The sequence below is a fragment of the Microtus oregoni genome, unplaced genomic scaffold, assembly GCF_018167655.1.
Source record: "Microtus oregoni isolate MIOR12 unplaced genomic scaffold, Mior012 000023F_ref0000262, whole genome shotgun sequence".
In the NCBI taxonomy this organism is placed as follows: domain Eukaryota; kingdom Metazoa; phylum Chordata; class Mammalia; order Rodentia; family Cricetidae; genus Microtus; species Microtus oregoni.
The window spans coordinates 19,021,691-19,165,869 of record NW_024543082.1 but is presented as its reverse complement, the minus strand read 5'-3'; the positions used below and the strand labels follow the sequence as shown (position 1 = coordinate 19,165,869).

Sequence of the window (144,179 nt, the reverse complement as noted above, 5' to 3'; positions counted from 1 at the left end):
GCCTCTTTGTTGATAGCTGGCATGAAATCTATCTTCTCAACAAGAAACTCGTCTGAGACAGATCCCTGAGTAGGCACGTGAAGTAGCAATTCTGTGAGAACCCTAGAGGCAGTAATCTCTCCAGGGAAGGTTCAAGAAGTGGGGTGTGATGAGAAAATTCCCAATAGGTGTCGGGGCAGCATTGCTGAAGGGAGGCTAGCCTGCAGAAGAGGTGTCTCAGCGGTTTGGAATCTTGCTTCTCCCCATCTCAGCAGAGTTGAACTATTACCTCCTTGGCATAAGCTTAGGCAACAATGAAGATTCACACAGCCCAGTTCACCCATATAAGATTGTTGTGAAAATACAATAGAAGAAAGCTTCAAGGTATATATATATATATATATATACACACACACACACATATATATATATATTTGCTGCTTGGGATTATTAAGGAAAATTAACCCCCCGAGAGCTATCTGTGAGAGTATCTGTACTGTATGTCGAGATGCTGTGTACTGAGGTCCTGGGTCCTAGAGGACTGAGCATTGAAGTACTGAGTACTAGGGTACTGAGTACTGAAGGGAGAGCAGAAACATACGGTTGACAGGAAGTTGCTGAGAGAGAATTCCTAGGATACAAACCAACCCTGCACCTTCGCTAGTCGAAAACCCCACACCCACAGACAAGAGAAACACGAAGGGTGTTTTCTATGTCTGTAGAGGTCAAGAACATCAAATTAATAGAGAGGGAACCAGTGGAAGAACTACAAAGTAGATGGCTCTAATTTCTAAGAACCTCCCTGTTCAAAAGAAATAAAGAACTTGGTGGCTGGTTCCCTAAGGCTGAGCAGATTTCAAAACCCAGGAGCAAAGATACTAATAGTCACATTAAGGGTACCCCCTAGATTTCTGATTGTGTGGACTGCCCCTTGGTGTTCCTTCCTCCAGATTCACAAGTTGAATGTTAATCTCCAGTATGAGGAGGTGATTAGGTGATCAGGCTGGCCTGCCATGATGAACCAGTATCTTCAGAAAGTTAATTATCTCTATTGGCCATGAGAGATATAGCCGGAAGACAGCTGTATGCAATCATGGAAGCGGGTCAGACCCAGACTCCTGACAACACTTTGATCTTCGTCTTCCCAGCCTCCAGATCCGTAAGAAATAAATGTTTGTCATTGATGGCATTTGTGCAGGGTGTGCTGCTGCAGCAGTCTGAGCTGGAACAACGTTAAGATGCCTCTAAAGGTGAAAGTTGTCTGCAAGAGGCAGCTGCAAATGGCATGCTTATGAGGCATTCAGACTAGAAGTCCAGAAGTGTGTTTGCCTCAGCAGTAGGCTAGTGCTTGTTTAGCTGGTGAGACCCTGAGTTCAGTCCTTAGCACGGTGATAAAAAGTCCAGCAAATTGAGACTGTGAGAGTCCTTTTATTATTGTTGACCTTTTTTGAGGCAGGATCTCATGCAACCCAGGATGGCCTCTAACTCACTATGAAGCTGAAATGATCTTGAACTCCTGCCTTTCCTAACTCCTCCTCCTGAGTCCTGGGATTATAAATTGAGCTAGGGTCAGGATCCAGGTATGAGGAAGACAGGATGAGGAACAAGGCCTGGGATTATAGGTGTGCCCGTTCTATTCATGCCCAATTTATTCACTGCTGGGAATCAAACTCCGGGCTTCATACATGCATTTATTTGGTAAGAACTCTTTCAACTGAACTATAGCCATATTGTTGGCCTTTGAGCTCCTTGTTGGAAAAATCTTACACAAATACTGATGTCTTTTATGCTTCTAAATGAGAGGCTAGAAATGATGTCTGAAGACATGAAGTCATTGGCTAATTTCTAGAAAAAGACCCAACATAAGTAGTAATGTTGGGCTGAGTGCCTGTCATTGAAACCATGCCTGTCAAAAGCGTAGTGCAGTTCACAAGACTGCTGTCACAGAGTCTGATCCTTCTTAAGCAATGGCTTCCTGGAACATGTCAGACCCCAAGAGAACAAAGACCAAAAGCTCATGTTAACAGAAAGAGGGACCGGCTGAAAAAAATGGCAAAAGAGTTGTTGAAACACACAGCCGAGGTTCTGGGATTGGTTCTGTCATAATGGCACGTTCAGACATTCTTGGCAAACCATGGAACTATGTGGTTGCTTTTCTTGAATCATCTTCCTTTGACACCCAGGGGATTTCTTGCTGTTCTCAGAACAGTTGCTTCTCCTGGGCTTTTCTCTACAGCTGCTTTGGTGCAGAGGGAACTCGATCTTACCTCAGAACGGAAACTGCCACATTCCAAATGCCTGGTAGGTCTTCTCTGGTCCCTCTATCCCGCCTGGGGGGGGGGGGGGGACTCTTGACACAGCTAGGATTGTCTTCTTATTGGGCACAGTCTGGCCCAGTCCTGACTAACTTTCTTGCTCTTAAATTTAGTTTACTTGGCCCAGTTTCTCAACAAATTTCAGTGTTCTCGTTTTTGAGATACAGTCTCACTTTATAGTCCAGACTGGCCTGGAATTCACCACATAGTCCATGCCATCCTTGAACTTCTAACAATCCGTCTTTCTTAACCTCCTAGGTCCTAGATTTTAAGCTGTGTGTTGCCATATCTGGTTTCAGTTCAGTGTTCTTGTTCTCGGCCAAAGGAGAATGTGTTGTTGATTGGTTCATTTATTGCCATTATTTGCAATACTAGAGATCAAACCCAGGGCTTCCACATGCCAGGCGAGCACCTTACCCCTGAGCTATCCCCACAGATTTGTCCTTTGCACACAGCATTCTTCCTAATTCAGTCCAAAAACTTCGTTCTGCTTCTAACAAGGTTTTGCAGATCTTGCAAGTTAACTTAAGAGCCCTTTCCTGGGACCTGGCTCCAGAGCAGACATACCCGGAAGGTAAACAGTGGGGAACAAATCCCAGGCAAGATAATAAACAAGGACTTGGCAGCAAGGCCCTGTCTGAGAATGTAAATGCCAAAATAAAGTCGAAGAAGGGAAGAGATACCTGTGGGAAAGGCCCGCAGACAAGACTTTCAGGGGGGAAAAGGGAGAGAACGGATTCCTGAGAAAGATGGAGTAGAAAGCTTGTCTGTCTAATGTATGCAGTTTCCTCAACCCCACAGATGGATTAAAGCAATCATGGTTTGAGTCTTGGGGAAAGGTAGAGAAAAATAACAAAACAAAACAAAAACCTATTTTCAATTGAAGTATTCAGTGCATTTCTCCCCTTTTCTCCAGTTAAGATGCTTCCCAGGTGCTTCCAGAAGGTCTCTTGGAGATTTTTCTTTCCATCTTTTTGTTTTACCTTAACGTCTGGTGGTGCTGGGACATGTGATTAATTAAAAGAAAAACCGATGAGCGGAGCTAAAGTCTCCAAACAGCAGCCAGGGGGCCTCAGACGAGAAGCTGCGAGCAGTGCAGGGCTGTCCGGAAGAAGACTGACCTGGACTCCAATGAGAAACCTCAATTCTGCAGATGCATGGGGCACCAGAAAACCTGTCACCTGGCTATGACCACTGACGGGTGAGGGACAGGCACGCACTCCGAGCTGTTTATGTCACTAATAGTCTCTAGTTAGAAGACAATCCTGCAGGTTAGTGTGGTGGTTAGGAAGGGAGTAGACACAAGATATCGAGAGCAGTGCCGGACACATGAACACTGCGGGGAAACTGCCTGCATCGTTCATAAACAGGACTTGTAACATTTGGTTGGTGTGTCATTCATAAGTAGCCAGAGATGGACTCTTTCCAGAATAACTGCTGTCTCAGGTGGGAGAGACACAGGCTGAAAGAACGTCGGTCTTGGTTTAATAACAAATCAGTGTTTTTGTTCAGATGAAGAAATAAACTTAATAATTACTTCAAGATGGTGTTTGATGACCTGATATTAATATATACAAAACAAGAGAACTTGAAAGCATCATATTCACTCTTGATTACATACTAGCTTAAGGGGATAGACCAATTTCACTAGAAATCTGAGGACTTGTTCCACCAAAAATCCTCTTTTGACCTTCGAGCTGAAGTTCCAGGCAGAGTCCAAAGCATGAGACTCACGGATCTGTGGATTGCCCTGGCGGCCCCAGTCCTTGTGCCATACCAAACTCTATGCTCTAGAGAGGTCCTCAGCAGGTACCCGAACTCCCTGGTTCAGACAAACAGTGGCAGGCAAGGGACAAAGGTGCCAGTGGGACTCCTGGCAATCTGTGGGCTGGGCAGAGCAAAAGAAGGGCTGACTGGAAAAGTCCCGAGTTCTGACACTGGAGAGGAGCACCCTTAGCCCACGGCACTTCAGGACCAGGCAAGCATCTTAGCTGCCCAGTGGTGGAGCTTCACCTTCCCTCCAGCTCACGGGGTCTAGGAGTCTCACAGAAGCCAGCCTCTGAGGGCAGCCCCCCTTCCCAGTTCCTCATGGTTATCTCGGGATGAAGGAGAAACCCTGCACCATATTTTAATCAGTAATCTTTCCAGAAGACACTTTGAGTGCTGTGAGTTTGTTTTGTTTCTGCTATAGGAATTTCGCTTATCTGATTTCCAAAGACACTCCCTAAAGGTTCAGACACAAAGCTCCCAGCAGATGCTGGATAACAAGGATTACAGCTAGTGAGTAGTGGCCCAAATGCTTCATGAGGGAAGCTTACCTTTGCAGAAGAAGCAAAATGCAATTTTAGGGAAAAGTCAACGTTTTAAGAAAAAAGTGGGCATAAAAATGTGAGTCCAAATGCTTTAATTTTGCATGTGAGATGTTTAATATTTATATGAATATTATTTTTGAAACAAAGAACAAATACAGACAGTTGGGGTTAATAACAAATGAGAGGAATGAAATTCAAAGCCCTGAACTTATGGGCACCTCAGAAACAATTCTGGTTTTGAAAAGCAGCTTGAAATCCTTAAGACGGCTCCACCATACATGACCCTCATAGCAGAGGTAAGATTGACCCATGGGTCTCCAGGACTCCATTCCCTGAAGGTGTGGGTATTTAAAGTATGAAAATCCTTTGGAAGATAATTCAGTTCGGGTGTGTGATGAGTCACCGTTTAAAGTGGGATAATGGTTTTATTTCCCGTCTGGTATGAGCAGCTTCATTCCATAAACACCATTAACAGGCAGAGTGGGAGGAAGGAGGGAGGAAGAAATGTAGAAACCGAAGGCTGCTGAATACATAAGATCTGCTGTAGAACTAAAACTGGATGCCCACCCCAAGGAAGAAGTGGCAGGAAGTTTGCCACTTTTGATTCTGAAGTGGCTTTTGTCGCAGTTTTCTGAGCCCCTGGAATAAAGAAGGCTGATTTGCGATGGAATCTCCAGCGCCTGCAGTCATATATTACAATATGTTGTAAATCCAGAGGGTACAATATAGATTTCACAGGGGGCCCTGGGGTTAATTGAAATTCCATCTGTTTCTTCCGCGTGGGCTAGGATGCTGAGATATCCCCTCGGGCTAAGATATAAGATTCACAATCTTTAATTTTTAGGCTTGAGTAGAAGTTTACTGAAAATCTGTTCCCTTCTTCTAAAGCCTACCTTCAATTTAAAGGAGAGAAAAGTTAAAAATGCAGCCAGCCTTTATTTTCCTCACAGCTGCCCCCAGGCAGCCCCCCTTCCTTGCAGTGCACGCTGGGTAATGCCATGTATTCTTAGGTTTCCAATGGCCCCCATTACTGTCAATTAGTTACGGAATGCTACCGAGATTCATGCCTGACAGCTCGGGTAAAGGCAGGAGAAATGGGCTCAGTAGGGAGCGAGGGGCCTGATTCTTTTTTGTCCACAAGAAATACCTTTCTCTGCGAGGCTTTTTAATGGCTTTCCCTTCTTTCTTTCCTCTGCCAAGGCACTCCCCATGATCCCAACGCACACCATCTACACGCACACTTATATATTCATATATCAATGTGTTTGTGTAAATATCACACTCCACTGTGGGAACTCGAAGAGCAGAAGGCTCTGAAGTAAGTGTCTGCCCAACCGCTTGGGCGTGCTGTCCATCCCCACTCAGATCTTGCTCATATCAGATTCCCCCAGCTTGGGTCTCCTCAGGTGTCCAGTGGCTAAGGGCCGCCTCAGCCCTCTCCTTGCCATCATTTCCTTCTGCAGCTCTCTGATTTCTCAACAGAAGCACAGCCCGGCCGCAGATCCTGGGCTGAGCCCTGTATCGCGCTGCTGGGGGTTTGGGCAGTGAATTTGGCCTGACCACCCAGACCACTCCCACGGCCTCCTCTGGCCTCCGACTTCTTTCCCTGCCTCTTTCCTCTTCTTTGCCACATCTTCCCCTTTCCCTCCTCAGATCCCCAGGGGCCATTGCACATACACAGAAGATAGTCTTTGACTCAGGCATCACCTCTCCATCCCTTCCTGATTCATCCCAGTATTTATCACAACACAACATTCCCATCACCTTAGCATTCTCTCTCCCCAGTCCCGCAACATCTGTCCTGAGTCTTTGAATAGACTCCTCCCTCTCCTCATACACAAGAGTCCAAAATGTTACCAACATGGAGAGTTCTTCCCGACTGACTGAGGGAGAGCTGAGGGTGCTGGGAGCCACATGCTCCTAGCTGCCTTCCCCCATGACTTTCCATGCTCTGTTGTTTTCCCCCATGACTCTATGTTCCCCCAGAGTCTCTCTTATTGTTTACAATCATATTCTCCATCTATATGCTTGTGTGCTCTCAACCGCCTTCATTCCAAGGAGGCTTCATTAAGACGAAAGACTTTCTTGTTCACCAACCAAACTGCATCTAGAAAAAACACCCACCACAAGAGTTCAACAACACAAGTTAAAGGTGAACTAAAATGTGTTTCCAGGGTTATGGAAGACCTGCATCACACCAGAGCAGTCTGCTTATTCTTCTTGGTCTGCTGCCACTGCTCTTTTATGTGAGCACCAGGCTTTCTTCACGGTTCAAAACAAAGACAGGCTGAGACCTGAGAGAAAGACCTGAGAGAAAAATCCCAGATGCTAATAGAAAATGATGAGCGTGGTGCTCAGAGTCATCCTATTCCTCCAGAAGGAGATGGGAGCAAGGATGGGCTAAAAAGAGCAGAAGATGACACACTGAAGAAAACCATGGCTGCAGCAGTTCACGCCTGGGTCATTTGTAGTGTCCGTTTCTTCCTTCCCTGAGCGGCCTAGTGACAGAGTCACCGGAAGGCTGTAGTATAGAAAAAGCCCTCTTCTGTCTCACACAGCCATCTCTGAAAGGCAGATCAGGGAGGCCCAAGAGAGGAGTAATGTGGTAGAACAAGTTAGGACCGGGTTCTAGAATGTAAGACTTACAGCCCAAGAGTTAGGTGGCAGGCATATGTTTCCTGGCTATTGCAGTCTAGGGCTTTAGCGAGAAGACCCTGCTTAGCGCAGGTTGTGGTAAAACTGCAGTTACTTTATATTGCCAGCCAATCACCACGGACGTGTTGCCTTGGGAGTCCTATAGAATCATCAAGCTTCTTATTAATGCTGTCTGCAGTGAACAGCTAACACCATCTCATTACCGGATTTGCTGTACCTCTCTGCTGCAGTCGTCTGAGTAAGAATGGCTCCCTAGCCTTCTACGTTTGAATACTTGATCCCCTGTTGGTAGAACTGTTTGGAAAGGATTAGGAGGTGTGGCCTCGTTTGAGAAGGTGTGTCACTGGGGGTGGACCCTGAGGTTTCAAAAGATTCATGCTAGCTGGGTTCCCACTGTGTTCTCTGCTTCCTGTTCACAAAAGTAAGTGCTCCCAGACTTTAAAATGCTGGCAGATGACCTCGCAGCACTAAACGGCTGACGCTGAGGAGGGTCTTGAGACTCCACCTTTCTGAGAAGCTTTCCAGAGATACTCCTGTTGTTGGTCCATCGATGCTTCAAGTAACACGGTGTCACTTCACCGTCTTGTCCACACGTAGAAAGGGATTTGTAAGGATGAACTGTCTTTAAGCTGAATTAAATAAACAAAAATTAATTACTATACATTGTTTCTACAGATAAGAAAAACAAATCTGTGGTCCATGCACCTTTTAAAGTAAATGAATCAAGGAGGTGCTGTGAAATAATAAATCAACACGTCGCCCAGATGTATCAGAACTGTGTATCCAGTGCATTTTATGTATAGACTTGAGTCAGAAATTATCCCGTGAGTTTTCCTCTCCAGCTGAGTTGTTTCAGCATCACTATGTGATGAATGGGATTGCGTGGAGGCAAGCAGACTTGCTGTCTGCCTAGCTTTTGCTTTCTTAATCTACTGAGGGTTAGGGGAGTGATGTAATGAGGTGAGGTATGTGGAGTGTCTAACTGTTATTGGCTGAATATTCACTTCTTCCCTGCAGCCCCTGTGCTGACATTTAATTACCATTATAATGGCATTAAGAGCTAGGGTGTGGAAGATGTGACTTGGTGCACTCTCACTTCCTTGGTGGGATTAATGCTACTATGACAGGACCAAGTTTGGCCTCCTTCTCTCTTGATCTTCTGCCAGGTTATGACCTAACAAGAAGACCTTCAATAGATGGTAGCATCTTGATATTGGGCTGTTTAACTTCTAGATCTATGAGCTAATAAATTTCTGTTCATTATCAATTACCTGCTCTGTAATACTCTGTTGGTGTTGTAATACACTACAACTGGACTAAGATACGTAAGCAACCCTATTAGTGCTTCCCTATTGCTGTGATGAAACACCATGACCATGATAACTTAGAGAAGTAAGTGTTTAATTTGGTTTAAGGTGCCAGAGCATTAAAGCTGGAAATGATGGTAGAACAAAGGCATGGTGGCAGGAGCAATTGAGAGCTTACATCTCAGAGTACAAACAGGAAACAGAGAACACACTGGCAATGGCATGAGTCTTTAAAATCCTCAAAGCCCATTTGGTGACACATCTTCTCCAATAAGACCACACCTGTAGTAATAAGGGCGGCGGAGCTGCATCCCCAGCACCCCGGCTGTCTGCCCGGCTAGCTTATGCCCCGAAATAACAACACACAAACTGTATTCATTTAAACACTGCTTGGCCCATTCTCTTCTAGGCTAATTCTCACATATTAATTTAGCCCATTTCTAATCATCTATGTATGGCACCCCAAGGTGCGCTTACCAGGAAGATTCTAGCCTATGTCCATCCTGGGTCAGAGCTTCATCCCTGGAGTGGGGCATGGCGTCTCTCTCAGGCGTCTGCTCCCAAGAGGAGAGCTGTCGAGACTGAGCTCACTTCCTCTTCCTCCCAGCGTTCTGTTCTGTCTACTCCTCCCACCTATCCTCTAACCAATAAAATGGGCCAAGGCAGTTCCTTTATTAGCCAATGACCTTCCTCCATCACACACCCCCTAATCCTTTCCAAACAGTTCTACTGATTGGAAATTAAGTATTCAAACATATGGGCCTATGAAGCCACTCTTATTCAAAACCCTACAGTAACCAATAAATAAGATTTTGTTTGGGAGAAAGTACAGCAGAATATTAACACCTGCCCAGAGTTAATCCTGTTTATGGAGCTTGCTCTCCATTAGTATGCAGGTTTGAGACTCGACTTATGGAAGCAAGTGACATTTGTAAGTCCATGAAAGGTCACAAGAGTACAAACAGCATTTATAAAGCATTAAAGCTGGGTGCCAATTGGGGTGGAGGGTGTTCAGAGCTAAAAAATCCAGAACAGTCTAAATAGGAAGATAGCAAAAGAAAATGTACACAATCATTTAACACAAAATAATGATTTGCATAATTTAAGAAACTGTTAGATATTTATGGGAATAAAAGGGAATTTATCGGGGCAAAATATTACTGTAGATTGAGAAAGTCCAGGATGTTTATTCTGAAAGAGTTTGAATTAGGATTTGAAGGAAGTTTAGGCTAGGAGGGTGATGGTTGATCCAGGTAGAGATGGAAGGACATGAACAGTTGTGTGGAGGGTTATGCATATAAGAATTTATGAGCAGAATATGTTTACCGCTGGAGCAATTTATGTGTTTGAGTAAAATACAGTAGAGAGGAAACCAGCAAGAACAATGAGGTTGGGATTCAATTAAGGAGGGCTTTGAATACTACGCTAACAAACTGAGACTTCATTTGGTACATAATGGATAATGCTTTGAGAAAAGTGCATTTTAACAAAAGTATTTTACTAGATTAATTTTAATAGTCCATGCAGAAGAGACAGGGCCGACTAAGTCATAAACGCTCATGACTGATGTGAGGTTATACTTCCTCGATGAGCACAGAGCCGGCTTGAAGTTAGTTGAAGAAAATGAATGGTTGGGGAAGGAGATAAATTCAATTTGAGGCACTTTAATGAACAGTAAGAGGGAAATGTGGAAAAATCCATTAGGCAGCTGCAAGCTGGGCCCTGATGCAAGACCCTCACGGAAGCCACAGAAATGAAAGTTACTTCCATGGAAAACCACGCAGACGCTAATCCTCAGAAAAGTCTGAATGGAGAAATAGCAGTGCTGGGAAAATGGAATCACACAGAATAGCACAGAGGAAACCCAGTGAACTATAAAGTATGCAGGGAAGTTCTGGAAGATGAGGTCAAGGAGCAGCTCTTTCAGGCCGAGAGGTTTTTCCGAGTGCGGACAACTCAGAGTGCAGAGGCGGGGTCCTCACAGGTAGAGTAAGTGCAGAGGCGGGGTCCCCACAGGTAGAGTAAGTGCAGAGGCGGAGTCCCCACAGGTAGAGTAAGTGGCAGGCAAGTCATAATAGCTGGGATCTGTGGCGTTTTCTTAAAGAAGAAAATGAGAGCTGGAATAAAAGTGGGAGGATGGAGGCCTTTTAGACTGACCGTAGTCTTGGGAAAAGGTGAGCAAACGTCTTGTTAAACAATAGTTAAGATGGGCATGCGTTTGCCAAAACAGCACAAACACAGACCTAAAAAATGAACAGTGGACAGGTCCGAAGAGTGGAAAATTAGCACCTCAGGCTGGGAAGTAAAAGGCAGTCAGTTGTCAGTGACGATGAAGGCAGCACAGCGTGGCTGTCAGTGAGTGGGTCTAAGTGCTGAAGCGGGGGGTGGGGGCGGTGGGGAGGGGGAAAATCCAGAAAATAGTCTCGCGAGAGGAGGGTAAGCAGAGAGATGTGTGAACCTCAAGGATCCCTTTTCAGAGGCGCTTGAGAATAAACGGAAGGATAGTCCCTCGCTGAACATTTCCCACACTGTATTTGAGCAGGTTGGGAGCACAGAAGCTGCACTAGGCTGGTCATGTGATGGAGACTGCGGCTATCAGGGTGGAGTTAAGGGAGCCATCCCCTTGGCCTACTTTTTATCTTCCCCAGTTGCCTCAGGTTGGACACCCAACTGCACCTTTAAGAGAGAGACGTGGAACCGAGGGAAGCTTAACTGTGTAAGCTCATTACACTACCCAGAATTAGATAGGAAAGCAAGACCAATCTACCTTTGAGGTCAGCTGTGGAACACTCTGTTTGGCATGGCCAACTGGGGTAGGAGCAAAAACATGATCTGTGAGAAATGAGAAGTTTAGACTCTCAACCAACAAGGAGCCAGCACCCACCCCACTCTCACTGACTTCGGGCGGGAACAAACCTGAGGAGCACTCCGTGGTAATAGAGGGAAGGGGCTGTTTCTTGAATGTTCTCTCATTTCCATTGTTCAGGTCTTATTCCATGGTAGTCTTAAATGGCGTTTTCTCTCTCTCTCTCTCTCTCTCTCCCCCCCCCCCCCCCACTCATTCTCTCTTACACACACACACACACACACACACACACACACACACACTGAGCCCCATTCCAAGCTACTGAGTCCAAATCTTCATGGAACTCGTCGTCATGTGATTTTCTCCCTTGGTGAAGAATGTTTTACCCTTTCGGATGCAAGTGCCCAATGATAATCTATGTAACAGCAGTGTTAGAAAAATAGATAAATTATAAATCTGGTAAGATAAGTAGGCACAGAGCCTATGACTGCTTCAATCCCAAGAACAAGTTGAAAAGGGATTTGTTCATTTGAGTATTAAATATTTTAAAGAAATCTGCCATCAAAAATATTTGCTTGGAAGTTGGGGAGATGGCTCAGTGGTTAAGAGTGCTTGCTGCTTTTGCAGAGGACCAGATTCAGTTCCCAGCATACATGGGGCAGCTCACAACCATCCAAACTCCAGTTACAGGAGATCTGAAACCCTCTTCTGCCTCTAAAGGCACTGGCATGCATCTGGTACACATGCTTCCATACAGGCAAAATGCCATATACATAAAATACAAAATCTAATACATACATTTTATTCGATAGTTTATGCATATTAACAGTCTAATGTTCAAGCGTGGGTTTGTCCTAATTTTTTTATTTTTGGTTTTCTTGATTGTAAATCATTCTATTATTGTGTTTTTACTTTCCAAAGTCAAGAACCTTCTTGTAGCAAGATATGGCGGTGTACACCTATAGTCTCATCATTTTAAAGGCTGAGGCAGGAGGATGTGAGTTTGAGGACAGCCTGAGCTATGAATTGAGATTCTGTCACAAATAAACAATGCCTTCAGTTTCTCTCGAGTTTCTGAGGCATCTATGGAGAGAGGTGGGGGGCTGTATCCTGGAGGCTGCAAGAGAGAGGCAGAGGGAAGTGGGGAGCACTGTGGAATGTTAGACAAGTGAAAAGCCCAGCACTGTTGTCCCGAAGAAACAGCTCGTCAGATATTTTTAGCATGTCGTTAACTATCTCCTACTTCTCAGTTTGTGTGTGTGCGTGCATAAGTGTGTGTGTGCGTGTGTGTGTGTGTGTGTGGTTGTGCTGTGTGTGATGGGGAGGTGGGGTAGCTATATACTTAGAGTTGAAAATGAAAAAGCTCCCTGTATTGACTCCTGAAAGGCTGAGATAAAGAGAACCACATGGGACACATTGTGAGCAATGAGAGCACGGGAGCTGGCCTCCTTTCCCCCATTATTGTGCTATTCTCCTTCTTGCCCCTACCCCTCCCACTCCAAAATGTTCCCCCAGCCCCCACCCAGCCCCGCCTCCCCCCTTTCCTTCTCACAGCCCCAAGGCCCTCTCTCCAAGCTCTCACTGCGGAGGCCCCCTCAACTAGCCCAAGCCCTCCATTCAGAGTCACTGGTTTGGGTAAAATCCCTTATTCACCCGCTAGCCACCCCTGCCCCATCAGCTGAGCTTCGGTTCAGACCTCACAAAACACAACAAAACCAGCCTGGATAATTGATGGTGGCTGCTGGAGGGCCCCCCTTCTGCGTTCCCCCCAGGGGCTCCTACCCAGGCAGCCTCTATTCTCAAGTTTCCCTCTCTCCCTGCCCCCAGCCCCTGCTGGATTTTCCTGGTTAACAAGTGTGCAGTGTTATAATTGTGACCCTATCATATTTATCCCCTTTCAGAACTGATGGGTGCTTTTGTAACAGGCAGCCTGCACATCTTTTGACGGCTCGGTCTGATAGGGGAGGGGGTGAGAGGGGTGGAAGTGGTCTGGTGGGGGGTGGGGGTGGGGGCAACCCATGTTTCTGAGATGGAGCAAGTGACAGGAGCCATGAGGAAGAAGAGAACAAAAACCCCAAACAAGGGGAACAGGAGGCAAGAGAAAAAACATTGTAACTTGTTAGTGACCCAATGGGAAGGAGGCAGGGGAGGGGGGGGTCTTAATGAGTGCGGTGGCAGCTGTATTTAAGAGGTTTTTATTTCCCCAGAGAGGCTGCAAGGTGGCTAACTTTATTACATCTCTGCTAAATGTCATTTTCACAAGTTCAGGATACCTGAGGGAAATGAGGCGGAGAAACAGAAAGGACCAGAGTGAGCAAAAGTGTAAAGGGAAAGAGGAAAATGGTAAAGTGTGTGCGGGGTGGGGTGTGTGTGTTTGTGTGTGTGTGTGTGCATGCGTGTGTGCCTTTTAAAAATACAGAGCTCCAGGAATATCTTCGGAAATGTCCCCAGAATCTCCAAACCTTAGCGACCTATAAACTTTTGAGATCTTTTTGTACTCACTTCCGTTGGGAGAGTGTTAAGGTCATGGGATAGAAAGACGCAAGGTCCAGCAGCGTCCAGCCAATCACTGCAGAAGGCTGGATTACCCATGGAGAACTTCAAGAGAACACAGCTCATTAATTTTCACTTGACCTCCCAGAGAGTGGCGTTTTCCTCCTGGCTGTGCTGAGGATGAAGCTGAGAAGGTCTGTGATTTGCCCTAGGTCCAAGGTAGAGCCTGCAGCCAGGCCCTTCTTCCGTCCTGCCCCATCCCAGTCCACAGCCTTCATCTTCCCTAGTCCTGTTCCTAGAGGATATCTACTGATGAAGGTATCTGAGCCATCAAATTCCAGCCTTCTCCTTTGGAAGAGTGAATGCAGAGAGAGGACTTGCAGAGTGGAGATGGTCCTCTGATTTGCTTTTCTTCCCTTACAAGACAAACGGGTGCTCTATAAAAGGCTAGGGGAAGATGCCGATTCTTCCCTGGTGACTCCTTGGCTTTTCTAACTAGTGTGCTGGAATCATAAACCCTTGGCCTTCCAAATCATAAACAACAGTTCAGCCCCCGGGACAGTGGCGGATGGTTTTTATTACTGCCTTAGGCTCTCAGATGGACAAACAGGTTTAGGGAAATTACATTCCTAGTTCAAGGTTTGTTGGTGTGGTAGAACATTCCTAGGCAGCTGGCCACGCCTTTCTGTAGGATCAATGTCATCCAGCATCTTCTCCCACATTCCCAAAGCTTTCCCCCAACATTTCCTCGCGTCTTCTCCTTGGGTAAACTTTAAATGTGGCAGTTATTACACCTCTTATAATCTGCCCTGCCACACGAAATCAAAGATTTTTACGGGTTTTATTTTACAATAAACTTTCCAACTTCTGTTTTTCCATTAAATAGCTTCTATTCATGTGAGACTACTTGGTATTTGGAGCCCAGAAGCTGGGTACTGGCCCCAAACACCCTTTCTCATGTATACAGTGCTAACATTAGCAAATTAAAAACAAATTAAAAAATTCTTGATGATATATATATATATATATATATATATATAGTAGTCATAGCTTTTATAAGAAGTTTTTATACTGCAGGCCCTCAGGGGTGCCCAGATAAGGAAACTGAGTCAGGTTTCAAGGTTACAAACTGACGGTGACACATCAGGAAAGTGGGGCCCTGGGAAAAGGGGTCGAGACCCAAGCCTTCAGGCCTCGGGTACAGAATGTTTTGTGTCCATATGGAGAGTCATCAGGAAATGAATTTTATCTCTTTACAGCAATGCCATCAACATTGGCAGCACGATACCTCAAAATAATTCAATCCCAAAGGAAGTCCTTAGGCTGGATAGAATGGAGCATTTCCTAAGCCTTGCAAAGAAAGCCTAGAATCATTACTGCAAAATCAGAACGACTCCAACAGCTATGAGGCAGACTGTAATGCCATCTTGACCTGAGGACCCCAGAGAGGTGAGCACTTCCTAGACATCATTTATTCAGGCAGACTGTATGTGACTTAGGGCCAGGGCATCGCCTATTCTCTAGAAGATCATGTATTTTGCAGAGGTTGGGTAAATAGTCTATGAATTTGGCTAATGTGCTAAATATATTTTTTCAAAGCACTGCCATCTCTAGTCTTATTAATTGGGGGGAAGTCTTATCAATTGCTGAGAAAAGTTGTTATAATCTCCAACTGCGTCTATGGATAGTGAAATCTACATATTTCTCCTTGCATTTCTGTCCATTTTTGCTTTGTGTTCTGGGAATTTCTGTTCGTAGATACTGCTTATTCAGCACTTTCTCTTCCTGACACCCAGCCTCTTTACCTTACTGAAGTGCTTATGTGACCTATCTTTTATTCCCTGCCTCTTTCTGTTGCTGTTGATGGTGGGTTTTCTTTAAACAGAGTTGAATGTAGTCCAAGATGGCCTCAAACTTCTTAGATAGCTGAGGCAGGCCTTGAACTCGTGGTCCTCCGGCCTCCATTTCCTGTGTGTTGAGATAACAGGAGTGTTCCACTCTACTTTGCCCTACCCTGTTACTGTCAACCACTCTGGACCACTACATCTAAATCCCTGTTTCTGACCAGCTTCTTTTGAAATGGATTGGTTTGAGTAAGACGTTGAAAGTATGGATCTCTGAGTAAATCAGTAAAAAGACATTTCTGTACCTACAAAATCAAGGGCAGATACAGAACCAGGACCTTGACCCATGTTAGAAATCTCATCACTGGGGGACTGGAGAGATGTATCAGTGGTTAAGAGACTTTGCTGCTCTTTCAGAGGACGTGAGTTCAACCCCCACATTAGGTATCTCCCACAACCCATGTAAGGCAGCTCACAGCTGTCTGTAACTCTAGCTCTGAAGAATCTCATACCTTTGAATGACTTCTTTGTGATGTGTACACAAGTTGCACACATGTGATATATACAGACACATATACACACACTCACAAAATGAATTATTTTTTTCAAGTTTTACTTATTAATTTTATGTATCTGAGTGCTCTTTCTGCATGTATACCTTTATTATTAATGGAGATGGGTTAAATTAATATGTAAGAGTTAGCCAATAAGAAGCTAGAGCTAATGGGCAAAGAAATGACTTAAATAATATAGTTTCTATGTGATTATTTCGGGGCTGAGCAGCCAGGGACCAACAAGCGGCCTTCCTCCAACAGATGGTTGTGAGCCATCCTGCAATTGCTGGGAATCAAATTCAGGACCTCTGGAAAAGCAGCCAGTTCTCTTAACCACTGAGCCATCTCTCCAGCCACCACACAAAATGAATCATAGTAAAGTCTTATCACCCCAGCTTTCCATGTTTCTCTTATCATGCAGATCACCTTGGAATCTTTACACTTTAATTAGCATCTCTCTCTTTCTTTTTCTTTTTTTCCGAGACTGGGTTTCTCTGTATAACAGTCCTGGCTGTCCTGGAACTAGTTCTGTAGACCAGGTTGGCCTCGAACTCATAGAGATCCACCTGCTTCTGCCTCTCCCCACCCCGCAGAGTACTGGAATTAAAGGTGTGTACCACCACTGCCTGGCCATCTTTTTCTTTCTTATCCAGAAGTCAAACATTAGTCTTTGACCTTGTCCGCTTCATTCAAGATCATTAATGTTTTCTTTGGACATCCCTGTCTTTCATCTCTCCAATCTAAAGACAAAAGCAGGGTTCAGCAGGTGAGGGCACTTGTCACCAAGCTTGACAACCTGAGTTTGATCCCTGGAGCCCACGTAAGTGCTTCCAATTCCTGCAAGCTGCCCTCTGACCTCCACACCCTTGCTGTGGCATACACATAAGCACACATATGCACAAACAGTAAGTAAATAAATGTAATATATGTTTAAAAGCATATATTTTTCCTGTGACTTTTCCCTCTCCATGGGCTCTTTGTTCTCTTTTTAACCCCTGGGTTGGTGTCTTTTCTACATGTATTGGAATAGCCCGCATTCCCATGTTCCTCTTTCCTTCTCCAAATCACTCTGTAAAGCTGGTTCTTTTTCTCGACCTTCCCATTTTCCCCTGCTTTCCAACCGCATCAACTGGAGGCGATGGTTCGCTGTTCACTCGGTGCCTTGTTTATGTCTAAATCAGATGGCCAACGCCTCAAGGCTGAAGTTTCATTTTCTGATTCCATGCTTTGCAAAATGCCACCTGCACTTCCCACACTGTATAAATAATAAATAATCAGAACGAAGAATCAGTAGGTGGGTGCCAGGCTGCTGATTAGCTTACACACTCGACACATTCAGAGCTGTTGCTGCTGCCGCTGCCGCCGCCGCTGCAGAGACAAAACTGGTTTCTCCAGGAAAAACAGAGCAGGGAAAAAGAGACTTGGATGAGATCCTTGGTCACAGTTCAATTTGGATGAGGTAGAGGACAAACTGTGGATGGGAAGACTCCCAAGGGTAGCTTCCCTTCCTGTCTTTAAAAGGAATTTTCATGAGGACCCAAAGCTCTCACTCTTCCTGTGTGCCCCCGGCTCAGTGGCTGATGGGAAGAAGACATATCATGGACATAGCTCTTAAACTGTGTCTCTGAACAAAAAGGGATTAATCTTTAAGGCAGACCCCCCCTTTTCATTTTATTTTTGTTTTATACTTATGGGAGTTCTGCCTTCATGTGTGTCTGTGCACTGTATATATGCCTGGTGCCTGTGGAAGGCAGGGAAGAGCTTTAGCTGTAGAGCTTTGGAAACGGAGTGATGATGGCTGCGAGCCAGCACCGGGAAGCTGGGAATCCAGCCGCGGTCCTCTGGCAGAAGAGCCTGTGATACAAACCACTGAACCCATCTCTCCAGTCCCCACACTCTCACTCTTGAGACATTATTTCCAATCGCCAGAGGAACTATACTTCTATATTGAACCACATTAGGTGTTTATAACCTAGGTCGCAAAATAAGAATGATTTTCTGCAACATTTCTTGCTAAGAAGGATAGATGGCTTAAGCACACAGTATGCATTTTTATTATGTGTAGTGAAGGTGTTGTTTGCTGTAGGACACATTTCAGGAAGGAAAGGTTAGGGAGATGATTTACAATCTATGGGTTTTTTGCTGCATTCTGGGTACTTCCTTAAGATGCCACAGCACCTCTTTCTTTAAAGTTCTGAATCTTTGAACTATTCAAATCTGGGAAGTTGGTCTAGTGGCTATGTGTCTCTCCTGCATAGATTTAACTCTGATTGGTTGAACAAACCTGGAGCCCTTCTGAATTTACAAGTTAAAACTCCAGTACAGGGCCCATCTCTTAAGCTTTAAGGCCACTGCAGTGGTGATTAATACAGTCACCAAACTAAACTACCCGATGCTAGTAAGATTCTTAAGTTCCAATAATTATGCTTACTGCCTTGGCCCCACTGCCCATGCGCATAACTACATCCCCTTTGTTTTGAATGATTAATTCTGTTTCTTGAACTCTGCCACTCCAAGAACCAAGCATTCATACCGAATTCATAAAGAATTAACACTTAGCCCAACTCATTGCCTTACTTAAAAATTATTTGGATCCGTTAGATGGCAGATAAAGTGTTCTATAGGAACACCTCTTCGGAATGTGTTTCTTGCAGACAGGGATAACAGGAATGTCCTCTGAATCCTCTTGGGCAACGGTTCTCAACCTTTCTGATCCTGCAACCCTTAATACAGCTCTTCGGGTTGTAGTGACCCCAACCATAAATGGATTTTGCTACTTCATAAGCACAATTTTGCTACTCTTATGAATTGCAATGTCACTATTTGATATGCAGGATGTCTGATGTGCCCCCCCAGCAGGATTGCATTCCTCAGGCTGAGAACTGCTGTTCTTGGGGGACATGCTAGGAGGGAACAAGATTACTTGATAAATCTACTTTTGCATTCAGAACTCATAAAAACGTTATATAGCTTTCTCTTTGGTATTCTAAATCAAATGTTTTAGTCTCAGATGCCTTTGCATTTTTAAAAATTACAGAGAACTCTAAAGAGCTTTTATTTGGGCAATATCTATAATGATCTTATACCTTTTTTTTTAAATTTAGCACTGAGAAGTTTAACAAGCATTCCCTTGAGACAATACCAAAAGTTAGTAATAGTTTTTGAAAAGTTAACTACAACATGAAATGGACACTATACCAATTTTTCATTCTGTTGAAACCCATTGCTTAGTCTTGAACTTTGAAAAGCTGTTTGAATTGCTTTGTACCATCATGGAGTGGCCATTTGTAAAATAGTAGTTCACTGACTTATTGCAGCTATTTGAACTTTGACTTCTTTCATTGTTAAAAATGATGTCTTTCATTCAAGGTTAAAAGTCACATTTGCTAATGTCACAAATTATAATGGTGTCAAAGCTTATAATGGTGGGCAACTGTTTTCCAAATCTTGTTTTTACTCTGCTCTTCCAGTGGATTACGGTTCAATTTCTAGCACCCACATGGTAACTCAGTTGTTTGTTTCCCAGTTCTAGGGGATCTGACAATCCTTTCTGGCCTCTGAAAGTACCAGTCATACACATGGGCACAGAGATATATGCAGGCAAAATACCCATACACACTAGATAAAATAAAACAATAATACTAATGAAAAGATGTGCTTCCATCAAGACCCCTCCAGCCAGTCTTGGATGCTCAGGCGTACAGTTTGACTCCAAAGTCAATCTCAGTATGGTGCACCCTGCATTTTCTCTTTTCTGTCCTGCTTCATTACCTTCGGTACATATTCTGGTGCATTCCCCCAGATGTTTATCTATAAAAATGGGCAAATCTGTGAGACTCTTTTTGTATACATTGTATCTTCTCATAGGCCATGAGCTCTGCGTGATATTCTCTGAGCTCCCAGGGACTTGAGTTTTGTGATTGTTTTAGGATTGTGGCTGTTTGAAAAAAATGGTTCCCAAAGGGAGTGGCACAGTTAGTAGGCGTGGCTTTGTTGGAGTGGGTATGGCCTTGTTGAGGAAGTGTGTGACTGTGAAGGCGAGCTTTGAGGTCTTTTGCTTAAGTGTCACTCAGTGTCTCAGTCAGCATCTGTTACCTGCAAGATGCAGGACTCTCCGCTGCTCCTCCAGCACCATGTCTTCCTGCACACCACATGCTCCCTGCCATGATGATAATGGGTTGAACCTTTGAAACTGTAAGGGAGCCCCCTCAATTAAATGTTCTCCTTATAAGAGTCGCCAGGATCATGCTGTCTGCTCACAGCAAGAGAAACCCAGAATAAGATAAGAATCAGCCAAGGACTGTGTTGAGAATAAAAGAGAACACCCAACTGTCCAACAGACCAGCAAAACATGAACCAGGACTGGAGAACTGGAATGCACGCTTTTTCTATTCATGACCAAGCCTTTACAGTCCTGAAGGAATTTAGGAAATCTTCCTAAGCCAAGGGGTTAGAGCTGTTTCCTTGTTTAACAGGACTACAGAGAAACAACGGTGTGTCTACCGTCATTGCATCTGTCTCTGCCGATAAATAAGATGGCATTATAAATCATTGAGATGGTTGATCTTCTTTATCACTCAGACTAGACTTAGAATCACCTAGGAGATCCCATTTGGATATATCTCAGGTGAGGGAGGGTTCCAGAGAAGTTTACATGAGGAATGAAAATCGTCCTAGTACAATCCCCTGGACTAGGGCTCTGGACTGAGGAAAATGGGAAAGGAAGGAAGCTGAGTGCTAGCAATTATCCCTGCTTGATTCTTGACTAGAGCTACAACATGACAACTGTCCCCTGCTCTTAACACCCTGCCATTGCTATCACAAAGGACCTTATCCCATAAAACCATGAAACCAAACAAACCTTTTTTTTTCTCTAAGTGGCCTTTGTCAGGTGTTCTGTCACGATGATGAGAAAAGTAACTAATATAGTCACTGAAAGTGATGTCTTATCTATGAATTCAGGCTAGAGGAATTAAAAGTCTACTATCAGATAGCATGTAATTTTGAGTAATTTCTTCATTTAGTGGGTTTTCAGTTTCTTAGTAAGTTGGGGTGCAGAAGGAACTCAGGTTCAGTAAGTTCCATTCTGATTTTAAAACTAAAATTGCGGGCTGAGCATGGTGATGCATACTGTTAATCCCAGCACTTGAGAGGCAGAGGCCGGCAGATCTCTGAGTTCGAAGACAGTCTGGTGTACATAACAAGTTCGAGGATAGTCAGGACTACACGGAGACTCTGTCTTGTAAAACCAAAACCAACTACAACAGCAGCAACCAAACCTCCAAAATTCTGTCTTTCTCTCTCAGTCCCAGGCAACTGGAATAGTTGGCCACTCTCCAACCCAACAGTTTGCATAGGAGTTGAGTGAGTATGTGGTTACAAGCTAAACGTATAGGAAATGCTCTCAGCTTTTATTTCTCCTAGGTTCCTGCAGTTCCTGTCATTTCCCCAAGTAGGGAAGAGCACCATCTGGACACAACTATTGATGATGAACTGGCCCGTGAAATCTGTTTCATAATCAGCAGACACAAAATACGATCTTGAAAACCCACCTGCAATGATACATCCTCCCCACACCACTAGTCCTCCAGCCTATCTCTTTAAAGGAAAGTCCTGCATTCTGCGAGAAAGTCCCTGTTGATCAGGTAGCCTCGCTGCCCCCTCCATTTCTCCTGTTGGAATAATAGCTGCAATCAGAGAGGCAACAGGACAATAAACTATACATTCCAGCCCCGCTCCAGGGGACCAGCATGGAGTTGTTCTCTCACCAAGGATTTATTTACTCTGGCTTAATAGGAATCTCTCATCCTAAAATACAATGTGAGTTTAATGTCGATGACAAGGGTTGGATGGCCGGTCTGAAACCGAGTCTTCTAGTCCCTGAGAAGACACAGCTGGTGCGGCCCCAGCCTCAGCTCCTTTTCTCAGTGTGAGAGGTGCAACCCTGACATGGAGGAAATTGCTCCAGAGAGGCCTGTTTGGTCTCAGGGACTCATTCCAACTCTGACACCTCCATCTAGGCTGCCCCTTTCTACGAGGCAGAATAAAACAACTCTCCCAGAGGCAGGACTCAGGATGACATCAACATTTTTTCCATCTGGAAGAAATTGAAATCACCAGTTCATTTCTTTGGTAGTCTCCTAGGGAGGAAAGGCTGGGGAGTGGAAAATCATAGCTTGGAACTCCACTTAGGACAAACAGCACTTTCCCCTCTGTGTGCGGAGTGTGAGAGTGGGATTCATCAGCTTGAATTCCTCCCTGCTTCCTGTCTTTGTCATCACGCTGGAGGCAGCATCGAGGGGGATGGCTAGGATCAAGGAAAACACGGCGTGTGCCATTCTGGAGAGGAAATGGGCAAGACACTGGCCAAGTCACACTCCCTGTAGAACTTTGGAGCCATCTTGATGTTTTGGAAGTAAGGGGGTGGTGTTGCCTAATCTTCCAGACCTTTCTATCCTGGAAAGCCAGACGGCTGTGTCAGCAGCTTTTCCGTCTTCCTCGTTTGCTTTGCCTCTCTCTTGAAAGTGAACAGGGTGATGGGGTGGCCTTGGCTGGTGAGAAGTGGCCTGGAGACCAAAGTTGGCTGGATGAGAAGCTAATGCTCTTTCTCTTCCCTTCTTTCACGTCCCCCCTCTCAGCAGGAGCCTCCTCGTGACACCAAAATGGCTTTGCTCGCTTCCAGAGTCTAGCCTTGAGTCAAACTGTTGTCTTTTTTGCTGTCATTCATTACATTCCTTCTAAGCCCACCGTCTCGTCTTTGAGCAGAGTGCTTCTGTCTATTGAAAGTAGTATGTTGGTGAACTAGGAATCTGAAGACAAAGTCCCGGTTTGTAGGATTTATCTATTCTTATGGCTTCAATACTCCTTTCATACTTAGTCTGAAGATGACTACAGCTTAGCTGCCTGCTTAAGGATTTTCAGAATATTTAGCAGTCTGTTCTCATGGCCAGTGTGAACCAGTTCTAGCACACAGCTGCTTTGGCATCATTTATAAATGATGCGTTCATTAGACCAAGGTGTCAACACAGTGTAGGACCAAAGTGTATACCCGAACCTAAGTGGAGCCTTCAACTGAGTTTCTTCCCTTGACTAGTATAATCCTCTGCACTTTTATAATCTTTCTTAATGCGATTCTAATACATTGCCAACCCAAGCTTAGCTCCAGAACTTAGAGGGCGGGAGATCACAAAGGCTAACCTTTTGTTGCTAACAAACTGAACCCTGACCAGATCTTCTGTGAAGCCTTTTCAAAACATTAATGACTTAAAGAGCCTACCTCTCTTTCTCCGTCCAGTTCTCAGTGTTTAACTTCCAGCCTTCCTTTATTGTGTAAGTTTGCTCTGCAGGGCCAGGCCGGTTATGGCTCTGGAACAAAGTACTCCTTTTCCAGGCAGAGGGATGTTTCATCTGGAGCCAGCCTCGACTTTTCTTTTGGCTTTAATATAAGCATGAAAATATGAAAATGAACAGCACAAACAAGGTCTTCTGGCTTTCTCCAAGAAGCATAGGGAGCCAGGAAAGGCAATAACAGAATTCAATCATCCCCTCTCCTTTCCTATTGGCTTGATTTTAAGTTTGCTTCCAGAATAAATATTTCACAGGTTTCTTTATTCATGTGGAGCTGGAGGAAATGAAATAACTTTGGCTCAGGTGAATGACTGTGGCTCTACCAGCTAGTTCTGGTCTGCAGACTTTAGTCCTGAATTTATGATTCTTACCTAGCCCTGTGGCAAAGACTAAATACAGACAGTCATGAACTTACTGAGTAGGGGTTCAAGAGCAGATTATTGACCAAGGTGGGGAGGAGACAAAACTGAATTGACTGGGTGTGTTCATCTCCTGAAATTCAGTTCTTTCTCCAAAATGGAAAACTACAAGAATGCCATTGGATTGGGAGAGAAGCCTTCAATAAAATCGTAAATTAGCTGGGTTCTTCATAGACTAGGAGTCAAGTAGAGTTGATTGTAGGTTTGTCTGGAGAGCAGGAACTCGCATACATACTCCAAAGAGGCACACACGACTATTGAGACAGCACAGCTAGGGCCAGCCTGAAGCAAAATTAGGCAGTTTCTCTCAGCATCTTTTGTTTTCTTTTGCTGTTATTTGCAATGAATGTTTATGTCTTAAATCTGTATGTAGGAATTTTAAGCCCTTATATGATGGCTTAGGAAGTGAAGTCTTTGGAAAGTAATAAGGTCATGAGTGTGGGCTCTTATGAATGAATGAGATTAGTGCCCTTATGAGGAAAGACGCCAGGACGTTTTCCTCTCTAGCCATCCTTCCTCTGCTTCTGTCCCTCTCTCTGATCTTTATCACATGAAGAAGCAACGTGAAGACAATCTCCCACATGCTTTGGTGGCCGGACAGAGAAAAATCAAGCCAGAACCTTGTTTCTATTGTGAGCTCTGAAAGAGAAATGTTTTACTGTTTTGGAGCATGTATGCAACAAAACCATCTGGCCAGGCAAGGTATGTTCATTGATACAATAGCAAGATGATTTGGGGACCAACTGCTTTCTGATTGGATTTGGCACCTGATACACACGAGGGAATTTACAACTGTTATTGTAAATCTGGTTATGTAATTAAGCCCTAGTTGGGAAAATACTTCTGTTGTATTGCTAAATGGTGATAGCAACGACCTCTTAAATTGACTTCTGAATATTAATTAATTGAGACAGGGTTTCTCTGTGTAATAACCTTGGCTATGCGGGAACTCTCTTTGTAGATCAGGCTGGTCTCAAACTCACAAAAATCCACCTGCCTCCCAAGTGGGAAGATTAAAGGTGTGTACCACCATGTCCAGCTAAATATTTATTTTTATGCCCATGTATTAGTGGTACTATTGGCTTTAGACAGGGAAACTTTTTTTTTTTTCAATTGGACAGGGATTTGTAACTGATCAAAATTCTGAGAAGAAATGACTTTTGAATATTCATCCCTAAATGAGGTATTATCATCCTTTCTATAGCTCAAGAAACATTGCAGAATAAGGCATGAAAAGAATATAAGAGTTGGAGGGAGGTGGAGAGCCTTGAGGAACACTGCCTTCTGGGCACAGCATGGCATCTGTGCTCTTTAACTCCGGAGCTGTGGCTTCTTGTGCTGCTCCTGCACAAAGGCTTCGGTGTTGTCACGGAATGGGGAGTGACTTGTGAGGTCTTGTCCCTTTCTAAGTATTTTTGGCAGTTGATGGATGCTGGGGGAGGGAAAGACATTTTCTTCAGTGGTGTAGCTACTGGTAAGTTGACCATGTTCCTGTAACAACCTCCTACTCAAGTTCCTGTTATTGGAGGAGGCTGTTTGTTCTGGCTGCCCAGAACCAAAATAACCACACAGAAACTGTATTAATTAAAACCCCCGCTTGGCCCCTTAGCTCTAATTTCTTATTGGCTAACTCTTACATCTTACTTTAACCCATTTCTAGTAATCTGTGCATCACCACGAGGTCATGACCGACCAGCAAAGTTTCATCACATATGTCTCCAGAGGCTCCATAGCTTCTCCCTTACTCTGCCCTTCTTCCTCTCAATGTTCAGCCTAGCTTTCCCTGCCTACCTAAGATCTGCCTTGCTATAGGTCCAAAGCAGTTTCTTTATTCATTAATGGTAATCACATTATAGAGACAGGACTCCTACATCATCCTGTAAACTCTTGAGGTCACCAACAAACAAACACACATACAAAGAGACAAGAAAGTAGAATGGGATATACATTGTGAAAATGGCATAATAAAACCCAATATTATGTATAATAAATATAGGATAATAAAACTTAATATACAAAAAAGATGATCTTCTGCAAACTAGGAAGCTAGTCCTTAGCAGACACCAGATCTTCCCTCACCTTGTTCTGTGCTTTCTACTTTAAATTATGAAAAATAAAGATGTGTCTTTTAAACATCCAAATATACAATAATTTATTAGGGCAATATGAACAGATAGCAATACATTACATATGTTTTCCCTGAAATCTATGACTTTCTACCATTTCCAGAAACCTTCCAATCACAGGATCTCTGAAACAACAACAAAACATGTTTCAAGAGAATGTCATGTAGTGAGTTTGACAGTTTGGACTTCAGGCTTACCTGTAGATATTGTCTAGTTCAGTGACATGCAAATTTACTAGCATACAAAGAGCCGCTTGGGGAAAGTTTTCAAATATGGTTCCTTCCCTTCCCCTTCTTGCGTCCCACAGGAAAGCAGGGCTGTGTGGAGGAGGGTGCTGTGATGATGATGGGGAAGGGGCAAGATCATGGGGAAGATGCAGGGGCATCAAGGAGAAGAAGCAACTGGAGGTTGGGGATTGGTTATATTTGGAAAAATAAGTTAATCAATTGAGGAAACGATAAAGTACTGAGGACTGTAAGGGCAATGTACTTATACCATCTGAAACAGTACTTACAAAGATGGAAAGAGGAAAAGCTAGGAAGTTTGGAGTGAGGCTGAAGATTTTAAAGCATGAGCAATGACAGGCACAGAGATAATGACAGATCCATGTAACACTAAGCAGATGCCGGCTTTCCATTTATCCTCCATGAAAAGAAGTCAGGGTTCCCTTCTTACCGGAGCAGGGCAAGGGTGGGAACGATCAAGCTGAGCCTGGCCTGTCTTGTGACAGAAAATAAAGTGTTCAGAGAACAATAGGTCCACCTTCAAACGAGATAAAAGTCAGTTCAAAAGAGCCCCCACTGGTCAAAGTTAGGGCCAAAAACAATCATCAAAAAAATGAAAACACTTGATGAGCATTTAGGAGACTGCCCATGATGTCTGTGGTGGTCACATAGTAAATCCAGTGATGAGTGTTTCTTAGGATGTATCATTACAGTTAATCAGTGCATGACTGTTCTGAAATATTTATTTCTGTAAATGAAAACAATTTTGACATTTATTTCGTGTCTGTATGTGGGGGAGTTGAACATGCTCATGACACCCCTACAGAGTTCAAAGGACAGCTTGTCAGAGTTGGTTCTCTCCTTCCGCCATCTGGGTCCTGGAGTTCCAACCTAGCTTGTTGGGCTCAGTAGCAAGCACCTTTACCCATTGAGCCATCTCTGAGGCACTGAAATGTTTTCTATTAACCTAATCACATTCCTTAGTAATCAAAGGGGTGATACTAATTATCATCCTTTGCAATGGTGGCCCACGAGCTTTTATGACAAGGAAATTGGAAAACAGCAGTAGCAGCCTGGAGATGTGATCTGAGCTTGTTCACTTGCACCAACAGTTATGGTCTAAGGCCGGTGAGGTGGTTCAGCAGGAAAACATCCTTCAGGTCAAGTATGGCACCCTGAGCTCCATCCCCAGGAGCCACATGGTAGAAGGAAAGCCTGTACCACCGCGAATTGTCCTCTGTTTTGCACAGTGTACTATCACACACACACATACACAAACTGATGGTGGCAGTTTTATTTTACTTTTGTGTAGGCCCGAGACAGGTGACACTCCCTTTCCCAGGAAGTATTAACTGAACACTCACCCTATGCCAAACTCTGTTTGGTTCATATCTGTGAACAGCGGAGGACAGCTCCCCACCCTGTGGTGCTTCACGTTCAGGGGTGCTGCCTGTGGTCATCCCATGTTGCACGCTTAAAATGGAAGCTGTCCATACTCTTCCTAGACAACAAGGATTTCCCCAACCTCTGGAGACCCGAGAAGCCCTTTAGAGACACAGCTGGGCTTCCTTGGTCACATGTACTTGTCAATGGTATCTCGTCCAGCCTGTGCTAGGCATAGGTGCTCTTTACAAACTATCTAACATCTCACTTGGGGTTGTAAGGTGAGCCACCCGCTTAGGTGTATCTAAGGCAAATGTGTATCAGTATTTTTTGGTGTTGCTCATATGTGTGTGTGTTTGAGGGTGACACTGAGTATTAGACAATCAGTTGGGAGAGCTAATTCTGAAGAAGATGGATTCTCCCTATCTCAGCAGTTCTCTGAGCTCTTCATCTAGCCGCGGGACCTTGCGACACTTCTGCCATCTTTGTTGGCATTGGTGTTGTCATTGTTCAAGTCTTGTTTAGGCAGCCATATTGTTGACATTTCATGGGTGTGGCTCCCCTGTCCTATCTAGAAGACACAATCTCACAGTGTCTTCTCTTCCATGATGTTCCCTGAGCCTTAGGTGTAGGGTTTGTGTTGTATATGTATCCTTTGGGGTTGGGCATCCCATAGCCGGTTGTTCCCTGCATTTATGGTCTTCAATAATGGTCTCCATCTGCTACAAAAAGATACTTCTGTGATGAAGGCTGAGAGGTACCCTGGGTAAAATGTGTATTCTCTAGTCTGAAAACCTTCATGATAGAAACTTCCAAACTTTAGCTTCAGGAGAGGTGAGCATGAACTTTCATAAATGTTTGGTTACCTGTTTTAGCCTCTGGAGATGGAGCTCAAGGGCCTTGTGAAGAGACTTGATGGGGTATCAGTTTAATAGACATGGACTATCTATGCTCCTCCTGTCTGGGTCAACTCTGATAGGAGTCCGCTTTGAGCCTGACCTCCCCATGACTACCCTGATAATGACTAGCTTCCTGACTCTGGATGAGCCAGCCTTGCCCAGGGTAAGAAATGCATGCTGGGAGGTTTATGAAGGAAAGAGGCATTTGATAAGACACTCAACTAAATGACTTATTCACCACAAAGTAGACATTGTGGTTTTCTGGAATCACATTCAGGTCAATGTGTACTTGGTTTTATTAAAAAATCTAGAGTCATTTGCCTTGGCCTGAAGTGAGTTGGCTTAGTGCAGCCATGACTGATATTTTGCCTAGAGCAAAGGGGGAAATTTGCTCCAACTGCCAAGGCTCTTGAGAAGATGGAGTGGGAAGTGAAGAAAAACCCAGGGGTATGGAATCTCTGCTGTTAGTGACAGAAGGTACCTCTTCTGGATGGGGTAGAACGGAAGGCCTTTTAAAGTTCTTCCAACTCAGTAGACTAGGATTCCATGCAACACTCCCTATTTTCCAAGGACCTAGTGTCAAATGAAAATTCAAGACCCTTTATTAAATTACGAAGAATTCCAAGATATAGCCGGGTGTGTGGTACATGCCTTTAATTCCAGAACTTGGGAGGCCGAGGCAGGTAGATCTTCCAGTTTGGGGCCAGCCTGGTCTACAGAGTGTGTTCCAGGCTCTGTACAGAGAAACACGGTCGTGAAAAGCAAAAACAAATGAATATAAAGAATTCCAAGATAGAAATAGTAGAATATAATAATAACCAAGTGCCAAGCCTTTCTACCCTTTCTAAATGTGGTCTATTCGTCTTGTCAAGTAGCATGCCTGTGAAGCTGGATTCGATCTTGTGTCCCCACTACTGCCCTTCTCTAATCACACTTGGTGGAGCATCTGCATGACAGAGAGGGAGAACCAACTGTGAGCTTTGTGATTAGAAACGGAAGGACTCCATCTTTAATATTAGCACAACTGGGCTGGGTATGAAGCTCAGTTGATAGAGTACTTGCCTAACTTGAAGAAAGTCCTTGGTTTGATCCCCATAAATCAAGCCTGGTAGTGCATACCTGGAATCCCAGCACTGGAGCATTAGAGGCAGGAGAGAAAGAAGTTCAAACAACAGCAACAAAAATGTTGTCCTGTGCCGTAATCTTGTGCTCCTGCCTTCTCTACTCCTCACTCCAGGTTCCTCAAGTGTTGAGCAGAGACAATCACACCCACCCATAGGGGGCTGAGAAAGAAGGGTAGCACGAAGTAGGCAGGGGTCCAGCAGACTGGAATCATGCTGTTGCTGAGTATTATTTATGGTAAGTTCAGAGTTCCACCTGAAACAGGATTTCGCAGACTTGTGGCTTTTAAAGGCAAGATTCTACTAGAGAGACAGATTCAAACCAGACATTCTTAAAAAAAAAAAAAAAGTGCTGAGGCTTCTTTTACAGTAAGCGCTTCAGTGGGCTCTGTCTTCTGGACCACACACTCCCTGGTGCAGGAAGTCAGGGTAGGCCCACTTTAAAATCAGCTTTGGGCCTGTTACTTTTTTCACTCACCCACGCCCTCCCGCTCTTTCTGCTCTTCAGGACTGCACGCAGCTCTGGAGGAAGCCATTCATGTTACACAGTAGATGCCTGGCTGTGTTTGCCCTCATCTGCATGTTGTGTATGCCCACAGGTGCAGCTCTTCTCAGGTTAGTGTTGCCAGAGAAGAGGCCCAGCCTCTCTTTGGGACTCTCTTGGCTTTAGTGAATGACACCATAAGCAGAAGTCAGCTTCAGGCAGCAAGAAAATAGCATCCACTTGTGTGTTTATTCTCTCACTCACTCACTATTTGAACAACTAAACACTTGTTAGCTGTGGAGCCAGATACTGAGAATTTTGAGGAACTCAAGGAACAAAGAGTAAGTAGACAGAAAGCAAAATAAACTTTAAAAAAATACTATAAAGGTGTGAGTGCAGGTGGTGATGGGGATGACTCCCATGGCGTGTGCAGGTGGTGATGGGGATGACTCCCATGGCGTGTGCAGGTGGTGATGGGGATGACTCCCATGGCGTGTGCAGGTGGTGATGGGGATGACTCCCATGGTGAGTGCAGGTGGTGATGGGGATGACTCCCATGGCATGTGCAGGTGGGGATGGGGATGACTCCCATGGTGAGTGCAGGTGGGGATGAGGATGCCTCCCATGGTGAGTGCTGGTGGTGATGGGGATAACTCCCATAGTGTGTGCAGGTGGGGATGGGGATGACTCCCATGGCATGTGCAGGTGGTGATGGGGATGACTCCCATGGCGTGTGCAGGTGGTGATGGGGATGACTCCCATGGCATGTGCAGGTGGGGATGGGGATGACTCCCATGGTGAGTGCAGGTGGGGATGAGGATGCCTCCCATGGTGAGTGCTGGTGGTGATGGGGATAACTCCCATAGTGTGTGCAGGTGGGGATGGGGATGACTCCCATGGCGTGTGCAGGTGGTGATGGGGATGACTCCCATGGCATGTGCAGGTGGGGATGGGGATGACTCCCATGGTGAGTGCAGGTGGGGATGAGGATGCCTCCCATGGTGAGTGCTGGTGGTGATGGGGATAACTCCCATAGTGTGTGCAGGTGGGGATGGGGATGACTCCCATGGTGTGTGCAGGTGGTGATGGGGATGACTCCCATGGCATGTGCAGGTGGTGATGGGGATGACTCCCATGGCGTGTGCAGGTGGTGATGGGGATGACTCCCATGGCATGTGCAGGTGGGGATGGGGATGACTCCCATGGTGAGTGCAGGTGGGGATGAAGATGCCTCCCATGGTGAGTGCTGGTGGTGATGGGGATAACTCCCATAGTGTGTGCAGGTGGGGATGGGGATGACTCCCATGGTGTGTGCAGGTGGTGATGGAAATAACTCCCATGACATGTGTAGGTGGTAATGGGGATGACTCCCATGGCATGTTCAGGTGTTGATGGGGATGACTCTCATGGTTCGGGTTTCTGCATAAAGAACCGGAGGAAGGAATATTTGAGTCTGGTGCTAAAGGATGATTAGGTGATTGTCTTCTTCTTCTTCTTCTTCTTCTTCTTCTTCTTCTTCTTCTTCTTCTTTTTCTTCTTCTTCTTCCTTTGTTTTGTTGTTTCCAGGAAAAAGTGAGTCACCTGAAGGGAACCCTTCAAGTCTCACTATTGTTTCTTGATCCCTTAAATCATCTCTGAGCAATTCTCTGAGACATTTGCTTCAGGATTAGCCTGGTGGAGAGTCAGCTTTACAACACTGGCTTCAGCACACAGGCAGAAATAGACCTCAACCTCTTGTTCAAGGGTAAGGCCACATTTAGAGCTGAGGTACCCCATCTTTGTTTTAGTTATGACAGTACTCACTCCCAGTGCTTTCATCCCTTCTCACAAAGGAAGATGTCCTCGATTCTTCTAAAAGCAGCCCTTCTTCAGGTAGCCCTGTCCCACCTCATCTTCTAGCCTTGCTGATTATGTTTCCTGTCTCATACTTCAAACTCTTAGACTTCCCATCTCCTTTCCTTGTGTCGACAAACACCTTCCAGTCTTGTGCAAACTCAAAGCAAACAGAAGCTTCCCAGCACTGCTCTCCCCTGAAGCTCCTGAGGTACCCACAGCCTTCTTACTCACACACTAAGGAAACAGGCTCTGCTCTTGCAGCCATTGGTAATTTCCTTGATCCTTCTTCATTCCGTATCTTCTAACACGTTGTCTTCCAGCCCCTCAGCCTCACGGAATCTCAGTTCTGTAAAGAACCTCCAGACCAACAAGTCTACTGACACATCTCCAGCTTTCACTGCCACCAGTGTCATTTAGATCTTCCAAATGCACAGTTCTTAACTGAGGTTATCCCATGTCTTCCACAGCATTGTGGTCCCAGCTCCCCTGCCTCTTCTGCTCCCTCTCTTTTCGGGTCAACCATACCCCAAGGGGATCCTGTACAGTCTCTTGACCTAAGCTCTAGGCTCTCAAGCCCTGGCTCTACTCCCTCAGTTTCTCCACTCACTCTGTAGTGAGTCTTTCTCTGTCTCACCAGCCTGCTCCCAAATCATGACAAAGACATTTACTATTTATTAATTATGAAAGCTTGGAAGATAGCTTAGTTTTATTTCTAACTAGCTCTTATAACTTAAATTAACTCATATCTTTTAACCTACATTCCTTTAAGAGGCTTGGTTACCTTTACTTTGTAATGCTCATGCTGCTTGCCAGCGTCCTTTCTGAAAATTCTGCTTGGCTATTGGCCATTTGACCTTTTATTAAACCAATCCAAGTGACACATCTTCAAAGTCTACAAAAAGATTATTCCACAACACCACTCTAACTTCTGGTGGTGTCTATCATCTTCCACTGAGAGAGCTCATGGGCACCTCAAATGCAGAACTCAGTATATTCTGCCTCAGATGCTTACACTGTGGTGATGAGCTTTATCCCAGCACTCAGACTCAGGATCTGATGGCACTCTTTAGTCCTTGCCACTTTCTCGCTCCTTTCACCTTTTCCCAACTGGGTCCCAAACCCTGTTTTGGATAACTGAACAGTTCCTGCTTTGTTGGTATTAGAAAAGCGAGGGTTTCTTCCACCTGCTGGTTACTGAGGATACCTCATAGCGCTTCTTCATTTTTCCTAGCTTACCTAAATTCTCAGAACTTTCCAATGCTTTACCCTGTGGGTCACAATCTGGACCTTTCTGTTTCTACCTACACTTGCCTTAAGTATTAACTGAGTATTTTAAAGCAACCTCTGATCTTTCTATGGCTTGGCCAGTTCTCATCCTTAAGCCATTCTAAAGAGCTGCAGGGTGAAGAAGAGGAGATCACATTTGAAGCAAGGTGTAGAACCAAAACTGAAGATTAAAAACAGTAGGAACTTGGCAGAGATAAAAGAAGAAAACCAAGATGCTTCCAGAAGAAAGAGATGGTGTGTGTGTGTGTGTGTGTGTGTGTGTGTGTGTGTGTGTGTGTCTTCTTGGCAGGAGGGGGGCTGTAATCAGTGGATGCAGTATTTGAACTGGATCTGAATAGAGAGAAGCTATTTCTACAATGGTATCAAGATGGGCTATACTGGGCATGTTTGGAAAAAAATGGGAAAGAATCTAGATTTGCTGGAGAAAAAGAGCGCAGTCTAAACTAACTAAAATTGGTTTACTTAATAATTCTAAAATTCACATATTCCTTAGAAAGTGCTGACAGCACAGAATGTAAGATTTTGGCTTATGCTTCAACAAAAACATTTACTTCAGAACTGAGTAATGTGTATATTTGTTAGGACATACACACACACACACACACACACACAGACATACACACAGACAGAGACAGACACACAGACACAGACAAACAGACAGATGAGACCATATCGGGGATTGTTGGAATGCACAGGCTGGGTGGGAGTAAGGGTGAATTCACTCTCAATTGCAAAGTCATGAGTGAGCACTACTAACACGAGGAAACACACACAGTGGCTGTGTCAGCTTGGGGAGGGACGAGGAACTGAGCTGGCAGGAATGTAAGCAGAGATATCGCCCAGCATTTGGTTTAGGATGGAAAGGGCAAGCAGGAGTGTGCCAGTGAAAGCGGGAAGAGCAGGGGCTTCAGGTGAGGGGGCAGAGGAAATGTGAATGAGTGTGTCAGAAGGGCAGGGCACGGCAGATGTGCCAGTTATCAATGGAGGTAGGTTTGCCTGGCTGTGGCTCTTCATGGGGAAGTCAACTTTGTCCCTCAGGGGACTTTTGACAGTGTCTCCAGGTATTTCTTAATTGTCACAACTTGGGTAAAAGCCAAAAAGGCTGTTATATGTTCTTCAACGAACAGGACAACACCTCAAAACAAATTATCCTGTCAAAATGTGAATGGCACCAGGGTTTAGAAACCCTTAATAGAAATAGAGAAACAATAAGAAGAAGAAAAGAAAAAGAAATTTGGAAAGATAGGTGTCAATTCAAAACAAAAACAACACCACAAAACAAAAAACTAAAAGCTATATAATATAAAGGAGCTTTTTGGAAAGGTAAAGAAACATTATTTTAATTAATTTAATTGGTTTCATTAATTTATTAAAAGTAATAATTCTAGCAAGTGGCAAAAGAGTATTTCTTTGTAAAATTCTTACAGCTTAAGCATTGGTTAAGATTAGCGCTTGCAGCTCTTATAGAGGACCTGGGCTCAGTTCCCAGCACCCATGTTGTGCAGCTGACAACCTACTGTAGCTGTAGCTTTAGATGATATGACGCCCTCTCCTGGCCTGTGTGGGCACCTGCATATACACGCTACACACACACACACACACACACACACACACACACACACACACACATCTTAATAAAACAAAAAAAAAAACAAAAAACAAGCCAAACAATTTAAGTGTTGAGGTCATCAAAACAAAAAGTTCCCCAAAGAAAGGCATCATCTGTCTGTCTCTCTGGTCCTAGTTAGTTCTCTGCCCTAGAACTCCTCCTCCCCTACCTCCTTCCAAGGCATCAGGGAGTCCATCTATCCACAGGGGCTTTTGGCAGTGCTGACCGGGGAAAACAGGGCTGAGCTCCACATGAAACCACTATAACAAGGATTACATGTGTTGAGCTCCAGCTTTCTGGGGCCTAGGAAGGACTAGCTCTGGATATTTGCAATCAAAAAGCTATGGATCACAAGTCCTGAGCCACAATTATGTAGGGGAAACTGAGTCCTCACCATCTGGTTTGTTATGAATCCTGACTGCCCAGACCACAGCTGCCTTCCCTCACGGTGTTAAAGCCACTCCGTGATAAAGGTGGTAAATTTAAATTAGTCGGAAGTTACCAAAGAAACATAAGGCCTCCTAGGCCCATTTTTAACCTCCTAAACAAAAGTATTTACTCAACAATTAATTCCTAAAGTGTAGGGGAGGGTTACCATATATACACTTTGTTCAGATTTAAGAAAAACAAAATACTATTAAAATTTGTCACTTATAGCCTCAAAAATGTGAACTCGTGGTGACACTTAACCCAGAAATGGTCCAGAATCAATCTATCAGTGTCTTCAAGAGGAGCCAGAGGGGATGCAATAGAGAACTTGGCCAGCATCCCCAGGAGCTGGGTCTGGTGGTCCATGACCTATAGACAATATTAGAAAGTCCCTATGTCCCCCCAAAAAGGATCAGGAGCTCACAAGTTAAAGAGGTTCCTAGGCCCTCCCTGGGTCAGATGAGTCTGGATCCACAGCCCCTCTGCCCCTGTAGCACCAACAGCACTTTATCCTGGCCCTTTGGGGCTCATCCTCAATTCTTCTGCAGCTGCCTCTGCTTTTAGGAAGCCAAGTGCAAAATTCTAAAACTTCCTTATAGGCAGTACAGACAGGGCACCCTAAAGAGAAAGCCCATATGGATAAACTCTGGATTTGGGTAACTACAACTTCATCCAATCCTAAGAACCAGTTTCTGACCCAGTGCTCCTGGATGGGCATCCATCACTTTTGTGAATTTCCTAGCCAAAGCCAGGTAGTCACATCTACACAAACAGAGAAAGGGGAGCCAGCTTTGAGAATGCCTGATGAACCCAATGTTTTGGGAGAAGGGTATCAGGATAATTGACACAGATGCTGCCCCTTCAGCTGGGAGCCCTGGGGTCAGCCTGCTCTGGAGAGACTGAGTACCATGGGCCATTCAAAACGTCAGGACTTGCCATCTCCATCAGCTGAGCGTTTAGAGCAAACATATCAAGCTGGGTGTGATGGCAAATGCCTGTAATCCCAGCTCTCGTGTTGATACAGAATCTTTATGAGCTGGGGGCTATCCTGGGAGAGATCCTGTCTCAACACAACAAAACAAATCAACAAAATAAACACATCAATCGTTTTCAACGCACACCTTTGGAAAGGAAAAAGAAGACAAATCGTTTTCAACGCACACCTTTGGAAAGGAAAAAGAAGACAAATCCAAACTTTGAACTGGGGAAGTACTAGAGTTCTTTGTGGCATAATTAAAGGGACACAATGCAGTTGACTTTTATGCTACAATGCCATGGAGACTATGAAATTGAAATGCTGTAGCCTCAGAGCCACAGAGGAAGAGAGACTACCCCTGCAAAGTCAGAAAAGCCTCCCCGCTTCTGCTCAGAAAGTGCAGATCCCAGAGCAACGCTGCCAGTGAAAACACAGGATGCTGTTCAGTTTTACATTTCAGAAACATAATATTTTAGTGGCAAAAGTTTATCTCAGGCTACCTCCAGTTATTTGAAATTCAAATTCAACTGAACACCCTGTGGTTTTGGGTTTTTTGTTGTTGCTGTTGAATCTGACCTTACCCCAGACAGCATGAGATGGGAATTTTGCTGGTTTTCAGTCAGTATCGGTGTCCACATGCTCCTCCAGGGTTAGCATCTTGCGCCTCCTGCTATGACGGCTGTGGAGTTGCATACATGTGACTCCTGTCTCTAAGAGTCTCTGGTGAGGTACTTTTTAAAATAAAGGGTCTGTTAATATTTTATGTGTATGAGTGTTTTGTATGTATGTGCACCACAAATGGACAGTAACTTTGGAGGCCAGAAGAGGCCATCTGATCCTTTGACACTGGAGTTATTGGTGATTGTGATCCACTGACTTGGGTGCTGAAAACTGAACCTGAGTCCTCTTGCAAGAGCAAGACATGTTCCTTTGTTTGTATTGTTATTTTTTGTTTGTTTATATTTTGTTTTTGTGTTTTTGAGACAGGGTTTCTCTTTGTAGCCCTGAATGTCTTGGAACTTGCTTTGCAGACCAGGCTGGCCTTTAACTCACAGATCCACCTGCCTCTGCCTCCCTAGAACTGGGACTAAAGGCCTGTGCCACCACTGCCTGGAGCAACACAAGCTCTCAACCACGGAGCCATTTCTCCAGTTCCTAGGGTACATTTCTTAACTATTTTCTTCATTTGGCAGATAGTAACTGACCAATGACATGTTCTAGTTATTGGGGAATAAAACAAGAAATGAAACATTCTTGTTCTCATAAGTTTCTGCATGACTAAAGCAGATTTTCATTACTAACTTAAATATTCATTTTTTTTTAAATTCCCGGAGCTGACCTGAGCTAAGTATAACTCCGTGTGTTGGCTTTATCATATGATATCACTTTGCCATTATTTGAATATGTGTGCCTACTGCCCTGATCCTGTTTCTAATACTCCCAAGGCAAAATTTTTGCTAAGGTGATTTTTTTCCATAACAGAGTTTATAAGAATTATCAGCCATAAATACCGACATAATAAAGAAAGCTTTTAGAATCATGACTGCTGAAATGTTTCCTTGATGTGTGTGTGTGTGTGTGTGTGTGTGTGTGTGTGTGTGTACAGATAGGGGTCTCTCGGAAACTTGGAAACGAGACTACAGGGTCATTCTTTCGGCTAACTTAAGTCCCAGAGGGAACACTCTAAAGATTCCAGTCACAGCTTCTCGGGCAGAAAGATGGCTCCCGGGTTCAGCATGGGCATGGAAAACGTGGCTTGGCTCTGTCCCTGGCTTAGTTCTAGGGTGTTATGTTCCATTAGAGGCCCGGCTGAGAGGAAGTCCTGCTACCTTTCAGAAACCTGCCAAATCAGGCACAGACTTGCTGGCAACCTCAGCGGAGGGATCTTACTGATCCATGCCCAGCTCTCAGGAGGTAACTGGCAATGGAGAAGAAAGCAAAACACGCCACCCAATGCTTTGCACCTTGGAAATTTGACTTGGAAATTCTGCCTCAAGGCTGTGAAAGAGTGGAAATAATGATTCTATCTTCTCCAGGTCCAATTTCTGGGCATTTAGACTTTAATGTTGAGAAAACACATCCAATTATCTGATTATTACCACCTCCCCTACACACACACACACACACACACACACACACACACGCACATAGTGTAGTGATTTCCAGGTCAGGTGACACCCCCCCCCCCCCCCCCCCAGCTTCGTCGGCCACAGGGTTTTTCTGTGTAACCCTGGCTGTGGCTGTCCTGGAACTCTCTTTGTAGATTAGGTTGGCCTTGAACTCAGTTCTACCTGCCGGTGCCTCCCTAGTTCTGGGGTAAAAATTGAGTGTCACCAATGCCTAACCAGATCAGATCTGCTCCTTGAAAACACATTAAGATTAAGGTACTACTATCTAAAACTAGATCTTTGGTCTTAAGACCGCTTCCTCTTCTAGGCTAAGCCTTGAAATCTGCTTTGCCTCTTGGATGCCCCTTCTCTGGCAGAGGTAAATAGACTTGTCTTCCTTCTGTCCTAGGTCTCAGCAGATTCCTCTGAGGAGTCTGAGACCACAGTGACCCAGTTAGACTATAATCCAGTCATAGCCCTATGCTACCCTCTAGAGGTAAAGATAGTTACTGTGCAAGTCAGAACTGAGGACTGATTTCTTAATTAAGTTTAAGGTGTTACATAAAGACCCACAGGGAATAACGGCCCTTAAAGCTAGTCCATTACGCTAAAACTCAAATCTAAATATTATGAAAGAACGCTATATTAAACTAATGGAGTTTGAACAATTGGTTATGCTATGGGAGTCTAATGTCTCAGCGTTGCTGGGATCTCATTTCTCGTTTATTTCACTGCTTCCTTTTCTTTCTCTTTCACTCTTTCTGTTTCTCTGCCTCCCTCCTTTCTTTTTTAAATAAAAATATCTATTTCTTTAGTGTGTGTGTGTGTGTGTGTGTGTGTGTGTGTGTGTGTGCCTGGAGCATCTGACCCTCTGGAGCTAAGTTGTAGGTGGTTGTGAGCCACAGAAGTGGGTGCTGGGAACTGAACCTCGGTCCTCAGCCAAGAGTGGTGCTCTTAACTGCCAAGTCACTATTCCAGTCCCAGTGTCTTTAATTTCAGCTGTCATTTGATGTATCTTGGGATGATTTTCAAGATTCTTGTAAAAACTGTCTGTCAACAGTTTCAAAAAGTGAAATCCATTCTACTCAGAAAATGGTCCAGGCTTCCCAACTGGGTTGGCTTTAATCCAGACACTTGGGCATGTTAGGCAAACACCCTAGCACTGAGCTACACCTCTCCTTAGCTCTGTACTTTGTGTCAAATGCTAAACCAAAGTTACTTCAGAAATTCAATGAAACATGTTAATGTCATACATTTAAGAGTCCCTCCATTCAAGCAAGATGTTGTCTTCTTAGCATTGAATGAATTTTAACATTTTAAAAGAAATGTTATCTTTTTAAAAGAAGTCCAAAAATTACAAAATTCTCAGAAACTACATCCAGACAGAAGCAAGCATTTTCAATTAATGTCTACTTGAGGATACTTTTATGATTTATACAGTAATTTTATGATGACGGAATTTTTTGAGACTACAGGATGAGACATTGACAAACTGGATCACTTTGCTGGCTCTTCAAATGTTTTCAAATCAATTCTAGAACTATCTTTTTTATTATGAAACTTTTAATGTTAGGCTAGTTGTTGGGAAACTTTTTATCATAAGTCGATCTAGTATGGACTTAACAAGTATATGCAAAGCAGTCACTCACATGGCAAGGTGGGGGCCAGGAAAATAAATTATAGTCAGGCCTAATGCCGCATGAATAATCCTCTCCTGGTGAGATATATTTTGAAATGTGAGAATTAAGGATAGTTCAGACACTATGGGTTTTTTTCTAAGTTAAAATCAGTTTTCCAGGGGCAGGAGTGATGGCTCAGTGGTTAAGAGCACTTAACGTCTCTTGCAGAGGACCTGGGTTTGGTTCCCAGCATCCACATAGGGACTCACAACCATCCTTGACCCCAGTTCTAGGGTACCAGGTGACTCTCTTCTGACCTCTGTAGGCACCAGGCATGTTCATGGCGCATTATGGCTTGTTACCTCATTTTCTATATGTCCTGCTTCCTCTGTCGCTGACTGGCATCTCCCTGACATGTCCCTTCTTCCTTCCAGAGTTCTCTGTGTTTGGCTGTCCTGCCTATACTTCCTGCCTAGCTACCAGTCTGTCAGCTTTTTATTAACCAATCAGACTAATATGCATTTACAGTGTACAGAAGAGTTATTCTACAGCAGTGCATATATATATATATATGTAGGCAAAATATTCATTATACATAAAATAAATCTTGAAAAAAGTTTTATTAATTTATTGCTAATCAGCAATGTTGAAAATACAGGTAGATACACTACTACAGGCTATCGAGTGACTAAAGAACATTATATAATTAATATATTACACAGACCAAAAGGGTTTATTGAATGAATAGAATATCATACTCAGAAATTAACTTTGGAAAATTAAATCCAGTATCAGCACCTACAACTGCAACTTAAAAATGTATTTTAATAGTCCAGTATAGTGGCACATGCCTTTAATCCCAGCACTTGAGAGGCAAAGACAAGCAGATCTCAGTGAGTTCAAGGCCAGCCTGGTCTACATAGTGAATTCCTGGGCAGCCGGCACTACACAGCGAGACCTTGTCTTGAAACCCCCCAAAAATGTATTTTAATTGTGTGTGTGTGCGTGCATGTATGTGTGTGTACGTGTGTGTATGCGTGCACACATGACTGCATGTGCCCTAAGGGGCCCTGGACCTGAAGTTACAGGCAGTTGTGAGCCACCTGACGTGAGTCCTGGGAACTGAACATGGCTTTTCTCTCAGGTCTTGGGACTGAGCCATCTCTCTAGACCCCCCAAAGCACAACTTTTAACTTCTTCTCTCCTAACACATTTATTAGCCTTTTCCCAAACACAATGATCTCTCCTCCCCCAGAAAGACATTAAAAGTTATATTAAGAACATATGGATAAAAGATCTAGGAATAGTGCTCAGACTTGATAAGATTTAAGATTTTTTAAAGCTGGTGACCATGCCATAATCCCAGCACTCAGGAGGCAAAGACGTGTTGATCTCCAAGTTCAAGGCCAGCTTGGTCTTCGAGGTGAGTTCCAGAACAGTCAAAGTTACAGAAAAACCCTGTCTCAAAAAACCTTGTCTCAAAAAAAATTTACCTAAGTGATGTGTACGTCTGTGTGTGGTAAGAGCATGGGAGTGCAGTTCTGGAGCTGCAGGAGGCCGTGAGCCTGATGTGATGCAGAGGACTGAACTCGGGTCCTCTGCAAGCACAGTGTGGTGCACTCAGTTGCTGAGCCATCTCAACAGGAAAGAGTGATTTGATGTCTTAAGTACTGGAGCAAGTAACTGTTCTGGCTGTCTTTTGTGTCATGTTACAGCAGTCTTCTGCCTTCTTCCCTCCTTTTGTATTGGGGCATAAAAGCATATGCAAATTAAACGTGGGCAAATTCAGTCTCTAGTCTTCACTGAACTGCCCTCTTGGTACTATCCTGTATCTCTGTATATCTTTCATATCTCTGTTCCTCTACCTAATGTTTCTAATCCACACGCCCCTACCTGTAATGCACGAACCTGTTGTAGCTGAACCAGGACAGAAATCACCCCCAAATGTGGCTTATGACACAGGGATCCATGGGGACTCCTGCCTCAGACCTAGACCCCAGACTTCTTTTCCATCTTCTTCCTCTGAGACAAAATTGTTACCTACAAGGTTCACACTAGAGAATCACACAATCAAGTTAAACATAAACAGATACAATAAAAAATAAAATTCACAAAAATATCTTACAATGTTTAAGCATGTTTGCAGTTTTGTGTTGGGCCATATTCACAGTTACTCTGAAGTGCACATGACACAGGCCCCAGGTTCATGTCTAACATGAAATGTCTCCTATCAGGCTAGAGTAACTTGATAAAAATGGCCTCCAATGAACAGATCACATCACCCTGGCACATGCTGCTTACTGATGTGTTTACTTCTTTCTCCAAAAATGGACAGAATTTATTTCCTCAGTTCTGGAAATTGTCCCTATGACGTGTCTGATCCAGGAGAGTATGATGGAAGTTTCATCCACGGATGAGCCCCAAGAGGACTTGCAGCATCAGCTTTTGCTGAGGATGAATTCAGCTTCCATGGAAAGAGTCCAGGTTATCTATCCTACTGGAGAGACTGTGTGCAGAGAAAGGTCCCAGATATAAAGAGGTGTGAAGTGTATAAAGTTGAGAGATATCAAAAGATAGTTTTGGATGGTAATGATAAGTTATGATAGAGAGTAAATTAGGTACAAGACTTTGGATTCACCAAGATATGATAGATTATGAAGTATTTTTCTGAATTTATGAAATGCAGGTGTGTTAGACATTATTGACAAATTTCCTGTATATATTGTATATAGTTATTGTACTTATTGCATATAGTTTTTCTTATATTACACATAGCCTTCTCTTTTATTTTAGCCAAGAAAGGGGAAATGTAGTGATATTCTTTTTGTAATCTAATAAATAAAGCTTGCCTTAAGATAAGAGTGCAGAGCTAAGTCACTAGTTGGCCATAGAGACCAGGCAGTGGTGGCACACATCTTTAATCCCAGCACTCAGGCAACAGAGGCAGACGGATCTCTGTTAATTCAAAGCCACCATGAACTACACAAGATTGAATCTGTCTAAAAGAGAAAACAGAGCTTGCACAAAGGTGATCCCAACACTTGGGATCACATGCCTTTAATCCCAGCACTAAGAGGGGGAGACAGGAGTGATATGGCTGGGCAGAAAGAGGAATACAAGGTGGGAGGAGACAGGAGCTCATATGCAGTCTGAGGTTTTGTAGAGACAGCAGCAGTCTGAGGATTTGTAGAGATAGGACCGCCTCTTTGATATGAGCATTGATAGAGGTAAGAACTCCCTTGTGGCTGCTCTGCTTCTCTTTACTATTAGCTTTCACTCCCTAATATTTGACTCTGCGTTTTTATTAAGACCAACTAGAATTCGTGCTACGTAGAGAGACTGAACTTCTTGCTTCCACTGTTTTCAGTGCTTCAGCATGGGAGTTGTGTCTGAACTTTCTTAGAGGCTACACCATGAGTTGAGGTGGGTACACAGACCACAAATTATATATCCACTCCAACATTCCAATTCCTCTAAGCCTTTGGATCTTACCCTCTGTATTATCCCGAGACAGTTCTGGCAGTTGTCCTGACTGAACATTGGTTCTAGCTGGTTCACTTTAGACAGCAGAGAACATAGAATGGCAACTCCTAGCTCCAAGATTCTCCCCTATCAGTATATTTTGTCTAGTTCATTGTTTTAAACCTATCGTCTCTCGTCTAATGACCTTAAATCTCAAGGTTTCTTGAGTTTCTGTCACTAAAAATGAGTATAAACTCTTTCCTCTGTGCCAGACTTTGTCCCTTAGAACAACCAAAACAAACCACCTCTAGATATAGTCCTGGGGTGATGAGAAGCAGCTGGGGAGGGTCTTCGCATCAGTCCCTTCAGACACAGGCAGATATGCAGTCCCAAGATCTCAGCTTTTCCTGACTCCAAGTACAAGTTCCCTATACAAGGCTCAAAGTCTTTCTTGTAACTAATCACATTTACATACAAGTCTTATTAGCACACAAATGTCATTTAAGTTGTAATTGTGCAAGGCACAAAACTGTGTTGAGTCCAGGTCTGCTTGATATTCTAACAAACTACCGAAGCATTTGCAGTTACCTCAGAAGCTCTGGTTTTTTCCTTGAGCTGAGAGTAAGTGACCCAGTTTTTTCCATTTTTCTCATTTTTTTTTCCACTTTGCCAACCAGTTTTCTCAGGTTCTCCAGTTCATTCAGAAGCATCACTGCTACTTGTTTCTGGTTCCCAGTGGGCCCCAGAAAGCTCTTCATTCCAGCCAAACTAATGTGATTAATAGGGACACAGCGTAGCACAGATTTATCGTATCCCACTGCCTTAATGAAAGATTGCTATTGTGTTAAAAACTAATGATATAATCATATCAACCACATATTGAATCACATATTGAGGGGCTGTTATCTGGGCCCACCTTTGATTCCAAATAGCTTATCTGTTAGAGCCCTTTAGTAAAAAGGATAAATGTCACGGACTTTACCTTCAAGAATTGAACATTTGTAGATAAATAGGCATTTGAGAGCTGAAATGCTAAGCTACAACAGTGCATTAGCACAATAACTTTCAGTTACCATTCTAGGAACTGGCGAAACAAGAAAGACCAAGGATTTGGGCTTTAGAGGAGGAGACCTGCAGAATGGGCATATGCCACTGAGGAGGCACTGCTGGTACTAAGAGGGGTGCTTCTGCGATCTGTTAAAAAAGATTCAGGGACCAAATGACTACCTGGACTGAAAAGCAACATTGTTAATTAAAAATAAGGGAACAGTACTGTCTCTCCTCTTGTAGTCATCCTCCCTCTAGTGGCCCAGAGTGGTTTAGCAATGACCTGAACACCCCCACCCCCACCCCGTCTCTCCTCTCTGTCTCTCTCTCTCTCTGTCTGTCTCTCTCTCTTACACACACACACACACACACACACACACACACACACACACACACAGAGAGAGAGAGAGAGGGGGGGGGAGTTTTTGGTGTATTTTAACACGAAAGCATTACTTTTCTCAAGACGATAATAATTTCTATGTTTTAAAATAGAAAATACAGAAAAAAATCTGTCCTATTGATGAAAACTGATCACTGCTAATACCTTTTCAGAATTTTCCAGAGCATTCCATCACACCTAATTTCAGCCAGGCGGAGGTGGCACACGCCTTTAATCCCAGCACTAGAGAGGTAGAGGCAGGCAAGTCTCTGTGAGTTCAAGGCCAGCACCAAAGCTACAGAGAAACCCTGTCTCGACAAAACAAACAAACAAAAAAAAAACACACAAAACAACCACAATAAAAAAATGCGTAATTTCAACAGATCACAGTTTTCTAAACTACTTTTTAAAATACCTTAGGAGACTGGGGAAGAGATGGCTCAATGGTTGGGAATACTTACTGCCCTTGCAAAGGGCCTGGGCTTAGTTTCCAGCACCTACACAGTGACTCACAATCATCTGTAACTCCAGGTCCAGAGGATCTGGCACCGTCTCCTGACTCCCCAGGCATCAGGCAGCATGTAGTGCATATACATACAACCAGGCAAAACATTCACTTGACAACAGATAGAATAAAAAAAAAACTCTTAAAAACCCATCTTAATGTAACACCAAAAGTTGTTCATCTCTTAAATCAGTATATACTTTATTTACACCAGAGGATTTCAAACCATTCCGAAGTTTGGGCTTGTGAACCACCCGAGGGAGCTAGAGCAGAAGCTGACAGTTCTGTTCTAAATATTTACTTTACACATTTGAAACCAGTGTTTAAGATTTTTTTTTTGAGGGGAGAAAATTCTACTGCTCAACTACTAGAAAAGAAGAGATTTCTTGTGAGGATATAATGTTATCACTGTATTTTCCATTTTAAACTTGGGACAGGGTCCTGCTGTGTAGATCAGTTTATAACTTAAACTCAAGGAGAGCCACCTGCCCTAGCCTCTGAGTGCTAGGATTCCTGCTGTGTAGACTAGTTTATAACTTAAACTCAAGGAGAGCCACCTGCCCTAGTCTCTGAGTGCTAGGATTACATGTGTGGAACCAAGCCTGGCTTATTTTCTATTTTCAGGACTTCTTTGTCCTTTGAGTGTATGTGTGTGTGTGAGCAAAGCCTCAGTTAACACAGGCCATCATTCATTTTTTTTCCCATTTAATAATACCTCAGAATTATTTTAATATGCATTTCTTGGATTACTGAGGTTTGCAAGGTTTTACATATTTGGTGGCCATCTGTGTTTGTGACAGTTTTTCTCTGGGGTCAAGTCAAGAGTGACTTGAAAACCTGCCCTATGCTTTATCCATATGCGCAGTTCCTTGAAGCTCTGCTGTCAATATGCATTGCTCACAGAACACCATGCCCTTGTCTCCACTGTTCATGATGACCTCAGACCTTCTTTCATGAGAATACAGCTCCCTCATCTCTTCCTATCACTGCATCACGAACATATCCCTATCTACAGCTATCTTAACGTTTCTTTCTGGCTCAGATAGAAAGGGTTTTTTTTTATCTTCAAGTGGACTCTTTCATTTAAGTACCTGATTCCATCTCTCCTTGTCTCCTCTGAACAGGGGAAGAGATTACAAAATGCTATGGTGCTGACTTTATACATGGATGATGTGGACATGAGCCAAAATATGAGTCAGTCACTAAAGGTTGGGAAAAAAAAAACAAAACAAGGAAACAAATTATTTAGAACCGTCAGAAGGAAACAGCCCTTCAAGCCGTCAATTTTCGATCAAAAAGACTGAATAGGGGCTGAGATGTCTCAGACGGTAAAGTGCGTGCTGTGCAAATATAAGAATCTGAGTTCAGATCCTCATCATCCTAGCAAAAGCTGGGCATGGTGGGATGGAGGATGCTGGGACTGACCATCAAACACTGACTCGAAAACAAAGGTGGAGAGCTTTAGAGAAGACCCTAACCCAGAGATTCTCAACCTTCCTAAGGCTGCAAACCTTCAATACAGTTCCTCATGCTGTGGTGACCTCCAGCCATAAAATTATTTTCCTTGCTACTTCATAACTGTGATTTTGCTGCTGTTAGCCTTCACACAGGCATGAACACACATGATTGCACTCCACATTCCCAAATGAAAACAGTTTCCATCTTCCACAAATCCAGTAGCTTTGCGTTGGTTCAATCATTTAAATTTGTGGTAATTTGTTACAGCCAAAATTGGCCATCAAAAGGACACAATGGTTGTGCATTAAAGGGGAATCTAGGTAGTTACAGAGTGAGGATAGGTGTTTAGGAAGAATTATCAAAGATAATAGTCCCAGGACTGACTGAGGAAGTGAGGTTGTATCAGGGAGACGGTCCAAATGGAAGAGCAATCATCTACTGGGTACGCACCGAGGACAGAAATATTTCAGTAAGGCAAAAACAAGTCTAGAAGAGTAAATATTTGTATAGCATGTACAGTTCTAGTTCGTATAGTAGGATATAGTTCCAGTGTATTCCATAACTTATGAAGGTCTTTGTTTTACTCACAAGCATATTGAGGTCAGGAGTAGCTTTTTGGGGGTCACAGAGCTAACATATAGTAACCCGCAAAGAAAGAGTGAAGTAACCTAATAGTCTCTAATGCCCACCAACTACTCCTCTCCACAATGTGAAAGGAACCTTAAGTACATAAGCAAGACGGTATGAATGGACAACCATCCTGGGGGTTAGGACCAGCAGAGCTTGGGATGTTTTGTCCGAGACAATGACGGTGGTAATCCTGACAGTCTCTGGGTTTCTTTGTTATTATCAAAGTTGGGTTGTTATCCAAGGTATACATTCTTTCTCGACTACTCAAAATAAATCGTTCCGAACTGCATAACCACATTTAACATAATCCGAAGTCTTCTTTTTTAAATTTCGGAAGCGGAGTTAAAGGCTGGGCCTCACTCGGACTTATCTGTAAAATACCTAGCTTTTAAAGTTGTTCCAAACCTGAAGGAACTTAGAAACTCCTTTCGCAGAGGTTTCTACCCGGCGTAACCCCGCCCCGGCGCGGACACCTCGGCCCGCCCCTCCACTTCCTCCCTCCCTCTCCCGCCTAGGCCGCCCCACCCGGTCTCTCCGGGCTCCGTCTTCCCCGGGCTCTCCCGCTCTGCGCAACATGGCCGCTGCGGTACGACAGGAGCCGTGGAACCGTGTGAGGATCCCGCAGGCGGGGAACAGCAGCACACTGACGGTGCCGAACCCCAGCGCCACCCTAGGTGAGTGAGACACGCGGGGAGGTTCCGCACGTCTCCCGGAGCCCGCGGGCCGCTCACGCGGGATGGGGTGGGACTTCCTGAGCGCGGGGCACGCCGGGAAGGGGCGCACCGGGCGGAAGGTCCGGGCTGCTCGTGTGGCGTCAGGGTTATTCGGGCCGGTGGCTCTGGGACTGGGAGCTTCTGGTCTCCTGCGGGCCATTGCTGGGACGTGAAAGCAAGGCTGGCCCTGGCTGGTGCCTGCAACTCCTAATCCTCACACGCTGCCTGGGGCCCAGTGCTGTCCCCAAGCACCCTGGCGGCGGACCTCACTCTTGTCTCTAAAATGGAGCTCGTTTTCCCCATGCCGGGCGAGGGAGTTCCTCGGTTCTTCTCGAGGAAAGCAATTTCAGTTCCGAGACAGATTTAGCGATTATTTTTTTTTTAAACAAAACAAGAACTCCCAAAGATATGGGTGGAAGCTCTGTGGGGTCTGTATTGTGAGTTTTAATTAAGTTTGTATTAATATGACGTGGAAGAGTACGTATTTGTGGAATCGGGTGATGTTATTTACCCTGTCCCAAATCGTGGATGGTTCGCTTTTAGGACATCGCAGGATTTTTTTTTTTAAATAGAAAAGTCTACTGGGTGGGCGGGACGAAAAGATGGTTCCATGCTTATCGATATCCCTGGGATTCACGTGGTAGAAGGCGAGAACCAACTTCCGAAATTGTACGTTCTCTGATGTACCACTGGACTCAGCTGTGTGTGGTACTCCCTCCCACCCAATAAAGAAATGTAATAAAATATTAAAACAATGCAAATATAATGAGATGGTGCGGGTCTTAGTGCGAGAACAGTCTACCTACAGCCCGAAGGTTCAGACCAGGAGACATAGCTACCAAGATATGCTATAGTTTTCTTGGTTACCTCATAGCTAACTTTTTTTTTTTTTATGGGAAGCTGTTAACAGTCCTATTACTGTCAGCTAAGAAATTCGTTATTTCTAGAACTGAGGTTTTAGACCACTCTAAGATGGGAATAAAAATAGTACCAGCTTCTTGGGACTGTTTGGAAAATCATAGATACCATGAAGCATTTGTAACACGGCCTGGGTTGACAGTCAAATGTCTTTAATATTAAATAGACACATTTGGTCATAATAAGTACGACTATCAAGTTGTCACACCTTTCTTCCCATCTGTCTTTCTTATGCGGCTTAAAGTTCTAATTCCTCCCTAGCCACGTTTCTAAAAAACAATGCTATGGGAAATTCACCAACTCCTCCTTACCCAGGTAGCTAATATAAATTCTTCAGATAGTTGGGAGGAACCGACAAGATTCTTCCACTTAAGAATCTTTGTGAGCCGGGCGGTGGTGGCGCACGCCTTTAATCCCAGCACTCGGGAGGTAGAGGCAGGCGGATCTCTGGGAGTTCCAGGCCAGCCTGGACTACAAGAGCTAGTTCCAGGACAGGAACCAAAAGCTACGGAGAAACCCTGTCTTGAAAGAAAAAAAAAAAAAAAAAAAGAATCTTTGTGTTTCCTATTCGGGCCACCAGGTGGCACATTACACCTGCTTCACAGCTGCTCCTGTTAAGATTAGGACAAATGGGCACACCCCTTCAGTTACACAATCCAACTTCAAGTGACCCTGGTGGTTTCTTTTTTCTGAATGTAGTTTCCCATTGCTATCCTTGGGGGATTGGTTCCAGGAATCCTATATAAAAATGTGCAAATGCTCAAATCTTCTAACGTGGTAGGCAGTATTTTGCAGTATGACCCACATACATCTTTCCGTATCCATTAATCTATCTCTAGGTGATTTATGATATTGTGTACAGTGTGATTGCTATTGAAATACATTACAGATGGAATCTGGGGGTACTATATTCAGTGTGAGGTTGGCTGAATGCACACAGGGCACGCATTGGTAGAGGGCTGAGTGTGTTATATATATTCTCATCACAAAGTGGTCTCCAGATACAGTTCCTTTGGCTTTGAAGGCTATGACTTTATTCACTCTGTCTTGCTTACCTGCAGAGCAGAGTGAGGGTTTCGAGGCAGATGCAGCATGTGCCCAGCTTTTGTGTGTTTGCGGTGTAAGTGGTCATCACATATGATGACTGTGGTCATAGTGCTCACAATCAAAGAGGGATGTAATGACACACACACATTCATGTGTAAAATAATTCTCTTATTGATCACCCGACACCACTCTATTTCTTACATTCTTAGACTCCTTTATACCTTTATAGTCGAGGCTGATTTGTGTGCTGATTTCTTTAAGACAAACAAGGCGAGTGTTTTTTCCAGCGTATTTCTCCTATGGTGCAGTAGATGTAGAAATGCATACCGAGTCTTGTTTTAACTGTTGCTTTAGACCTTTGCACTGCAGCTGTCCTTAAAGGATGCCATCTCGTCACAAAGTCACTGAAGAGCCAGACTTTAGATGTGGAAGTCGATGTGTTATGCTCCGTCCTCTACAGCAATCATAACAGACTGAGCCGCCACAAGCCGCATTTGGCTCTCCGACAGGTGAGGGGAATTGATTCGTAAGTATATAAGACAATTACACATTGGATATTTTGACCTTTTTTTTTTTCCAAAATAGTTTCAAAAGGTAATTTAATGATCAAGAAGTGCATTCAAAACTGTTGTTCAGCTTTAATCTCAGCACTTGGGAGATAGAGACTGGTGGATCTCTATTAGTTTGAAGCCTGCCTGGTCTATGTAGTGAGTTCCAGGAGAGCCAGTGCTATGGAGAAAGACCCTGTCTAAAAGAAAGAAAACAAAACAGCAACAACAAAAACCCCCAAACACAAAACAAAACAAAAAACTCAAACAAGAAGTTTATTTCTATTCTTTCCAATTTAATTTTCACTATGCGCAGCCTTTAACAGTGTCTTGGACTGGTTCAAAAGTAAACTAATTTAAACCCAAAAATCTTAAAAATGAAAACAGTTGTGGTTTAGTGTTGTGGTTTGCTTCTTGTGGGGTCATAATATGAGCAGTCTGTCGGTGTGTGTGAGTGGGCTTATGGCAAATTGTGGTGTAAAGTGGTTTCCTGAAAGTTTTGGAAATTAGGAAAGTATTGTGACCTTCAGCTTCTTGACTCCATGGCAGAGCTGCTGAAGCCGGGCTCTGTATGTGCCATTCACAGACCCTCTTTACTAATTCTGCAGGTACCTTTCAAAGCTCAGCGTGCTGCCCACTGCAGGACAGAGCCGTCTTTCCAGGATTTATTTATTTTCTCACAAAGCTCTCAAAATTGGATGTGTCATATACAGTGTTATCTCCTAACACACCTTGCGTGTAGTTAGGTCTTCAGTATGGAGTTGTTATATGACTGAGTCAATTTTCTACATTTCTGGTGTTTACAGACTGTTGAAACTGAGTAGAGAATTTGCTATCTTGTTTTACTAGGTTCTCTGCTGTAAATACACTCCCTCAACAAGTTGTAATATTGAACTTCTGTTCATTTTGGTCCCTTCACAGCATCGGGTATTTGGCACATAGTAATTTCTTAAATTGAGAAATTTGTTGGGTTGGTTAAAGTTCATATTCATAAGCAGAAGCAATTGCTTTGGGATTTGGGTTTCCTCATCCTTAAATGAGAAGGTCTTCTGTGGTGTGTTTCCATACTGTGAGCGTTTGCTCTCCTCGCGCCCTTGGTCCTGTCTGTGAAGCTGATGTATTATACCCATGCTAATGTGAGCTGATTCCTCCTTCAGGTAGAGCAGTGCTTAAAGCGTTTGAAAACCATGCACTTGGAGGGCTCAATTGAAGACCTGTCTCAGTTGTTGTCTGCCAAGTAGGTGGCCCATTGCTCTCTCAGGATGCCTTTGCTACTCCCTGCTTGGTGTTGAGATATAATCAACTATGCCAAGATGTATATGTTGTGTTTAATAAGGGGCACCTGTTGATTGACGGGAGGGACTGGTGGGACCCTGAAATGGTGGCTCACAGTTAGGTTACAGTGAAAGATGAGTGGGTTGCTTGTGGGCATAGCCACTTCAGGCTGAGCCTGAAGCAAGTCTTCACTTGAATACTGCTGTAGAGATGTTGTGTTTAAAAATGAAACTCATGTCCTTTTCTGTTTATGTCAAGTGAAACTCAGTCTGGAGCCACCAAAAACTGTGTCGTCCCCAGCCAGCCGGTGGTGGAGGTGGTGCTGATGAAGGTTTTGGGAGGCTGCAAGTTGTTATTGCGCTTTTTGGACTGCTGCTGCAAGGCATTCCGGTATCCATGGTTACGGGAACACTTTTGCAGTGGGGCTGTTTGGGTCTGTTTAGCTTCCCTTCGAAAGCTGTGCTATAAGGTGGGGTAACCTGTGAGAGTTCTTAAAGCTTTGCCTTTTGGCTCCTCTTCCAGCAATTGCTGGTGTGGCCGGTGCCAGAGGCTCCATATCTCTACTTAGCATGCGTTCTAAGAGCATGGCTGTTAGAAATTCTTACCCGCAGACACTCATTGTAGTCCTAGGAGCTCGAGCAGAATGGACACTGCTGTGTTTTTAGTGTACTATGTATGCCTTTATTTCCATGCTAGGGCATCGATACCTTTAAGGTCTTCTTTACTGCCAGTGTATTTTTTCATAATTTAACTCACAAATCTTCCTCTGTTTTTTCTTTTTCCAACTTAAACTGATTCTCAGGTTGACTGTGAAGCACTTAGGACTGCAGGAATTCATTATTCTGAACCTTGTGATGATCGGGCTGGTGAGCAGGTTATGGTACGTTCACATTTCTAGGTTTGTGTTCATCTCTGCCTGGCCTTTTTCTTATTAGTGTCCACACAGTTATATTTCGCTGTTGTCCCTGGGATCTGAAGGAAGACAGACGGGCTTCCCTGTCTTCCCGTGCAGATTGTAAGCTGAGTGCTGGTGGCTATGCTGGAGGAGTGGACCTCTGAAACCACACGATCAGCCTGACACCGAGTAGCTCAGAAAGTAAACTCCTAGGACCTAGGACCTATAATAATAGTATAATAATGAAGACGATGATGATGGTAATGATAATAATGGTGGCAGAAGTGACTTTGTAGTAGGCTTTTGAAGAAGCTGCTGTTCCTGGGGTGGTCATATCTTGATTCTTTTTGACAACTGTTTTCTAATTTTAATAGCAATTAGAAATAGAATTTGGCCTTCCTAGTATGCTCTGGACTTTCCTGCTGCCAGCACACACTGCTTCTGATGTGTATTTGGTTGATAGAAATAACACTAGTAATACTCACCCACTAAAAAAAGGCATTTTCCTTTCTCTAAGAGCTTTTTTAAAAAAAGGTTTGTTTATTTGTGTTATATATATAAGTGCTTTTCTAAATGTATGCCTTTACACTAGAAGAGGGCATCAGATCCTACTATAGATGTTTGTGAGCCACCATGTGATTGCTGGGAATTGAACTCAGGAGCCAGTGCTCGTGACTAACTGCTGAGTAATCTTTCCAGCCCCCACCAGACATTTGCTTATGTGCATTTGTGCAGCATAAAAAGGTTTGATGGGTAGAGAGTTGTATCATTAGCTATTACTTGAACATAGCAAAACTATCAAAACAACAATGAAAACAAACTTCCAGAAGATTCTTTCTATCTTCGAACATAAACCTTGCTTTGATGTCTTAATCCAGATATCTCATTTCTTTTTTCAATCATCTTTTTATTCTGCTTACTTTTAATCAGAAGTAATAGCATTTGAATTACTAATGTTACTTTGTTAATTAAAAAATTAAGAGAGGTTCCTACTGTGTAGCCCAGGGTAGCTCTGAATTCATGATTCTCTTTCCTTAGCTTCCCAAGTGTTGTAGGGGTGTACCACCAAGCTGGGCTTGCTAATCATATTATTTTAAAATGTTTAACTTGCATTGTTTTCTGAAGTGAAAAGGGATTTACATTTTACTGATTAAAATAATGGTTTATGCTTAGAAATCCCAAACCACAAAAATGTGAGGAACTTGAAATGCCCCTGAAATCTCATCTCGATCAAATACCAATAGGATTTTTATGTGCACACTTTAACACGTCTCTAGGAAGTTCTTTTCATGTAGCATTTAATACTTGGATTTTTGTGTTTGGGGTGGACTAAAATGGCAGTTTTCAAATACACACCATAGGCATTTTGTTTGGTTTTGTTTAATCTGTAGTGGCAGAGCTTGATAACTCTTTATTTTCAGTTTTGAATTTTGTGTTTTCTGCATATCTGCAGACAATATTACTACCTAATTCATGAGCTTCTGTCTTTCTAGGGTTCTTCATAAGGAACTTCTAAGGAGGCTGATTTCCTTATATGAGCCGCTGCTCAGATTGCTTCAGGAGGTCTCCAGGATTCAGCCCATGCCTTACTTCAAAGATTTTTCCTTTCCCTCCGATGTTACAGACTTTCTAGGGTCACCTTACATTGAACTCTTTAAGGAAAAAACGCCTGCAGCTTTTGCCACTAAAGGAGTAACTAAGTTGCTAAATAAACTGTTTCTAGTGAAAGAACAGCTACCAAAGAGCAATGAAGACACTCTAGATAGAATTTCCAAATCATCTGAACCAATGAAGAGCAGTCTGCAGAGTGGTGTGGACCTGGGACAGCCAGTGAGAATGAGTAAAAAGACCAAAAACGGTGAGTTGCTTGGATAAGCACATACTCTTTTACATTTCTTCTTAAAATTTTATTTTTTATTCTTTAAGACATACTTTTAAAGTAAGCCTTTGAAAGCATGATACAGTCACATATTATGTAGAAAGAAATTCAGGATCTCACTTCCTAAGTCACTGGTTATATTTAGGGAGGTGAGAATGTTACCCATTTCAAAGCTTTCCTTCTAGGTACTTTTTGGGCCTTTGTTTTATTCTCTTCGTTTCTTTGCAGGAACTTGGCAGGAAATGCCATGAAGTTAAGAATTTGTTGGCAATGTGAAAGTCATGTGACTGAATTTTTCCTTTTCTTTTTTTAATTCCATAGAAAAACCATCAGGATTTGACGTGCGGGCTTTCTGCACGAGGCTGCGAAACAAGGCTGCTCAGGTCTGTCTGGTTTACCCTAACACAGCTTTTCATTTCTGCCAAGTTTACAGGAATCTACTCACTAAAGAGGGGGCTGGGCTTTCCTCTAGTAAGCTTGGTTGTGCTCTTAGTTCTCAGTGTGAGCTTCTGAATGAACAGGACAGGATTGTTGATGGACCTGGTTACTCCTAGTAGTAGATGTGTTCAGAAGGGCTTTTAGTAGGCATTTCTCTAGACTTTTAGAGTAACCATATGGTCCATCTGAAGTACAGATGGTGAGTAGTTTTAAGTTGCTCGAACCTTAACCCCACTCCATATTAGCTATGTGATCTCTAAGTTCGCTGACCTCGCTATAATCTTCCCCTCTCCTCTCCACGCTCCTCCTAACTTTGGGCTAGCTTCAGTACTCGTATAATGTTACGTGGACTCTCGAGTGTGGGGAGCATCATCTTGTCTTCCTCCTCATCTGTCATAAGATACCAGCCATCTTTGGGGGTTCGAGCTTTAACTTGATAGCTTTTATTAGTGTTGGAAAATTGTCTGATAAGTGCGTCAGTGTCACCCTTCCCTCAGCAGCTGCTTGGCTTTTACCCTGGGTCTGGTTTCCTTTTTGAGTTAGTTCCTCCATTTTATTTAAGAACTCTTAATCATTTCTAAGAACCTATGTTTATTTTTTTTTTAAGATTTATTTATTTATGTATATGACTGCTCTGTCTGCATGTACAACTTTATTACAAAAGAGTGCGTCAGATCCCGCTATAGATGGTTGTGAGCCATGTTGAACTCAGGACCTCTCAAAGAGCAGCCAGTGCCCCTAACCGATGAGCCATCTCTCCAGCCTCGAACCCATAGTTCTTTATTGCACTTTTTAACACAGGTGGCAGCTTGCATTTTTATCTTACCCAATTCATGAGCTCAGAAGGAGAAAGTATGATAGATCTTTGAGCGCTTGACACTATCTTAAATCTTTATGTGTATCAGCTCCCACTATCCTCAGAAGAGCTGAATGAGGTAGGCGCTTCCATTACTGCTTTCATATTTCAGAGAAGGACACTGAGGCATAGAAAGTTTCAAAAGTTATTCAGGCCACATAGTGAAGTGAACGCAGGCCACTTGATTGCATAGTGCAGCAGTCTCAGGGAGAATGTCTGAATTTCGGTCTTAAGAACTGTGGTGTCTGTGAGCCTTCCCACTTCTGCAGCCTGAGAGCCAGCTTACAGGTGATCTGGTTGGTTAGCATTCCCCTTATTCAAGAAGAATTGCAGAATATTGTAATTGGCATCCATAGCTCAGCTTGTTTTTAGAGCAAATTGTTGATCACAAAACAATACTCACGGGTCTTTAATTTTATAGTTATTTAGGCTCCTGTTGAGTGTGGGGATTTATTATTTATTTGACAGGGTCTGACTCTGCAGACTGGCCTGACCTCATAGAGACCTGCCTGCCTCTGCTTCTTGAGTGCTGGGATTAAAGGTGTGCAGCACCACAAATTTGAAAAGAAAGTTAGCTTTGGTTGGAAGATAGGTAGACTTGGTGGTGGTATATAATTTTCCTAAAGTAGAAAAAGCTAGTAAATCCAAACTTGACTTGCTATAGAAGAGACTGAAGGAATGAAGATGCTGTGTTAAAAATGGTGCAGACCTAGAAGCACTGCACTCTTAAATCATTTATCCTGTGCACTCACTGACAGACAGGTCTACCATGCTGGGCGCTTGCTGGGCCCCCCAGCCTTGTTTCCAGTAATATTTATGACCTGTCTTGAAGATTGGTCCTGGGAGAATAGAAACAATGAAAACAAGTGTAGTCCAAGTCAGTCCCTCACACCTGGGAGGCCGAGGAAGGAGGATGGCCAGTTCGAAGCCTCTGTGAACTAGAGTGATTTCAAATCAGCCTGAGTAACTTGTTGAAGCCCTGTCAGAGTGAAAAAATTAAAAGGACTGGAGATACAGGCTACTTGCCAGGTATGCACAAGGTCTTGTATAAGAAATAAAGCCAAAACATAAAACCTACCAAACCAATAAACGAACAAGGTAGTTCAGTGATGTCACTGTGAAAGACTTGTAATTCCCCTCATCATTAGCTTTGACTACTGTTTAATCAGTTTCACTGTGCATGTTACATGTATATAAGAGTTATCTTGGGTTTTCTTTTTACTTTTGTTTTTTTCGAGACAGGGTTTCTCTTATGTAGTCCTGGTTGTCCTGGAACTCGCTCTGTATACCAGGCTGGCCTCAAACTCACAGAGATTAGCCTGCCTCTTCCTCTGCCTCTGCACTACCACTACCCAGCTTTATTTTGGGTTTTCTCTGTACATTTAATTAAAAGTCAGATAGGACCTGCCTTGGTAGAAAGGTAGAGTGTTGTTAGGAGAATGGGTAAAAAGAACAGGTCAATGCATTTAGAGTTTCTTTCCTTGCCAAATTAAAAAAAAAAACAGAAGAAAGAAAAGTAATTATTGGGATTTTTTAAAAAATAAATCAGCTTCCCAAAACTTTTGTTCTTTATTTTCAAGTCAGTACCATTTTTAGTTTATCTTTCTTACCTTTTTATGTTTCAGGAAACCAGCCCTGAGTTTAAGTGCTCTCAATCCAAATTTAAGACAAGCAAACTGTCCTCTCAGAAACTGAGAAGAGCTCCCTGGGCTAACAGTATTGTGCAAAGAATTCGTGTGACCAAGACTTTCGCCCAGCTTTCTGAAGAAATCCAAACCGCAGTCGTGTGGTGCCGGAGCAGAAAGCTCAAGGCTCACGCTGCCTATCTGGGCAGCAAGCTTCTGAAGAGCAACAGGCTGAGACACGTGGAAGCTCAAGGCTATAGGTGATTATGCTAGAAAATTCCTTTCTCTTTTTGGTAAGAAAGTGTACATTTAAAATGGGATGTCTGGCAACCCTTGGAACGCTAAAATGAGACCTACTCAAAGTACAGTTGCCTGTGTTGCACTTGGCATCTGGGCAGTTGTGTCAGGAGGGAGAAAGTAAGTGTTCACTGGACTCACTAGTCTGTACCTCATCATTCCCACTGCTTCATGTCAGAAAGCATTAAGATTACCTGTGGCCTTCAGAGCCAAAGGCAACAATCTTAGGAGCTCATGTCCAGTGGGAGGTAGCCCTTCAGTAGACAGCGTCAGCACAGCTGGGTGAAGACATCAGGGAACTGAGTGCTTCTGCCTATGAGGCTCACAGGCTGCAGGGATTTGGGTCAGATTTGATGTTTATAGCAGTTGGGTGCTTACATATTAATGCATTAAATTTATCATGGTTCTTACACTTGAAGAACAGTTTAGAATAGTAAGGAAAACAGCTAATAACAATGAACAGTTAGCAAGAGGGGTAACAAATTTGGTTTTATTGGTAAAACTGTTAGTCTCTACTTTTCAAAATATAGAAATCATATTGTCCTATTGCTGTTTCATTAAATACATCATTTTTTCTGTAGTACAGTATGTAAAACATTTAATGTCCACAGCACTCTGGAGGTAGGCATTATCCCATTTTATTCATAAAGAGATGGTACTGCTCAAGGAATTGGAACTGGAGATCTAGAACTCAATTTAGTTTCTCTGATTCTTGTTTTCGTTTCAACTGAGAGATGCACCCACTTTTTACACAGGAAAAGTCACGGCTTATAGTCATGGCTGGGAAATGAGTCACGAATTGCTTATTACAGAGTTTCCTCAAATGATGAGAATGAAGGGATTTGGGTAAGGCACATGGGCTCTGTTAACCTTTACTAACAGTGAGGCGGTTTACCAAGGCCAGAATCAGCCATCAGGTAGTGAAGCAAACGCCTGGACTCATCAGCTGAGTTCTGCTGTAGACGTGAAGGGGGTCCAGTGCAGCTCACTCTTAGGGTGTCTCACAGCTGTCACGCGGTCTTCCCTAGAAGCCCCCCAACCTTTCCTCTCTTCATTTCCTGCTACAACATGAACTTAGCTAGAAATGGATTATGACATACTGCAGAGATTTCTATTTGTGATATTTTACAATTTCCACGTTTATCTTGGGAACAGATTTATCAGCATGGCTCTCAAGCCATCTGTGACCTTCCTGGGTAGTTATGGGAGTTACTTTGAGGGCAAAATGGAGGCATATTTGCCTGCATCCTGAGAGGGAATCAGGCTCTGAAAAACATGCTCTTAGGTTGGAACTCCCATTTCCTTATTTTGTGTGTTTGAGGTTATATGTGCATACAGGCATAGGACTTATAACAAATTGTGTACTTTTGTGGTGGAAATTGGTGCTAGAGAGTTTTTAAGCATCATAATAAGTTGAGATTTTTCTCTTCTGTCCTTTAGTTTGCCAAAGAAGCTACAGTGCATGAAAACATCTCTTTGTAAGTGCCTTCTTCGAGGCTCCATTACCAGCACTTCAAAGTGTCCTCCTAGACAAAGAAGATCAAAGCATAAAGTTTTATCGAGACAAAGGAAACCGCAGAGAAAGTTGCAGTCAGGTCTTTTAAAGGAAACTCAGAAGGTCCTTGAAGGGACTCTAAAGAGCACTAGGGACACCAGTGCTAAGAGGAGCCGTTCAGGTGGGACAGTTCAGAGGACAGATGTCTGTCCTAACAAAAAGGAGGTCTTGAGAAGACTTTCAAAGCCTGTTCTAAAAACAAAGGAGATGGGGATCCATGGGATTGTCACAGCAGGCAGTGCAAATGAAACCGGTCTGTGGACAGAGAGACAAACACACACATACAGTGTGCCAGAAACTGCTAAAGAGGCAGATGACATTGATGATATTTTTGCTTTGATGGGAGTTTAGATGTGCATATATGAACCTTTTGAGCAGCTGACAAGCTGGTTTGGTGTTCTGCTGTTTTAAGTGGAACACTGCTAGGGCCAGGAGCTTCTTCAGTGCAGCATTCCACAGGAGCGCATGCCAGTCCAATAAAGTTACAGCAGCTCTGTGTCAGCTAATCAGTGTTTACTTGGCGTTGACTCTGCAGGGTGTGAAATATGATGAAAAGTCCGTAATAGTCTGTCCCTGAATAATACACCTTCTTGACTGAAGCAAGTAGGTGTCTGAAAATTAGATGCTTATGATTTACTAGAGAGGTAAGGTTCACAAAATCTTTTGTATCTGAGGGTAAACAGGGAACAAGGTTGGAGAGTAGTAAGGAAGCACCATAAAGGTTCACTTGGCCTCACTGGTCCCATTCCTTTTAAAAAGTCTTTACAGTTTGTGTGTGTGGATATCAGAGGATCACCAGTGGGAGTTGATCTGCAGGTCCCAGGGTAGAATTCAGTATCAGGCTTAGCAGCACGTGTGTCTACCCACTGGACCATCTCAACTGCCCAGGTTCTTCTCTTGAATAACAATGTGTATATGCAGTATATGCTGTTACTAAAATGAATTATCAAAATATTTGCCATTACTCAAATGGAAAAACTTATTTAATCTTCATTTTGTCACTGTAACTCTTAAGAGGATATGTTACAAGGCTTTTGGAATTTTTTTTTTTTTTTTTGTTTCTAAGGGATGCAAAAAAGTAGGTGAGTGTATGCCAGGAATAAGGTCCATCATAAATTTGCAACCTGGTATCAGTGCTATCACCTGACTTTGTACATATCAGTATAACTGCTCCCGGACATGATGGTCATGGGAAATCTGCTGGCCTTCAACTCCTCCAGGCCAGAAAGGGTGACTTAAGAGAAGTATGTAGCTTTGTGTGTGTGTATGAGTGTATGAACCTCTGGGTTTAGACAAGCTACAGGAACTGCTTGGCACTTGGGTACGTGCAACTAGGAAGAGGAATATACCTGCTTCATCCTCTGGTCAAAGAAAGCCCAAGGTTTTGTTTTGGTGGGAATGGAACCTAGTGCCTCTTATCTGCTAGGCCATGGCTTTACCACTGAACTACATCCTCTTGAACCAGAAATCATGTCTCGAGGCTGCTCACAACGTCCTTCCACACCAAGTACCAGTGTCTGTGGTGGCCAGGCATGCGGGGCAAGCTTTCCTTCTTCAGCACTCCTGTTCCCTTCATCACCTCACAAGAATGCTACAGCTTTGAGAGAGCCCTGCTCCTGGCAGAAGGATGCCTTTGAATGTAATTCTTTTAACACCTATGTTTGCTTTGTGAAAAAAATTAAAAAAAATATTTTTGGCTTCAAATACTGCTAGTTAGGATAAAATAGACTAACTTTATCAATTATAAAACAGCTGAAATTTTTCCTATTGAGTTTTTAAAAGCTACAAAGTTGTACGGCTTTACCACAGCTATACCCTCTGGCAGCAGTCTCACTTTGGACTACTAAGACACTTCATGAAGAGTTGATGTCTTCATAAAAATTTTGCTCCGGTAAGCTGCAGCTCAAAGCCAGTCTGCCCGTTTTAAATCTGTGGTGCAATGATTCTAAACCATCCCACTGACTTGCGAATTCACTTAAAACTAGGTCCTGTGATCTCTGCTACTTCCTTCAAGGTGGGATGTTTTCGTGATAAAAGCCTATGAGGTTTGCTGTGTGCTTTGGTTGATTATGGCTTGCAAATATACAGCCGCCATCAATGTAACTTGTTAGCCTTCATAGCTAAGGTGCTGACAGCTATCAACAAGGTGAGGAGACATCAGGTGATTTCCCCAAGGAGCAAGTAATAACAGACAATAGGAATCTGAATCCTGGATTCTGATTATCAATCCTGTGTTCGCCCAAAGAGTAGTGAATGATTCTACTCCCACATGACTGGTTTTTCCATGGCTGGACAAATTTTGACAGTTTTTTTATATTCAAATAATGACAAAGAATTATAAGCATACATACAGCCATTTACTTTTCTACTTACCTAGGCACTTTACAGAAAGGCACCCCACCTTACCTAGTTCAAATTCACAGCATTAAAGGTGGTAGACATTTCTTTTATAAGACAATAATATAACAAACCTCTCTACATAGTAGCAACAGTCTCACTTCATGTATTGCTATATGCTCTTGGACTTGTCAGTTTGTTAAAATAGAAGACAGCATCTGTCCTAATGAACAATATGATTTAATTATAACCCTCACCCCCAACAAATTCGTTTTTGCTCAGGATGATGCAGGTTTTAAAGTTGAATTGATTCTCCAGCAGGTTGAGATGCACAGTATTTAAAACAATACTGTAATTCTAGGTGTTTAACTCCAGTTGACACAAAGAACGTTGAACCTTCATCAACCCTGGGAGCATTTACTTGAGATTTCCTGTTATGTCTGCTATAAAGCATTTCAACAGATGCACTCCAGAATAGGTCACTGCACTGTGAAAAGAAAAGAAAGCTTAATTTCTCCCCTTGCTCAGAGGTAACAGAACTGAATTCATGTTATACAAACTTGTTTTTAAACAAAGTCTTATAATGCCATGTAGGAGGGCAATGCCTTTTAGTCTGCCCCATCTTCCTTCTCTTTTGTTAGTTTCACACAGTATTCTACAGTGTCTGAAATAGATTCACGCACTCTTCTGAGGATCCACAGCATCTGCTCCGTCTCTTTCAGGAGTCTAGACATTTTGTCACACTTTCCATTTTATTTTCTGTTCTCCTGAGTAAGTCTTGACAGAATTCAGTCTTTCTGTGATGAAAATGCAAACACCTTGAAGTATATTTAAGGTAAAAAGTAATCATCACCACACACTGACTTTTGTGTCTGTCTCCACCCACGCAGAAGTGGACAGCTGTGGTCTCAGGCCTGAAGATCCTCTGGTTTTATAAAGCTGCTATCTCCTGTAGGGCTGCCAGTTCTGTTAGTACCTACAGTGTTTTGGATTTTCTGGACTCCTGTGCCTAAAACAGCCTTGTGATGGCTTTTACAACTGAACTAATCATGTAATTTAGAGGGAGATACAATTTGATGGTTCACACACTGACTGGCACTCTGCACTCACATGCAGTGTTTCTGTTAGCTCACAGTTCTGTCCCCAGAGTCAGTTCTCAGATGCTGGGAATTCTACTACACAAAAATACAGAAGCAGTTAGACTGGACCCACTCACCTATTTTCCCCATATCGTTTGTAAAATATGCCACCTGTAATATTAATCTATACGAACACCTCACATCTATACTTTTCTATTGTGTTGGGCCAGAGTTCATGCATAAAAATTATCACTTAAGTTTTGTTGATAGGCTCAAAGCCAAACCTTTCCAGACGAAGTGTCTTTACCTTTCTCCTAAGATAGTTCTCAACTTGTGGGTCTCGACCTCTTTGGCAAACCTCTGTCTCCAAAAATATTTACATTATAATTCACAACAATAGCAAAATTACAGTTATGAAGTAGCAATGAAAATGGTTTTCTGGTTGGGGTCACCACAACAAGAAACTATCGAAGGGCTGCAGTATTAGGAAGGTTGAGAACCACTGTCCTAATAGAGGAAGAAAAGAAAGAAAACCTGACTCATTTACAGTACTAATTTACTCCATCCGAAATATGCCTGGAGCTCTAGTAAGCAGGTGGGCAAGCACCCCAAGTCTACCAGGATTGGAGAGCTAGGAATATATTCCTATGAATGATTGCTGTGTTACGGTGAATGCCGAGCTTTTTTCAACATGAAAAAAGTGGAAAATGTTGCTAGTTTAACTTTGTGTGCTTTTTAACCCTGCTTTATTTTTTACTAAACAGTTAAAATAATGGCAGTTTTCTATGACAATGCTGAGGGCTCTGGAGGAATTAGTTTACTCCACCTCCAGGATTTCCACTGCACTTGGAGGATAAAGGAACAGGTCAGATCTGAATGTAGGTGAATGCAGAGAGCATTTTGTAGGAATACAGAGGGGGATCCAGAAAGGTACATTCATAACGGCAGTTTCAGTGTGATCTAGACTGATAAGTCTCAAACGGCTAAGGGGAGAGTTACACCTACATCTAACTGCTATATGGTTTTGGTTTTTAATTTTCTCACAAACTATCCCTGGTGCCTTCCACAAACAAGTCAGGGCAAGGAAACCAGAGACTGATGCTCCAGCTGCCTCGGTACACATTACTTACTGTACCCAAGATACACAGTACAAGTTAAAAACAGAAGCTTTTCATGAAACCACATCATAGTGCCCCAAAATTTACCAGCTCAGATAAATACCTATTTCATCTGTTTAGTTTAATTCAAACTTGAAACATTTTTCTTTATATAGACCTATTTTATATTAAAATTTTTAATTATTTTCTGAGGGAGTGGGTCCTACTATGTAGTCCAAGGTGGTCTTGAACTCAGGTCTACATAGTCTTCCTGGAAGAAAAATGTTCCTGTCCATTTTCAGGCAAACTGATCTACTGCAGCTCCAATGAGTTTTTACTCTAAGATAAATAGTGTTCATTGAAATGAAGGAGACGGTACTGGAGAGACGGCTCATCAGGTGGAAGTGTTGACAGCCTGATGACTTTGAGTTCAAATGGCAGATCCACAGGGGCAGGCAGGGAAGAACCGACTCCACAGGCACCCCACAGCATGCATGTGTCCCCACCCCATAGGTAGATAAATAAATAAGGAAAAGCTGGTTTGAGGGGCTGGAGAGGTGGCTCAGAGGTTAAGAACACTGCCCTCTCTTCCAGAGGTCCTGAGTTCAATTCCCAGCAACCACATGGTGGCTCACAGCCATCTGTAATGAGATCTGGTGCCCTCTTCTGGTGTGCAGGGATACATGTAGACAGAACGTAATAAATCTTTGGAAAAAAAAAAGCTGGTTTGAAAAGGAAAGGTTTCATTTCTGTCATGGTCTAGGGTTGAACTAGGTGAAGCAGAAAGAGAATGAAGTATCTATAAGGAAGAGTCAGCATGAAAAAAAAAAATCAAACACTAACAGACAGTACTGAAAACTACAGCTAACAGTTTCCTAGAGGCACCTTGATCAAGGACACTGACTTCGTAGTAAAAGGTTTTTTATTTTGGGGGTGGGGGAGGTGGGGTTGAGACATGGTTTCGCTGTCCTGGAACTCGCTGTGTAGACCAGGCTGGCCTCCAATTCACAGAGATCTGCCTGGTAAAAGCTTTTAGTTCAGCCGGGCGATGGTGGCGCACGCCTTTAATCCCAGCACTCGGGAGGCAGAGGTAGGCGGATCTCTGTGAGTTCGAGACCAGCCTGGTCTATAGAGCTAGTTCCAGGACAGGCTCCAAAGCCACAGAGAAACCCTATCTCAAAAAAAAAAAAAAAAAAAAAAAAGCTTTTAGTTCACAATGTTATTAGAGAATCTGACTCTTACCTTATAGGAAACAACTGAGGAAAGCAGCCTTGTGTTTGTGTGTTAACAAACTTCTGGATCTGAAGCACTTGTTTTAAAAGATAGCCTTTGGAAGATTTGTCAATTTTTGTTAATACCATCTATAGGAAAATAAGTATTAGAAATAAAATTTATCAATATAGCTTTTACACATTTTAACTATAATTTTTTAGTACTTAGGTTGAGTTGGTTCATGTAAATTTCTCAATCTCTACCTACTTTTTCATCTATACAATAAAAACAAGCCATAAATAATTTGCTCTGATGATGAGTTAAATGTCACATATAGTGTGCACTGTGCGTCTGCTACCTAATGCTTTACTAGACATGACCATACTGCCTTGGACTTTATTTAAAGATCAGAGAACCAGAGCCACACGTATAACTGACATCGGCTGTTTAATGTGATTACAATGTATTTTATAGTCTAAGATAGTTAAATGACTGTAACTTGACAGAGCCACATAAAGATGCCAATATGTAACAATTTTGGAACCAAAAAGTTTGGTTTTACATGTAATACTTCATAGGAAAAATTAGAAATTGTGTTCTTTGTTGGCTATATCTACTATAGTTGTACTCTTGGTGAATCCAGAATGTTACTTATTAAACTACAAATAGAGAGGTCAAAGTATGGGTGATTACAAATCAAGGAAAAGGTGAAATTTCAATCTATCAGGTTTTCCCAGGGAATATCAAACACTCAGACACACACTCTTACTTGAAGCTAACCCATGCCAGGCAAGTGATCTCACTGAACTATAACTCTCCCTGGCTAAAATTTAAAGTCATCTTTTTGTTCTTTCCCCCCTTCTTGGGTACTTAGATTATTACTAATCTTAACTTCTTTTCCAAAGAAGAAATAATTCTTCAGTATGTGATTGCACAGAGTGGTACCTATGATACTAAATCAGGAATTACTTCCTAGCCAGTTTGATAATATTCTGTCATTTTTATACCAGTTCCTTGATGCATTATAAGAGTGACCCTAATACTTCATAGGACTTCTGCAAATCCCAAGAACTTTTGTATTCCAAGAATACACAGAAAGAGTGACTGCCAAGTTGCATGGCTTTATTCACATGAATAAATCCACTGCTTCACTTTAGTGGTTTCTGAAAAGTAAATTATAATCATTGAGTTATTTACTTTTCTTAAAAAGGAATTTTAAAAATCTGGAAGTAATATAAAGTTTATCTGCATTTTAGTGTAGGTCAATTTTATGCTAGTAAAAAAAAAAACTTAGTGAGATATTCCTAAAATAAATCTTCAGTTTTATGTATTTCATGCACTGGTGTTTTGGCTGCATGTGTCTGTGTGAGGGTGTCAGATCCCCTGGAATTGGAGTTAGATAGTTATGAGCTGTCAAGTGGGTGCTGAGAAGTGGGTACCTTGGAAGAGCAGCAGTGCTCCCAACTGCTAAGCCATCTCTCCATCCTAGAAAATAAATCTTTTTAAGAATATAAAAATTCTATTTGTGTGTGCTGGAATCGTCCAAGTTTCTGCTGCAGTCTTAGTTAGACCTTTCTAAGTATTGTACCATGTGCTCCTGTTCAAGAGTTGGTAACATGCTTTGGACAAACGATTGTATTTCCATAAAAAACATCTTGGGAATAAAAAACATTTCAGAACACTAAGTGAACAGTTTAAGAAACTCTGACTGTAAATTTAAAAGCGTGTATAAGTCCAATATGTTAAAAGCACACGCTGTTCTTTCAGAGGACCTGAGTTCAGTTTCTAGCACTCCCAGTGGATAGCTGGCAACCTCTTGTGTCTCCAGCTTTGGAGAAATGTGTTGCTCTCTTTTGGATTTCATAGGTATCCGCATACAGGTGATATAGGCATGTGTATGTGTGTACATACATGTGTTCTCTCTCTCTCCCTCCTCCCTACATAAATTTAAAAATTTAAAACTGAAAGGGAAAAGAAAGTATTACAGAACTTAAAGGCACTTTCAATTTTTTTGTGTATATGTGATATACACATTGTTGTGTGTATAAGTTTTTTTTTTTGGTGTGTGTGTGTACATGTGCACATGTCTGCACGCAGAGGCGAGAAAAGGACCTGTGTCTATTTCATCACTCTTGCCTGTTTCCTTTGCGTCAGGGCCTCTCACTGGATCTGGAGCTGGGTTGGTAGCCAGCAATCATGTGATCCTCTGGTCTCCAACTTCTAGAGTACTAGGGTTACAGCATGTATGTGACCAGTTTCTCAGGTGGGTGCTAAGGACTAGACCTTACGTGTCCATTCTGTATAGCAAGCATTCTTACCCATGGACCCATCTTCCCAGCCACTCTATCTTCTGAGGAAACATCTGCTCACTATTAACAAGTATATGCACATATTCACATGCATCTCGAATGCGATTTCTAATTGCACCATAACTTTAAGGAAATACTTACCACATAAGGCAATGCAAATTCTTCACACATCTCTATGGCAATATTGTCTACCTTTGTAATTCCAACAACACTATCCACTAACAAAAATGTTCTCTTCAAGCTGTAAGAATAGAGAGAAAATCAACTGCAATATAAGACATACCCATTCATGTCTCTCTCATCCTAGGAACTTTATCCTGCAGTCCAACAGAACTCAATGCAGTTTACTGTACTTTCAATACCTAAATTTGTTAAATATCAATTTATCTCAATAAGAACATATCAAGCTGACTGAGTCTTGGCAGAAAGATAAATGAGCCCCCTCCTGTAAGACTTTAAAAGTCTAGTGGAGCCGGGCGGTGGTGGCGCACGCCTTTAATCCCAGCACTCGGGAGGCAGAGGCAGGCGGATCTCTGTGAGTTCGAGACCAGCCTGGTCTACAAGAGCTAGTTCCAGGACAGGCTCCAAAACCACAGAGAAACCCTGTCTCGAAAAACCAAAAAAAAAAAAAAAAAAAAAAAAAGTCTAGTGGAAAAAAGAGACAAAAATCAAATTTGTTATAATTTTTAATGTTACTTTAATTTTCCAATTTTCATTAAAATTAATTTTATTTTTACTTTTAATTTAGCCTTTATATGTAAAGCTACAGGAAACAAATTTCCATATATATATATATATGTGTGTGTGTGTGTGTGTGTATACACACACACATTTCATTTGTGATGCTGAGATCAAATACAGAGCCTTTAGCAAGTTAAGCAAGTACTCTATTACTGAGCTACATACCCAGCCCTTTTATTTATTTTTTCCATAAATAAATACTTTTCTTTCTTATTGTTTCCTTTTTTTTTCTCAAGACAGGCTTTCATTGTATAGCCCTGGCTATCCTGGAACTTTCTTTGTAGACCAGGCTAGCCTCAAACTCAGATCCGCCTGCCTCTGTTTCAGCGGGGATTAAAGGCTCACACCACCACTGCCTACTATGAATAAATACGTGTGTGTGTGTGTGTGTGTGTGTGTGTGTGTATCAGAAGCCTAACATTATTTTCCTCTAGATTGTGTGGTTCTTCAAACACCTTACTGCTTGATTACTTATGGAGATCAAAAAGTAAACATTTTCAGAGTTTGTGATTGAGCTACTTTAAGACAGAGTTTACTGAATTTTATTTAAATTAATTAGCTAATGATTTTCATTTTCAAAATTACTCAGCTGAGAGTTTTGCTTTTTTAAAAAATGAACTAACTGTTGAATATTCTTTATAGTTTCAAGCTGAGAAAATAAAGGAAGTTAAGATTCTCCTGAGCTCTAGGCAGAAGCTAAACAGGCAGTGTACACCCTGCTTCTCAATATTGTATTGTAGAGTAATACGAGGATAAAAAGCACCTATAAATTAGTCACTTGCTATGTAGTTGTCATGTGTAGAATACCCTGGATTTAAAAACATGCTTTGGTATGAAATGTGTAACTACTGTAAGAAAGAAATTTTCTTACTTCTTTCGTTCTTTTAGATAGGCCTCTACCATGTCAACAAAGTCTTCGGGGGCTCTATAGCCATACCCTGGCATGTCCACCAATGTAAAGTATTTTCCAACTTTGAAAAAATTCATTTTCTTTGTGTGCCCCTGATAAAGTAAATGAAAAAAAAAGCTGGCTTAAGATATTTCCTTTATTTCATAACTAGAAATGTATTTCATTCATTCAACAAATATTAATTAAAAATTGAAGTATATATTCTGAGCAAAGGGAGAAGAAGTGATTAGTGGCCACCAATAATTAGATCATAATTAAAACTCTTCATTGGTTTTTAAATAAAATGTTTGGCTTAAAAACTTTACATTTCCCATAAAAAATAGATAATATATTTCAGAATCTTTCCTATTTTGCTGTCTATTTATGTCATCCAGATTTAACCTGTATGTCTGCCATCAGTCAGTTCTCTGGTGAACAATATACACATAAAAGCATGAATTAGGGCACTGATCAAACGTTTGTCCCATCACACAGATTCTTATATCCAAAGCCTGATGTTTCTTACCTGCAGACTAGTGTTTTCCTAAGCCAAGATGTTTTGGACGTGGGTTTTAGTGTCCTCATAGAGATTTTTTTTAAAAGACTGTGCAACACCATAATTATAAAATAAAGTCTGATTAAAATTCATGCAAAGATAAAATATGGCTCCTTATGCTTTTGTGATCATGAAACAGGAATCAGAAAAGGAAAGACAAACAATTTAGACCAAGGAGAGTTTTTTTTTTTTTTATGAATGATGATTATGTTCCTGGTTAACTTACTCGTCCATCTGTTAGAAAGTGTTTTTAGAATTGTATATTAGAGAACGAAAAGAATCACCCTTATCCATTGTCCTCTTATGCAGGAATGGACTTCATCACATCTAAAAGTCATAGCTTGGTGGCTTATTTGGTGAAGAAGAAGAGGAATGAATCATGAAAGGGCTTAAACTTAACAAAAAGGGAACAGTGAGCATTACAGCTGGTAAAACTGAGGGGTCATACCAATGCGAGGGGAACGGAAAAGGCTATTTTAGGTCCCAGCTGAGTCTGCAGAATTGAGAAGGAGGTAGAAGGAAGGGAAAATGACAGAATGCCAGCAAAGCAGGGCATCTGCGACAACAAGCATAGGGTGGCCCTGGGTAAAAGAACAAGCACGACTCGTATATATGTGTCAAGTATTTTCCAGCCAACAAACCTCTCCGCAGACAAATAATCCCAATCATTCCAAATCAAACCAAACTAAAAGTTACCCAGGTTTAATGGGTGCCAGTGCTCCGGGATGGCCCCCTGAAAACACGGGGGGGGGGGGGGGGGACCAGAAGGACCACCAGGGAGGAAAAAGGGGAGAGCATGTGTTCATTCTCGGGGGATGGGGGGGCAGTTTAAATAGCCTGTGGGAGTGGTCTTGACCTTCCCTGGGGAGGGGTCACCATTGGGCAGGCTTTCTTGGAGGTGAAGTTTGGACTGAGGCAACTCCCAGGGGAGGGAGCTTGGAATGGAGTTTTCTGCCCAGCGTTCCAAAAATGGATGTTAGGGGGCTGGGAGTGAAGCCCCCAACTTAATATCCCAGACTCTTTGTATAAAGGGGTGCCAGGGAGCTGAGGTGATGCCGCCAACCAAACAATATGCAAGAACGTATGAGAGTGTATGAATAGAGAAGGTATAAAGGATTGTAGAAGATAAGACAACTTGAAACCCCTTTTTCCTATAATCAGTGTAGAACTGGATGCTCACTGTTATGTATGGAAACGGAAAACAGCAATACAATACTTAATTGGGCAAGTGGAGAAGATTTAGACAACGGATGCCTTCCTCAAGATATTGGCAAGAGCTCTACGGTCAGTTCAGTTATACTTCCTTTTCTTGAGGAAATACACAGGCACTAAAAGCATGTCTTACCTTATGACTTGTTTAAAAGAAATCTCTTCTCTAGGAATTTAGCAATTATGATCTCTTTACCTTCCAATACTTAGGGTTCATTTTAGTAAATTCAAGAGATATCCAGCATACCGGTTTTTTTGAGACTCTGACTTCTACATCAGGGGCCAGTGAAAACAAGGCCTTTATCAAGGAGGATTTTCCAACATTGCTTCGGCCTATGAAACACACCTAGTATGATGGGCAGAAAGGAGAACGGAGAGCTTAGAGATCTTAAGAGTGGTTTATTTGCGTTCTATTTGCGGGGTTGGAGAGATGGCTCAGTAGTTAAATGCATTTGCTGCTCGGGGACTCAGGTTCAATTCTCAGCTCACATGGCTGCTCACAAATGCCAGAAACTCCAGTTCCAGGAGGATCTGAAGCTCTCTTCTGGCTTCTGAGGGCAACAGACATGCATGTGGTGCACAGGCATGCATGCATGTAAAACACACATAATGAAATTAAAAAAAAAAAACAGAACAAAACAAACAAAAAAAAACCCAAAACACTGGCTGCTGTTCCAGAGGACCGGGGTTCGATTCCCAGCACCCACATTCCGTGCGGCTCACTGCGGTCCTCAACGGGCACTGCACACAGAGGTGGTGCATCCATACCGAGTTTCCCGTTTCTCTGATTCTTACGGTCTCTCACGCTGGGTGACTAGACGTGAACACTGGCGAGCTCCAGCTCTCTCACCTCCGGCTGCTGCAGGCTCGGGGCGTGGTCTAGGCGGACGGCGGAGCTGAGGTAGTCGATGCGGTTCCGGGCTGTGGCCTCGAAAACGCTCTCCGCCCTAGCGATGTCCTCCAGGCTGGGGTCGAAGAGTCTCTGTTCTAAGAGGCCTGGCCCGGTGTCCGTGACGAGGTACTGCGCCAGTTCTCGCAGCGGGTATACAATTTTCGTTAGCTGTTTCTGCGGAAGCCTTAGCACGTCAGCGAAGGCAGGGGACGTGCTGTAAAGCCGGGGCCAACCCCCTCGGGCTGGCGCCATCTCAAGGAGCCTTCCTGTCCTACGCCACAGCCCAGCAACCGCCATGTTTCTCTCCCAGAATCCTCGCGACAATTTCATTCATTCATTCATAGGGTCTGAACAGCGCTAGTGAATCTCACTGCCGCGGCGCCTGCTGGGACTTGTAGTTTTCAGGGCCTTCTTGCTTGCTCAAGCTTTTCGCAGCCAAAGACTGAGAGGATGTCCGGGACCGGCAGGGGAAAGCCCGCTGACTTTCTTTAACACCTTGGCCTTCCCACCTGTGCATCGGATTGGTGTGTTCTGTGGGAAAGTCTTCAGCGGTTTCCAAAGGCGAAAAACTTACCTCGTCTTTGTGGTCTTTTGAGTCTCAAGGGAAGGAGTCATACAACGAAGCTCTAGTGGGGTTCCATGCCCCTTTTGCCATCTGTTTCCGGTCGTCTTACCGATAATTAGCATTTAATCATCAGTTCACATCACTGAGAAAAGCATGTTTGCAAAATTAAATGAGCTGGTGAGAAATGTGGTTGGAATAGCACCTCGTTTTCAGAGGAGGGACTAACCCTTCGACAAACACGCCGTTGGAGCTGCAGCTGAGATCTCTTGTCCAGATCCATAACCAGGAAACAGAGGGAACTGGGAATGACCGGAGGCCTTTGAAAACAAGGCCACACCTTCTAATCCTTTCCAAACAGTTCCTCAAACTGGGGAACCAAGTATTCAGACACATGAGCCCGTTCTCATTCAAACCAGCACAAACATTTAATCATCATTTGCCCCTCTGTCTCTCCATTATTTTGTTTTGTTTTGTTTTTTGTTTTTTCGAGACAGGGTTTCTTTGTGGTTTTGGAGCCTGTCCTGGAATTAGCTCTTGTAGACGAGGCTGGTCTCGAACTCACAGAGATCCACCTGCCTCTGCCTCCCGAGTGCTGGGATTAAAGGCGTGTGCCACCACCGCCCGGCTTCTCCATTATTTTTAAAAGCATCTGTATATACCAGAAACATAAACTTTAAGGAGGTGAATTAGAGTCAGTATATGCTGTTTTCTCTGGTGCTATGTGATCAAACTCTTCCCAGTGTACACAGAAGATCAAAGATGAGACATGCTTATAGCAGTTAGATCTACTAGTGAGAGGGTGGAAAATTACAATTGGATTTAAGGGACCTAACCCCATTAGAGTTGCCATGGGAGTCTTAAAGAATACAGAGAATCGTGGTAAGTTCAGGAAGAAAAAAAAAGCCAAAATCAGTATAGGAGATCACATCTGGTAAATGGGATCTTGTAATAGCCCCCAGTAATACTCGGAACCTGTTTGTTGGCAATATCTTGGTTTCCGGTGTTTTGTCTACATGAAGTAGATATTAGTCTATAGAGATATATTAGGAGTCAGGATCTAGCTTCCTACATAAGAGGTTTGTCTGGGCTAAGATTGAGAATAAAATTTAGCCCCAGTGAGGTAAAACAATATAGTTTAGAAAAACACATGATCTATGCACAACATTCAACGTCCAAAATGGAATTCCTAGTATTCTCTTCTCCCTTGATCTGTTGGTTTTGCATTCATTCCTATCACAGTAAATGACAACAGCATCCCTTCAATTGATCCAGCCAGACTTCTTGAGGGAAAGTCTTGATTTCTTTCCTTATATCCCACACTTAATACAGCAGCAGTTTTGCTGATTGAATTAATCTTTGACATATCCTGAATTTGTGTCTTTAGGCAGATCCACTATTAGTATCATGTTTCCAGTTCCCATTACCTCTCACCTAGATAACGGCTATACCTTCCAGAAACTGGTTGTCTACCATTGCTTTTTACTCCATTAGGTGCATCCCTGACATATAACAGCAAAGAAGATGCTGTCAAAGTGAAAGCGAAAATCTCCAGCATGTTCCTGTCTCAAAGAAAAGTCAAAGTTCTCCCAGTAACTTAAGAAGCATAGGGAGCCCCACCTTTCTGTACATCCCTGCCTGGAATGTTTCCTTCCAGATTGTTATTACAGGGTTTACTTCTTTACCATCTGGAGTGTACGTGGCCATCCTTCTGAAGAAGTGGTTTTGATTTTGAGGACTGAAGAGGTAGTTAGCCACCGAGTTAACACTTAAAAAATTAATATGATATAGACAGGTACTGCAGACTTTACACATAATCCTTGAGTCATTTTTATTTTATTTATTTTTGCTGGGGGGGGGCGATTGCTTTTGAGACAGAGTCTGTTACCTAGGTCAGACTGGCCTCAGATTGATGGTCCTTCTGTCTCTGCCTTCTGATGATGTACCGCCACACCCAGATTTAGAGCTAAGATTTTTCACTAACGTTCATGTGACAGAAATGCTGTAGTCTGCTCTGCCAGGCTCAGCTGGTAAGGACAGGAAGAAGGCTGGCAGATCAGCGAAGAGATCTCACCATTCTTACAGATCAGCACAGTTGTTTTTCCATTGTTGTCCGTCTCTGAGCTGAACAGCTTTTTGCTTCCAAACGATCATGAGTTTTGTTAATCCAGTAGGTATGAAGTAGAGATTCCATCTAATCCGAGAAGAAGTTAAGCATTTGTAGGCCTAGACAAGCAGACAGAATCATGGACGTCAGTGAGTCAGCAAGTGCAGAACTCACACAGGTCAACTCCTATTCTAGTTTAGAAACACCACACTTAGACTGTCTGGACGGAGATAAGAGTAGGGATGCTGGGAAAACTTGCTTTTAGATATGGAGAGGTAATGGATTAGTACTCAGTGTTGGTTTTTACAAAAGGTTCTTTTTTACCTTTACTTTTCTCTTCCTAACAGCAGCAAAATACCATGCATGGTGGTACCTGTAATGCTAGCACTTGGGAGGTAGAGGAAGGAGGACCAGAAGTTAAATGCCCCTTTCAGTTATATAACAAATTTGAGGCCAGCCTAGACTACAAAGAATCTGTCTTAAAAACATTATTTAATTTTTTCCATAAAATGAATTGATTTGAGTATCAGAGATCAATTATGGCAAAGGCCTGGTCATATTAAAATTGAGTGCTTGCATTGGGAAGGCCAAAGTGGGGGAAAGAAGGTGCATTACATAGAGAGTGACATGGAGAAACTGTGTTGCACAAATTGCCTGAATTGTAAGAGCTACTATTGGAATGAATTATTTAAGTTTAAATTTTATTTTTTAAAAATATTTATTTGTGTGTGTGTGTGTGTGTGTGTGTGTGTGTGTGTGTGAGAGAGAGAGAGAGAGAGAGAGAGAGAGAGAGAGCGCAGAGGCCAGAAGAGAGCATTCGGTCCTCTGGAACTGAAGTTATAGGAGGTTGTGAATGTCTCAATATGGGTGCTAGCAGCTAAATCCAAGTCCTCTGAATGAGAAGCAAGTTCTTTTAAACACTGAGCTATCTCTCTAGGGCAATTTTACAATTTCTTTAATTATATCTTAACTTCTCCGTGAAATTTTCCCTTTAAACAATTATATTAGCTGTTTATCCAGCACATTCATACAGGTTTGTGACCCCCACACATGCTATGTGATGCATGAATTTCTACCTAATTTATCTTTTGGGGGATACTGTTATTACATATGAGAGTCACTATATTACCATCTGAGAAATAACAGATGCATTTCTCTTGACCATCCTTCGTAGTTTATCAAATCATTGAATTTCATTTATATCTCATTAATGTTGCTTTAAATAATGTCTCGAACAACTTCAATAATTGTGTGATTGTTTTTCATATTCTCTCTATGTAATCTTCAGCTTCTTTGAAGATTGTATCTGCCATGCTGACAAATTTCTCCAAAGAGATCTGGAGATTAAGTATCAAGTACTAGTCAGGTAGGAGGTAAGTTCTTAGAAAAACTTGGGTTCAGAGAGGAAAATAAAAATTTGTTTCCATCAAGTTATTTGTTTTCAATTAAAAGAAAGCAAGTTAGCCGGGCGGTGGTGGCGCACGCCTTTAATCCCAGCACTCGGGAGGCAGAGGCAGGTGGATCTCTGTGGGTTCGAGGCCAGCCTGGTCTACAGAGCTAGTTCCAGGACAGGAACCAAAAAGCTACGGAGAAACCCTGTCTCGAAAAATCAAAAAAAAAAAAAAAAAAAAAAAAAAAAAGAAAGCAAGTTGCTTTAAACAATATTTTCCCATTGTTAATTCTGTGTTTCATTTTAACCATACTAATGGTACTATTTTGCTATCTATAGTTGGTGATTTTGTATCTGTTAAAAGCTTCTGTGTGTGTGTGTGTGTGTGTGTGTGTGTGTGTGTATATATATATATATATATACGCACATGCACATGCTGTAGTGGTTGATAAAAAGCATGGGTCTTTCTGTTCCAAGCGATGAATTCATTAACATCTTAATCTTTATTATTTATTAGGCAAAAAAATTTTGGTGGGTTTACTTGATAGTAGTATTGCTATCAATACTGTATTCATTTGCTATGTTCAAACCTGTAGAGGTTTGAATGAGAATGGCCACCATAGGCTCAGATATTGAATACTTGGTTTTCAGTTGGTGAAACTATTTGGGAACAATTAGGAGGCGCAGCCTGTCAGAAGAGGTGAGGCACTGGGGGCAGGCTTTGAGGTTTCAGAAGCCCATGCCATTGCCAATTACCTGTCTTTCCCTCATGCTTATAGGTCAAGATGTAAACTCTTAGCCGCCGCTCCAGGGCCATGCCTGTCTGCTGGCTGTGATGCTCTCTGTCATGATGGTCACAGACACCAACTTCTCACACTGTAAGCCCGCAAGAAATTCTTTCTTTTCTAAGTTGTTTTGGCCATGGTGTAATAGAACAGCAGCAGAAAAGTATCTCAGACACTATCTAAACTACATCTCATTGCTTTACTGACAGGAACAGCATACTCTTTGACAGCCCTGAAGAAACAGAGCAACATCCCTCCGGGATACATACTGAACACATGTGCCAGTCTTAAACTCTTTCACGGAGAGGTGTTTGTCAGATAGCTCCAAGTCTGGCTTCCAAGTTTGCTGATACAATAGGAAGATTCCCGAAACCCAGTGGATGGTTGTCTCTAGAATTTGCCACAGCCAAAGGATGCAAGTTGAAGGAAACAGACTCAAGTTGAAGTCCCTGAAAACGAGGCTCAAGCTTCTCAGAATTCTCTGCCACAGCACAGGTCACGTTTACATCTGCCAGCACTGAGCTGAAATGAGGGATTGCTGTTCACCCGGAGCCCTCACTGGAACCAGGAGTCTAGGGTTAATATCAAGGGCTGGCCATGTAACTAACTACCTTGTGGTTGTGCAACTGACGAAACTTTCTGAAATTTCCGGTTCCCAGAAGGTAATCATGCATTCAGTATTGCTACAGTTTTTATTTTGTTTTTGAGACGGGTATTACTCTGTGGTCCCCGCTGTCCTGGAACTTACAATGTAGACCTCAAACTCACAGAGGTCTACTTGTGGAGATCTACTTGTTTCTGCCTCCTGAATGCTAGGACTTGCGGCACGCACCACCACATCTGGCTTAGTTATTGCTATAGTTTTATCTTAATGGCCTCCAGAGGCCCAGGTGTTAAAGGCGTGGTCAGTCTCTAAAGAGGCACTATCAGGAGATTACAAAAACTTTAAGAGGTGGGGCCTGTTGGGAAGTCTATAACTCAGTGGTTCTTAACCTGTGGGCCATGACCCTTTCGGGGATTGAAAGACCCTTTCACAGGGTTCACCTAAGATCATCAGAAAAGCACAGATGTTTACATTATGATTCATAACAAATACTTCATAACACAATTACAAAGAAGCAATGAAAATAATTTTATGGTTGGGGGGTCACCACAATATAAGGAACTATATTGAAGGCACAAGGAAGGTTGAGAACCACTGCTCTAGATCATTGGGTATGTACTCTCAGGGGATGTTGGGACTCCAATCTCATATCCTCTCTCTTTAGTTTCCCATGAGGTAAGCAGTTTTTTTCCTTACCAACCGCTCTGGCCAGAGATATGCTGCATCACCATAAGGCTAAACACAATAGGACCGATTGAAGGCTCCAAAACTACCGGTCAAAATAGTTGGCATAAGTTGATCATTTCTAGTATTTGCCATGGCTATAGCAAGCTTCCTAACACAACTCTATGCAACCTTGTCCAAACAGAGCAAGCACAGAAAGCCACATAAGTGAAGGAAGTGCTCGCTTGTCAAAAACTCAGAAGCAGTTCAGGGCCAGTCTTATAGGTAAGCTGGACTCTGGCTATTGGTCAACTAGGTTCACTCCCTTTTCTGCACACAGAGTTAGTAGGAAAACATTGAAAAGTGAGACACTTCTCATTTGGATTATTGTAAGATATATATTCATATATATATATATACAGAGATATTAACACATATATACAATGTATATATTCAATATTTACATATGTGTGCTTATATTATAGGTTCTGCTTTAAATATAAATAATTTCTCTAGAAATGTTTAAGAAAAATGGGGTGGACTTGCCCTAACATTTTAATAAAATGTGTAAAGCCCAGAATTCTACATGTTTAGGAAATTCTAATCAAAGTGGCTGTCTCAGGCTAGGAAGTAATACAGTGACAGAGTGCTTGCCTAACAACTCAGGTGGTCCTGGGTTCTGTCCCCACCCCCACTCCATCCACTTCCCCCAACTACAACTCCTGTATGGCAGATTCTCAGCTGACTTAAAAGAGGCTGAAATATTAAGCTGAAATTGCGGACTGCTAGGTTATGAAACATTTCCTTCAGCTTCCTTGCCCTCTTCCATGAGCTGGACTGTCAGTCACTAAACGGGGAGAGAAAAAGAAAGAGAGAGGGAGAGAGAATATTTACTCTCTAGAAAGGCATACCATGTATGGTAGGGAATCTAGGGGATTTCCTGATAATAGGATGGCGAATCCAACCACAATGGTATGGTTCTCTTCATTCAACCTATCAACTCAGATACTAATCACTTCCAGAAACACTTTCGCATTCACACCCATCAGTAATGCTTTTTCTGTCATTGGGGTATCCCCAGCCCAGTCAAATTGACACACACAACCAACCAATATATGCACAACCATCAGAGACAAACTTAGGCAATGCCAGTAGTCAAGATAAATGAAGCATAAAGAACAAAAATTTTATAGCAGAATTATGTATGAAGGCTTATGAATTGCATGGCTTAGGACTCTTCCAAACACAGAGGGGCCATCAAGACAACACCCAGGCATCCAAGAGGACACATTTAAGTATGCCGAATAACTTTGTTTATTGTATAGGTTTCATGTGTGCAGGCACCTTGACCCATGTATGGAGGTCCAAGGACAACTTTCGGGAGTCACTTCCCTCCTTCTACCACAAGGGTTGGGAGGATCGAACTTAGGTTCTCAGCCTTAGCAGCAAGCACTTTCAACTTCTGAGATGTCTCACGGGCGACAAATAGACTTTATTTAACAAATTATTATTCTTATTTATAGCTTTAAAAACCTAGACATGTTATGTGTGGGCTTCCATCGATGCTTTTATTAGAGTCTCAAGAGTATAAAGCCCGGACCTGATAAAGACAGAAAGATAATAAAAATATTATTCACATTGGTATGTAAATGTAGGAGCAACCCAGTGAAGCAGTGACCTTCTGTTGTTGCTTTAGCAAAATACCACAGACTCAATAGCTTGTAACCACACAAGACATTTTGTTTCCTCAGCCATTATGTGCTTCTGTTTGTAGACAATAAAATCTGAATTATGCACCTCTCTGACTTCTAGAAGCATTTACTTTCAATGTCGTCTGGGATTCATTATGTTTAAATAACCTTATTTAGAAGAAATAAAAAAGTAGAGTATATAGAACATAGTTGAGTTATATGATATTTGTTCTTTTTTTCTTTTTGTTTTTTGTGTTTTTTCTTTTTCTTTTTTTGTTATTCATTCTTGAATCAAGGAAATAATTTTTGTGAGAAGAAAAATGTTAGACACTGTAAATAAAGCAAAGCAAAACAAAAATAAAAGCCAATATAGCCCATATTTAGAAAGTATTTCAGCATGTCATTTTCTTATAACTGGTTCCAGTCTCTTTGTCTTATTAATACTCGTGTCCCAGTGACAGGGAGTTACTCCCTGCTTCCTAATGGACCCAAGACAGACGCTAGACCAAAGACTCACTGGCATATTCCAGAATGTTTCTTTTCTCTTTCTGCGGTAGCAATGTTTGATATCTTTCTTTCCCCAATCCTGTCATGTGGAAAACTGAAATTTCAACAATCATAAAATATTTTATTGCAGTATGGTTATTTAATACATGTGGCTGGGATCTGTGTATGGTTTGTCGCACCAGATTCATGGGGGGCAAACCCTTTAAGGGGTGGGGTCTAGTGAGAGGTGGTTAGATTGACTCTTGGAAAATATTAACAGGTCAGAGAGGACAGTTAGGTTCTGTGGTACTAGAATGGTTACCGCAGTTCAGCTTTTCAACTGTTCTCTTCTTTTTCCCCCTTTCTGGCCGCATGACCTCTCTTTCGTATGCTACTGGCTTTGAGGCTCTCAAAACAAGTTAAACTTCATGCCATGTTTTGGGACCTTCAGAACTGTAAGCTAAACTAATATCCCTTCTTCCAAAAGGATTTACCAAGACATTCTTACTCACAAGATGGATGCACCAGGAGATGCTAGTATTAAGAAAATGACTTCCCAATGATAACCAAACTACATTCTATAGAGACACAGTAGTTAGGTATAGAGTAAGGGACTGGGAAGGACAGATCTCTCCAGGAAATGGAAATAGAATACATAGTTATGGATGGATATGGAGGGCTGGAAATGGAAAATCAAGTAGGGAGTGGAAGGGAATTGGGAGATGAAGGGGAAATGTATAGAGAGAGACAGGTAAAATTAAGGACTATTTGAGAGTTAGTATGGAAACCTAAGATAGTAGAAGAAGCTTCCTAAAATATATGCATATGTGAAGGTGATCTAAATGAAATTGCCAAATAACAGGTGAGACAGCCCCCACTGGCCATCTCTTGTCACAAAATGAAGCTTTCAGTACAGGGATTAGGTTACATCTAACAGAGTTGTTGGCCAAGGGGCCCTATGGGACCTCCCCCCAAACAAACCAAGCTATTGCCAAGCCTCTAGGTTGCTCTCTACAAACTGACAGCAAAGACCAGTTGCTGAAGACAGCACTTACACAACTCACTGAACATGGGGAACTCTAGCTGGTGTTAACACAGAACCTTCACCACTGCGTGCTAGCATTTTTGGTACAGGAAGGTACTCTGCACGCTACCATATGAGAAATATAAACACCAAACCAGCCACAAATCTTTTGATCTACAATAGTGTCCTGCCTGCAAGATATTCTGGTGCAATCGTGGCACACTGTGGGAATAACCAGCCAATATCTGATTTGACTTAAGGCCCACTGGCCCACTCCATGAGATGGAACCCATACCCGACATTGCTTGGGTGACCAAGGACCTAAGACTAGACAGTCCAGGGACATAGGGTAAAACTAAATACTACTTCTCTAAAAAAAAAAAAAAAAAAAACAAAACAAGAGAAAAGAAAAAGAAAAACCTTCTCCTCAGGGCTCAGGGAACCCTGCAAAAGAGGTGGTGGAAAGAGTGTAAGAGCCAGTCATGATGGAGGACACCAAGGAACAGGGACCTCCAAATCTAAATCAACATGATTGACACACTCACACACTCACAGAGACGGAGGCGGCATACACAGGTCTGGTTCAGGGCCCTAGAGCTGAAATGAGAAATGGATACCCCCATTCTAATCCAGAAGCTAACTCCAACTGATAACCACTTACAAATGAAAATTTAGATTTCTCTAAGTGAGTCCCACTGAGGAAACAAAGTACCCTTAAGAGTAGGTTAGGCTACAAGCTCAGCCATAGATGGCCAATGGAAAAGGAACTCAATGGCATTTTTGAAGGTTCTTTGTTTCATAATGTCATGACAAGGGTTTCCTTTAGTTTCTTTTGAAAAAAATTTATCTTGCTATGTATATGTATATAAATTTTCCACTCTTTCTACCCTGCAGGGGTATTTTGTGTGTATATATTATGGTTTCCAGTTTAGTGTTTTTATGGGATTCCTGAGTGTGTGAATGCGTGGGTCTCTGTGCCTAGATTTGTTTCTCATGCCTTTTTTTTTTGGTTCTTTTCCTTCTTTTTTCTTAATTTATCCTATTCTTACATGTTAGTTTTTGTTTTGTCTTATGCTATATCTTATTATTATCCTTTAGGAACCTGTTTGTTTTCCAATGAGAGCTAGAAAGGGAGTGGATCTGGGTGGAAGGAGGTGGGAAGGAACTGGGAAAAGTGGAGAGAGGGGAAACCATAATTGGAATGTATTATGTGAGAAAAAAAATCTACTGTCAATATAAAGAAAAAAAGCAAAACAGAAAGTGACTTCTCTGCCTAAATACGGCCTGAACAAGAAAGAGGGAAGACCCAGAAGGCCTCGACTGTAGACACAAAACTACAGACCACTAAGGAATGCTGAGAGAGGGAGAAATAGTCTTCCCCAGGGAAGCGCACAGCAACTGGTTTTCCAATACCAAATGATCATCCCTGAAAATATACATACCGGTACCATTATGTGGACGGAGCAGGTTATACCTATGTATTTACAAATATATACAAATATTATATATAAACTATTTATTATGTTTATGCACACATATATGTAACAACAAGTAAAAGAGGCTGTGAATTTGAAAGAAAGGGAGGGGCTCTATGGGAGGGGCTAAAGCAGTGGTTCTCAACCTCTGGGTCCTTTCATAGGGGTTGCCTAAAACCATTGGAAAAACACAGATATTTACATTATGATTCATAACAGTAGCAAAATTACAGTTATGGAGTAGCAATGAAAATAATCTTATGGTTGGGGACCATCCCAACATGAGGAACTTTATTAAAGGTCACAGCACCAGGAAGGTTGAGAACCCCTGGGTTAGAGGGAAGATGAGAATGATTCAACTATATTATACTCTCAAAAATTAAAACTAATATATAATAAAAAAGGGACTTCCATCTGAAGATGGAGGCCTGGCTGCTTGTGCCATGCTGCTGGCATTCTTAATTTGCAGAACCAAGGACTACAGGTCAACCATGGTTCTACCACAGTCCATGTTCATTTTCACCAAAGTTGCTCCATCATAATCAGGGGCTCAGTTAGAATTGTTTTGTTTACTCCCAGGACAAAATCGTTAGAAGCAGGAGATTATTTCTCATGGGCTTAGTTGCTGTATTATGTTCGGCCAAGTAAAATATAGAACACTAAGTCTAAAATGATCTTATCTACTTCCTTTTCTTGATAGGGAACATTCAAAATCTAAACATTTTCAACAGTCCCATAATCCTTACTTCTTCTTTTCCCAAGCTGAGATAATCATAAGAGTATTTTTAATAAAACTCCCCTACACAAACTTTCAAAGCATATTAAATCAGCCCAAAATTATCTCCAATACTGTATGTCAAACTAACAGTGAATTGAAGCATGTGATGAAGATCAAAAGTAGAAAAATTGTCACAGAAAAGTAACTTAGATATTAACGCTTTTTTTTTTAAGGAAAAACCATGTTAATGTAGAACTCTGGGCTTGTAAAGTTCTGATATTTCACTTATGAAATGCCTGAGCCTTTGTGGTTATTTAATACTAACAACTGATAGAAATGACCAAACCAGATGCATATTGTAACAGACCACACTGAAGAAGGCTGTGGTGGAGGAGCACAGCGGCCAAAGGCAAGGATCCTTGAGGATCTGTTTGTTTAGAGTTTAACTGTGGTCTAAAAACTAAAGACACAGATTTCGTCTTTCAGAAAACAAATTTTGAATATGTAACTTCATCTCCTTTTTTCTAATGTAGCACAAGGGAGACTGGATGAAATGGTCAGGTTCAGGGGACTTGCTGAAGAAACAATGCTGTGAGAGTGGGGGACAGTGAAGAATCAAGGAGAGGGACATCTGTGTGGTAGCAGGCGAAGACCTTTAGACTAGTAGACAAGTTGGACATGATAGCAGTAATAAAATCTGCTAGTTGGTAAGAGAGCTGTCCAGGTAATGATGAATTGCCTGGGTAAGGTCCACAAGAGGAAAGGAAGGAAAAGGAAGGAACGAAGGAACGAAAGAACGAAGAATAAAAGAAAGATGTATAAGCTGGACTTGATAACGTTTTACACTGGTGGTGTTTGCTGATTAAAACATTAACGGTGCTCCCATCAGCCCTTTGAATGGGGAAGAGTAGGATGAAATGGGGGCTGAGTGGACAAGAAAACCACTCTTCACCTAGACTTAGTTCTTGCTTTGAGTCACAGGATGTCACCCTCTACTCCTAGTCTTAGTTCAGAATGAAGATGCTATGTTCACCGATTCCTAGAAGTACATGAAAATCACTTCCAGAAGACGATAAAAATCACACAGGGGCTCAAATTTCCTATAATTTAAAAGTACAAACAGTGCCAGACACTTGAAACAAGTCTCCACTGGAAGAATCATACAGATAAGAATGGTTTTTTTTTTTTTTTTTGGTTTTTCGAGACAGGGTTTCTCTGTGGTTTTTGGAGCCTGTCCTGGAACTAGCTCTTGTAGACCAGGCTGGTCTCGAACTCACAGAGATCCGCCTGCCTCTGCCTCCCGAGTGCTGGGATTAAAGGTGTGCGCCACCACCGCCCGGCGATAAGAATGTTTTTGACATAGTTTCTCTGTATCCCTGACACTCACTGTATAGACCAGCCTGGCCTTGAAATCACAGAGATCCTTCTGCCTCTGCCTCTTCCTCTTGAGTGCTAAGATTAAAGGCATGCACCATCACCAACCAGCATGACACATATCAAAAAGGAACCAGATAGACATTCTAGAAAAGACAAACAGTTAAGTGATTGTAAATGGTGACTTTTCTCCATCTCACCCAGCCCCACTGGACCTGTTCTCTCCATCCTTCGGTCCCCACAGCCACTTAGAAGACAACCACTCAGAGGCTTAATATTAATTGTAATTGTTTGGACAATGGATTAGGCTATTACTGGCTAGCTCTCACTTGTAAATTAACCTGTTTTTACTGATCTGATTATTATTACATGGCCATGGCTTACCAGTGATGCCCTGGCATCTTACACCTTAGGCTGATACATGCATCTTCCTGTCTCAGTCTTCTTTCTCTCTCTAACACTGCTTGGATTTTCTGCCTAGTTCCTTTCTGCTCAGCCATTTGCCGAAATAGCTTTATTCATCAACCAGTGAGAGAAGCACATATTCACAGCATTTGGAAGGACATCCTACATCAAGTGACAGAGGTGAAGTTTGCCATTAGCCGTACAGTTTAACAGCTACCTCAAAAGGGAAACTCGTGATTTTCTTTTTTCTTTTTTTTCCATTCAACAATTTACACTTCCTCCGCTCCTCCCAATCCCCTCCCACTCCCCCACTCCCGCTCTTCCCTCCCCCTTGCTGCTTGAGAGAGGGCAGGGAACCCTGCCCTGTGGGAAGTCCAAGACTCTCCCCCAACCACATCCAGGCCTAGGGAGCTGTGCATCCATATAGGCTAGGGACCCCAAAAGCCAGAACATGCCGTAAAAACAAGTCCCAGTACCTTTATCAATGGCTTCTCAGTCAGCCCCCATTGTCAGCCACAGAGAGTCGGGTTTGATCACATGCTCATTCAGTCCCAGTCCAGCTGGATTTGGTGAGCTCCCATTAGAACAGGCACACAGTCTCAGTTGGTGGACCAAACCCTCGAGGTCCTGACTTCCTTGCTCGTCTTCTCCCTCCTTCTACCCCTGGGAGCTCAGTCCGTTGATCTGATGAGGGTCTCTGTCTCTATCTCCATCCGTCGCCGGAAGAAGATTCTATGGTGATATTCGAGATAATCATCAGTGTGATAGTGGGGCAAGGCCAGTTCAGGCACCCTCTCCTCTGCTGACCAAGGACCTAGCTGGGGACATCCCCGTGGAAACCTGGGATACCCCCTAGAGCCAAGTCTCTTGCCAACCTTAAAATGGTTCCCTTAATGTAGAAGCTGCTTCGTCTTCCCTGCTCCTATATTTGCCCTTCCTCTATCTCCACCCTCCCACTCCCCCAAGCTCTTGCCAGTCTTTCCCTTCTCCCTTCCCTCTCCCCCTCTCCCCTTCCCCCAACCTCACCCCCACTCCTACCCCCCCCCCCCCATGCTCCCAACTTTTGCTGGGCAATCTTGTTTGCTTCCAATTTCCAGGTGGATCTATTTATGTTTTTCTTTGGGTTCACCTTGTTATTTTGCTTCTCTGGGCTTGTGAACTATAGGCTTAATGTCCTTAGTTTATGGCTAGAGTCCACTAATGAGTAAGTCCATACCATATTCATCTTGATTTACTTAGTCTACATTCAACACATTGAGTTCTGACTGTTTAAAACTCACCTATTCACTGAAAACGATATACAATTATAAAATACAGCATGGTTAGTTCTATATAATTTGAAGACAACATTCTTAAGCCATTGGGAGACTAAACCCATAATAATTCAACTGAACATTTATCATTCCCCCCATAATAATTCAACTGAACATTTATCATTCCCTTGAGAAATCTTGAGTTAATGAAATGTGAATGAATTTCAGAAAAGTATTAGCTTTTGTGACTGCTGTGGTTTTCATGTTTTGTATTATTTTACTAGAAGGCCACAAGGAGTTCATTTATTTATTAACTGAACTCTATCTAAGGCATTTAAGATAATCACACTTGGAATATTCTCTTCCAACTTTTCTGCCTTAGACATTCGTGATGGTCAGATGATCATTGTCTGAATTTAGAATATTTTGCCACATTGTTAGTTTTTAGTCAAGATCTGTGACAGCGATTTTCAACATTTTATTTTTGATGTACGTGTGGGGGTTGACTTCTGTATTTTTCTGGACTTCCCAATTGCCACCCATAAGAAAAAACTGCCCTAGATAGGAAATATCTTAATGCAGAAAATGCTTCAAGATTGCATTTTCAACAAGATTTCTTTGGCTTCTGGGGCGAGACATAAATACAGTTGGTAACACAGAAAAGCACTGTGTCTGAGCACAGAATTGGATCTGATTCTTTTCCAGTATTTATCCTTATGCAAAATACACTGCCATTGTGCCATGTGACCTTTTAAATGACATGTCTTCTGACTATGGCACCCACACTATCCATTAGGCAACCAGTTGTAATGGGGGTTTTTTTGTTGTTGTAATTTTTTTTTTTGAGACAAGGTCTTTCTATGTAGTCCTGGAAGTCCTGGAGCTTGCTATGTAGACCAGGCTGGCCTCAAACTTATGGAGATCTACTTGCTTCTGCCTGCTTCTGCTTTCTGAATTCTGGGGTTAAGCATTAGTTTTGGTTTCACAAAATTGCAGCAAGCAGCAAAAAGCAATATTAATATAAAGTAAATTACAGCTCATGGTTTATTTATTAAACAATCACACAACAACAACAACAGCAACAAAAATGCAATGAAATAAGAAGTGTGTGAAACTGAAAGAGAAAAAAAAAACACCAGATGACTACTTCCTGGAAGATGTATGGAAGACAATATAGACCATTAGAAATGGATTAGAAAATGAAAGTCTAACTTAATAGTACCCAACTATGAAGGAAGCTTTCTGGAGTCTTATTCCTGCTTCCATCACAAGTCATCTGTGTGTCTTTGGAAAATCTACCTAGTCCTTTTGCTAAGAAGGAACAATGTAAGGTGGGAATAATAAAGGTTGTGTAGAGAATTTTGCATACGGTTGTGTAGAGAATTGAGCAGGGTAATATTTGTGAAGTGTTTAGGGCTCGACTTAGGTTGTTAAGTGTAGGGCTTAGAAAGTGTTCTTTACCATAGATATGACTTGTGAGATCTAGAATTGATTCTTTGCAACAAATAAAACATCACTACAGTTTCTTTATGTATACAAAGCGTGTGAACATACTAACCACTGCACACGGTGCTCACTTGTTTGATAGTGTATGTACTTCGTTTTCAGACGTCCTTGTCTAATTTTTCTGTACACTTTGTAAAATTATTGCAAAATGGTTAGCTCTTACATGACACACACATTTAGTTGGAAAATTATAACAAGATGGTTAGCTCTTACACGACACACACATATCATTTTCTGAAGGTTGTTTTTCTGTTGATGACATAGTGTAAGTAGAAGTGAAAATTTTCAAGGTAAATATCAACAGCATGATAGGATGTGAAAGGAGAAGCATGCAGTGTATGGGCTGCATCCCTGTTTTCAGTGTCAGGGACTGACCGTGCTGGGCAAGCACTCAGCCTCTGAGCTACACCCCAGCCCTTTGAGGGTGAGAAATACTCCTGAGCAGATGTTTACTTGAAAGGCATTTGTAGACAGATAGGTAATTTTTGAGCAAACCAAAGGTTCAAGTTTTTGGTTGTCATGGCTTACAGGGGCTCTAACTTACTGAGGGCTGCTGAACTAAGCTTTTGGCTACCACATCATGGATCTATACCATCCCGTCTGCTTTGTTTTGTTTTTTAAATCGACATGACACCATTCTGGTTTTTATGTTTTGCTTTCTTTTTTTCCTCAAATTCCCTGGTTCTTAATAGAAATGTCCTCTAGAAGAAGACAGTTGGAGGGTTTGCATTTCTGCTTGAGCAGTTTCTTCCTCTTGATGCTTTCTCATTTTTCTGTTCTGTTTCCGAAAAGCACATGCAGGAAGAAACTAGTGCCGGAGATTTTTCAGAGAGAAGCCTTTACAAGATGCACACACACTTCTCTTATTATGGGGGTTCTCATTGCACATCTTCAGTGGGTGATGATTAACTCCTGGTGCCTTAGTTTAAATGCTTGTTTTTTAAAATTTATTTTTAATTAAAAATTTTCACCTCCTCCCCTCCTCCCATTTCCCTTCCCCTCCTACCGTCCCCCCCCCCTTCCAGTCCAAATGCTTGTTCTTAAGAAGAGAAGGTGGACATTGAGAATGTTGGGGTGTGGGGCTTTAGGGTAGATTATGTGAGGGGGTGATGAGAGAAAAACCCCACTCTATCTTCTATTTTGTGAGTTGTGTGCTGTGGCAACAACCGACTCGACTCTTACACATCTGGTTAAAGACTGTGGTTTGTTCTCAGATGAGCACCCAGGGAGCGTGCCTGTGAAAGTCACACCTGAAATCTCAGACTGGGGGTGGGGGCCTAGTTTGAAGACCTCACAGGCAGCAATGCTCAGTTCAGCTCAGCCACCAGGTCTCCTTAGACTTTGGCAGGTCTCTTGAGCTTGGTTTTGATATTAGCATCGGGCAGGCATTAAAATAAATGACAAGTAATTTCATTTGTTTTTGAGGCTGGGAATGTGACTCAGCTTATGCTATGCTTGCCTAGCATGCAAGAAGCCCTGGGTTCCATTGCCAGTATACCAGGTGTGGTAGGGCATGTCACAGTACAATCTCAGTCATGGGGTGGTGAAGACAGGACGATCAGGGGTTCAAGGTCATTCTCAGATACACAGAAAGTTTGAATCCATCGCATCTCAAAAATAAATGATAAAGAGAATAAAATTAAATAAAAGCAAAATGAAACAATGTGTGCTCTCTCTCTCATTCTTGTATGTGTGTGTGTGTATACATGACATGGTGCTTTTATGAAGGACAAGGATTACTGTGGAGTTGGTTCTGTTCTCTCTCTCTCTCCCCCTCCCCCCTCTCCTTTTATGTAGTTTCTGGGGATTGTAATTAGGTCTTTAGTTTTGTAAGGTGTAGGAGGAGAGACAGAGGCCACTAGTTGGTTTTTGCCCCCCCCCCCGGTAGCTTAGACCCGAAATAATAACACAGAAACTGTATTAATTAAATACAGTTTAATTGGCCCATTAGCTCTAACTTCTTATTGGCTAACTCTTACATCTTAATTTAACCCATTTTTATTAATCTGTGTATTGTGATGAGACAGTGGCTTACCGGCTAAAGTTTTTAGCATTTGTCTCTGGTGGCTCCATCACTTCTGTCTGACTCTGCCCTTCTTTCTCCCAACATTTAGCCTAGCTTTCCCTGCCTTCCTAAGTTCTGCCTTGCTATAGACCCAAAGTAGTTTCTCTATTCATTAATGGTAATCATAGCACACAGAGGGAAATCCCACATCAGTACGGACAACACCTTTACCCACTAAGCCATTTTTACTGCCCTGATCATGAAGAATTTTTGGTGGCAGTAAAAACAGCTCACGTCATTACAATACCAATTGGGAAAAAGAATGCAGTCATGACTAAGGAAATTAAAATTAGCTGGTCTCACTGACATCGCCTGGCAGAGAACTTAAACCTACTTCTGTTCTGTTGTCAGAACCTCCAGGACTAACAGCTTCGTGTGATGGAAAAATGACATCACGATTTAAATGACATTTCTTCGATTTTTCTTTTCAGATATCTGATGAATCATTGAACAGAAGGACAGCTACTCTTCCCTCACTGTCATAGCTCACGTCTTCAAGCCTTTTTTGCTCTTAAGGATCTCATCTCATGATGTGAATCAGATTGATTCACTGAGAAAGCTTGAGAGGGGGGAGGGGAGAATATACATAGTTTAATGTTTGGTGAGAGGGAAGAGGGAACTGCTAACTTTGAAAAAAAAATGCATGTTGTTTTATCTTTTTTCCTGTTTGCACTGTTTTCTTCCCCTTCCTGAGCACTTTGTCGTGGGGTAGGAAATTCTTACCACAGCCACAGAAATTTTTTTTTTGTCTTTCTTCCTCTCAACTGTAATCTAAGCGCACATTAACTAGCAACATTACACCAAATTTTTTCTGGAAAGTCAGAATCTCAGATGTGTGACAAATGAAAGATGATTATCTGTGCTTACACTAACCTTTCTCTCCCAAAGTCAGGGAGTAGGGAGATTCAGTGTTAAAACTCCAACAGAGACTCGCGGCTGAATGTCCACTGATCTGACAAATGGACTGTGGACATAATTCAGTTTTGGGGTCTTCACACAGAGAGACAGTGCTGGATTCCCTGAGCAAATCAATCACAGAGGATCCTTCTAAGAGAGGCAGAAGGGTCACAGTCAGGGCATCAGGTTTGACAGCAGAGCAAAAGCCAGAATGATGTTTCCACAGGCCAGAGAGCGGAGATGTCGTCTAGCTTCTGGGAAAGACTGGGTGCCCAGAAGTGAAGCCCTGGCCATGCCTTGAGTTTAGCCCCTTATAGCCATCTAGACTCTGACTCCTAGGCACTGAATTTGTGTTGTGTTAAGCCACCAATTTTGGGATTGCTAGAGTAATATCAGAAAAGTGGCACGCTTTCGATTCTCCAGTGTTATATATGGACCTCCAGACTAGATTGCAATTTCACCCAAGCATTTCCAAGGAGAAATATATATTCTACATTAAAAGACTGGAAAAGGCTGTGCACTTTTTTTTTTTCGTATTGGAGAATTTCCCTGAAGTTAACTGTGATTGGAACATTTACAAGTGTAGGCTCCAAATAGGTCAATATCCCATGTCTGTTTTGAATGGATAAATCCATCTGTCTCAGGCATGTTCAGAGCCGTATTGTACAGTTTATCTGTGAGCAGCAGGATAGGAGAACCAATGAGCTGGAAGATAACTCACTCTGCTTCCTCTGCAAAGCGTTGCACAGGAAACCTACTGCTGTGTCAAGTCCCAAAGAAGTTTCTTCTCTTCCAGCTTACTAATCAGACTGCAGCACGTCGTCCACGGAAAGGGCAGGGAGGAAAGGAGAGCTCGCTGCTGATGCTCAAGAGGTGCTACCACACAGAAGCCAACGTGCGAGCAGAGGGAGCCTGGCCATGGTCACTACTGCTCTCCTACCTGTGAGGAGAGAAAGTACCGAGTGAGCAGCAGAGACCAGAAACCAGAAATGCCCTGCTTTTGGAGAACTTCTGACCTAGCGGCACTCTTGATATGGGGGGTCTTTGTGGCTGGTGAGTCTGAATTTCCTTTGGGAGAAGAACTAGGGGTGAGAGACCTGCTGCGTGCTGCTTTTGAGCCTTGCCCTTTTTGCAAGGCAGTGCAAGCCAATTGCTGTTGTAGAGATGGGGGGGGGGGTTCCTCTAGATGTGAGGCATCTCATCACCCCTCCTTTCTGCTTTGCCATATTTATTTTGTTTTGTGTTCTACAATATATGCATGGCTATAATTTCCTCCACTGTCATGTCATCTCCCCTCCCCTTTGAGGACAAGGGAGAATAAATTAAACACATATTCATAGCAAGCGAAGTGACATGGGTTCTCTGTATTTTCTCCCTCTTGGAGAAAAATTAAAATGACTGTCGTCTCCCATATCTCACCTAGGTCTTTCTTGCCAACAGTGTAAGTCGGGAATACTTGTTTTTTTTTTTCTATTACTTTCTGTGACTGTGGGATTTACTCATAGAGTTACGCTGGTATATCGGTGATGTATGTCTGTATTTATCTTGAAGATGTGTGGGCTACGGGAGACACTTTCTGAATCAGAAGGTGCCCTCCTCGGTGTCTGCATTCTTGTAGGAGGTGAATAGAATTTGGGGCTACTGTGGGGGTGTCCTGGTTTCACTATAGAAGCTAGGTGGGAGTTAGTGTGGGAGGGCATTTTCATGTTTCACTTTTAGTGGATGGAGAAGCTGCAAAGGAACAACGCACTTAGTTCTAAATTTTTATAGTTCAGCGATTTAAAGGAGAAATGGTATTTTTTCTCTCATCAGAATTCCTTTAAAATCTTTTCTATCTCTCAGAAAAAGATTATCTCATGATAACCTTGTTTGTGAGCACACGTAAAATAGCTCTGTTCTACCACCGCACCTCTCTGCTGAGATTTTTCTTTTTTTACATGTCTTTTCTCTTTGATGTGCGTAGCAACCCAGTGAGGTAGGCATGGAAGACAGCTCCAACTTACAAAGCTAGAGCTTGAGGCTTAGAGAATCGAAGTGGTTTGTCCGTGGTTCTAAAAAGGACATTATGAAACACTTGAGTGAGCCGTTTGCCCGGTAGGCTTTTCACTGCCCGAACCACCCTCTGTAGCACTGCTAGACAGTGCTAAGCTAATATTGGGCTAGAAGCTAAATGGGAAAGGAAAGATCTGCATCTTTCAGTAGCTGAGCTTCTCTAGAGAGCTCCTGAATACCGTGCAGGATGAATTTGACAGGGAAAGCCAGGCAGACAAGGAGCTGTTTGTGTCCTGTTGCATATTAACTTAGCGAAGCAGACAGAAAAGCAACAAAATGGAAATGCTAACAGATAATTTGAACTTTAAAGGCGTAGAGGTTAATTTTTAAGGCTGCATCTGAACACAAGTTGGAGACGCTGTGTTCATCAAATCTCCGAAGTCCTTGCTGGCATCATAAAGTCATCGAGTGTCTAGAACGCAAATAAGCAAAGGACTTTATACACACAATCTGCACGCTAAGTTCACCGAGAAACCATTTAGGATGGGGAGCTGAAAACCAACCAGGGTCACAACTTTATGGCTTTGTTACTGGTGCTGCAGACAGGAGTAGAGGAAGGGTGGCAGGGTAGAGGACAGGATGCTTTTGTTTTGCCTGTTTACTGTAAACTGTAAACTATGTGGTATTTATCTAATGAAATAGTCAAGGGAGAAGTTAAGAAGAAGCTAAACTCCCCATCTCATGCATGGCTGCTTGTCCTCCACTTTCACGGACCATACCATTTCTGTCTACTTACTTTTGCCCCACTGTCTTCTGAGTTTCCCTATGTTCAAATTATAGTTTCATGTTCTGACCGAAATCATTACACCTTTTATTGAAGTTACTGGTTTTACTAAGGTAAGTCAAAAAAAGAGTGAGAGAGAAAAAAAAAGAAAAAAAAGAAGAAAGGAACCAACTCTCCAGTGTTTTTTATTTTTTTCTTTTCATAATTCTTACTTCATCTTCCACTAGGGGGCAGGCAGTGACAGGAGGAGACAATCAGCTCTCAGCTCTAAAGAGATTAAAAGCAACATCAGAAAAGCAGTGAATTGTCCTCACTAACTTCAGTCCTATCTTCCTTTTTTAATTTTGTGTCTGTTGTAAATTTGTCTATTAGCTTAATATACAGGTGTGTTTCTCTCTGGGGCTTCATGCTCAATATTCTGGTAAATAAAAATCCTAAGAGTGCTCTCTTTTTTCCTCTCTCTCCTCCCTCCCTCTTTCTCTCCCTCTCTCCCTCTCTCTCTCCCCCTTCCCTCCTCTCTCTTCCCCTCCCTCCCTCTATCTCCCTCTCTTTCTCTCTCGCTCTCTCTCCCTCCCTCTTTCTCTACCCCCCCCCCCCCCGTGCATGTGTAAAGTGTGAAAGAATGCCAACTAAACATTTCCAGCAATCTAAATGAGGGAGACAAAAATAAAATTAAATCTTCAAGGAACATTTAAAATCAGAAAATATTAAAGTAAAAACGGGGAACGGTAAAACCATAGGGTGTTGACAGCGTTACAGAGGATCTGGTCTTGAGTTTGGCCTTGACTGAGCTTTGGATAGATAGGGTAAGTCAGAGAAGGAAATTGGGAGGAAGGATGTGTAACAGGAACAAAGGCCAGGAGGTTTTGTGAGACGATGGTCTCTAACTTGCAGGAACAGTGTATCATACAATAATAAGAAATAAAACTGCATTTCAAGGGATTCTAATGGAAAATTGGTTATCTGGATATTGTACAGTTAACAGTGAGGTCGTCTATTAGCTTGTAAAAAGAAACAATGTTCTAAGGCAGTAATTTTGGAGGATAATGTGACAGTAGCATCCTGTTGTTTGGCAGTGGCAATTAGTAAAGTCTTCCCTTTGAAGCAGAAAGAGGGGGCTTCTTAGCAGGGGTTCCTACAATAGGAGTTCCATGCTATTATATTGGTGCCTGAGAAGGGAATCGTAGAGGAAGGACATGATGCTGGACATTCCTATCCATACTGGGGAGTATAAGGAAACCCAGCATATTTGAAGCACGCTTGGAGCAGGTGTTTCTTCAAAGCCAATACAGAGATTCGAATGACAGAGGAAACACCAGAAATGCTTGCATTCAGGTCTGAGGAGCCAAATTATTTCTTTTCCTCTATAACAGAGAGCAAGATCTCATAAGAGATGGGAAAGAAGACAATATCATCAACAGATTATGTGCTTAGCCTTAGCTAGGAGAAAAGACATGCTCTGAGATTGAGAAATGGTTTGAAACAGACGTTAGCTACAGGGAGGCTGGCCAGCTCAGAATGGCTAGAAGAAGATGGGGATAAATGAAGGTCTCACTGTAGGTAAACTGCTTCTGAGTAAGACCATGGGAATTTCGGCTGATGATCTCCTGAACAAAATGATCCAGCAGTCATTTGGTCTTATATTGCGTCTGAAGAATTGGTCTATGCAGTCATTAAAAAGCGATGTGTGACAATGAGGTTTTGCCTCTTCTCCCATGTTGTCCCCAACTCCCATTTTCTAGCTCCTGACTGGGTCTAGGGAGCAGGACAGTGGGTGTTATGTGGGTTTTGATTGTGTGACGCTAATATTTCCTAAGAACTAATCACCATTCATCACTTGAAGAAATGATAAACATCACAGATATATGTAATTTTTATGAGAGTTGATTATAATCTACTCATTTCCCCCTAAGAACTGACATCATTTATGCATTAACACTAAACAAAGAATTTTAAGGTTTTCATACCTAGAATGTATATGCCTTGCATGTCTGGAAACTTCCATTCTGAAAACACAATCTTATTTGTGTTTAAGGAAAGTACCATAAAGAAGCTGCAGCGATGAGGTACACCTGGGAGTTTTGCTTATAGAGAAGTAATTTTCTTTAAGCATCTGTGAGGCTCCAAACTGTTGATAATGTGGGAGGTTTTCCTGGAGTCAGACTTAGATGCGATTAGGTGTATAGAACATTCCTCCATCTCTCCCCGGACACAGCAGGCAGGGGTGGTGGTACTACTGAGCTAGCTGGCCTTCGAGAGATTCCACACTGATCAGAATGCCTTTTACGCCCCCCCCCCATTCATTTGTTGGGTGGGCTGACCTGGGGAGGGCTTGATTTTGAGCAAGGAAGGCAAACCACCCTCTGAAGTCCCAAAAAACTTAGGGTTGTCTGCTGGCAGCGCTCTCGGCTGGGGCAAGGGGCTGTCCCTGAAGGGGATTCTGGGTGGCACATTCTAGATATGCACCGTACTTGCCACCTCCTATAGTCTTCATTCCTTCGTGAAATTCTGAGTCTCTATCTGGTCTTATTTCCACAACTAATATTATATCTTTAACTTTTATTTCACTTTTCTTTTGCTGTTGAAATGTTCTGTTTTCTTTTGTATGAAAAGAATTATTAACAATTTTATGTCTGAAACCTTTGTTTTACTTTCGTTATCAAAGCACGTTGTTTGCTGGAGATGTGTAGAGGTCTGGGTAGAGATCGATTCCCCTGCCCCCTTTTAGCACTGAAAAAGTCTCGTGAGAAGCCAGCCTGCCACTCACATAATTTCTCTAAATTTAATCTCCTATCTCATAGGGCTGTTTTCAACATTACATCCTTATTGCTGGGGTTTGCCACATTTAATCTGTCTAACTGTGGTATTTCATCGATAAGGGGTTACTTAATCTTTTTAGACAGTATTTCCCCACTTATGAAACAAGTAGGTATGACACTATTAAGAGATATAGACTTTTCAGAAGGGAAGGACTCAAGATGTCTCTATATTAAATTCTTTCATTTTATATGAGGACCAATAAAGACTAGCCGTGTTCCAGAAACTGCTGACCCTGTCCCCTCACCTTTCAGTGGATGAGCTGGCTTGGAACAGCTCTCCAGTACCAACAACAGAGGGGAAAGAGCCGCGGCAAGAGTGTGTGTATGCGACCTCTGGTTTCCGATGTGATGCGTTGGAAACGACAGTGACATTCAAGAGAGAAACAATAGTGACTAAAGGTTTGAGATCCCTGTTTAGGAAAAACAAGTCACAGCTGGAATGAGGCTTGATCATCTGGTCATTCAGTCAGTAAAGGGGATGTTCTGCCATGTGTCTGTCACTGTGCTTTGTACCGGGGATATTTGGTGAAGAAAGATGTGGAGGGGCTGGAGAGGTAGCTCAGTACCAGAGCATTGCTCTGTCAGGTATAAGGCTTTAAATTAAACCCGAGCACTTCAAAAAAGAAAGCTATAGATCATGTTCTCTGGGAGCTTAGAATCTGGCAGGGATTATTAAATAATAAAATAATTAAGCAACATAAAGAATGTAAGGAAAATACAGGGTGGCATAAAATGTAATTGGTGAGTCTAATCTTGCCGGAAGTGACAGAGAAGGTGAATGGCAGAGCTATCCAGGGAGAGCTCTGAGAGGAGCCCTCAGGCTGGTGGAACAGCCTGCGCCACACACAGAGAGAGCTGAGGTATGGTAGGGGTGAGCAAATCCACAGTGTGGAGGTTTAGCGGGAATTTTGGATGATGGGAGGGATAATGGCAGAAGCATTAGAGAAACAAGAGTAGGTGAAGACCCACGGAGGGTGTTGCATGTCTGAAACCTCATCATTTAGGTTGGTGGGGCAGGCGGTATGGCCAACCTAGGCTACCTAGTTAGACACTGTCTCAAAGGAGCAAACGAAGTCAACAAACGTTTTTAAAAAGAGGGGCAGCCGATGCTTGAGAGGAATACCCCACACCAAGGTGCTGGAGGACAAAGGTAGTTTGGTAGTTTACTGAGAGGGTCCTGAATAGGAGGCAAGGAGACAGAAAAGGAAATATATAGGTGTCATGGTGGAGGTGAAGAAAGGGGCTTCACAAGGAGAAAGTGACCATGTGTATTGTTAACTTAGAGAACAGAGAGAGGCAGCCCAAAGATTAGTAAGTATATTTAGGAGCAGTACTGTCCTGCAAATATGAGTCATAGTTAACTATGTGTGTATTCAAAAAGGTTGAGGCAAGAGAAGCTGCTAGTTTCTTTTTTTTGTTTGTTTTTGTTTGTTTTGAGACACGGTTTCTCTGTGTGGTCCTGGCTGTCCTGGAACTCACTCTATCGAACTTACAGAGATCCACCAACCTCTGCCTCCCAAGTGCTTGGATTAAAGGCCAGCACCACTACCACCCAGCATAGCAAGGGGAGGTTTTAAAGGTGGAAAGAGAAGGATTACACAGGATATCTTCAAGCTGTCATTGTTGGCTGCAAGGATTCATGCCATGAGTGGAGTCTGTCTGTATTTGCCCATTGTTGTTAGGTAAATGTCTTGCTTTCTGTGCAAGAAACCAGTGGCCTTTATCCCAAGTTCTACAGAGTCACGATAGCTCTTGTTACCACACAAGATCCCCGTCTGTCATGATCTTCTGGCTTTATTTAATTTACTCAATTTTTAAATCTTTAATACAAACTTTCCAATATAAAAACCCAGCCAAGCAACTCAGGTACACAAATACAGCTGAAGAGATAGAATTTGAATATAAAGGAGCCGGTGTCTTTCAAGATTGCAGTTTGAGTAGAAGGCGGGGGTGGGGGGTGGGGGGGTGGGGGGGTTGGGGGGATGGGTTGGGGGTGGGGGGTGGGGGGGCAGCCAGATTGCTGGTGCTGCTGGGGAAGTGAGTGGGAGGGAAGCAATGCTGAGAGCCCCAGCCACTCATTCTAGAAGTGAGGTAGCAAAGAAGGGAAAAGACTGTAGCAAGATGGGAAAACAGAATCTACCCCCTTTTACTTTTTAAATCTCTATCAACAGTGGTAAAACCGGGACAGTGCTAGGGATAAGGAAACCATCTGAGATAATGCCGTTGCTCAGTAGGAATGTCTTTCTGATCTGTGTGTTTGTGTGATTTTAAGGTACTTAGTAACTTCCTTTTTTCTTTTGACATTTTCTTACTTTACCGTGAAATGTCACTGCATGCCCAACTAACCCCTTTGCATGTTACAGGAACATTTACTTCTATGGCCCTTTCTAAGGTGTTGACAAAAAGTTGAAGTGGTAAATACATGGAGATTCCAAATGATTAAGTCTGGCTATTTTTATTCCCAAAGCAAACCTTAATTGGTCCCTTCTTAGAAGTTGCCCAGGGGCTGTTGTGATCTGGTACTTTTAAGTTGTGCCTTGAGGAATCAGGTGGTGGTGACACAAACCTTTAATCCCAGGAGTCAGGAGGCAGAGGCAGACAGATCTCCAAGTTCAAGGCCAGCTGGGTCTACAGAGGAAGTTCCAGGACAGCCAGGCTACACAGAGAAATCCTGTCTCAAAAAAAAAAAAAATCAAGCAGTCAAAACAATAACAATACAACAACAACAACAACAACAACAACAGATGTACCACACGGAGTCTTCTATGGTCCTAAACTTCTAGGGACACTCAGGCTTTCGAAGTTCCAGGCAGCTGTGTTTTCATGAACCTTTCCAGGTGTGTGTGGAAAGAGGCGGCGTTAAGAGCACTGCTGTAGGACTTTCTTAGTTTCTTTGCAGCTTGGGTTATCCCTGTGCCACAGCCAGAGGATCGTGGCTCATTCTGATGCACCCGTCTTGCAATGTGGACTTGAACCTCCCACTGGCAGGGCTTCATCCCTCCTAGCTTGCCCAGAGCTCTGCCAACTAAGGGACACTAAGCTACTTCACTGTTAGTAGCCTTAAACATCCTTATTACCTTATGTGTCTGCAATCATGACCCCTTAGGGCTTTTTGAAAGGAAACCACTTTGCTGTTTGCCTCATGCTCCTTCAGTACATCTAGAATCCTGCTTCCCCACTTAGCTGTCTTCGTTCTTTTAACCTCTACCTCTTTCCGTCTACAAGCACGCGGTGTCTCTCACTGTTTGTAAGACACTTCCTCTGTCTTCACACACCAGGTATTGCTCAATCTCTTTCCCACGTTTGTCATGAACAGGTAACAAAGTTACGGTCTCATGGCTTCCATCTCATCTAGGGCAGAATCCTTGAGAGTTTAAGCCTCCATTTTGTTGACTCAGTCGGCTCTGCTCTCTAGGCCCTTTCAGGCTGGCTTCCTCTTCAGCGTCTTTGCTAAGATGGCTTCCTCGTAAGTCCCAAGAGCCATCACGGACATTCTAATTGCCAAGTTGTAATCTTCTTACTTCAAGGTTTTCCCATTTGTGTCAGGAGATCTTATTTCTTCTGGACTTCTTGATACCATGCTTATTTCTGCTTTGCTGCACTTTCTGCCATGTTCACGGCCTCCAGTAGAACCCTAGGTATGCAGGTTTGAAAGGTCTGTGTTTGACCTTTACTCTAATTTCCATACCACAGGCAGACACTCGGCAGGTCACAGGCTTGGGCCCACACACAGTCACTCTTATTTTCAAACTCTAAATTAGCCTGTTCTTTAGTCTAGTGTCTAGAGTTGCTGGAAGGATGAGGCCCAACAATGTAACTAAAATTTTTGGCATGGTTTGTCTTCATGAACATTTAAAAATGGTTGTTTTATAGTTCTCCAAGAGTTTTCACATACATTGTTTCATGCCATTTAGTTAGCTTTCTATAGATTGACTTTTTTTTTTTTTTGATACAGCAAGATGGTTTTTTTTTTTTTTGTTTTTGTTTTTGTTTTGTTTTTGTTTTTCGAGACAGGGTTTCTCTGTGGTTTTGGAGCCTGTCCTGGAGCTAGCTCTTGTAGACCAGGCTGGCCTCGAACTCACAGAGATCCGCCTGCCTCTGCCTCCCGAGTGCTGGGATTAAAGGCGTGCGCCACCACCGCCCGGCTTTTATTAGCAGTTGGCACAAGTTGCTGACACAGGTAACTACTTTACTGTGGAATAAGATTTATTTTTTGCAATAATTATTGTTTGCTTTTGAAATTTTATCTACCCGCTGAATTGTTTAAATTCTTGTGTCTTAAGACTTGTTTTTGTAATTATTTTCTTCATTTTTTCATTTTACAAACTGTGTTTATTTGATCTCCGCACCCCATCTGATCAGTAGAATTGGAGTTGCTAGTCATGATAACTAAGATGCTGTTCAATCTTTTGTCAAAGTTTTTGACATCTTTTATCCAGTTTCTATTTATTCAGCGTTTCCATTTTTTTTTCCAAATTGGTTGTGTGTGTTCTGTATATTTTCTGAGGAAAACTGACCTTCGTTCATCATAAATGTGTGAACAATTTTTAGAATTTTGCCTGGCAATCTGTTAGTGATTTTTTTTCCATAAAAAGAATTTAAGTTCTGGAGTTAAATATTTCAGTATTATTATTTCTAGTTTCAGTTTTCTATGGTTAGTAAAGTTTCTGGCTAAAGTCAACGGTCACACTTTGTCTGGAACTTTCTTCCTGGTTCCAGTACTTAAACTCACACATCCCAGGAAGTCCCGCAGCTCCTGCAATGTATTACCTCACCATCGTCAGCTCTGTGCAAGACGAAAATCCCCAAACTACCCTTGTTTTTTTTTTTTCAGGGATTTTATTTATTTTATTTTTATATTTAAATATTTCCATTCTTTTTGTCTGAGGAGTGAGCTAGGAACCTGATATTATTTCTTTCACATGCCTAGTTGTCCCTCTTAATACCATCCACTAATAATGTAATGAATCACCCTTGCCTATAGGAGCTTAAGTGCCACTAATAACGTCAGGCATTCAGTTCCCACATGTGTAATTAAGCCACTGAGGTTCTCAGAAACCCATGTAAGACTACAGGGATAAGAAATGAAGACTTGATATATTGGTTGATATTCTGACTCAGATTTTGATGTCTCCCTTCCTCTCTCTTGATAGAACTTTGGGTTTCTGTCCAGAATTTTGTTACTTAACACCTACCTAGAGTGCTGTCTGCTACTAGGTTAGTATCTTCAATAAGAAAAGATAGTTTCATAAAGTCTAAGAATATGAAACAAAGTCCTAGGTCAATTGTGCCAGTTATGCTTAAAATATTAAAAATAGAGCATACAGATTTGTACTTTTTATTGATTTGCAATTATTTTAATTTTCATCTCTGTTAAATATATTATGTTGTGTACTGTAAGACATGCGTAGACATGAAGGGCTGGGTGCACACACCAAAGGCATGAATAAGTAAGAAGCAGAATGCTGGAGTCTCCCCCAACTCTGCCCAACAGCAGCCACTGTCTTCGGAGCTCATGATTCCCTTTGTAGAACAGCTGCTTACTTAATTGTCTATTCATCATCACATATATGTGCTTCTCTGAAGAATAATGAAGAATAATTGCTTTTTTGTATGTTGTGCCTAACAGGAATATTGAACTTTTTGTCTTATAATTGCTTTCAATCACTCAGTGCAAATGAACCATCTCAGTTTACTTGGAACTCTGTTTTTAAATTCTGGTTTAACCACTAAGATTTCTGCAGTTAAGGAAACTCGTTAGGGCCTATGAGAGCAAGCTCCCACTCATCATATATCCTTTTCAAGACCAAAACAAAACAAACAAAACAAAACAAAACAAAAACAAACCCAAAATTGACTATTTTTTAAAACTATTTCTGTTCTTTATGTTTAAGCTTTTTATTTATTTTCGTATCAAGGGTGAGAGTATTCCATGTTTAAATTTTTTCTATTTATGTGGTATATATGCATGCGTATATGCATGTGTGCTTTGTGTGTGTATGTGTATTTGTGTGCATGTCTGTGTGTATGTGTGTGCCTGTGTGTATGTGCATGGATGCTCTCATGCGTACGTGTGGTGTTCCTGGATCTTCAGGTTAGCTATCACAGTCTTCCACCAGTTTCCCTGCCATACAATGAAACTGCTGCATTAGAGTAGAATATAGTGAAGTCATTTGGATGATGAAAAATTAGTCTCATAACCTCTGGAAAACAGGCAATTCAATCACACATTTCAAAGAGTTTTCAATCTCATTTCATCTGTAACTCAAAAATACTTGGATGAACAACACTTTTCTAACCTATAGCTACAACATGCAGCTTGTGGAATGTAGAAAAACATCCACCAAGTCACAATTAAAGTTCCCACATTAACCTTTGCTGGAGCCAGGAGTTTTCCACACCAACGTGACCTTATTATTCCGTGGTTAGCAAAAATCACCTCGCAGTTGGGCTACATAAAGGTCTGCTAATACCGTCTGAATTTCTGAATCTCCTATGATGAAGATATGAATCATAAAGTTACATTCATTTTCAATAAAACCTTAAATTGGGCAGTGGTGGCGCATGTGTTTAATCCCAGCACTCATGAGACAGAGACAGGCAGATCTCTGAGTTTGAGACCAGCCTGGTGTATGTAGCAAGCTCCCGGCCAGTCAAAACTACATAGCTAGATCCTGCTTGAAAATACATGAATAAGTAAGATAAGATGAAACCTTGACACTTTAGGAGAAATGAATCCATGATTACAATGGATTTGCTACCTCAGCTTGCAAACTGGTTTTATATTCTTCTTATTCCTCACTTGTTAAACATAAACAATACTGTATGTATTTGTCACAGGGGAAAGCAATACACCATAATTCACCTCATTATATAAAACATTTAGAGGAATAGGAAGAGGTAAAACTCCCATGGCTTGTACTCTCTAGCAGTTAGAAATGGCTTCCTGCAAAGACTGCGCCTGAGTGCATTAGAATAGCGTTGAAGTACTGCATGTACTGGCTTTGTGGGAGCCTAGGCAGTTTGGATGCTCACCTTACTAGACCTGGATGGAGGTGGGTGATCCTTGGACTTCCCACAGGGCAGGGAACCCTGATTGCTCTTTGGGCTGACGAGGGAGGGGGACTTGATTGGGGGCGGGGAAGAGACAGAAATCTTTAATAAATAAATAAATAAAATAAAAAAATTACTTCTAACAACAACAACAAAAAGAATAGCGTCGAAGGACACTAACAGTCGAAAGGAAACAGCTATGAAGTTTGAGATGTAGGAATGACAAGTGATGACAGAAATGCTTTTAACTTGGTTCCCTTAGACGTTTTCACAGATTCTGATGTGTATTTTTTGTGCTAAATACCAACAAAGATGATAGATTCTGAAATTTATGATTTTATGATAAGCAGTAGGAATGAGTTTTACTTAGCATGGTTGGTGCCTGTGTAGAAATAGCTACAGAAACAAGGAAACAAAACCACCTTACACTTTTTTTTTTGCAGTGATATAGTTATCAATTCATAGCTTCATTAAAAAAAAAGCCTACTGTTTGGGCCTGATTTAAAACTTCTAGTATGAAGCTCATTTATTAGAATTTTAGTTGTAAGTTTGCATTTCCTCCAAAAGACCTGCAAATGAACGAAAAGGAAGAAACTCTTAGCTGTTATGTTCCTCATTTTCATGCATTAGTAATAATAAGTGACTATTAACAGCATTCGCTGCTGAATTGCGGCGCACACCATGCTCTGCTTGAGCTAATGAACCAGGACTGCTACTGCTGATATTTCAGAAATGCCTTCCTCCAGGGTTTTTTTTTTTTCTTGAGTGTGCACTCAAACGCAACATTTTGCAACAGTTGATAATTGTTTAATCTTGCAAAGAAGTCATGCGCTGCCTCTGAGAGCCCTTTGTCTGTCACTGAGGAAGCTGCTCCGGCTTTGCACAGTCATGCCTAAGCAATGTGTCCCGTGTGGGCGGGATTTGCTTGCTCAGGCATATGACAAAGATGATTTGGGAAAGGAAACTTCTGCTGCTCGAACTTACTAAGAAGTTTCGCTAACAGTAAAACCAAAACAGTAAAACGCATTCTCCTATGACGATTCTGACTTAGGTGGAAAAGTTTTCTTCCATTTAAATACTACTTCCATTGAGAATCAAGGTCTTTGTTACGTGCTTCTTTGTGTGGCTGCATGTGGCGATGGTACATGAGTTAACACTTGGTGTTTCTTTTTTTAAAAAACAATGTTTTATTTTTAAAATTTGCTTACAGAATATTGTCTCCAGACAGAATTTTTATACATATTTCATTTCGGTTTAATACCTGCTCTCCACATACTATTCCCTCCCCTGCTTTGTTCTATTGTCTTCCCTACCCCTCTCTTTAGAGTTAAAGCCGAGTCTGACTGACTTCTTCCTAGTTTCCTAGCCTTTTCCCATATCTACTCCCACCTGGACATACATTACATAGTCTGAGGTTAGGATCCATATATGGCATTTGGTGTTTTGACCCTGGGTTACCTTGCTTAATACATTTTTAGTTCCGCCCATTTTCCTGTTAATTCCAGTTTTCCATACAGCTGAACAAAATTTTTCTCTTCTCTCTTTTTTTAAAAAAAATTTCATTTATTTCACATACTAACCACAGTTTCCCCTCTTCTCCTCCCCTTTCCTCCCTCCTTCTCCCATCTACTTCCTCTCCCCTTCTATTTCTCTGTTTAGAAAGGGGAAGGCCTCCCATAGGAGTCAACCAAGCAGGGCATATCAAGTTGAGGCAGTACCAAGCTCCTCTTCCTGCATCAAACCTGGGTGAGGTTACCCACATGGGGAATAGGTTCCCAAAAGTCAGCTCAAGTGCCAAGAACAGGTCCTAGTCCCACTGCTAGGGGCCCCCCAAACAGACCAAATAAATATGGAACCTTACCATCTGCAAGTAGGGATAGTTCTTTCTCTTGTGTCGTTCTAGCTAAGACTTTGATCACTATATTGAATAAGAAAATTATTTCATGTTTGGCATTTATTAAGACTTATTTTGTAGCTTATAATGTGGCAAGTGTTAGAGACAGTGTTGTTTTTATCTGTTTGTCCATATTTATTGGGTGGAATGTTTGTTAAAATATCTAAGTCCAATTGGTCTTTGGTGTGACTTGGCTTTGAGGTTTTTTTTGCTGAGTTTTTATTTGAAGGATTCATTTAAGTGTGAGATTGAGATGCTAATGTCTCTCATTATCATTGTGTCCAGATCTCTGTGTGATCTTATGCCTTGTACTATTTGTTTTAATGCAATTGGGGTTCCAATATTCTGTGTGTAAATATTACAGCAATGACATTCTCTTGATGAAATGTTTCTTTTGTCAGTATGTAGTGGCCCTCTGTATCCCTTCTGAGCAGTTTTGGTTTGACATTTATTTTATTAAATATAAAAATTGTTTTGCCAGCTTGTTTGCTGCTTCTGTCTGGTAGCTGGAGTTCCAACTTTCGACTCTCAGTGTATGGATGTTTTTCTTTGCTGTGGGTAATCCTTGGGGGACAGCAGATAGTTGGGTCATGTAAAACCTGATGCTTCTGATGTAACTTTTAATAACTCTTCCAGCTTCATAATGTTAACTGTATAGTTTGATGAGTTTCGTCAGGGGTGTACACTTGTGCAGTATCACCATCAAGAAGATAAACAAACATTTACATGATTTCCAAAATATCCTTCATGTATCCCTGCCACACCTACTAGTTACCACTCACCTATTTTTGTCACTATAGAATATTTACCAACTTGTTTTAGAAGAAATGATTTTACACACTTGCAAACTGAATTAAAGAGCACATTAAAAAGATTAGTTACCCTGACCAAATGGTTCAACATACTCATCAATAAATATATACAATACATAAATGACTCAAGGACAAAAATCGTATGAGCATCTCAGTTATTTAGTGAAGAACTTTGACAAGGTTTAAAATCCCTTCCTGATAAAACTTCTGAAGAAGCTAAGAATAGAGCATACTTCAATGGAATATCTATAGTAAATAATATATAGTAAACAATACAGTGTAATGGAAAAAATGAAAACATTTTCTTAAAAACCAGAAATGACAAAGGTGCCTGCTCTCTCCACTCCTATTAAATAGAGTTCAAAGTCTTTAGCTACAGCAATAATACAAGGGAAAGAAGTAAAGAGGCAAAAGTCAAAATATCGCTATTTTTAAATAATAGGATCTTAAATGACTCTAAAATCTCAACAAGAAACCTTTTAGAACTGATAGTTCCAGCATAGTAGCAAGAAACAAAATTAACCCATGGATGTTAGCAGTTTTTCTATAAAATAATAATGAACTTATTGAACAGGATTTGGGAGAGGGGGAGATTTCCATCTCCAATAGCCTCAAAAAACAGGAGACCTAGAAATAAAATTAAAAAAATTCTCTCTCTCTCTCTCTCTCTCTCTCTCTCTCTCTCTCTCTCTGTGTGTGTGTGTGTGTGTGTGTGTGTGTGAATGTGCACATGTGTACAGAAAGATGCTTATGAAGGCAAGAAAAGGACTTTGAATGCCCTGGAGCTGTGAGCCACTGAATTGAGCTCCAGTCCATTGCAACAGGTGTTCTTAACTACTGAGCCATGTCTCCAGCCACAGAGAGGAAAGATCTCTGTGCTATAATGAAAATGCTATAACGAAACCTAATTTTATACTAATTAAATTTTTAATTAGAGATGAATATCTTGCATTTCATCTTAGATACACCTCCCTAAGCTGTCTATATCCATTTATATTTAGAATTAAAGGTGTCAATTTCTAAGTTCAACTCCAATTATCCACCCGATTTTTGGTGGCACTGATTATCTGTATCTCTTTTAAATACCCATTTGTTTCATGCTTTTTTTAAGTGGCAGTATTTTTCTTTGCAATTCTCTTTTCTTAGAAGTTCCACATCCCAAGGTCCAGCTCAGATTCCATCTGTGATCTGGAAGCCTCCCCCTTCTCCTGTCCTCATAGTACTTACTCCTGTCCAACACCATCCTGAGCTGCTGGGCACCCCAGCATGCTTTCCTCACCACACTGAAGCTTTACACAGTATTGTTGATGCAGCTGTTTAATCTCCCAGCCTTAAAGTCTTGGGAATATTGATTAATTAAAAAGTTTAATGATCTTTTTCTCTTACCAGCAACTTCTGCTCAAAGTATGGGCACTGGCAATTCCCACTAAGGACTTACCTCACAAGATGTTCAATTGTAAGCTGTCTATATGCTATGGTTTGAATAAAGGGAAATCCTCTTTTGCTCATCCATATTAATATCAAATCGACACATTACAATCATATTGGAAATACTTTAACAGATAATTAAGAGCATTTTCACACTCAGAGATACACTAAATATTATGATCCTGGAAGAAGAAATACTTAGTAATTGGATATAAATGGAGAGGACAGAGGGAAGGGGAGCAAAAGTATCAATCAAAGAAGACCAAGTCAAAAGTTTGTGGTAGGGCAGATTGCTTGACTGTTGTCATTTATATACTTATTAGCATGAGTAACAGTAATCTACAATGGTCTGAAGAACATGGGAAAAGGTGTTGTTAAATGATGGATTTATTTATGCATGTTACCACTCTATCTTTTTTTCAAAATGTGTAAGTTACGCAACGAAAGGTCTTATTTCACTAAGGCACTAGGGAATTCTCTACTGTAGCAGATGAACAAGTACGGTCACATTTTAGGCGATGCCCATCCTTTAATGATAATCATAATGAGTCAGTGCTTGATGCATAGACAGTGTTTGGATTTTAGGCTATTGAACTGCTTTATATGCTCTTAATGTTTATAGAGCATTTCCTACTGCCACACTACCCTGTGCATGCCTGATCCTGTCTGATCTTGTAAGATAAGCAGGGCCATCCTGGTTAGTACTTCTAGGGGAGGCATTTTATAGCAGCGATTCTCAAACTGTGGGCCACGACCATTAGAAAATGCTTATTTTTCTGATGGCCTTAGGAATGGAGACACTGCTCAGTAGCAAAATTACTGTTATAAAGTAGCAATGAAAATGAATTATGGTTGGGCATTCCTAAGACCATTGGAATTATGTGTTTTCTGATGGTTGCAACCCACAGGGTGAGAACCATTGTTTTATAATATTATCTAGATTATGTTCTTAGTATTTAAGACAAATTCGTATTGACAAATTTTCCATTCTCCTGCTGTTTACAAGTGTTTTCTTTGGGGGTAACTTTGAAATTAAGCATTAATAGATTTTAGAAGAGCAGTTTTAGGTTCAAAGAAGAACTCAGTGGAAGGTACAGAAAATGTCCACATCCCTACCCTCACTCCTGCCTCTGCACATTCAAAGCCTTCTCAGTTATCTGCAGTCCCTACCACAATGATGCATTTATTATAGCACAGGAATTTATACATTTGGCTTCTTGTCTATTCTATGGGTTTAAACAAATATAAAACAGCAATATCTAAGATTACAACATCATATAGAGTCATTGTGTTGCCCTAAAGTCATCTTTTCTTTGTCTATTCATCTTCCCCTTCCCTCTAATTCCTACTGTTTCTAGCCACATCTTTGCTTTTCCCACCATGCTACATGGCAGGATTAAGTATGTAGCTTTTCCAGTTTTCTTTAAGTTTAGTCATGTGCTTTTAATTTTTCTTCATGTCTTATAATGGCCCAATAGCCCTCTCTCCCTCTTTCTTTAATGTAGGGTTTCCAAAGGTGGCCAAGGGTGCCCTTTGAACTTCTAGTCATCCTTCTTCTACTTCCGAATTGCAAGAGTATATTATGTTCAGTTCCATGCAGGGCTGGGGATTGAGCTCAGGGCTTTGTGTATGCTAAGCAAGTTCTCTACCCACTGGGCCATGTCCTCAATTCTGATAATTTCATTCAAGCACTGAGTGTCATTTCCAAGTGTGACACAATGTATTTACTTATTTGTTTACAAAGAATATTTTCTTGCTTTTCAAATTTTGCCAATTATGATAGAAGCTAATATATACTCTTAGCAGCAATGTATAAGGGCTCCCTTTCTCTATATACTTATCTGTATGTATGTGGTTGTTTTTCTTTTCTTTATTGGTAAAAACAGGTTCAGAGGTTTAGTCCATTATCCAGATGGTGGGAAGCATGGGGGTGTGCAGGCAGACATGTTGCTAAAGAAGGAGCCAAGAGTTCTAGATCTGGATCAGTGGGCAGTAGGAAGAGAGAATGACATTGGGCCCAGCTTGATCATTTGAAACCTCAAAGCCCACCCCAGTGACAGACTTCTTCCAATAACGTCACACCTCCTAATAATGCCACTCCTTATGAGGCTATAGGGGCCATCTTCATTCAAACATCCACACAGAGGCAGAGTTTCAGGGCTCCTATCAATGTCTTTGATCCATCTGAAGTTGATTCCTCTATGAGGTCAGACAGAGGAGTCTGCTTTCATCTATCTACATATGGATATCCAGTTTTCACAGCACTGTTTATAACAAGCTTGTCTTCTTCCAGTACATAGTTTTGATATATTTGTTAGAAATCAGGTGACTGTATTATCAAGGCTGTTAGTTCATCTCCACAAATTGTTGGTATGGCTCTATTGCTGAAGACAACATCTATGTAACTCGTTGAACATGGAGAAACCGAGCTGGTGTCTACCTGGGACCTTCAGCCCTATTGACTAGTGTTCATGGTACTGGAAGGTACTCTGCATGCTACCACAGGAAAAAGTAACAATCCTAAAACAGGATGTCTCCTTCAAATCCCTGCTCTAGGGCTCAGGGATCTCTGCTGAAGAGATCAAAGATGCAAGAGCCAGTAGGGAGGGAAGACACCAAGGAAACAAAGCCTTCTAGACACACATGAACTCATAGAGACTGTGACAACATGAACACAGCCTGCACAGGTCTAAGCCAGATGTGGTTCTGGTGTTGAGAGAGGAAGTGGACAGAGCCCCATCCCTGATCCAGAAGCTATCTCCAACTGATAACTGCACACAAAGGAAAATTATTTTTCTTCAACAGAGTCTCACTGGGTATATAAACTATACACTTAAGAGTGTGTTTCATGCCCAGCAATAGATGGCCAACACAAAATTAAACTCATTGGTATTTTTGGTATCATAATGCTTTATCTAGGCATTTTTTTTCCCTACAGGTCTTGTTTATTTATTATGGTTTCCGGTTTTATTTTTTTAAATAGGATTTCTGTGTTTGCAGACATGTGTGTCTGTGTCTGTTTGTGTTTCTTGTGTTTTATCTTTGCTCTTTTTTTACAGTTTGTTTGTTTTGTCCTACTCTGGTTTGTTTGTTTCATTTTACCTTACTTTATTTCTACTATTAATTTTTTTTTTTAAATAATTTTTTTTTATTAAGAAAAGAAGAAAAAAAAACATAAACAAAAAACAAGTTTCCACCTCCTCCCAGCCTCCCATTTCCCTCCCCCTCCTCCCACCCTTCTCCCCCTCCTCCCACCCTTCTACCCCTCCCCCCACTCCTCTCCCCCTCCCTCTCCAGTCCACAGAGCAGTCCAGGTTCCCTGCCCTGTGGTAAGTCCTAGGTCCTCCCCCCTCCGTCCATATCTAGGAAGGTGAACATCCAAACTGGCTAGGCTTCCACAAAGCCAGCACATTAAGTAGGATCAAAACCCCGTGCCATTGTCCTTGGCGTCTCATCAGCCCTCATTGTTCGCCATGTTCAGAGAGTCCGGTTTTATCCCATGCTTTTTCGGTCACAGTCCAGCTGGCCTTGGTGAGCTCCCAGTAGATCAGCTCCACTGTCTCAGTGGGTGGGTGCACGCCTCGTGGTCCCGACTTCTTTGCTCATGTTCTCCCTCCTTCTGCTCCTCATTGGGACCTTGGGAGCTCAGTCCAGTGCTCCAGTGTGGGTCTGTCTCTGTCTCCATCCATCACCAGATGAAGGTTCTATGATGATATGCAAGATATTCGTCAGTATTGCTCTCGGATAGGGTCATTTCAGGTTCCCAATCCTCAGCTACCCAAGGAACTAACTGGGAACCTCATGTTGGGCACTTGGGAGCCCCTCTAGGGTCAAATCTCTTGCTCACCCTAAAGTGGTTCCCTTAACTAAGAATTGTGGTTCCGTGCTCCCCTATCCACCTTTCCTTTATCCCAATTCTCCTGATTCCCCAAATCCCCCCTCCTTCCCTTCTACCTTTTCTCTCCCCATCTCCCCTTACCCCCATCCCACCCCACCCCCAAGATCCTAATTTTCTCCCCGGCAATTGGGTCTACTTCCCTTAGCCAAGAGGATAACTATATGTTTTTCCTTGGGTTCACCTTCTTACTTAGCTTCTTTAGGTTCACCTATTGTAGACTCCGTGGCGCTAATTTATGGCTAGAAACCAATTATGAGCGAGTACATCCCATGTTCATCTTTTTGGGTCTGGGACACCTCACTCAGGATAGTGTTTTCTATTTCCATCCATTTGCCTGCAAAATTCGAGAAGTCATTGTTTTTTACCGCAGCGTAGTACTCTAGCGTGTATATATTCCATACTTTCTTCATCCATTCTTCCATTGAAGGGCATCTAGGTTGTTTCCAGGTTCTGGCTATTACAAATAATACAGCTATGAACATAGTTGAACAAATGCTTTTGTCATATGATAGAGCATCTCTTGGGTATATTCCCAGGAGTGGTATTGCTGGGTCCAGGGGTAAGTTGATCCCGAATTTCCTGAGAAACCGAAACACTGACTTCCACAGTGGTTGCACAAGATGGCATTCCCACCAGCAATGGATGAGGGTACCCGTTCCTCCACAGCCTCTCCAGCAAAGGTTATCCTTGGTGTTTTAGATGTTGGCTGTTTTCTAATGAGAGAGAGCATGAAGGGGTGTGGATTTAGGTGGGTGGGGAGGTTCTAAGAGAAGTTGTGGGAGGAGAAGCCATAATTAGAATCTATTTTATGAAAATAATCATCTTTCAATTACAAAAGCAGGTGGCTGTAGATTTGTGGTTTATCCCTATGTCCTCTATTCTGAAGAAAGTAAGGAAAGAAGAAATTTCTTTTCCCATCCTCAGCTTTTCCCCTTTCCCAGCACCCTTTCCTTTCTAGTCCACTGCAATCCTACTTCTGTTTTCAGGTCTTTGGGTTTTATTCTGCTTTCACATGCAATAACATATCTCACTTACCTTGCTGTACCTGGCTTATTCTGATTAATAGTACGTCTTCTAGTTCCATTCATTTTCTAACAAATGACATATATATATTTTTTGTATTTTTCATATCCTTGTGAGTTCTCAATTGAAGTTTGTCTGTACTTTTGTTGTCTCTTCTTTTATTTAGCATAGGCATTCATTTGCTTTTGGTTGTGGAAGAGGAAGCCATAATTAGAATCTACATAGAATTAATGGAGTTAGTCCAATTCTACTATTAAAAAGCACACTAGAACTTCATAGTAGCATAAGTATCTTAGGATATCAAAATAATTTTGTTCTTTCCTTTCCAGCTCTTTAACTGATACATGGAAAACATGAAATATTGCAGATACACATTTAAGAAACCGATTTTGAAGATGATTAAGACTATATTTTGTTTCTTTTTATAAAGCAATGTATCGCTATGTATCCCAGGCTGGCCTCAAATTCACTTTGTGGCCAGCTGCTCTAACATTTATGATTCTCCTGCCTCCTGCTCTGTGTAGGCAGGCCTGCCTTGGGACTACTATAATTGTGATACATTTTACAGAATTCAAGGAAGGAATAGAAATAGGTCCCAAGAACTATACAACAAGACAGTGGACAGAGGAAAAGACACGTATTCTGTTCCTACATCTGTTCTGCTTCACTTCCGCTGTTCATTCGCAAGGTAGAAAGAAGGAAGAAAGAGAGAGGATGAACTCTTTGTGATTCTGTTTCTACAGTTTGAGGATGGCTCTGTCTCCTCATCTGTGTGAAGTGTTCATTATTGGACAAAATGACTTTAATTACTGGATGACATCTGGAGAAAGTATTTTATTTATTTATTTATTTATTTATTTATTTATTTATTTATTTAAGACTTCTGTCTCTTACCCGACACCACCTCCCATTTCCCTCCCCCTCCCCCAATCTAGTCCCCCTCCCTCGTCAGCCCAAAGAGCAATCAGGATTCCCTGCCCTGTGGGAAGTCCAAGGACCACCAACCTCCATCCAGGTATAGTAAGGTGAGCATCTAAACTGCCTAGGCTCCCACATAGCCAGTACGTGCAGTAGGATCAAAAACCCATTGCCATTGTTCTTGAGTTCTCAGTAGTCCTCATTGTCCGCTATGTTCAGCGAGTCCAGTTTTATCCCAGGCTTTTTCAGATCCAGGCCAGCTGGCCTTGGTGAGTTCCCAGTAGAACATCCCCATTGTCTCAGTGTGTGGGTGCACCCCTTGCGGTCCTGAGTTCCTTGCTCATGCTCTCTCTCTTTCTGCTCCTGATTTGGACCTTGGGATTTATGTCCGGTGCTCCAATGTGGGTCTCTGTCTCTGTCTCCATTCATTGCCTGCTGAAGGTTAATATTCAGGAGGATGCCTATATGTTTTTCTTTGGGTTCTCCTTCTTATTTAGCTTCTCTAGGATCACTAATTACAGGCTCAATGTCCTTTGTTTATGGCTAGAAACCAAATATGAGTGAGTACATCCCATGTTCCTTTTTGGGTCTGGCTTACCTCACTCAGGATAGTGTTTGCTATTTGCATCCATTTGCATGCAAAATTCAAGAAGTCCTTGTTTTTTACTGCTGAGTAGTACTCTAATATGTATATATTCCATACTTTCTTGATCCATTCTTCTATTGAAGGGCATCTAGGTTGTTTCCAGGTTTTGGCTATTACAAACGATGCAGCTATGACCATAGTAGAGCATATATTTTTGTTGTATGATAAGGCCTTTTTTGGGTATATTCCCAAGAGTGGTATTGCTGGGTCCAGGGGTAGGTTGATCCCGAATTTCCTGAGAAACCGCCACACTGCTTTCCAAAGTGGTTGCACAAGTTTGCATTCCCACCAGCAATGGATGAGTGTACCCCTTTCTCCACAACCTCTCCAGCAAAGGCTATCATTGGTGTTTTTGATTTTAGCCATTCTGACAGGTGTAAGATGGTATCTTAAAGTTTTCTTGATTTGCATTTCCCTGATTGCTAAGGAGGTTGAACATGACCTTAAGTGACTTTTGGCCATTTGAACTTCTTCTGTTGAGAATTCTCTGTTCAGCCCAGTGCCCCATTTTTTAATTGGGTTGATTAGCCTTTTAAGGTCTAGTTTCTTGAGTTCTTTTTTTTTTATTTTATTTATTTATTTATTTATTTTTTTTATTGCGAAAAGAAGAAAAAAAACATAAACAAAAAACAAGTTTCCACCTCCTCCCAGCCTCCCATTTCCCTTCCCCTCCTCCCACAATTCTCCCCCTCCTCCCACCCTTCTCCCCCTCCTCCCACCCTTCTCCCCCTCCCCCCACTCCTCTCCCCCTCCCTCTCCAGTCCACAGAGCAGTCCGGGTTCCCTGCCCTGTGTTAAGTCCTAGGTCCTCTCCGTCCATATCTAGGAAGGTGAACATCCAAACTGGCTAGGCTCCCACAAAGCCAGCACATTAAGTAGGATCAAAACCCCCTGCCATTGTCCTTGGTGTCTCATCAGCCCTCATTGTTCGCCATGTTCAGAGAGTCCGGTTTTATCCCATGCTTTTTCGGTCACAGTCCAGCTGGCCTTGGTGAGCTCCCCGTAGATCAGCTCCACTGTCTCAGTGGGTGGATGCACGCCTCGTGGTCCCGAATTCTTTGCTCATGTTCTCCCTCCTTCTGCTCCTCCTTGGGACCTTGGGAGCTCAGTCCAGTGCTCCTGTGTGGGTCTCTGTCTCTATCTCTATCCATCACCAGATGAAGAGTCTATGATGATATGCAAGATATTCGTCAGTATTGCTCTAGGATAGGGTTATTTCAGGTTCCCAATCCTCAGCTGCCCAAGGAACTAACTGGGAACCTCATCTTGGGCACTAGGGAGCCCCTCTAGGGTCAAGTCTCTTGCCCACCCTAAAGTGGCTCCCTTAACTAAGAATTGTGGTTCCGTGCTCCCCTATCCACCTTTCCTTTATCCCAATTCTCATGTTTCCCAGGTCCCCCCTCCTTCCCTTCTACCTTTTTTCTCCCCATCTCCCCTTACCCCCCATCCCACCCCCCCAAGATCCCATTTTCTCCCCCAAAATTTGGTCTACTTCCCTTAGCCAAGAGGACAACTATATGTTTTTCCTTGGGTTCACCTTCTTCCTTAGCTTCTTTAGGTTCACCTATTGTAGACTCCGTGGTCCTTCTTTATGGCTAGAAACCAATTATGAGTAAGTACATCCCATATTCATCTTTTTGGGTCTGGGACACCTCACTCAGGATAGTGTTTTCTATTTCCATCCATTTGCATGCAAAATTCGAGAAGTCATTGTTTTTTACCGCAGCGTAGTACTCTAGCGTGTATATATTCCATACTTTCTTCATCCATTCTTCCATTGACGGACATCTAGGTTGTTTCCAGGTTCTGGCTATTACAAATAATACTGCTATGAACATAGTTGAACAAATGCTTTTGTCATTTGATAGAGCATCTCTTGGGTATATACCCAAGAGTGGTATTGCTGGGTCCAGGGGTAAGTTGATCCCGAATTTCCTGAGAAACCAAAACACTGACTTCCACAGTGGTTGCATAAGATTGCATTCCCACCAGCAATGGATGAGGGTACCCGTTCTTACACAGCCTCTCCAGCAAAGGTTATCCTTGGTGTTTTTGACTTTAGCCATTCTGACAGGTGTAAGAGAGTTCTTTATATATTTTGGAGATCAGACCTTTGTCAGTTGCGGGGTTGGTGAAGATCTTCTCCCAGTCAGTGGGTTGCCTTTGTGTCTAGCGACAGTGTCCTTTGCTTTACAGAAGCTTCTCAGTCTCAGGAGGTCCCAATTATTCAATGAGACCCTTAATGTCTGTGCTGCTGGGGTTATATGTAGGAAGTGGTCTCCTGTGCCCATGTGTTGTAGAGTACTTCCCACTTTCTCTTCTATCAGGTTCAGTGTGTTCGGACTGATATTGAGGTCTTTAATCCATTTGGACTTGAGTTTTGTGCACGGTGATAGATATGGGTCTATTTTCATTCTTCTACATGTTGACATCCAGTTTTGCCAGCACAATTTGTTGAAGATTCTCTCTTTTTTCCATTGTATACTTTTAGCTCCTTTATCGAAAATCAGGTGTTCATAGGTTTGTAGGTTAATGTCAGGGTCTTCTATTCGATTCCATTGGTCGACTTCTCTGTTTTTATGCCAATACCAAGCTGTTTTCAATACTGTAGCTCTGTAGTAGAGTTTGAAGTCAGGGATGGTAATGCCTCCAGACCATCCTTTATTGTATAAGATTGTTTTGGCTATCCTGGGTTTTTTGTTTTTCCATATAAAGTTGATTATTGTCTTCTCCAGATCTGTGAAGAATTTTCATGGGGATTGCATTGAATCTATAGATTGCTTTTGGTAGAATTGCCATTTTTACTATGTTGATCCTCTCAATCCAAGAGCAAGGGAGATCCTTCCATTTTCTGGTGTCCTCTTCAATTTCTTTCTTCAAAGACTTAACGTTCTTGTCAAATAGATCTTTCACTTCCTTGGTCAGAGTTACCCCAAGATATTTTATGTTATATGTGGCTATCGTGAAAGGTGATGCTTCTCTGATTTCCCTCTCTGTTTCCTTATCCTTAGTGTAAAGGAAGGCCACTGATTTTTTGGAGTTGATCTTGTATCCTGCCACATTACTAAAGGTGTTTATCAGCTGTAGGAGTTTTTTGGTAGAGTTTTTGGGGTCGCTTATATATACTATCATATCATGTGCAAATAACGAAAGCTTAACTTCTTCTTTTCCTATACGAATCCCCTTGATCCCCTTATGTTGTCTTATTGCTATTGCTAGAACTTCAAGCACTATATTGAAGAGGTATGGAGAGAGTGGACATCCTTGTCGTGTTCCTGATTTTAGTGGGATGGCTTTGAGTTTTTCTCCGTTTAATTTAATGTTAGCTGTCGGCTTGCTGTAAATAGCTTTTATTATATTTAGGTATGACCCTTGTATCCCTAATCTCTCCAAGACCTTTATCATAAAGCGGTGTTGAATTTTGTCAAATGCTTTTTCAGCATCTAATGAAATGATCATTTGGTTTTTTTCTTTCAGTTTATTTATATGGTGGATCACGTTGATAGATTTGCGTATGTTGAACCAGTGCTGCATCTCTGCAATAAAGCCTACTTGATCATAATGGATAATTTTTGTAATGTGTTCTTGGATTTGGTTTGCCAGTATTTTATTGAGAATATTTGCGTTGATATTTATGAGTGAGATAGGTCTATAATTCTCTTTCTTGGTTGGGTCTTTGTGTGGTTTTGGTATCAAGGTGACTGTAGCTTCATAAAAGGAATTTGGCAATGACTCTTCTGTTTCTATACTGTGAAATACATTAAGGAGTATAGTTATTAGCTCTTCTTGGAAGTTCTGGTAGAATTCTGCATTGACACCATCTGGTCCTGGGCTTTTTTTGGAAGGGAGATTTTTGATAACAGTTTCTAGTTCTTCATGACTAACAGGTCTATTTAGATCGTTCACTTGGTCTTGGTTTAGCTTTGGTATATGGTACTTATCTAAAAAAATGTCCATTTCTTTTGCTTTTTCCAGTTTTGTGGCATACAGGCTTTTGTAGTAAGATCTAATGATTCTCTGAATTTCCTCTGTGTCTGTGGTTATGTCCCCCTTTTCATTTCTGATCTTGTTTATTTGCAAGTTCTCTCTCCGCTGTTTGATTAGTTTGGATAGGGGTTTGTCGATCTTGTTGATTTTCTCCAACTTTTTGTTTCATTGATTCTTTGGACTGTTTTCTGTGTTTCTATTTTGTTGATTTCAGCCCTCAGTTTGATTATTTCCAGTCATCTACTCCTCCTGGTCATGTCTGCTTCTTTTTTTTTTCTAAAGCTTTCAGGTGTGATGTTAAGTTTCCGATGTATGCTTTCTCCTTTTTCTTTAAGTGGGCACTTAGTGCTATGAACTTTCCTCTTAGGACTGCTTTCATACTGTCCCATAGGTTTGAGTATGTTGTCTCTTTATTTTCATTAAATTCAAGGAAGACTTTAATTTATTTCTTGATTTCTTCCTTGACCAAGGTGTGGTTCAGTAGTTGACTGTTCAGTTTCCATGAGTTTGTCAGCTTTCTGGGGGTAGCATTGTTGTTGCCTTCTAACTTTAATCAGTGGTGATCTGATAAGACACAGGTGGATACTGATATTTTTTTGTATCTGTGGAGGTTTCCTTTGTTTCCAAGTATGTGGTCAATTTTTGAGAAGGTTCCATGAGTTGCAGAGAAGAAGGTATATTCTTTCCTATTTGGGTGGAGTGATCTATAGATGTCTGTTAAGTCGATTTGCTTCATTACCTCCAATAGTTCTCTTAATTCTCTATTAGGTTTCTGTCTGATTGACCTGTCCATTGCTGAGAGAAGTGTGTTGAAGTCTCCTAATACTAGTGTGTGTGGTTTGATGTCTGCCTTGAGTTTTAGTAATATTTCTTTTACATAAGTGGGTGCTTTATATTAGGGGCATAGATATTCAGGATTGAGACGTCCTCCTGATGAATTGTTCCCGTTATGAGTATAAAGTTTCCGTCTCGATCTCTTCTGATTGATTTTAGGTTGAAGTCAGTTTTGTTAAAAATTTATATGGCCACACCTGTTTTTTTCTTAGGACCATTTGCTTTAAAGACCTTTTCCCAACCCTTTACTCTGAGTAGGTGCCTGTCTTTGTGGTTGAGATGTGTTTCTTGCAAACAGCAGAATGTTGAATCCTGTTTTCGTATTTAATCTCTTAGCCTGTGCCTTTTTATAGGTGAATTGATACCATTAATATTAAGTGATATTAATGACCAGTGGTTGTTTACATTGGTTATTCTTATTGTTTTTGGTAGTAGAGTTTGTGTGTCTCCCTTCTTTGAGTTGTGCTGGTGAAGGGTCCCTAGATGCCTCAGTTATTGTAGGCAGTGTTGGCAATGTTGGATTCCTTGGGTTGAAATTTTCCTTCTATTACTTTCTGTAAGGCTGGATTTGTGGCTATGTATTGCTTAAATTTGTTCTTATCCTGGAATGTCTTGTTTTCTCCATTGATAGTGAACAATAGCTTTGCTGGGTATAGTAGTTTGGGTTTGCATCCATGGTCTCTTAGCTTCTGCAGTACTTCTATCCAGGACCTTCTGGCTTTCATGGTTTCCATAGAGAAGTCAGGTGTAAGTCTGATCGGTTTACCTTTATAAGTTACTTGGCCTTTTTCCTTTGCAGCTCTTAATATTCTTTCTTTAACCTGTATATTTTGTGTTTTGATTATTATATGGCGAGGCGATGTTTTTCTTTGATCCAGTCTGTTTGGTGTTCTGTATGCTTCTTGAATATTCAAAGGAATATCTTTCTTTATGTTGGGAAAGTTTTCTTCCATAATTTTGTTAAAAATATTTTCTGGGCCTTTGATCTGTGACTCTTCTCCTTCTTCTATTCCTATTATTCTTAGGTTTGGTCTTTTTCTTGTGTTCCATATTTCCTGAATGTTTTGTGATGAGAATTTGTTGGCTTTGCTGTTTTCTTTGATCAGTGTGTTTATTTTCTCTATGGTGTCCTCAGAATCTGAGATTCTTTCTTCTATTTCTTGTATTCTATTGATTATGCTTGTTTCTGTAGGCTCTGCTCGTTGATCTAGATTTTCCATATCCAGTTGGTCCTCAGTTTGTGTTTTCTTCCTTGCTTCCATTTCAGTTTTCAATTCTTGAACTGTTTCCATTACCTGTTTGATAGTTTTTTCTTGGTTTCCCAGGGTATCATGTACGTATTTACTCATTTCTTAAAAGTTTTGGTTATACTTCTCATCCATTTCTATAAGGGCATTTTTCACATGTTGTTTAAGGGACTCTATTGCTTTCATAAAGTCAATTTTTTCCACTTCTTCTGTGTTAGGGTGTTGAAGTTCTTCTGTTGTAAGATCATTGGGTTCTGGTGTTTTCATGTTGTTTTTCAGATTATTGGGTGAATTCTTGCCTTGGCACCTCCCATCTCCTCTTATTGATGCTATCTAATGGGTCTTTTAAAACCGGATCAGGTTTCCCTGCTGGCCAGGGGCTCCTCTTACAAAATGCCCTCGCTCTGTTTCCTGGCTCCTGCCGGGGCCAAGATCCCTCTCACCCCCCAGAAGGGTCTTCTGGAACAGGACCTGGCTCCTCCTTTGCCAGGGACCTCGCCAACCAAAGGCCTACCTCTGTGATTTAATTTTAGTGGGGCGATCTGCTCTCTGTGTTGCGTGCCGGTCCCCGCTGCCTGCGGCCTGCGTCGTCTCTGGAGAAAGTATATTAAACAAGTTCTCTTATGTGGTATGCCTACACTGGACCTGGCAAAGAGCTGGAAGAAGGAAAGCAGGGTTACTCTACAAACTATTTGACAAAATAAGGTCGTTCTTAAATGGGAAATAATGGACTAATATCTTAAAAATGTAGTTTCCAAGGTGTTCATATATCAGTGATGATTAAACTTCTAATTATTGCCTTGCAATGATTTAAACATTTAAACATTCTTATTTAATTATTTTCTAGAGTCAAGTGGTATGAATGGGAATCAAACATCACAGAATGGTTCATTACCTAATGCAGAAGGTATTGTTCTTCTATATCTTGTGGCCAGCACTGGGGGAATGGAGAGTTAACTTTGCTTAGTAACAGTAACTAAAGTTTTGGCTTATGGAGAGACGTAGGATGAGTGGAATAATCTGGTGATGTGAGAGTTATAGCAGGAGGGACCCTGCACGATGGTCTCTGCACCTTTGCTGAATTACAGTAAGAAAGGCTATGGGATTAGAGCCCTCCAAAGTCTGTGGTAAAGAACCCTTCATCATTTAGCTAGATGACCTTTATTTGATGTGACTTGTCTGGACCTGAGGACACAAAGAGGCAAGCGCCCCTGAAATGGTGTAGTTTGGCTGGTTAATACAATGTCTATCAGAGTCAAAGCTCATTCACAGTGACTTCTGCTCCTGTTAAAGTGGTGACATCACTGACTCTTTTGTCACAGATGACTATAACAGATAATTTGTTTAGTAATCACCACTCAGCAAAGTTGTATCCATTATGGAATCTACGTCAGTACACAGTCAGTGGGAAGTTTTATGGTGCAAGATGCATGTAGCCCACAGCCCTTGAATTTTCACATTAGAAGGTGAATAATATATTTAATTCTTATAGATTGAACATATAGAAACAAGAATTGTGAGAAAATTCTAGTATTTCTGGAATACATTCATAAGTCAAGCAATGCTCTTGTGTAACTTCATGTACGCTGCTGTGGACAGACTTAACACAGGTTTCCTTTTCTCGTTCTTTGTGTGTGTGTCCAGTTAGCACTACACTGTTGGTACAGATGGGTGCAAAGGCTCTGCTGTGCTGCCCTGCTCTTCCAATGACAAAAGCAGTATTAATAATGTGGGTCATAGCCCCCAGAGGGCAGCCTCCCTGCAGAATATCCTACAAAGTTGATACAAAGGAGAACGATGAAACCAACTGTACGGACAGGAGAATCATCTGGGCATCCACACCTGACCAGAATTCTGACCTTCAGATCAATGCAGTGGCTCTCGATCATGACGGGCTTTATTCATGTGAAATAGCAACACCGCAGGGGAATTTCCTAAGGAGACATGACCTCCAAGTGCTAGGTAAGTGACAGGGTCACATATCGTGCTATTTCAGGTCACCAGATTGTAGATGGAAACAGACGCCTTTGTAATTTGTGACAAGACTGAATCGTTTTCCCTTCCATCTCCACAGTGCCTCCAGCAGTTGCCCTGCTTCCAGGAGAAAACAGAACAGCAGTTTGTGAGGCAATTGCAGGCAAGCCGGCTGCGCAGATCTTTTGGAGTCCAGATGGGAATCACGGCACTAAGCAGGAATCACACAGCAATGGCACCGTGACTGTCAGGAGCACATACCACTGGGAGAAGAACAATGTGTTTGCTGTGTTCTGCCTTGTCTCCCATCCAACTGGCAACCAGACTCTGACCATAGAACTGAACGGAAGTGGTGAGTACCTCCTTAAGTTTTATACCTTTGTTTGTTTGTATATTATGTTTGTGCATTTGCCATATTAAGTATGTAGAGGCCAGAGGACAACATGTCCTTCTACCATCTGGCCCTCAGACTTGACAGCAAATGCTTTTACCAGCTGATCTATCCACAGGCCTATCCACCTCTTTTTCTCTACTTTATTTCCTTCCTTCCTTCCTTCCTTCCTTCCTTCCTTCCTCCCTCCCTCCCTCCCTTTCTTCCTCCCTCCTTCCCTCCCTCCTTATCTCCCTCCCTCCTGCACTCCCATCCTCCCTCCCTCCCTCCCTCCCTCCCTCCCTCCTTCTTTCCTTTCTTCTTTTTCTTTTTTTAAACCTGTTATCATGGTCTTGTACTGAGATGAGGTCTATCTTTGTAGCCAAGACTGGCCTTACATTCATGATCTGTCTTGGTCTGCTGCCTGAGTGCTGGGATTATAAAGGAGCTGTTTCTTCCTTGAAAGGGAACTGGTATTTCACTTATTCTTAAGTAGTAAATAATGAATAGCCCAACACAGGGAAGACAAATTGAGCTTCTCACTTGGACATTGTTCTGTAGCTAAACAATGCACTGTTGTGCTTTTCTAACTCCCTATCAAGTGGGAAGAATTGGCTGTACTAAATACTTCTTATCTGTACTTCCTTAAGTGTCTTTTACTAAGTCCACCATAAAAGTACGTTTGTATTTCTGAGATGTGTAGACTTTAATGCTCAGGTTACTGATATCATCAATATTTTTGCAATGTTTTATGCTAATCGAGTAAACAACTCAATGGTGTTTCTTCTCTTCCTGACTTCCCTGTTTCTTGAAGTTGTTCAAAGTGAGATCCGGTTTTCCTGCTCATTCTGGCTTGTCTTCTGAATCCAATATTTATTAGAAATTATGTATCCATTTGAAGCTCATGATACAATGATAAAAATGAGAACATCCCCAGCTTTTTATTGAGTTGTGGAATACAATATGGCAGTCAGGAGCAAATTATTTGTATGCTATAGCTTCTCATTCACAGCTGTGTAAGTATGAATATTATTCAAAATATTCTGACTTACTGTGTAATCTGATAGTCCCTTCATTTTTCTTTCTGAGGAAGTAGGATAGTTTAGCATATTACAAAGACATCAAGTAACAGAAAATTTCTACATCATTTTTTTCTTAAAGACATCTTTTATTTCTTTACTTTTTTTGAATCAACAAAAGGGATTGACTTTTATTTAGTCTCTGAAATTTATGAAGCACAAGTTTTTCTTCTAAAAATTTATTATTTTGCAATATATATGCACGTATATATGTATATGCATTACTTTGATAATGTTCCTCCCATTACCCCCTCTTATCTTTTTCCGTTGAGGGTCTTTTTCTCCAGCATGCTCCTTTCTAATTCTTTCTTTCCTTTCTTTCTTCTTTCTTTCTTTCTTTCTTTCTTTCTTTCTTTCTTTCTTTCTGTGTGGCACATCGTATTTGTTTTAGGTTGCTTACATGATCCATGAATGGGGAATAATGTAATCAAACACCTTATGAGCCCTTCCCCCACCAGTGGTGGACTGCTGAAGAGTCCAGTCTTGTACAGCTTGTACATGTAGCCATTGCTTCTGTCAGTTCAACACCCATTTTTACCCAGAGGATAATGTTCTGTAGCACTCCTTCCCATTCTCTGACTCTTACATTCTTTCTGCCCTGCTTTCTTCCTGTTCCTCGAACCTAGGATGGGGTGATAAGGATACCATGTTTAGGACTGAACATTGCATTTAACAATGGTTTATTCTTGGAAAATTGAGCAGTTATGGGTTCCTTCACTAACCATTGCAAACAGAAATTTCTCTGACCAAGATTGAAAGCATCATAATCTATGAGAATAAATAAAATAAAATAAAATAAAATAAAATAATAGAAGACAGCGTGACACCATGTCCAATTAGCAAAGCAACACTAGCAGGCTCCCCTACCCCCAGGACTTGTAATCTTTCTGACTGCTTGCTTTTGAGCATGTTTCAGTACCAGACATGAATTCTTTCTTCATTATATCAGTGAAAAATCTCCTGTTATCTGGATGTATCTTCTTTCAACCATAAATTTCCTGTCTGTCATTACAGGTGGCAGAGCATTAGGATTATATACTCCATACATCATCTCATCTTCTATTATTCTTTTGATCATCATAGGATTCATTTGGCTTTTGAAAATCATTTGCTTCAGGTATTAACTGATGAATGTTTTTCCAATCTTACTGGATTAGAAAAGACTGGAGAATATGGTGCTGGCTGACTGGTTCATTGGGGAGTAATGGCAATGCTCTCATAAGTGAAAGGGATACATGAGGTGTTAGACTGGCACAACTTTGCATGATGACTGTGTTTAGTGAGTTGCTCAAGTGTGCAAGCACTGTGAATTAAGCCAGTAAGGGCAAAGAATCTGGGCATGATATTTTATTTTAATTAGAGAAAATAACTACAATAATTCTTTTCATTTAACAAAAAGATTGTTTCACATATATTTTAATGCGTCAAGCTCCTATCCCAAGATTTTGGGTTTTTACCTAATTCTAAGATCCAGAATTTTTTTTATTTCTCTATATAATAATGGAAAATCAGTATATTCCATTCATTTCTGGCAGTTCACTTTTGGTTTACCGAGACTTACATAACAGTTGTCAGAACATTTCGATATTATAACTGTTTATTCTAAACATTGATGCTGCCTGCATTTACTCATGATTATTTTATTTCATTTTTTTTTAGAAAATGTAGGTGGACAAGACCAGATGCTTCTCCAGCTGTTGAGGAGGTAAGATATATTAAAGGATATTTGTAAACTTTAAAGCCACATGATCATAATCTAGCAACATCATCTGTAATTTACATTAATATTCATGCTTTAGTTGAACAAAATATTTCTGAGTTTACAGTTAGCAGTCAGATGTACTTATTTTGCTAGTTGCCTATCAAATTTTATGTATATATATAATTTGATAGGCAAATATATACATATATATTTATATATAATCCAATATACTTTTTCATCTGATAAATTGTATCGGTGTCACTTTTGCCCCGTTTGGACTGTCATTTCTGGAGAATTCAAGTGATGTTTCCTTCTCCAGGAACGTGTGTCTTATTCTTGACTTCCCATTTTCAACACCACCACCATTTTTCTCTTATCCTAGTTTAAAACAGCCTGCCCCTTAGTCTCCTGTAACTAACTTCGTATTGTCTTTTATTTGTCCCTTTGAAATATTCCTCATGTTATTGCATTCCTCTACATTTCTACTTTTACCCAACATCTATCTCACCCAAAATATAAATAATCAACAAATGTTTTTGATAAACTATTTGAACAAAATCTTGTTCTATTCACGTAAGTCAGAGATACACATATACGCATTACTAGTAGATGCTAACATGGTAGAAAAAATTGATAATTTGGGTAATGATTTCTAGTTCTTTTGAATGGATTTTGACTTTGAACTTTGTCCTAGGATGAAATGCAGCCATATGCTAGCTACACAGAGAAGAGTAATCCACTCTATGACACTGTTACCAAGGTGGAGGTGTGTCCGGCGTCACAAGGTGAAGTCAATGGCACAGATTGGCTTGCTTTATCAGCCACTGGAATCTAGAACCAAGAAAAATGAATCCAGAGACACCATCGTTACTCTTTTGCTTTCCTTAAAATTCTACAACGGAAGGATGACTTGGAAATTATCTCTTCAAAAGTTCTTAGAAACACAAATGTTCTAATGGTTTTTTATTTGTATTCTTCATGGTTGGAAGTTTGGAATCTTTGCTGCTACCAGTTAGTTCTTTGAAGAACTGATGAAATTATTACAAAGAAAGCACAAGGTTATAATAAAATCAAATTGTGCAATACAGTATGATGAAAACTGAGTTTCCTCAAGATGTAATTGCAGAAGGAACAATCATTACTAAAGAGTTTCTCATGAATTCTTCCAAAAACATTTCTCTGTATATGTGCATATAGAATATGTGTTCATTTATAATTTTATTTACATATGTGTATATACATGCACACATCACCTTGTCAAGACAGTTTCTTGTCAAAACAAGTTGGAATGTTGGACTTAAAAAGTTAATACTGTGAGTCTTGGAAATCTTTTTATATCAGCATAAGCAAAACTACCTCATTCTTTTTAATGGCTATGTAAAATTCCACTGTATGATTACATTGTAATTTAATTAATCATGGCCCTTGGATGGGCATTTAGATTTTGTTTCGTGTGTGGTATTAAACAGTACCAAGTAGAATGTTTCCTGTGGATAATCTCTGCATTATTTGATCACATTGTGAGATTTTTTTAAAGATGTAATTGTCCTGGCAGTTGGAATGTACTTTTATTATCAATAGATCAGTCAAATTGTGTCTACTTACATTCCCTCTGATTGTGTTTGAATGTGCCTTTCTCCATATTCTTATTCTTGTGTCTTTAATATTCTTACTGTTACAGTTTCTGCTTTCCATTTTTATGGAAAAGATGGGTGATATGTTATGATATTAACTCTATTATTTAATGAAACTGGATTCTCCTCCTTGTTTTGTCTGAAGAGAGAGACAGTATTTGTAATGATGGTGTTCTCAACTGCTTGTGTTGCTACAGAAGTGCTGACATCTCATGCCTAACAGTTTTACAGATGTTGTGAGTTGCCCATTTTTAACATTCTAGTCTTATGTATTTATCAAATAGCAAGTGTCTTTGGACCATATCTGTAGGTGGGGCAACTAGGGGGTATTTACATGCTGAAAGGATGGCAATGGGATGATATGATTTCCCCTCCAGTTTTGTTTAGAGGGAGATATGAGGAGTATATATATTGATAATTTTTGACATTTTTTAATTGTTAAGAATAAACCTGTTCCCCTTTACATCTCAGAAAAAATATTTAAGATGGATTTATTTTTGTCTTATTTTGTTTGCTTTGGTTTTTTTTTTTTTTGAAACAAGGCCTTGCTGATTTCTAAGGTAGTTCCTCAACTCACCATACAGCCCAGGCTGGCCTCCCAAGAGCTGTGATTACAGCTGTGTGGTGACTTACATGCACAATTCTTTCTCATTACAATAAAATGATAGAAATTAAACAAGACTCATTCTTCACATATCCCAATTGAGACATTTAAGGTAATTCTTTTGTATACTAAAATTTTTTTTCTTTCTGGAAAATTCTCTTTTTCTTCTTCCTATTTCTTCCCACACTCACTTCATTCTTTGGAAGTTATGCATTATAACATATATGTATTAGTGCCTATGTTTTATTTTTGAACATCTAAAAATACTGTTATTGAGGTATGATTGAAATTTAAGTTTATTCTTTTTAAAAATATTTTTATTAAATCTCTTCATTTATTTTACATACCAACTAAAATTTTCCTTCCCTCCTCTCCTTCAGTTCCTTCCCCACCTCCCACTACCCTCCCCAGTTCACTCCTTCTCCATTCAGAAAGAGGCAAGTCTCCCGTGGGATTCAACAAAATGTGGCATATCAGGTTGACACAAGACCAAGCTCATCCCTCTACACCAAGGCTGTCAGAGGCATAATAGCATGGGAAATAGGTCCCCAAAAGCCAGCTCATGTGCCAGGGACAGGTCCTGATCCCACTGCTAAGAATCCCACAAACAGACCAAGCTACCCAACTGCCACCGACATGCAAAGGGCTTAGGATGGTCCTATGCAGGTTCCTTAGGCTTTATCTTTGTATTAGTCAGGCTTTTCCAGTGGAACAGAACCACTAGAGGAAATCCCATATATATATGGCTATTCTCACATAGGAGAAGTGGAGACTCTAAAAAGTGTTCATGAGCCTGGGTGTCTCGGCGGTCACAAGCTGCTGCTGAAGGCCTGGAGTATTCCTGGAGAGCCACGGATCTTCAGTTCACATGGAACAACCAAATCAGTTGAGTTCTGATGTTGGTGAAGCAGACAGCAGAGGCAGCTGCAGCACAGAGTCAACTATGGAAGCACTTGCCTATATTGGGTCCTCTAGACATTCTTAGGCCATTTGACCTTGGATCAAGCATGTTCCACTACTGAGTGATCAGGCAGCCGATGTGGGTGCTATGCAGACTACAGAATTCAAGTGTGGTGGCTGCTGCCACTCAGACGTAAAGAAGAGCCCGGGAGGTATCAGTTTCATCCAGAACACTGGCTTATAGTTTTCCTTTAATGATGTCTTTAGTTTTTGTTTTGTTTTGTTTTGTTTTTCGAGACAGAGTTTCTCTGTGGTTTTCGAGCCTGTCCTGGAACTAGCTCTTGTAGACCAGGCTGGTCTCGAACTCACAGAGATCCTCCTGCCTCTGCCTCCCGAGTGCTGGGATTAAAGGCATGTGCCACCACCGCCCAGCTGTCTTTAGTTTTGGTATTAGAAATATACCAAGGTTTCCAATGAAGCAGTCAGGTTCTGAACTCTTATTTATTTTTTGATTAGGAGTTATTGTTTTACTGATTTAATCGTATTACTTGTTGTGTTTGTCCAAACCTTTTATTTAATCATATTGCTGGACAGTATGTTTCTGAGATCCCTATTCCTTTTGGTTATCTGGTTGGTGGTTTTTCATGGTAGTCTCTAATAATATTTAATTTTCAATTTATTATTTTCATTATTACTATTATAACAATAGCTGTATAGTACTCTAGAGATAGGGATATTACTATGTCCTGCTCTCAGCCCTCTTACCTCCTCCTCCCAAGTGCTTGGATCTCAGATGTGAACCACTGTTCCTGGATTTCTTACGATATTTCTGTTTCCGCGATAGCAGTTGTAATGTTTTCTCTTCCATTTTGGCATCATCTGTCTGTATCTCCTCTCTCCTTTTCCTTGATAAATCTACAGGTACCACTTTTGATTATATATAGTTTTTAAAAATCCAAATTTTAGTTTCATTAATTATTTCTATTATTCTTTCATTCTCCATTTCCTTCTTTCTGTTTCTTCCTCCCATTCTTCCTCCCTCCCTCCCTTCTCCCCCTTCCTTCCTTCCTTTCTTTTTTTTTCTTTCATACTAGGAATTGAGTCAGGGTCTTATCCATGCTAAGCAAGCACTGTGCCATTAATCTACACCTCCAGCCTTCTCATCTAACATTTATTGTTTCATTCCTTATGCAAACGTTTGGTTTAGTGTAATTTCTTTTTCCAGGTCTTTGAAATATACTTATAATTTTGATTTGATACTATTAAAAATGTAGGTATTTGTCATTACAAACTTTAAGCTTAAACTTTCTTTAAGTTTTATTCTTAATTTGCTCTTTGATCTACAAGTTGTTCAAAAATATGTAGATATCCACACACGTGTGAAATTTTTTTATTAACAGAAAAATTAGTTGTACATTCATATTTTTATAAGAATCTATTTGGAAAGGAAATTAAAAAGCAAATTCTATGTGCAGTAATGTCAAAGAATAAAGTCCTTAGAGTTTAATTAAGGAAGTAAAAAAGCACTAAAACTATAAAATACTGATGGAAAAATTAAGATTTAAACAAATGAAGACATTTTATTTATTCATAGATGAAAACCTACAATTTTAGGCCAAAAGATCTGCAAGTTTAATAAATCTCTATTAAATCATAATGACATATTTTTTTTTCTTTTGTTGTTTTCGAGACAGGGTTTCTCTGTAGCTTTGGAGCCTGTCCTAGAACTAGCTCTTGTAGACCAGGCTGGCCTCAAACTTCCAGAGATCCGCCTGCCTCTGCCTCCCGAGTGCTGGGATTAAAGGCATGCGCCACCACCGCCTGGCTAACATATTTTTATAGAAATAGGAAATTTTCTGAAATCCATATGGATCTATAAAATTTCTAGATAGCCCAAACAATTATAAATAAAAGAACAAACCTGGGGACATCACACCTTTTTATTTCAAAATACATTATAAAGCCACAATAACTTAAACTGCATACCATTGCTATAAAGACATATGTATATAAACTGATATAATACAAAAAAGGTAGCAGAAGCAAATCCATAAATAAATCAAAAAGTAAAGGTTTATTTTTACTTATGTGTAAGAGTGTGTGTTGGCATGTGGGTATGTGCCCTTGGAAGCCAGAGGTATCAGATCCCCTGGAGATGGAATTACAGAAAGTTGTGAGTTGCCTGACTTGGGTGCTGGGAACTGAACTGGGGTCTCCTGTATTAAAATTTAGTTTAATGAGAACATTTTCTTTGACTGCATTTTGTAATCGCCTGTAAGAGCAGCAAGTCTTTCCAGCCCCAACCCACATGCATTCATATTAACTAACCTCTGACAAGGGTCTAAAAATACACAGTGGAGAAAGGATATCTCCCCAACAAACAGTATTGGAGAAGCTGTATATCCCTATGCTGCACACAAGTCAAATCTGACCTCTGTGTTATCGAGTATGCCAAAGTCAATTCAAAACTCAGGGCTGATGAGGAAAATAAGGCCCACAGGCATTGTCCTTTCACCAAACACTGCTGCTTTGACCACCCGAGTACCAAAGCAGTGGTCTATCTCTTGGCCAAATTAAGCCTGTGGTAATAATCTATAGTTTGAAGAATTAAATCTTGATATCATATTGATTTTTTCATAATAAGATAATATCAATTGCTTCTTTTGGCTAAGCAAAGTGGAACCAATGTGGTGTGGGAAGTCCTTCTGTATATGTGCTGCTTTTATTGGTTAATGAATAAAGAATCTGGCTTGGCCAATGGCTAAGCAACATAGAGGTAGGTGGGGAAAACTAAACTGAATGCTGGGAGAAAGAAGGTGTAGTCAGGAGATATTATAGAGCTGTCAGAGAGAAAGACATAAGCTGCCAGCTGGAACCTTGCCAGTAGGCCACAAGCCTCGTGGTAAAATATAAACTAATAGAAATGAGTTAATTTAAGAAAAATGAATGAGCTAGAAATATGCATAAGCTAATAGGCCAAACAGTGTTGTAATTAATACAGCTTCTGTGTGATTATTCTGGTTCTGGGCAGCCAGGAACTAACAAGCAGCCTCCTACAACAGATTGTTGCACCAATGTGGGTAACTATATTCACATAAAAACCTGAGAGAGCTTGAAAAGGAATTCTAGACATACACGAGCATGCGTGCTCACACACACACACACACACACACACACACACACACACAGAGTTTAACACAGCTTCTTGCTCTGCTTGCTTCTAGCAAGCAGACGTATGATTCCTTTAATAGAAGACTTCTAGATTCAATGGTAGCCAAAAAAAAAAAAGGAAAGAAAAGAAAAGAAAAAAAAAAGAAAAAAGAACCCAAAATGTGCAGTTTTGAAATGGCAGCTTCTTATGCCATGCTGCCGGCATGAACTCTGACTCTTTCATGAGACCAAGCAATTTAATGGGGTTTGTGGGCAGTGTGCTGCAAGTTACTTGCTGGCAGCATGGACCAACTGGTTACCAGAGTTGAGGTGGTAAGCATAACTCCCACCTAGCAGTCTCAGACGCAGTGAACAGACCTCTACCCCACCATGTTGAACTGGGCAGAGCCAAAAGGCAAAGCAGCCTTTAGTCTTAGTAATGATATTAGCCGCTTAATATTATTTGTTTATTTATTTATTTATTTATTAAAGATTTCTGCCTCCTCCCCGCCACCGCCTCCCATTTCCCTCCTCCCCCAATCAAGTCCCCCTCCCTCGTCAGCCCAAAGAGCAATCAGGGTTCCCTGCCCTGTGGGAAGTCCAAGGACCATCCACCTCCATCCAGGTCTAGTAAGGTGAGCATCCAAACGAGTGAGGTAAGCCAGACCCAAAAAGAAGAACATGGGATGTACTCACTCATATTTGGTTTCTAGCCATAAATAAAGGACACTGAGCCTATAATTCGTGATCCTAGAGAAGCTAAATAAGAAGCCGCTTAATATTTTAAGAAGTGCTCCTGAACAAAAAAGATTTCAGATATAGAATAGGACAGATTCAGACATAAGAGACATCTAAACAAGACATAGTGTGTTTAAAAAAAATGTACATAGGCTTGGAAGAGAAAAGAAAAAGAGTAAAGAGACAGCAAATGTAATATAAAAGAGTATAGACAGTCATAGATTAAAGATAATAAAATAAATATTAAACTTGTAAAAAAAGTAATAGAGTAAGAAAAATAAGCCATGTAAAGCTGGAATATACACAAATAGTCTGGATTATGTATATTATTGCATTTTCTTTGAATTTTTTTTGACAGTTTCTGTGTGATTATTTTGGTTCTGGGAAGCTAGGAATGAACAAGGAGCCTCCTGCAACACCAATGTTAAACATGGGGTTTCAGAGGGTGCTACAGGATAAACTCAAAAGACTGGGTCATTTCCTGTTTAGGAGGCTGAAAGAGAATGTGTGAGCAGAAAGTTCAGCCTGTGGGTAAGTGTCCTCAGTCTTCATTTTTACATACCATATAAAAACCTGTTTGAGGAGGAGACAGCATATCCTAAATTGCTCTAGCTGGAAACACATCCAATCGAGGAAAAAGGTGAAATAGAAAGAATAAAGATGCTAATACTGACATTTGGGTAGAGAATTAGTTCTATTGCAGACTTCCGATAGGTCATCTCATCCCAGCTTGTCAATCCTAAACACATGTGCATATAGGCAACACTAAATGGACTCAATAGGCAAGGGTGTGCGTATGTTTGTGTGTTTGTGTCTCTCTCTCTCTGTGTGGCATGTAACAATTATAATTAAAGAAGCAGAAGTCATGAAATTCAGAGGGAGTGGGAAAGCATGAGAGGAGCTGGCAGGAAGGGAGAAAGGGAAAGAATGATGTAAATGATGTAAATTACTCATATATGTAATCTCAAAAAATAACTTTTTAATAGTTTACAAAACAACAGACTTCCATATAGGATTTTCATGGTTATTTCACTTTATTTGATTCTTTGCCACCCCCTTTCCTGCTGTACCTTTTGTCCCCAGTGTTCTCCTCCTTTCAGATGGAGCTGTTCAAGACTTTAACCCCGTGTCAGCACAGAATGTCTGCTGCCAGCTGTTTGATCTGGAGATGTCCTTGCATCTCTCACTCCCTTAACAGGTTCTGTCCTAACTTATTACCCCCGCTTTTTTTTGGAGAGTAGCTAGAGACTTCAAACCCATATCCTTACATCTAGTCTCTTTTTGAAAACCATCCTTCAGAATGCAACCACATATCCTTATACATTATCGCGTCAACACCCATGTTTCCGAAATTTCCCAACAGCCATCTTCTCATTTATTCTGTGTATTGAATGATGTGTGTATTTCTTATCTCCCGCATTCTCCTGTTACTGCATGTGCTCCTCTCATGCAGTCCCATGGAATTCCTCTCCTGGACTTCCTTCATGCCGGATTTCTGTGTGAGCTCGTGTCAAACAGGTCCTCGGTCATCTCAAAAGACTGCAACCAATCTGAGATAATAAAAACCAGGCCATTTTTGTTCTATCTATATGGGTTGGTAGTGCTGTCTCTTTGGACAGAATGACATACAAAATAAACAATGTTTATTAGAACAGAGACCTATGACTTAGTTGACTGTTTTACTTATATGGATGTTCACAATTAAAGTAAAAAATATTTGCATCGGGTAGATCAATGAAGAATATTGTTTTGTATTTATGAATTTCTGTATTTTTATGTGTATGTATGTATTCATGTGTTTGTGTATGTGTTCATGTGTGGGTTCACATACACTTGTAAGTACATGCAGATAGAAGCTAAAGGCTAACATCAGGCATCTTCTTCAATTGCTTCTCCACCATATTTTTGGAATAAGGTCTCTTACAAACCTTGGCACTTACTTTAGGCTAGACAGGCTGGCCACAAAGTCCCAGATCCTGCTCTCTCTACGTCTCCTGTACTGAGAATGCAAAAAGCACAAAATTGCATCTGTTTTATTTTCCTTGGTTGGTGGGCTTGAATGGTAAGCATTCACCCATGGAGCCATCTCCTCAGTTCTCTAAAAGTTCATCTAAAAGTTTTATGCTTTTCAGGTGTTTTGGGTAAAAATGTGTTGTGAACAGGCAAACTGAGCAGTGCTCCCGGTGTAACTTATGCATGGATATTATTAATCATTCCTTCTTTCCTAAGAGCAGTTAACATTTCTCAGTTTATATCAGGAGCTACTGGCCCTGCTCTCCTCTGTCTCATGAAAATCACGATGCTAAAGACAAGGGAGACACTCTTAAGACACAAGTCTTCTGCTACCAAGGTCTCCAGGAGACACAGAAATGAACTTCACTCGCCAATGAATGACTTGTACCTCCAGATCAGCCTTTTGACTCGCTATTACATGTGTATTCTTTTTTCTTTCTTTCTTTTTTGTTAAAGATTTATTTATTTTGTTTACAGTGTTCTGTCTGCATGTGTGCCTGCAGGCCAGAAGAGGGCACCAGACTTCATTACAGATGGTTGTGAGCCATCATGTGGTTGCTGGGAATTGAATTCAGGACCTCTGGAAGAACAATCAGTGCTCTTAACCTCTGAATCATCTCTCCAGCCCCGTGTGTATTCTTGTAATGCTTGCTGGAACCTTCCAGTGTGGCACTCACCTTCTGGTATTAGAGAAGTACTTCTCCGGAAGAGTGATACTCTAACTCAGGTTCAGGATGGAAGGGCAGATTTCTTCCCCACATGATTCTTAGAGGAATCCTTTGTTTTCCCCAACTTTCTATATTCCAAACCATCTATCACAACACTTTGAAAATACTTATTTTGATATTTACAGAGGACTTAGTACATGCTAGAATCTTGTGTGTTCTACATACATTAATTCACTTAGCTATCATATTTCAAGAAGACAATTACTTTCATTTTACAGAAATAAAACTGAGGCACACAGGATGGCAGTAAGTGTCATTTCTTATTACTCCTAAGATGTATGTATTCCCTGCTTTTTAGTATCTTCAGTGTAGAATGAGTATCAGCTACCTCATATCTCAGTGGAAATATGTACTCAAATAAAGTCAGATGCAGAAGATGCTACAAAAAATATAAGCACCAGGGGTATGGGTTATATGTTATTAAGGCTGTATTCCAGGCATGATATGGCCATTGAACTCTCAAACTCACAACAATTATGATTACATGGACGAGACCTACACAAGACTAACATCAACACGCTGTTATGGAAGAGTTAGGACGTCATAGGGTCCCACTTCTCTGTAAGAATAGGTAGGCAGCTAATGACTACTAAAGAAGGGAGCAATATTTTCCCTTTTAAGGGCTTATTTATTTTTGGCACACATACATATGATGTGCTAGTACATGTATATGTATATAGCGTGTTTATACATATGCAGATATGCTTCTCCACACGTACACATGTGGAGGCTACAGGTTGTCTACAGATACCTTTCTCAATTGCTCTTCATCCCTTTTTTTGAGGTAGCTAGCGTCTTTCAGTGAAACAAGAGGTTGATGTTTCAACTAGATTAGCTGATCAGCAACTCTCAGGATTTGCCTGTCTCTGCCCTCTCCACTCCTGCTCCAGTGCCCATCAGAGTTGATCACATTACTGACATACAATGTGTCATCTCAACAGGAATAATATTGTGACCTCACTTTCTTCCTATCTGCTGGTCTATATTTACTGTCAGTTGTCTGCTAGTGCTGCTAATGGGTCCCCTTCTGGATTATAGAGAAGGACAGAAAATGCTGGGGAATGGATCTAGATAGAGAAACAAGATATTCCATAACAGGATGTACCTTAAGAAAAATATCAAGACATGAATAATTGGCAAGGTTTTTCAATTTCTTGTCTATATACTTAACATGTTAAAAATCTACAGTACCGCTCAAGTCACAGGGAGTTACAGCATAGGTTGAACCCAGATGTCTTATTCTAGAGTCCAAGCCTCTTAATTGAAGCTCACTAATAGTCCTCAGTCACTATTCACAAGCTCCTCTACTTTTTAAAAACGTAAGCTAGAAGCAGCATTCTGTCCCTGTCTATGTCATTCCTCTAGGTCACGCCCTTCTCAGGAAAGAAGAGCCGTGCAAGGGTATGTGAAGAGTCGGGAGTGTATGGTAAGTCAACTGTGTAACTCTAACCCACAGGAGGAAATTGCATCATTGAGCAAAGTCTCAAAATGTAACTGCAAAGAGCACGCATAACCGGCAGACCTGCTCTCTTGGTGATTTGTTTGGAGCAAGAATCTGATCATTGGTAAGTAGGCTGGCATTTATGGATCCAGTTATTGAACTTTTCACTCACTGAATTATCTCTTCCAGAATCCAAATCGACTTAGATTGGATTTTCTCATTCTTCTCTCCATCTACTTCACTCCCTCTTTCATGCTTCTCTTCTCCAGATGTTGTAATGAGATTGGTCTCAGGTCAATCCTCTTCTGTATTATTAGTGAAAATGGATCCACTGAAGAATTAGACTGTAATGTATAATGCAGTGAATGCCATTGGTTGACTGATGCCTTTTGATAGGAATTAAATTTACTCCTTTAAAGAATGGCAACCCCACCTTCATTTGATTGTGCATTTATTTTGAAATACCTGAAGGCGCACACATTTATTTTCATTTAATGCTAAGCTAATGGATTTCTTCTCAGTGGTCTCTGGTCTCTTGTTAATTTATCACTGAGATTTAACTTTAATGAATACATTTCTAAAAAGTTAGTTCCTTTATTTTGTTTCTTCTTTTCCTCTTAAATCATAATAACCATGATTTGGGGACAGCCTTTACCCTCCTCTGTTATTTTTGATGACTGTTTTGACATTTCTCTTGTGGACTGCTGTAGTAGAATTGTAGACTTGTAGACACAATGACAGATATATGGTGAATGGAAGTTCGTGTGAGTGCAGGATCCAGAGAGAACTTCGGAACGTCTGTTAGGTATTCAAAGATTTGAATCTGAATATAGTAAGAAGAGGACACTTTAAATGAAGGTACCTACATATGAAAGGATATAGAATTATGAGATTGCTTGTGGGCTTCAGAAGAAGTACAGTGGGAGTTGACTTAAGTAGAGCAGACTGACTGAGGAGTGTTAGGGGAGATGACTTCATGCAAGCTTCGCTTTTGATATAAATACATTGCTACTTTTAGCCTTAATTGAATTTTCTTTCCATTGTACTTCAGCTTTAGATTTATTCCACAGAACTCTCTTAAATTCTCATGTACTACCTTGTTACAGCAAATACAAGACTCTGTTGTATAGTTATAATAATCATTCACATTTACTGTAGAGATGTTTACTAGTGGTTCTTTAGGCATTTGCTTATTTTTTAAGTGACATTTTATTTTTATGAAAATGAGACATGCTTTTTATATGAACTTCAAGCAATACATAAAAACATAAGAGCTTCAATTTTTTTTGGTCACATAAACTGTTAGTATTAAATGAATGAATTTTCCATAAATATCAGGTAGGTTTATATCTTACTTGGGAGAAAAACAAATTAAAAATGTTTTCATTTTACCTGGTAAAATAGCTCAGTGATTAAGAGCACTATCTGCTTTTCCAGATGACCCGAGTTTTATTCCTAGAACCCATGTGACAGCTCACAACTGTTTGCAGGTCCCATTCCAGGGGGATCCAACATCATCTTCTGCCCTGTATGGGCATTACACATGAGTGTGGTGCAAAAACATACATGCAGGCAAAATACCCACACAGATAAAATACAAAGTATTTTCATCTAAAACCTTGTTTTTAAATAAAAATTATCACATTTATTGTTCCTCCATTTTAAATTAGAGCAAGAAACTGAAGCCATTTCTGAATTTGAGATTAAAAACATCTTAAGCCCATGCAACCCTGAGTGAAGACCAGTCTGAGTTAGAGACTTTGAATGGTAAAGCATCAGCTACAACAAAATACCACACTAGTGGGGTTGTGGGGTCTCCTGGATATTGCCTCTGTGAAGGCAATAATTTAATGAAGAGACACAGATAGTTATGCAGAAGTTAATTTAGCAAACCCTATTAAGCACGTCAAAGAAGGATGGGTGTAGAAGCATCCCGAGTCCCATATTTTGAGTGTTAAAGAAGTTTTATGCATATTTATGAGGTGGGTGGCATATTCACTAGGCAAGATGACAGTTTTCTCTCCTGAATCCTGATGGAGCAGAGGGATGGTACCTTTCAGATACTATGACCCTCGAGAAAAACCCACAGAGGGGGAAGTGTCAGAACCACAATATAAAAGACATAACAGTGAAGCAGAAGTCTTTTGAAAATTCAGAGACTTTGCTAGCACACATGTGTGGGAAATTTTGGGAACCTTAGATTAAGGTGCAATTGAAACAACAGGGAATGTGCAGGAAATGCCCAGAAGCCTTAGATTACAAAGCAATGGGAACAACCTATCCGAAGCCTGAGGAATGTTTACTCTGACTGTAAAGAGACACTGGTATCAAAATACAGGTGTAATTTCATTATTATTTCCTATCTAGCTTCTCAAGGCTGCTCAAGGTCTCATGACTGTCCTTTGATTAAGAAGACATTTGCAGCTCATGTTAAGAAATTCTATCATTTTGAAAACTGTCACTTTATCATTAAGCAAATGTGGAGGCCCAGTAATGTGAACCTATTTCCACCTTGCCTGATGGTCAGAGAGTTTGGAGGCTGCTAAAAATTGTTATTTTTAACCAGGACAATGCATCCTGACTCAGGATGTGGTTACTTGGTTCTTTTCACATTGAGATGGCCCATACAGGGAGGTCCACTCCATCCTGACAGATGGTCAGCATATGCAAGCATACTTTTGCTTTTCTTTTGTAACTGGAGGTTTGACCTAGGGAATGGCTGCCTTCAGGATACTTGGTCTAGGGTGGGTTCTCTGCCTAAACAACAGAATACCAATGACTTGATGTTTCAAAGTGTCAAAATAATTAACTGAGAGAGTTGTCCTTTGTATCATATTAATGAAGTGCTTGTTGCCTTCTTCCCCCTTTTGTATTGGGGTATAAAAGTTTATGAAAAATTAAACACACACAATTTCCATATTTATTGAAACTCCCTCCCGATACTATCCTATGTTTTCTGTTTTATTATTTTTTATTTGCATCTTTGTCCTCCTTCCTAGTCTACTGATCCCTATACCCCTACTTTGGCAAGATGTATTTTTGTGGAGGCTGGTCTCCAACAATTGAGACTGAGGTTTTATTATAGGTTTTCTGTCTGTGAAGACAAGGATAAGGCTTGGGCTGCTGTATATGAGTTGATTCCTCCAGCTCCACAACTTACATCTGTCTTCCCATGAGTAAGGATACTGGTGGTGGGGGAGTCTGTGCTTGTGAGGAGGGCAGAGTATTAGAAATGCTTTGCACTTTCCACTTCATTTTACCATGAACTTAAAACTAAAATACAACTGCTCTCTTTCCCTCTGTCTTTCTAAAGAACTTCATTTTAGCAGCAATTTTCTGGACTACCAGAATATGTAAGATACTCAACATATTCAAAAGAACCATGTTAAATAAAGAGAGACATCTACATAAAACACTTATTTTAATGTCAGAAATACAGTTTTCTAAGTTTTCTTGAGATTTTCTTAAAATTTTTAAATTATGTATAGGTACGTGTGTGTGTGTGTGTGTGTGTGTGTGTGTGTGTGTGTGCATGCATGCGCACATGAGTGCTATTGCCCATGGAGGCCAGAAGAGGGCTTTTGATCTTCTGGGGCTGAAGTTATGGGATGTTGTGAGCTGCCTGACATGGGTGCTGAGAACTGAACTCAGGTCTTCTGTAAGAGCAATGAATGTTTCTGATTGCAGAATCATTTCTCTCTCTCTCTCTCTCTCTCTCTCTCTCTCTCTATATATATATATATATATATATATGAAAAAGAAATTTATCAGACTCAATGATACTAAAGGAATTCTCTTAAAAAACAAATATCATAATGAACCATATTCAAAAATTAAGTCAATGTACATTTGTACTACTGTGCTTTCACCTTGACACAGTGTCCATTGACCTTGCATCACTAAAGATAAGACATTATTTTATTTTAGTTTTATTTTTTGTGTATGTGTATTTTGCCTGCATGTGTGTGTGCACTATGTGTCGTCAGGTGCCTGCAGAAACCACAAGAGGCTGTCAGATATCTTAGCACTGGAACTGCAGATGGATGTAAACTACCTGACATGGATGCTGAGAATCAAATACAGGTCTCTTTGTGAAAGCAATATGTGCTCTTGAATATCGAACTTTCATTTTTTAATCCATCTGTCTGTCTGTCTATCTGTCTGTCTGTCTGTCTGTCTTAGTTCTGTACTCTTTGCTACAGATCTTCAGGTAAGATATAGCTCGTTTTAGTTCACAGTGTCTGTTTCTCTTTGTGATAATACTTATTAAAACATAGTGAGATCAGGCTAGAGCTCATTCTGACTGAGAGAAACAAAATAGGCCAAATCTCATTAGAACCAAATTGTAACTTATCATCTAAACCGTTATGAGGAGGAGTTAATAGGTTAAACATTATTTTTTAGTCAGAGGTTAGGAAGACATAAAACCTATAGTATTTGAACAAATTTGCATGTTGCTCAGATGAGAGATGAACAAAGAACAGTACATTCTAAACTAAGCTGAGTCTTACAACCTCAAGCCATCACGAGGTGCTAACCAATATCTGCTTTATACGTATATATGTGGTATTTTTGGTCATGAATTTAATGCCATTACATGAAATACTTGTATTTTGTGGTGGAAATATTTGTGCTAACATCAGCCTGAACAGGAAATCCATGTGGGAACCAAGTGTTGAATGTTCTCTTTAGAGAAGCTGGTCAGGAAAGGTCAGAGGGCTGTCCAGAGCAGTGGGGGAAGGTGGTGCAAATTGCCTGTGAAAGAAGGCGGATACCAGTGAACTTGACATGTTAAAAAAAAAAAAAGGTAAAGTCATATGTGGCTAAAGGTGGTCACCTTGAAAATGAACATATCTTCCATGTAGTAGGTGGTTTATGTATCTTCCATATAAATCGCAGAGTTTAGCTTCTGAGGTCAGCGGGATTTTGGGGTCCAGAAAACGTAGATTGTTGTCAGGAACTGTAATGTAGAAATGGCCCTAAACCATTTTGGAGCAAATCTGTTTGGTCACATCAGTAAAAATGGCAGAGTCAGAAGCCCAGAAGCTCTGTCCCTCCATCCAGGCCACAACTAAGCTGCTTCCAGTGCACATTATCAGAACTGTGAGACTCAGGGCTGGAGAGATGGCTCAGTGGTTAAGAGCATTGCCTGCTCTTCCAAAGGTCCTGAGTTCAATTCCCACCAACCACATGGTGGTCCACAACCATCTGGAATGAGGTCTGGTGCCCTCTTCTGGCCTGCAGGCATACACACAGACAGAATATTGTATACATAATAAATAAATAAATATAAGAAAAGAACTGTGAGACTCAGTATAAGCAACGAAAGGAGAGCTGCTGGAATTCGGGAAGAGAGGGGCTGGCATATTAACTCACTTACCTACCACTCCCCTCCAGACTGGCTAGTGACCACTGAACTGGAAGCAGGCTCTAGAGTCCTACTTTGCAGAATTGTCTTTTATTTTTAGCTATCAGCGAAATACAAATCCAAACCACACTGAGGCTCCATCTCATCCATGCCGGAATGGCTGGGATCAAATTACAAATGGTGATGTGGATGTGGGAGAGAGGAACCTTTCTTCACTGCTGGTGAGATCATAAACTGGTGTGCTCACTATGGAAGTGAAGCTACCACATGACCCAGCTATACCGCTCCTGGGCGTATGTCCACAGGATACAACATTATAGCAAATGATATCTGCCCATCCATGTCTGTTGCTGCATTATTCACAATAGCAAAGAATGGAATGTGTCTAGATGTATATCAACAGATAAATGTAATAAAAATGTGGCATGTATACACAATGGAATTTTATTCTATTATAAAGACAAATGAAATTTGCTTGAATATGAATCTGGATAGTAGTATGTTAAATGAGGTACCTTAGACAAAAAAAACTACTAACTTTTTATGCTAATATGTATGTAAATAAGGGGGCATGGCCGTGAGTGTGTAGAGATAGAAGACTATGAGAAGGGAACAGGAAGTATTGAGATTATGGAGGGGGTCACATATGACATGAGGGTAGAAAGGAGACTACTGGGGGGCAGTAAAGGGAAGATGAGGAAGAGGGGTGTGGGGAGGGAAACAACAAAACAGATTTTGTCAGTAAACAACCCCAATACTAGGTTTCCATACCACCCCTCAAATGCCATTCAGTTCTAGCTGTCTTCCCCTGAATTCAATGTACCCTAGCCTTCTCCACTTGATCCTGCTGTTCTCATTGGCCCTGCCTCCAGGCAACCTTAAAATCTATTTTATTTCCCCCTCCAAGGGAGATCCATGTTTTCCCCCAATCCTTTCCTGCTGTGGTACAATGGTCTGTATTCTGTCAATTATATTTTAAATAAAAACTGATTGGCCAGTAGCCAGGCAGAAAGTATAGGTGGGACAACCAGACAGGAAGTAGAGGCAGGGCAATGAGAACAGGAGAATTCTGGGAAAAAAGAAGTCCCATTATGCAGTCATGATTCAGCCCCAGAAGAAGCAAGATGTGACTGCCTCACCTAATAAAATACTGAGCCATGTGAATAACATAGCCAAGAATTATGGGCTAACATAAGTTATAATAAATAAGAAGTCTGAGCTATTAGGCCAATCAGTTTATAACTAATGTATCTGTGAGACTTCTTTGAGAATTAACGACTGTGGAAACCGGGCAGAACAGAAACCTGAGACTACACTTTCCTCTATAAATAATTTCCTTATGTCTTTGGATTATAGCTTGGTTCCTATTTATTTAATTTCTAATACCCACATTCCATTCTCACCACTTGACAGGTTTCCCAGACAGAAACTTAACAGAGAAATAAAGGATCTAATAGATGTTATTTATGACTCAAATGGGCTTAACAGACATCTACAGAACATTTTACCCAAACACAAAAGAATGTAGTTTCTTATCAGTATCTCATGGATCCTTCTCCAAAATCTACCACATACTCAGTAACAAAGCAAATCTCAACAGATTAAAAATAATTTGAACAAACCCCAGTGTCTTATTGGACCATCATGTCTTAAAGTTAGAATTTAACAACAACACTAATTGCAGAAAGCCCACAAACTCATGGAAACTTGGCAGTTCTCAACTGAATTAGCACTAGGATAAAGAAGAAATAAAGAAATGAAAGACTTTCTAAAATTCAGTGAAAATGACTGCATAGTTTATTTGTATTTTAATAAATAAAGCTTGCCTAAAGATCAGAAGGGCAAAGCTAAGCCATTAGAGTTCAGGCAGTGGCGGCACACACCTTTAATCCCAGGATTTTGAAGACAGAGACAGATGGATCTCTGTGAGTTCAAGAACTACACAAGATCAATGCTAAAACATATCCAGGTAGTGGTGGCTCACGCCTTTAATCCCAGTACTAGGGAGTCATGCACTTGAGAGAATATAAAATGTGAGGAGAGAGAGGTTCAGTCTGCTTAGTCTGTTTAGTCTATAGTCACCCAGCCTTGGTAGAGGTAAGAATTTTCTAGTGGTTTGGCTGCCTTGTTTTTCTGGTTCTCCAGTTGAATCCTAATAT

General features: G+C 41.5%; 3 protein-coding genes across 7 annotated transcripts; 2 read left to right on the top strand and 1 right to left on the bottom strand.

The window, feature by feature from the left end:
- The first annotated feature begins 48,128 nt into the window (after window positions 1-48,128).
- Nepro (nucleolus and neural progenitor protein) lies at window positions 48,129-60,379 on the top strand. Of its 5 annotated transcripts, none has more exons than XM_041673068.1 (9): window positions 48,129-48,287; window positions 50,646-50,800; window positions 51,997-52,076; window positions 52,373-52,504; window positions 52,917-52,994; window positions 54,503-54,867; window positions 55,210-55,271; window positions 57,808-58,067; window positions 59,545-60,379. In XM_041673068.1, the coding sequence occupies exons 1-9, from the start codon at window positions 48,188-48,190 to the stop codon at window positions 60,008-60,010; spliced, it is 1,698 nt and encodes a 565-aa protein (XP_041529002.1). In that variant the 5' UTR covers window positions 48,129-48,187; the 3' UTR covers window positions 60,011-60,379. The 5 variants fall into 5 exon arrangements, with proteins under 5 accessions (XP_041529002.1, XP_041529004.1, XP_041529003.1 ...); XM_041673070.1 differs by lacking the exon at window positions 48,129-48,287 and adding an exon at window positions 48,433-48,754 and having other exon boundaries at window positions 59,545-60,372; XM_041673069.1 differs by lacking the exon at window positions 48,129-48,287 and adding an exon at window positions 48,433-48,995 and having other exon boundaries at window positions 59,545-60,372.
- A 924-nt stretch (window positions 60,380-61,303) lies between these two features.
- Gtpbp8 (GTP binding protein 8 (putative)) lies at window positions 61,304-72,292 on the bottom strand. Its single transcript, XM_041673074.1, has 6 exons — window positions 71,939-72,292; window positions 71,336-71,434; window positions 69,306-69,436; window positions 67,835-67,934; window positions 65,415-65,533; window positions 61,304-62,483 (listed from the first exon to the last, which is right to left on the bottom strand). Exons 1-6 carry the CDS (start codon window positions 72,275-72,277, stop codon window positions 62,414-62,416), a joined length of 858 nt encoding a protein of 285 aa, XP_041529008.1. The 5' UTR covers window positions 72,278-72,292; the 3' UTR covers window positions 61,304-62,413.
- A 19,550-nt stretch (window positions 72,293-91,842) lies between these two features.
- On the top strand, window positions 91,843-127,740 carry LOC121461872 (cell surface glycoprotein CD200 receptor 1-like). Its single transcript, XM_041673206.1, is given in 10 exon segments — window positions 91,843-92,042; window positions 95,812-95,827; window positions 109,822-109,842; window positions 111,417-111,430; window positions 112,806-112,817; window positions 121,968-122,281; window positions 122,394-122,645; window positions 124,757-124,859; window positions 125,402-125,447; window positions 126,139-127,740. Coding segments are annotated over 10 exon segments (987 nt in total). The 5' UTR covers window positions 91,843-91,974; the 3' UTR covers window positions 126,280-127,740.
- Window positions 127,741-144,179: the final 16,439 nt, after the last annotated feature.

What these genes read in the sequence shown, in the direction of transcription:
- Nepro (XM_041673068.1), top strand. Translation starts at nt 48,188, where the DNA reads ATGGCCGCTGCGGTACGACAGGAGCCGTGGAACCGTGTGAGGATCCCG. An exon ending in CGCATTTGGCTCTCCGACAG is followed by an intron (nt 50,801 to 51,996) that starts GTGAGGGGAATT and finishes TTCCTCCTTCAG; the next exon opens with GTAGAGCAGTGCTTAAAGCG. An exon ending in GTGGAAGCTCAAGGCTATAG is followed by an intron (nt 58,068 to 59,544) that starts GTGATTATGCTA and finishes TCTGTCCTTTAG; the next exon opens with TTTGCCAAAGAAGCTACAGT.
- Gtpbp8 (XM_041673074.1), bottom strand. Translation starts at nt 72,277, where the DNA reads ATGGCGGTTGCTGGGCTGTGGCGTAGGACAGGAAGGCTCCTTGAGATG. An exon ending in CGAGCCTGCAGCAGCCGGAG is followed by an intron (nt 71,435 to 71,938) that starts GTGAGAGAGCTG and finishes CCATCATACTAG; the next exon opens with GTGTGTTTCATAGGCCGAAG. An exon ending in TATCTAAAAGAACGAAAGAA is followed by an intron (nt 67,935 to 69,305) that starts GTAAGAAAATTT and finishes CTATTCTTACAG; the next exon opens with CTTGAAGAGAACATTTTTGT.